A 105,941-nucleotide genomic window follows, 5' to 3' on the forward strand; every position below is an offset into this window, starting at 1 on the left:
CACCTGTGTGAAATAGGGTGGAATGACCTGGCTGGGCAAACATTTGCTATGTGGATTTTATTTAGCTCCTTGGCGTGGTTAATTTCTTAGACTTGTCCAGGCACGGATGCAGGCACTTTGCATTTAATAGGTTGAATGGCAGTGCTTCTTTCAGTGTATCTGGGGAATTGAAAGAAATAACCATAGAGCTCCCAAGCCTTCCCCAGGTCTAGAGAGGACCAGGCACTGCTGTAAGGGGAACTTAATAAAGGCAGGAACTTCCTGCTCTCAGCTGTTTCCTCTGGAAGTATCAGGCTGGAGTTCCTCAGCACTGAGGGGCTGAATCCAATTGATGAGCTCTCCTGGGAACACCTTTGGGAATAACCCTTCCAAGCGGTGAGTCTCTGGGCTAAAGGGGAAGTGCAGGGGGAGAGAGAGACACAGGCAAAGGCAGGAAATCGCTGCCTGGAGGAAAAGGCTGCCAGGCCCAGGGGAGTGTATCTGAACGGTGGCTGGGACCAGAGGGATCCCGCACGGGCAGGGCTGAGCCCAACAGTCGGGAGAGCATTTGCACCGTATTTAATTTTGTGTTCGTGTGAGGAGTGTGTTACAGGGTCTCGCTGGGTGAAACAGCCACTTGCTATTGGTAGAATAGCGGCGCTACAAGCTGCGGTCAGGCTCCGGTCACCCACTGACCCAAAAACCCTCAGTTATTCACCCAGATCTATGCCAGTTTCCCTGGCTGCGTTACGCAGGAGATCAGACTAGGATCTACGAACGTCTGCCAATCTCCCCACGGCCTTGAGCAAACCTCCAGGGAAAATTCTCCAGCAGCTGAATTCAGGGGCCAGTTGTTGCAAAACGACACTCCAGCCCCTCTCTGCTTTCACGCCCTCAGCCAAACTTGCCATGATCTCCCGGCTGGAGCGCGGGGAGGAGCCGAGCAGCCTGATTCTCCAGGACTCCGAGGAAAGGGAGGGCCTGAAAGGTGAGGAATGAGTGACACCACCTCAGAGATGGTCTGGGAGAGCAGGGAAAAGCTGGGATCCCAGCAAAACCACTGGGAGCTCCCCAGTCTGCCTTGTCCTCTGCAGGTGCCCTGGCCTCATGGCAGGCATCACTCCCAGCTCCCACCTGACCCTGGCAGGAGCCCTCACCTCCCCCAGCCTTGGGGGGATTCGCTTCCTGCCCATCAGCTGCATCTCTCTCTCTCGCTCTCCCCCAGAAGGTGCCAGGACAGCGAATGAGAACGAGGAGGAGAATCCCCAGCAGGAAGGGTCTGCGGGAACAGAGCTGCCCAGGACGTCTGCCACACAGCGGGGAGGAGCCAGCGAGAGCCCGGGCGGGGCAGGACCACAGCAGGGAGAGCCCCTGGAGGAGAACGAAGCCGCCCCGGGGGAGAAACCCTACCAGGGCACCCAGTGCCACAAACACTTCAGCCGCAGCTCCAACCTGCTCCGTCACCGGCGCTCCCACACGGGTGAAAAGCTGTTTCGCTGCACCGTGTGTGGGAAGGGCTTTACGCAGCGCAGGGAACCTCACGGAGCACAGCCAGATCCACGCCGGGGAGCACCCCTCCCAGTGCCCCCAGTGCGGGAAGGCCTTTGCCCTGAGCGCCTCCCTGCACCAGCACCGCCGCAGCCACACCAGAGAGCGGCCCTACACGGGCCTAGAGTGGGGGAAGGGCTTTGGGGTGAGCTCTGCGCTCGTGGTTCACCAACGCATCCACACCTGGGAGCGGCTCTACCTGTGTGAGGAGTGCAGACGCGGCTTCTGCCGCAGCTCCAACCTGGTACGGCACCTGCGCACCCACACCGGGGAGCGGCCCCACAGCTGCACCCAGTGCAGCAAGTGCTTTGGGGAGAGCTCTGCCCTGATCCAGCACCGGCACACCCATGCCAGCGAGCGCCCCTACCAGTGCCTTGACTGTGAGCAGGGCTTCAGCCAGGCCTCCCACCAGGCCCAGCACCGGCACACCCACACCGGGGGGTGGCCTTACGCCTGTGCAGATGGCGCTTCAGGGAGAGCTCCAACCTCATCAAGCACCAGCGGGGGCATTCGGGGGAGCGGCCCTACAAGTGCCCCCAGTGCGGGAAAGGGTTCAGCCACCCCTCCAACCTGATCCACCACCAGCGCACCCACGTGGACATCGAGCCCTTCAAATGGCCTAACTGTGGGAAGAGCTTCACCCAGCATGGCTGGGTCCACACCGGCCAGAAGCCCTACCAGTGCCCCCAGTGTGGGAAGGGCTTCAGCCAGAGCTCCCACTACACCTACCACCAGCACAGGACAGCCACACCGTACAGTGGCCCTTCCGCTATGCCAGCTGTGGGAAGGGCTTTAGCTGCAGCTCCAACCTGATCCAGCACCAGGGGATCCACAGTGAGGGGACCCCTGCCAGCCAATGACAGGGCGGGAGAGGGTGTGGGAAGTTAGGGTGGAAATCAGCTCAGAGAGGCCCTGCCACAGACCCACCTCGGGGAGAGGGGCTCCGTCGTGATTCAGCACCAGGGAATCCCCATCCAAGAAAGCCCCTGCCATTGACCCACAGCCTGTGTGGGAAAGAAGCTGGCATGGTAAGTCAGCCTCGGCCGTCAAGTGAGTTCCCAGTGTGCTGCGGTGGCTGTGAAGGCTGGCCAGGATCCTGGGAATGTTGAATAGCTTGGGGCGGCATCCTGGGGAGGGCGTCATTTGGCTCCGGTGGAGCTCCCGCCGGCATGCCTGCGGCAGGTCCACCGGAGCCCGGGACGAGCGGACCTGCCGCAGTCATGCCTGCGGCGGGTCCCGTCTTCCGCGGCTCGGTGGAGCTCCCGCAGGCATGACTGCGGCAGGTCCGCTCGTCCGGGCTCCGGTGGACCTGCCGCAGGCATGCGGCGGAGCTCCACGAGCCAAATGCCGCCCTCCCAGGATGCGGGCCGCGGGAAGAGGGGACCCGCCGCGGGACTGGGGAAGGGCGGCGCAGCGCTCCGCGCTGCTTGGGGCAGCCTACTTTGTAGAGCCGCCCCTGTTGAATAGGAACCAGGAGGTCATCCCCAGAGACTAGATCCAGTTCTGGTGCCCACAGTTCAAACCGGATGGGTCAGACCAATGGTCCATCTAGCCCAGTATCCTGTCTACCAACAGTGGCCAATGCCAGGTGCTTTGGGGAATGAACAGCACAAGCAATCATTGAGTGATTCATCCCCTGTTGTCCACTCCCAGCTTCTGGTGGCACATTGGAGTGGGTTCATAGGCATTGCCAGACTGGCTCAGATCCTAGCACCAGCTAGCGCCATATTCCAACTCTGACAGTGCCCCAGCTGCTGCAGAGAAAGGTGTGAGAACCCTACAGTAGCACATGTGGGGTAATCTGCCCCCCATGTTAGGTCTCAGCCTGGACTGTAACAGCATAATGGCCTGAAGTGCCGGCCACAAGAATGGTTCCGGGTCTGGCAATACCTTCCTTGTAGCGAAAGACGGAAGAAGCTCCATCTCTTTGGTTTCTCCAAGGGAAGGCTCAGAGGTAACTTGATTCGGGTTTACACGCCCCTGCATGGGAAGGAGATTCCTGAGCAGCTGTGTCTGTCATCCACAAAGTCTGAACGAGATGCACAGCTGGGAGCTGCAGCAGACCGGAACGAAGGTGGACAGTTTTGACAGTGTGGGGAAGCAGCCACTGGGGCAGCCTCCCCAAGGGACATGGTGGATTCTCTATCCCTTGGGGTCTTTAGATGGCGACTGGAAGGTCATCCTCGAAGACATGCTGTAGCTCTGCCACGAGCTGTGGGCTTCATGCAGAGATCTCTGGGTGAGTCTCTGGCCTGTGTTATGGAGCTCAAACTAGATGATCCCAACAGTCCCTTCTGGCCTTAAAATCACCTTTAAACTAGAGAGTCTCATGCTTTGTTGCTTCTGCAGGCAGAGCCCGTTGCACAAGCCAGGGGCTCCTTGCATTCCTCTACTTCCCCTACTAGCTCCCGCGGGCCCCCCTCTCATCCCTTTCTGTTTCTGGGATTCCCCTGCCCTGTCCCTGGGGCTCTGAGTGCCCCGAATGCCTCCGTCCCCCATACAGTTATCCCCTGTTCACCTCCCATTGCTGGGGTTCTATCTGCCTCCCCATCCCCATATCAGAGTCCCTCATTTTCCCTCTACCAAGGGTTCTCTCTGCCCCCATTCCCAGGTCTCTGTGCTCCTATTCCCCCTGTACCAGGGTCCCTCATTCTCCCCCTCATGCCAGGGGCTCTGTATGCCCCCTCACTCCCCCCTTTGCCCCTTCCCCCTGTTCTTATTTTCTTTCTGTCTGGGAGCTGAGTCATGCAGGATGTCAACCTTTGAAACTGAGCTGGGGGTGCTGGGACCCAGGAAGGTGTGAACGGCTGTCATCAACCTCTTCTTTGAGCTATGGACAATTACAGAGATGGTGGAAGCTGTAGCTCCACTAACCAGAGACCAAGGGCAGTGCACACCCCCTATTTCCCCATTCTGTGTTTGGGTCTTTTGGCCAGATCCATGGGGTTCTGTCCATTGATGCCTAGAACGTGGCCTGAAATTGCGGAATTGATCGGCCGTGGCACTCAAAAGTGATTGTGTTACAGACCAACAGAGAAATGTCATCGAAGCTGGTGTAGTGATGTGTGTGGAGATGCTTTGGTGGGAGCTTGAATCGTAACAGATGCCAGGAAAACCATATTGAGAGAGACCCTGGCCCTGAATTACATGGGGTGGGGGAGAAGGTTCAGAGCCTACACGTAAAGGGCTATAGAGCCTCCTTGAAATCACTTTACACCAGCTGAGAGGCTGACCGCATTGGGTCTCCTCCAGTTTCTGGGTCAGACCAAAGGTCCATCTAGGCCAGTATCCCGTCTTCCAATGCCAGGTGCCCCAGAGGGAATGAACAGAACAGGAATCAAGTGATCCATCCCCTGTTACCCATTCCCAGCTTCGGGATTTGGAATCCAAATGCTGCGGGCTCTTTGCTCCGCTGGATCTTGCAGCCTCTTGTAATGATGCCTTTGGCCGGGACCTCTGCATGGACTGAACCCAGGAGCTCTGGATCTAAAAGCTCAAGGCACATCTGCCTGAGTGACGGGATCAGAGCCCTCAGCTGAGAGGCTGTAGGAAGCTCATAAACATCCATAAATATTCTAGATGGGGACACGTGAGTCACCCTGTGTGGGTTATTCTTCAGGTTGGGCGCAAGTCCCAAAGGCCGCTAAAAACCAGAGCTCCCTGCGAGGCCAGACCATGGCCTCCTGGCCTCTCCAGCGCCCGGCTCCTTAGTGCTAGGGCAGGAGCCAGTGACATCTGGGGAATGGCCCCTCTGTGCCCAGAGGCTCCCAGAGGCCTGACCATCCCCCCACCCCCAATATCAGTTCGCAGTGTGTACCCAGATCCCACTCCAGCTCCCAGAGCCAGGGCCGGATTTCCAGTTAGGAACAGGAGACACGTGCCTGGGGCGCCGCCAGCATTCTGAGGGCGCCTAAAAGTCAAAGGGGTGGTTAAAGTTTCATATTTTTGTGGGAAACATGAAGGTCAGCTGCAGGCATGGGGGCGGCGGGGGCTGAAGATGCTGTGCCATGGGGCACATAAGGTGTCAATCTGGCCCTGCCTGGAGCCCCCACTACAGGGGCAGGGGTTACCACAGCCCAGGATATGCCAGGGCCTGGCCCGGGGTGCAGGGTTCCCGGGAGGGCGCGAGGTTCCCGCATTGCAAGTGGGGTGCTGGGTATCCCCGATCTGCCTGCGGGGGGGCTCATCCCGGGGGGGTTAGGCACCGGCTCCTTCCCGGGGGTCTGGTGTGTCTGTTCGGGGCGGGGTGGGGGGAGGCCGTGGCTGGGGCAGATCAGCGGCTCTAGGCGGGCAGGGGGGGGGCCAGCTCCGCGGCCTCCCGATGCGGGCGGCCTGGCGAGCTCAGAGTTAAAACCAGCGAGCTCCGAGCCGGAAGGGAGCGGCCGGCGCTGCCCCGGCCCACGTGCGGCGGGAGCGGGGAGAGGCGGCGGGGCCCCGGGGAGACGCAGCCGCAGCCGCAGAGGCAGGAAATCGCTGCCCGGGGGGTGTGGCTCGGAGCCGACCTGGGACCGGAGACCTCCCCCCCCGCGCCCCTCTCTGCAGCCAGCTCCGGGGTCTGTGCAGCTGAGCCCGGCAGGGTCCCTGCTCCAGCCCTGGGTTGTTTCCTGCCCTGCCCTCCGCCTGCACGTTCAACAAACCTCCCGTGCTTAGATCCACGTGCAGCTCCTTCCTGTCCGGACCCCGGACCCATCGCTGCAAGGGCCAGCCCCGTGCCTGGAGATCCCTGATTCCCCTGCAGGGGGCGCGGCCCATCTGCCCCCAGGGGTCTCCCTGCCTCAAAGGGCCCCTAGGAACATCCCCCCGCCCCCCAGGAGAGAGCTGGGCCGGGGTCCAAGCCCCGGCATGTTCTTTGCACCGAGTCCTGGTGGAGATTTCACTGAGCCCCGTCTCACCTGTTTCTTCTCCTGCACAGGATTCCCCATCCTCGACCCAACCACGACCCCCCGGATGGAGCGAGGGGAAGAGCCCAGGGTGCGAGATCTCCAGGGCTCCGAGGGGAGGGAGATCCCGAGAGGTGCTTGCGCAGGTGAGGAATGAGCGACACTGGCATCCAGGGACGAAGGGAAGAGCTGGGATCCCAGCAAAGCCACCAGGAGCCCCCCAATTCTCTCAGCTCATATGACAGCACGTACATGCCTTGCTCAGGTTCAGTGCCCCACTGCGCCAGGTGCTGCACAAACAGAGACCTTGCACCTGACCCGAAGAGCTTTCACTCTTACGAGGCAAAGGGTGCTGGGCGGGAAAGGGATGCAACATACAAGGGTTTGGCTTGACAGAGCTCCGTGGATCTCCAGATCCACAGCTAATGTCAATCAGTGTTGCTCATTGATTCACACCAGCCCCCTTGACTCCCGTGGAGCTATGGGTGATTCGCACCAGCTGCGGATCAAGCCCCATCAACTCCATCGGAGTGATGCCCATTTACACAAGCATGGGATCTAGCTTGATCTGCACCTTAAATACCAGCTGGTACTCACCGCTTCCTTCGTCCTTGGTATAAAAGATTAAATGAGCGTTGCAATGTGAGTTTCAGAGAGATCCTCATTACCCAAGGCTCTGAGTTTTCCCTCCTACCCTTCGTATCACGTACAAATGTAAATAATTCCCTAATCATCTCGTCTCACTCAGTATCATCCCAAGCAGGTCACTCCCAGATCCCACCTGTCCTGCCTAACGCCTGGCAGGAGCCCTCCCTCCCCTCAGCCTTTCTCTGAGGGCTCAGCTGGGCCAATGGAGTGGACACCCCCCCCCCCCTTCAGGGAAGGGTTTGTGGGAATTCGCTTCCTGCCCATCAGGTTTTCTGCTCTGTGACAAACCCTTTTGCCTCCCTTCTCTCGCCAGCACAGGGAACAAGCCCTGGCTGGATTCTCTCTCTCTCTCCCAGTAGGTGCCGGGACAACCAGTGAGAATGGGGAGGAGACTCCCCAGCACGACGGGCCTGCAAAACCAGAGCAACACGGGACGTCCTGGAGCCCCGAGCAGGGAGATGTCGGTGGGGCAGGACGGCAGCAAGGAGAGCTCCCGAGGGAGAGCTCTGCTGAACGGGAAGGAGATCCCTGGCAGCTCCAAGACTCCTCTGGGTGTCAGGAGGAGAGACTGGCCATATGTGGGCAGTGTGGGGAGAGCTTCTCTCAATACAAAGACCTCGCTGAGCACCAGAGATCCCATAGAGGGGAGAGACCCCATCAATGCCCTGACTGCAGGAAGGGTTTCACCTGCAGCTCCCACCTCCTCCAGCACCAGCGCACCCACACTGGCGAGAGACCCTTCCAGTGCCCCGACTGCGGGAAGGGCTTTGGGGTCAGCTCCCACCTCGTTGTCCACCAGCGGGTCCACACAGGGGAGCGCCCCTACAAATGCCCCGACTGCGGGAAGGGCTTCAGCCAGAGCTCCCACCTGGCCAAGCACCAGCGCACCCACACCGGGGAGCGGCCCTACAGGTGTGCGGCCTGTGGGAAGAGCTTTGGGGACAGCTCCTACCTGATCCAGCACCAGCACACCCACACCGAGGAAAGCCCTGGCCTGGCCGGTGGGATGGGTGCGGAGGAGAGGCCTTACCCTTGTCCCCATTGCGGGAAGAGCTTTGGCACCAAGCTGGCCCTGAGCCGGCACCAGAAGGTGCACAGCGAGGAGCGGCCCTATGAGTGCGCCGAGTGCGGGAAGAGCTTCAAGCTAAGCCGGCTGCTTATCCAACACCAGCGGATCCACACCGGGGAGCGGCCCTACCGATGCCCCGACTGCGGGCAGAGCTTCGGCCGCAGCTCCCACCTCCGCTCGCACCAGCACATCCACACCGGCGAGAAACCCCACCCCTGCCCTGACTGCGGGAAGGGCTTCAGCCACGGCTTCCAGCTGGCTCAGCACCGGCGCGTCCACACGGGGGAGCGGCCCTATGGGTGCCCTGACTGCGGGCGCAGCTTCAGCCACCGCTCCACCCTCATCAAGCACCAGCGCACCCACACCGGGGAGCGGCCCTACCACTGTGCCCAGTGTGGCAAGGACTTCAACTGGAGCTCGGCCTTCATCAAGCACCGCCGGACCCACTCGGAGGAGCGGCCCTTCCGCTGCGCGGACTGCGGGAAGGGCTTTCGCGAGAGCTGCACCCTCATCCAGCACCAGAAGATCCACTCGGAAGAGAAACCCTACAAATGCCCCGACTGCTGCAAGAGCTTCAGCCTCAGCTCCTACCTTGCCAGGCACCAGAAAATGCACACGGCCTAGGGACACCAACGGAGGGGCCTGCCCTGCCCGCACAGGGGCATTGTGGGTACCTTTCTGAAGTGGGTGTGCACCCCCTGCTTGCACAGAGATGTCCTCTCGCCTTCCCTCTGGTGACTGGAGCGTGTATCAGAATTTATGTGGAATTTGTGGCCCTGGAGGTTTTTAAGAACAGTTCCAGATCTCGGACAGGTCCCACCTCTCATTGATGGTCTAGGTATATTTGATCCTGCCTCAATGTGGAGGGAGGACTGGAGGACTAGCTGCCTTGGCAGGGGGGATAGCTCAGTGATTTGAGCACTGGCCTGCTAAACCCAGGGTGGTGAGTTCAGTCCTTGAGGGGGCCACTTCGGGAACAGTGGTAAAAATCTGTCTGGGGATTGGTCCTGCTTTGAGCAGGGGGTTGGACTAGGTGATCTCCTCAGGTCCCTTCCAACCTGATAGTTTGTGATTCTGTGACTTCTCAAGGACCCTTCCAGCCCTACATCTCTGTGAGTCTGCTGCTAACCCCTAAACTGATTGAATTTCCCATGGGACAAAAACTTTGAATTTCAGAGATTTTAAAAATTTGATTTTTTTTGTCCTGATTTGTTGAAAGCTCCAATTTTTTCACATAGTATTATTACTGGGCACAATATTTCATTTGATTTATTGTTTTGACTAATTATCTTCTGTGATATGAGACGCAGTGTGGTCTAGGGCAGTGTTTCACCACCAGCGCCTTTTCTTGTGGCCACAGCCTCCTGGGCTGTGATGGGGGCGGAGAGGCGCAAAGCAGTGGCCCCTCTGCCAGGGCCGCCAGCAGTGGTTGGTCCCTGCCCCCCTTGGGAGACACAAAAGCTGGAGGTGCAGGCGGCTGGTGAATTCCCCACATTCCCCAGGGGTGGGGGGTAGGCTTCAGCCATGGGGCTTTGGTCTCCATCCATGCCGTGGCAGGCTCTGATTCAGGCTCTGGCCCCAGGCTCACCATCCCCTACACCATCACCACTCCCCATTATCCCTGGGCCCTGCTGCCTCCCTGCCCCCTCCCCATCCAGGGCTTAATCTGTCCCAGGGCTTGCTGGGGCTGAGTAAGTCTGCTGTGAAAAATATTAACAAACATACAAAGATCACTTTCACAGCAGAAGACTTACCAGCTAACAAGTCTTAGGCAGGGCCGCCCAGAGAATTCCGGGGGCCTGGGGTCTTCGGTGGCGGGGGGCCCTTCCGTTCCGGGACCGCCGCCGAAGTGTTCCAAAGACCCATGGCGGGGGCCCCCCCTGCCGCCGAATTACCGCCGAAGCGGGACCCGCCACCGAAGTGCAGCCCGGTCTTCGGGGCACTTCGGCGGCGGGTCCCGGAACGGAAGGGCCCCCCGCCGCCGAATTACTGCCGAAGACCGAGCTGAACTTTGGCGGCGGGTCCCGCTTCGGCGGTAATTCGGCGGCGTGGGGTCCTTCCGCCCCGGAGCGGAAGGACCCCCCCGCAGGCAAAGACCAGGAGCGAAGAAGCTCCTGCGCCCGGCCCCGCAAGAGTTTTCCGGGCCCCCCGGAGCGAGTGAGGGACCCCGCTCCAGGGGCCCCGAAAAACTCTCGTGGGGGCCCCTGCTGGTCCCGGGGCCTGGGGCAAATTGCCCCTCTTGCCCCCCCCCCCGGGCGGCCCTGGTCTTGGGGGGGGGAAAGTACAACCAAAAAAGCAAAAGAAACAACAAAAAAGAACACGTGAAGCACCTTATTTGTGTTTCTATTCTGTTTATGTCCAGTAAAGAATAGAAACAGCTGTAAATTATTTTCATTACTGAGTCTGAAAAAACCCTACGTGAATCCATTACAAAGTTCCGACTGCCACAGACCCCTCCTAGCTGGAGCTGTGAGTGGGGGGGCCGGGCACAGGGGAGATGCAGAGAGGAGAGTCTCAGGGGAGGGAGAGAAACAGCAGCAGAGACAGGAAATCCCTGCCTGGAGGAAGCAGCTGCAGGGACAAGGGGATGGGAACCTGAACCACAGCTGAGACCAGCTTGATCCCCCAAGCCAGCCCTGGGAGCTGCATGGAGGGAGGCGGGGTCTGTGCAGCTGAGCCCAGAAGGGTTCTCCACCCCACCCCTCCAGCAAGTTTAAGGGCAGCACAGGAGATCCGTGCAGCAGAGTGCCCCGGCCACATTTGGGTGTCATGGGGTGCGTGAACACAATAGGCTGCTGGGAACAGGAGGGGCTGCTCCCTGAGAGGCCAGACAGACGGATGTTCCCAGGTGGGGGCAGCCATCTGTCTCCATAAGGCACCCAGCTCCTCTCTCCACAGCGCTTAGCTGCTAGTTCTCCTGGGCCCAGAGCAGCCTGAGAAGCTCCCAGGCACCTGGCCACACCCCATCTTGATGTGTGTGTGGGGAACCCATGATTCGTCGCATGTCACCCCAGAATTGTCAGATTCCGATGGGCTTTTCACTGTCAGACTTGGTCTTTGCAGGGAGGCTTCTCCCTGTGTGACTTAAATAAACCAGGATTTTTTAAAAAAGGAAACTAGGAAAAACAATTCCATCATGTACGACCCTAAGAATCTTATCACACAGGTGACTGGTGAGGCCTGAGCACCTTTTGTTCTGTGGACCAGCCACTAGAGGGGGATGTGGCAACGCTTTTAGCCCACAAGCCACACAAACAATTGGTCGACAAGCACTGAATGTCGGATCAGCTTCCCTGAGTTCTCTCCCTAGCTCTGGGAGGGATGTGGGGCCTGGTGGGGTGGAGCAGGCTGGGCTGGGAGCCAGGACTCCTGGGTTCTATCTGCAGTGCTGGGAGGGGCGTGGAGTCTAGAGCAGTGGTTACAGATCAGATCATAGGGGAACACCATGTTCTGGCCTGTTCCTTACAAAAGACGGTCCCCGCCAGGGCCTGGGGACGCTGGAGGCTCCCAGGCATTCTGCGGCCCTGCCCCAAGCTATCCATTCCCAGCAGGTGTCCAGACCCCGCTCCCCCCGTGAGGATCTAGTTCCCAGCTGGCTGTGATCGCTGTGGCCCCTGGGGAATGAACACCCCCTCCTGCTTTGCACTCTCCTGGCTCTGGTCCCGGAGCCCCAGTTATAATGGCCTTGGATGCATCAGAGAAAGAGCCATTGGGGGGGGGGGTGCATGGTTCCTTCATTAGGAACATCCCGTGGGGGTGGAATTCCCAGTAGATTTTATAGGGTGCTGCATTAAAGTTCAGCCAGGCCCGTAATGGGTCCCCCAATATCTGCTCCTGCTGTGAGTTCTCTCTGGGACTGTGAGCCTGCAAGGATCCGGTCTCTCCTGCCCCACACAGCCCTAGCCGGGGTGTCTGTGTTCTCCGCCCCAGGGAATCTGCACCAGTCCGCCGAGCTCCCCCCACGCTGGCTCCTCGGGGTCTCAGCTGAACCCCCAAACCAAGACCTGGTGCCAGGGCGGGCTTGGATGGGCACTGGGGCAGCTGAGCAGGGCCACCACCCCGGTGAGACTGGGGGATCGGAAGATGAGGCAAGAGGAGCCAACGGATGGGCATGTGGGTATGCTGGGGATGGGGGGCCAGGGGTCTCCCCGAAGGTGTAGGGAATGGTGCATCCCCCACAGGAGGGATCTATACCCCCTTCTCTCCAGCCCAGCCCCCCCGGGGGACCCTGCATCCCTCCGCCCCGTGCAGAGCCTTTCCCTGCTGCTGGCGCCGCCAGGCCGGGCTGTCCAAAACGGATCTTCCCAGAGCGGAGCCGTCCGCGGGGTTGCAATAGCGCAGGGACCTTCCTGTCCAACCCCCTGCCTGCACCCTGGGCTGGAGACTCCGGCACCACCTGCTGCCCACGGGGCCGGATCCCCCGGCTGCAATGAGACCCCCGCCCCCGGGAACCAACCAATAACCCGCCCCACCCCGTGCGCTGCGGCCGGCGGTGAGTGGGGGCGCACAGGAGGGAGGGAAACTGCAGCCGAAGCAGGAAATCGCTGCCTGGAGGAAGCGGCCGCAGGGCCGGGTGGGCTGAGCCGAAGGGTGGGGGCCGGGAGCGGAGGACCCCACCCCAGACAGCTCTAGGGCAGTCCTGGGGGAGGCGGGTCTGTGCAGCTGAGCCCAGCAGCCCCGCCCAGCAGCGAGCCCCCGGGACACCGCTGGAGGTTGAGGTTTGTACCACTTCCTTGGAGCAAAGTTACTGACCCCAGGCAGAGAAGAGGAGACGTGCGCCGAGATCTGTCCCCCCCCCCTCCACCCCCAGCACTCAGGGGTGCTGGGAGAATTTGTGTGAGAGCCACTGAACCAAACTGTCAACCCCAGATCGGCTAGAAACCACCCCCTAGTCCCAGCACCTCTGCCGCTCTGTGCGCAGCACTGACATGGCACGAAAAGGGTTAACGCGCTGTGTGGTTTCAAGGCCCTTAGGTGATCTTTGCAAGATGAGTTCTACTGCGAAGTGTGACTCATGCCTCAAAACACCTCTTCCCTGCGTCATAGGTCAGAGCAGTAACACGGTAACAGCCCTCGCTGTGCCAGAACTTGGGGTGGGGGGCGGGGGTGTTGGATGAGATTATAAATGTAGATGACAGAGGCACTGGTGTTGATGGAAGATAGACTTCTGGGAGGTATTCACATTGGTACGGCATGACATTTTGAATAAAAACTAGACCAATGTAAAATTAACCTGGCACACATGAGAGGGACCAAAAGCCGGCTAAGCGATGGGTGTGAAAATGTAACTATAAATGGGGAATCATCATCAAGTGGGTGTATTTCTAGCGGGGTTCCACCACAGGGATCATGGCCCCCCACTATGTAACATTTTTATCGATGGCCTGGAAGGAAACATAAAACCGTCACTGATAAAGTTTGCAGACAACACACAAACTGGGAGAAGCGATGGATAACGAGGAGGACAGAGCGAGCTGGATTGTTTGGTAGACTGGGTGGAAGCGAACAATCTGTTTCAATATGGGTGAAAGTAACACTCAACACTTACTGGAGTAGGAGGCGGGGCCTCGGGCGGAAGGAGCGGGGCTGGGGGGTCAGCATCCCCCAGCCAGCCCCTCCACGCTGCCTGGCCCGCGCCGCCTGGGGCAATTTAAATCGCTGGCCCCGGGGCAGCTGCTCGTTTTGCCCTCAAAGCAGGGTCCTTTGCCGCAGCAGCGCTTTAACGTCAGCTGCATACGGGCCGGTATGAGCAGCCACTTTTTACCAATACGCCGGACCTCGGCCCGTACCAGCTTACTTTCACCCCTGGCTAGATGTGAATGTGTAGAAACAATGTAGATGATGCTTATAACTTTACCCTGGGAAGCAATGCCTCTGAAGACCTGGGGGTCATGGCAGATAATCAGCTGACCATGAGCTCCCCATGTGATGCAGTGGCCGAAAGGGTTAAGACATCATTTAGTTGGTGTTGGTCCTGCTTTGAGCAGGGGGTTGGACTAGATGACCTCCTGAGGTCTCTTCCCACCCGAAGCGTCTATGATTCTATGCATAAGCGGATGCATATGCAGCGGTATCGTGAGTAGGAGTAGGGTGGTTACTTCACTTCTATATTTGGCACTGGTGTGACCACTGCCGGAGCACTGTGTGTTCCATTCTTGTGTCCACAATTCAAGAAGGATGTTGATACATTGGCGAGAGGGTTCAGAAAAGAGCCACGAGAATGATTAAAGGATTAAGAAACAGGCTTTATAGTGATAGATTCCAGGAGCTCAGTCTATTTAGTTTAACAAGGAGAAGGTTAAGGGGTGACTTGATTACAATCTTTAAGCACCTGCAGGGGGAACAAATATTTGATAATGGGTTTTTCAGTGAAGTATCCAAATATGTAAGACAATCCCATGACTGCAAGTTGAAGCTAGACAAATTCAGGCTGGAAATAAAATGTCCGTTTTTACAGTGAGGGTAATTAACAACTGGAAGATTTTAGCAGGGGTCGTGGTGGATTCTCCATCCCTGGCAATTTTAAAATCGATGGGATGTTTTTGTGTAAAAGATCCGCTCTAGGAATTATTTTAGGAAAGTTCTTTGGCCTGTGTTAAGCGGGAGTTCACAACAGATGATCCCAACGGCCTCTTTTGGCCTTAGAATCTATGAATTGTGCTGGGTGGTGCACAGATCCTGATTAAGATCTGGGCCCCCATTGTGCACAGACCTAGTCTGAGATCAAGCCCCATTGTCCCAGACACCACACAGACCCCTACCAAGATCAGGGTCCCGCATTGTGGTGGTGGCTGCATAGACCGTGACCGAGATCAGGACCCCCATTCCACTAAGGAGCTGCACAGACACACAGTGAAAGACCGTCCCTGCTCTGAAGAGCTCACAGTCTAAATAGACAAAGGCAGGATTATTATCCCCATTTTATAGATGGGGAAACTGAGGCCCAGAGAGATGCAGTGACTCACCCAGACAGTCTGTAGCAGAGTTCGGAACTGAACCCAGATTTCCTGAGTCACAGCCTAGTGCCTGAGGCTCGAGGCTGGCCATTTAGATGAGCCCGAGGAAGTGTAACAACAAACAGTAAATGCTAGTTAGCCATCAATTTGCAGCTGGTGCCCTGTACTCAAAGCATGCATTACTGACTCCCATCCCTCCTGCCTGACCCCTGACCCCTATCTGAGCCCTCCCCTCCCCCAGTCTTTCTCTGAGGGCTCAGATAGGCCACTGCAGCAAAACCGCCTCCTCCTCTCCCCTCAGGGAAGGGTTTGGTTGGTTTCATTTCCTGCCCATGAGGTTTTCTGCTCAGGGACAAACTCCTTTGCCTCCCCGTCTCTCCCCAGCAGAGGGAAGAAGCCCCAGCGGGATTTTCTCTCTCTCCCAGCAGGAAGGGCCTGCAGGAGCAGAGTCGCAGGGGAGGTCCCAGAGCCTCAAGTGGGGAGATGCTGGCAGGTGACAGGGCAGGATGGCAGCAGGGGGAAGAGAGGACGGGGCAGTGCTGGAAAAGGACTCTGTCTTTGCAGATCCGGGGAGATCAGAGCTTGGATCTGAGTCATATTGTGTGTGGTTCATTCTCTCTCTCCCAGCAAGTGCCGGGACGGGAGTGAAAACGAGGAGGAGCCGGGGCAGTCTCGGGAAGAGGTGTGGCCAGAACCCCACAAATGTCCCTCTTGCCACCCGAGCTGGGGGAGCCACTGACCATCTGCAGCCAGTGCGGGAAGAGCTACAGCCTGAGCACCCAGTTCCTGCGGCACCAGCGGACCCACGTCCGTGAAAAACCCTTCAAGTGCGACGAGTGCGGGAAGAGCTTCGTGGACAGCTCGGCCCTGCTCACGCACCGGCGTGTCCACACCGGGGAGCGGCCCTACCGCTGCGCCGACTGTGGCCGGAGCTTCAGCCGCAGCTCCAACCTGATCCGGCACCAGCGCACCCACCGGGGACTGCGGCCCCACCAGTGCCCCGATTGCGGGAAGAGCTTTGCTGAGGCCGCCTGCTTCCTGCAGCACCGGCACTCCCATGCAGGCGAGCGCCCCTACCTCTGCCCTGACTGCGGGAAGAGCTTCCGCCACCGCTCCGTCCTCCTGGCCCACCGCCGCACCCACCTGGGGGAGCGGCCCTACACCTGCTCTGATTGTGGGAGGAGCTTCCACCAGAGCTCCCAGCTCTCCGCCCACTGCCGGGCTCACCTGGGCGTCAGGCCCTTCCAGTGCCCTGACTGTGGGAAGAGCTTCTTGGACAGTTCCTCTCTGATCATCCACCAGCGCATCCACACCGGAGAGAAACCCTACAGGTGCCCCGAGTGCGGGCGCAGCTTCAGCCGCAGCTCCAACCTCCTCCGGCATCAGCGCCTCCATGCCAAGGAGCAGCCCTTCAAGTGCCCCCAGTGCGGGAGGAGCTTCCGGGATGGCTCAGGTCTGGCTCAGCACGAGGGGTCCCACCTGAAAGCTAAGACGTACCAGTGCACCCAGTGTGGGAAGGGTTTCAGCCAGAGCGCCACCCTCATTAGGCATCAGAGAATTCACACCGGGGAGCGGCCCTACACCTGCTCTGAGTGCGGGAAGAGCTTCAGCCAGAGCTCCACCCTCTTCCGACACCGGAGGATCCACACAGGCGAAAGGCCCTACAAGTGTCCCCAGTGTGGGAAAAGCTTCATCGAGAGCTCGGCCCTGATCCAGCATCAGAGAAGTCACACGTGACAGAGGCTACTAGGGGAGTGCATCCATTGGAAGTCAACCATTGGCCAGTATCAGAGTGGTGCTGGTAGGAGCAGGTGCCTGGAATATCATGGATTAATTGGCGGGAGGAAACATCAACCATTGGCCAATGTCAACGTGGTATTGGCATGACAGCATGGCTGGAACATCGTAGATTAATTGGCTGGAGGAGAGCATCAACTATTGACCAATATCACCATGGTGTTGTTGTGCATTTGTGTCTGGAATATCATAGATTCATCAGATGGATGAGAATGTCAACAACTGGCCAATGTCAACATGGCTTTGGTGTGAGAAGTGTGCCTGAATTATCACAAATTAATCAACGGGAGGAGGTCAACCATTGGCCAATGTCAACATGGTTTTGGTGTGAGAATGTGGCTGGATTATCGTAGATAAATCAACCCGAGGCGAAGATCAACCATTGGCCAATGTCAACGTGGTTTTGATGTGAGAATGTGGCTGGACTATCATAGATAAATTGACTGGAATTTTCAAATGACCCTAATGGTGTGACCAGGTTCGAAATCCCCCCTTGGAAATCCCAACCATAGGTGTGGAAGGCCAGGAAGAACCATTACTATCACCCAGCCTGTCCTTGTGCCTAGCACGATGATATACTGACGTTCAGGAGGTGCGGAGTCTGCTCAGTGGTAATTGTACTTTCCTGTCTCTGTACGAATTGTCTTTTCCAAGGTCTGTTTGACGTGGTATTTAACAAGGTGAAACAGCATTTCCCAAAACAAGACCCCGTCATTTCTGCCGTGTAAATGGACCAAATGTCAGTGTTCAGAGTGACCTGCAGAGGGGGAGGAGGGGAAATTAAGGCAGGGTTTGGGCCCCTTTTCTTTATCTTTTATGAAAAAAGTCTGGCCCTTTTATTTTTAAAAAAATTCTGCTTGGTTTGGGTGTGTCCCACAGTAAAGCCGTGTCTACACACAACATTTGTAGCTCTTTCACTACACCGGTCTAGTCACAGTAGCGTGGGATCAGTTATACTGTTAGGAAGGGAATGTTTTTGTATTATTGCTGTTCATTTCTATTGACCATAGTGCCTAGGAATCCTTGGTGTGGACCAATACCCCGTGGTGTTTGGTGCTGTACAAACACGGAACAAGACGTCAGTCCCTGCCCCAGAAACCGTACAATCTAAGTCCGAAACAAGAGACCACCGATGGATACAGACGGAATGATGGTGGAGTACAAGGAAACAATGGGACAGTACTGGTCAGCGTGACTGACTGTGATCTCAGCACCAGCAGGCTCACCACTGTCAAGTTTTTGGTAGGACTGATGGCATAGGAGGGATTTGAAGGAGGAGGATGTTTAAGGGGGAGCCCCCTCCCCGGCGTGAGGGGTCAGCGGGGAGAAAGCACAAAGGGGCTGGTTGGAAAATGTTAATCCAATCTGGGCTGAATAATGGTCAGTGATGGAGAGTCCACCACGACCCTTGGAGAGTGGTGTTTATGCTTAATTATTATCCTCACAAAACTTTGCTCCTTAGTTCCTGTCTGAATTTGTCTAGCTTCAACCTCCAGCCATTAGATTTTGTTATGCAATGTAACTGTATCAGTAAAAAAAAAAAAAAAATCACACCCTGACCAACAAAGCTCTGCTGGTAAAAGACCTAGGGGAGACAGTAATACTGGTGAAAAAGGCCCGTTGTAGGGTGACCAAATGTCCTGATTTTATAGGGACAGTCCCAATTTTTGGGTCTTTTTCTTATCTAGGCTCCTATTACCCCCCACCCCCATCCCGATTTTTCACACTTGCTGTCCGGTCACCCTGGCCTGCTGTTGGAATAGCTTATTCTGGCCGGGGAACTGATACAATCCAAGCTAAAATAACTCTTTTGGTGGTATAAGCGATGTCTCCACTAGGCGGCTTGCTAATATAACTATCCTGCTATAACAGGGGTTCGCAAACTCTTTTTGCTGGGACGGGGACCCCCTTTGAAAATATTTCCAGCTGTGATGACCTCCCCCAAAAAAGCAGCGCCCCCCCCATACCATGCCATCCTTCCTTCTGCGCTGCTGCTGGCAACAGCGCTGCCTTCAGGCCTGCAGCCACCGCTCTCGCGACCCCCCTACGATAGTCTTGTGGCCCCTTTTTGGGCCAGGAGCCCCCAGTTTGAGAAACTCTGTGCTATAAATTATAAACCCAAAGAAAAGCTCTGGGTAAGCGCGTCTCTCTTACCAACAGAAGTTGGTCCATTCAAAGATATTACAAAACCTCACCCACCTGGTCTCTGATCTCTTGGGACCAGCCCGGCTACCACAACACTGCGTAAGCTACACGGAAAGGTCTTTCTAGTGTAGACGAGACCCAATGCTGTGTGGCTAGACCATGTGGGGAGGGGTTCGGAGTCTACTCCGTCCATGCTCCAGTAGCTCGTGGAGCAGAGATGTATTCTGTTAGATCGGGGTGGCCAACCTGTGGCTCCGGAGCCACATGCGGCTCTTCAGAAGTTAATATGCGGCTCCTTGTATAGGCACCGACTCCGGGTCTGGAGCTACAGTCACCAACTTTCCAATGGGCCGGGGGGAAGCTCACTGCTGAACCCCTGGCTCTGCCACAGGCCCTGCCCCCACTCCACCCCTTCCTGCCCCCTCCCCTGAGCCTGCCGTGCCCTCGCTCCTCCCCCTCTCCGCCCCAGAGTCTCCTGCACGCCACAAAACAGGTGCGAGAATGGAGTGGGAGGAGCTGCTGGTGGGCGGGAGGTGCTGGGAGCAGGGGGGCAGGGAGCTGATGGGGGGCTGCTAATGTATTACTGTGGCTCTTTGACAATGTACATTGGTAAATTCTGGCTCCTTCTCGGGTTCAGGTTGGCCACCCCTGTGTTAGATCAACAAGGCCCAGGGTTCAGTCATTCCATTGGTCATAGGCGTCGACTCCGTGGGTGCTCTGGGGCTGGAGCACCCACAGGGAAAAATTGGTGGGTGCTCTGCACCCACCGGCATCTCCCTGCCCCCTCCCCGCCCCAGCTTACCTCCACCTCCGCTCCGCCTCCTCCCCTCAGCGTGCCACGTGCCCACTTTTCCCCCCTAGCTCCCAGCTCTTGCGCTGCAAAACAGCTGTTTCGCGCTACTGGGAATACGATGCGCTCAGGGAAGAGACGGGGCCGGGGCTGGGATTTGGGGATGGGGTCCAATAGGGGCAGGGAGGGGGTGGAGTTGGGGCGGGGACATTAGGGAAGGGGTTGAAATGGGGGTGGGGAAAGGGTGGAGTCAGGGCGGGGCCAGGGGTGAGGGAGCGCGAGCACCCACCGGCGCCGGGGAAAGTAGAGGCTTATGCCGTTGGCTGTGGCAGTGCAGGTGGGGTAGGGAATTATTCCCTTGGGGTTGGGGAGGGGGTTATTAACCATCTCCCAAGGGAAATCCAGCAGCAGGTGCCGTTAGTGGGGCTGGCCGCACGGTTACAGGCCTGCTCCGGGGAAGTGAGGGGGTTGGGAGATTCATAACTTTAAGTCTACAGTAGATTCCTTGTGAGACGCAGCTGGCGGGAGTGTGTGTGTGGGGGGGGGGCGTTGGGGCTGTTTATAGAGGGATCTCTCGCCTGTGCTGAGATGCAGCAGCTTCTGGAGTGGAGCGTGGGCATGTTTACCAGGAACACTGCACAATGCTTTAGGAGGGAAGTGAAAGAGAATCCTGTAGTCGACGCCACAACTGGAGGGGGAGGTAATGGGGTATAACGGGAAATGAACTGAATTACCCAACTGGGATGCTATTGTTATTGCTGTTTGTATCACAGGAGCAGCCAGGGGCTTTAACTGAGCTCAGACGCCCATTGTGCTGCCCAGACACACAGTGAGACCATCCCTGCCCCCAGGAACGTAAAGGCTCTAGGCAGAGCAAGGAGCATTTTTCAGATGGGGAGACGAAGGCTCAGAGGCTCGGTGACCTGACCAAGGTTCCCCAGGAGCTAATAGCGGAGCCAGGAAATGAACGCAGGTCTCCAGCACAAGGCCCTGGCCCCCTCCTGGTTCTGCCAGCAGGCTGTGGGGTCACTCACGCCCCGATGCTGGGGGGGGAGGTCTGGGCTCAGTTTCTTCCATTCAGCCCATCACAGTGGGATCTCTTGGCATCAACAGGCACAACCCCTACTCCCAAAGCCAGGGCACCCCAGTACCACAGTTTACACGTAGGCCCCCCTTTTCCAGTCGGGGTCCCCTGACACGACACCCCCCACCCCCACCCCGAACCTGCTGCTCGGAGGACACCTGACCCAAACAAGGCAGGATTTTCTGACCCTCCCCCACCAGATGTTTCGAATTTTGTAACGGGAAAGGAGCCCGATGAGCGGAAGGAAATGCTGTCGCTCGGCAGATGCTTCTGTGCTCCTCTCCCCCTCCCCCGCAGGCCCGCTGCTGACCCCGCCCCCGTGGGAAAAGCGGGTGATAGAAATCTGCATAATCATTTCCCCAGAACTCTGTTTCCAGCACCTCGAGCTGGCTGCTCCCCCCTCCGCCTCCGCCCGGTTGCTGTCTCCACGACGGGCTAGTGAGCCCGCCCGGCCGGATTTCTCCCTTTGCCATCATGCCCCGCGCCATCTAACACCCCAGATCCCCAGGCATCCATCACGCGCCAGATCCCGACATGGCCAGGACCCTATGTGCCTTCCCTCTGCTGCTGCTGCTGCTGCTCGGGCCGCCTCTCCAAGGTGGGTTGAATTGAGGGAGCAGGTTTGCTCAATCTGAGCCCCATTCTGGGTGCATGTGGAAGGCCCAGGGGTTGGAGGGTGCAAAGCACCTGGTGGGGCAGCGGATTGACGGGGGAGGCAGCCGGGCTGAGAGGTTGGTTTGGCACCAGCCCCAGGGGATGGCGTAGGTTTGGTGAAGACGGTGATGGGGATGGGAAGAACCAACCCTGGGCACCGCCGTTGGTTTGTGGGTTCCTCTCACTCCAGCAGCTGGCCTCGGGAGGCGGGTGGGCGGCCGCACTGATTGGAAAGGAAGGGGGTGACGAGAGAGAAGCAGACCCATTAGAAATGTCCTGGCTGCCGGGTAGCATCTGGTGTGTCTATAAAGGGAGGGCTGTGTGGTTGATGCCAAGATCCAGTTGTTAGATACGCCCTAGGCTGGACTCCCTTGGTCGTGAGAGTCGCCCCAGGCTGGGTGCCTTTGGCCATGGGCGATGTCCCGAGCCAGATGCCCTCAGTTGTCAGTGTCACCCCAGAGCAGAGGCCTTCTGTCCTTAGCGATGCCCCTGTGAGCGACTCAGAGTACAATCCAGACTAATGAGTAGCTGAGTCACCCCTGCCCTGTAATCTAATCTAGGGTGCCCGTTACACTGCTTTCCTGCTGTAGCCTCTAGCCTGGACACGCTCACAAACCGCCTCCTCGCGCATGCAAATCACTCCCAGCTAGGTCTGTGTTTGCTGCAGCCAGCCAGCCACTCCCTGGCTTTTACCAGCCTTGGTTATACTGCAGGGTGATCCCAATTCACTCCCAATCTCAGATTTCCTCTCAGAAATCTATGTCCTGTACTGCCCAGCCCTCTCCTGAACAATACACGTTTATATTAAGTCTGTCATTCTCTGAATAGAAATAATACGCACACATCTTGTTACCTCAAATGGAGTTTCCCTGACACTTCAGTTTAAATACACTGGATTGGATAAAGCAATAAAACAAGTTTATTAACTACCAAGAGAGAGATTTTAAGTGAGTACAAGTAATGAGTAGGGCCCTACCAAATTCATGGCCCATTTTGGTCAATTTCACGGTCATAGGATTGAAAAAATCATAAATTTAATTATTTCAGATATTTAACTCTGAAATGTCACAGTGTTGTAATTGTAGGAGTCCCGACCCAAAAAGGAATTGTGTGTGCGCGCGTGTGTGTGTGTGTCGTGGTGGGGGGGGGTCTCACGAGGTTATTCCAAGGGGGGTGACTCTATTGCTACCCTTACTTCTGCGCTGCTGCTGGCGGCGGCGCTGCCTTCAGAGCTGGATGTCTGGAGAGCAGCAGCTGCTGGCCGGGAGCCCAGCTCTGAAGGCAGAGCTGTCGCCAGCAGCAGCACAGAAGTAAGGATGGCAGGTTGCCACCTTACTTCTGCGCTGCTGCTGCCTGCAGAGCTGGGCCCTCGATCTGGGCCACCCCTACTTCTGCGGTGCTGCTGGCGGGGCGCCGCCTTCAGCGCTAGGTGGCCGAACAACAGCCACCGCTCTTTGGCTGCCCAGCTCTGAAGGCAGCAGCACAGAAGTACCCTCCCAAAAATAACCTTGTGACCCCCCCTGCACTGCCCTTTTCAGGCAAAAATGAAGGGGGGTAGTTAAACAGAAAGGAAAAGGTACAGTGACTAGAGCAAAATCCCTGCAAGCTCCATGGACCTTCAAAGACACCATACTAGAGGCCCAACTTAAATGTATACCCCAAATTAAAAAACACAATAAAATAACTAAAAAAGAGCCGCCGTGGCTTAACAACCATGTAAAAGAAGCGGTGAGAGATAAAAAGGCATCTTTTAAAAAGTGGACATCAAATCCTAGTGAGGTGAATAGAAAGGAGCATAAACACTGCCAAATTAAGTGTAAAAATGTAATAAAAGCCAAAGAGGAGTTTGAAGAACGGCTAGCCAAAAACTCCAAAGGTAATAACAAAATGTTTTTTAAGTACATCAGAAGCAGGAAGCCTGCTAAACAACCAGTGGGGCCCCTTGATGATCGAGATACAAAAGGAGCGCTTAAAGATGATAATGTCATTGTGGGGAAACTAAATGAATTCTTTGCTTCAGTCTTCATTGCTGAGGATGTTAGGGAGATTCCCAAACCTGAGCCGTCCTCCATAGGTGACAAATCTGAGGAATTGTCACAGATTGAAGTGTGATTAGAGGAGATTTTGGATTTAATTGATAAACTTAACAGTAACAAGTCACCAGGGCCAGATGGCATTCACCCAAGAGCTCTGAAAGTACTCCAGTGTGAAATTGCGGAACTATTAACTAGGGTTTGTAACCTGTCCTTTAAATCAGGTTCTGTACCCAATGACTGGAAGATAGCTAATGTAACACCAATATTTAAAAAGGGCTCTAGAGGTGATCCTGGCAACTACAGACCAGTAAGTCTAACGTCAGTACCGGGCAAATCAGTTGAAGCAACGGTAAAGAATAAAATTGTCAGACATATAGAAGAACATAAATTGTTGGGCAAAAGTCAACATGGTTTCTGTAAAGGGAAATCGTGTCTTACTAATCTATTAGAGTTCTTTGAAGGGGTCAACAAACATGTGGACAAGGGGGATCCAGTGGACATAGTGTACTTAGATTTCCAGAAAGCCTTTGACAAGGTCCCTCACCAAAGGCTCTTATGTAAATTAAGTTGTCATGGGATAAGAGGGAAGATCCTTTCATGGGTTGAGAACTGGTTAAAAGACAGGGAACAAAGGAATAAATGGTAAATTCTCAGAATGGAGAGGGGTAACTAGTGGTGTTCCCCAAGGGTCAGTCTTAGGACCAATCCTATTCAACTTCTTCATAAATGATCTGGAAAAAGGGGTAAACAGTGAGGTGGCAAAGTTTGCAGATGATACTAAACTGCTCAAGATAGTTAAGACCAAAGCAGACTGAAGAATTTAAAAAAGATCTCCCAAAACTAAGTGATTAGGCAACCAAATGGCAAATGAAATTTTAAGTGGATAAATGTAAAGTAATGCACATTGGAAAAAATAACCCCAACTATACATACAATATGATGGGGGCTAATTTAGCTACAACGAGTCAGGAAAAAGATCTTGGAGTCATCGTGGATAGTTCTCTGAAGACGTCCACGCAGTGTGCAGCAGCAGTCAAAAAAGCAAACAGGATGTTAGGAATCATTAAAAAGGGGATAGAGAATAAGACGGAGAATATATTATTGCCCTTCTATAAATCCATGGTACGCCCACATCTCGAATACTGCGTACAGATGTGGTCTCCTCATCTCAAAAAAGATATACTGGCACTAGAGAAGGTTCAGAGCAGGGCAACTAAAATGATTAGGGGTTTGGAACGGGTCCCATATGAGGAGAGATTAAGGCGGCTAGGACTTTTCAGCTTGGAAAAGAGGAGACTAAGGGGGATATGATAGAGGTCTATAAAATCATGAGTGGTGTGGAGAAAGTGAATGAGGAAAAGTTATTTACTTGTACCCATAATATAAGAACTAGGGGCCACCAAATGAAATTAATGGGCAACAAGACAAATAAAAGGAAGTTCTTCTTCACACAGCGCACAGTCAACTTGTGGAACTCCTTGCCTGAGGAGGTTGTGAAGGCTGGGACTATAACAGGGATTAAAAGAGAACTAGATAATTTCATAGAGGTTAAGTCCATTCATGGCTATTAGCCAGGATGGGTAAGGAATGGTGTCCCTAGCCTCTGTTTGTGAGAGGGTGGAGATGGATGGCAGGAGAGAGATCACTTGATCATTGCCTGTTAGGTTCACTCCCTCTGGGGCACCTGGCATTGGCCACTGTCATCAGACAGGATACTGGGCTGGATGGACCTTTAGTCTGACCCAGTATGGCCGTTCTTATGTTCTTATGTAGGACCCCCAATTTGAGAAATGCTTGTCTGCCCCATGAAATCTGTGTAGTACAGGGTAAAAGCACACACACACACACACACACACACACAGATTTCATGGTGAGAGATCAGATTTCACAGTCTGTGAAATCTCATAGCTAGTAATGAGGCATAAACATCAGAAATGGTTACAAGAAACAAAGCTTGAATGCAACTGGTGCCTAACTTAACACACTGTTAAATTCAAAGCAGAGTTTTCTCATCACATACTCTCAGCAGTCTTGCTGACCAAACTTCTTAGGTCAGGACCCCATCTCCAGTTCGATGGCCTTGTGGTGCAGTGAATCAATGGATGTAGAGAGTGTCAGTGTCAGTCTCCCACTTGGAAAATGTGTGTGTGTGTGTGTGAGAGAGAGAGAGAGAGAGAGAGTGTCTGTAGGGAAGGATGCTCCCTGCTGCTTTTCCTCACCCGTTGGAGCTTCTTTTCATAGAATCATAGAATATCAGGACTGGAAGGGACCTCAGGAGGTCATCTAGTCCAACCCCCTGCTCAAAGCAGGACCAATTCCCAACTAAATCATCCCAGCCAGGGCTTTGTCAAGACAGGCCTTAAAAACTTCTAAGGATGGAGATTCCACCACCTTCCTAGGTAATCCATTCCAGTGCTTCACCACCCTCCTAGTGAAATAGTGTTTCCTAATATCCAACCTAAACCTCCCCCAGTGCAACTTGAGACTATTAGTCTTTTTTCTATCATCTGGCACCACTGAGAACAGTCTAGACCCATCCTCTTTGGAACCCCCCTTCAGGTAGTTGAAATGGGGGAAGACCACATTTTACAGTCCGGGACACATTTTTCATAGCTGTGAATTTGGTAGGGCCCTAGTAATGAAGCATAAACATCAGAAATGGTTACAAGAAACAAAGTTCAAATTCCCCCTCATTCTTCTCTTCTGCAGACTAAACAATCCCAGTTCCCCCAGCCTCTCCTCATAAGTCTTGTGCTCCAGCCCCCTCATCATTTTTGTTGCCCTCCGCTGGACTCTCTCCAATTTTTCCACATCCTTCTTGTAGTCTGGGGCCCAAAACTGGATGCAATACTCCAGATGAGGCCTCACCAGTGCTGAATAGAGGGGAATGATCACGTCCCTCCATCTGCTGGAAATGCTTCTACTTATACAGCCCAAAATGCCGTTAGCCTTCTTGGCAACAAGGGCACACTGCTGACTCATATCCAGCTTCTCGGCCACTGTAACCCCTAGGTCTTTTTCTGCAGAACTGCTGCCCAGCCATTCGGTCCCTAGTCTGTAGCAGTGCATGGGATTCTGCTGTCCTAAGTGCAGGACTTTGCACTTGTCCTTGTTGAACCTCATCAGATTTCTTTTGTCCCAATCCTGTAATTTGTCTAGGTCCGTCTGTATCCTATCCCTACCCTTCAGGGGTACCTTCCTGCTTGATGTCTCTGAGGTTTGTTTCCCTTCCTGCTTGATGTCTCTGTTTACTGCATAAATGCAAATTAAGCCGAGCACTCTTTCCTTTGTCTGAGACAGGCCTGTTTGCCACCTCCCTTTGCAATACGTGTTAAGAACGCCATACAGTGGAATCTTATACCTTCACTTATAATTTTGCCACACTCATTTTATCAGCACAACGCCCAGCAAATTATGAGATTTCAAATGATACCGCACAATGCATACGTTGCACAAAGCTTATTATAATAGAGGGTGGGCATAAGGGTACGTTCTGTCCCAGCCCCCAGCCGGAAGCCTTCAGTCATCAGCGTTGCTCCAAACTGGATGCCCTTGGTCAGTAGAGATACGCCGGCCTGGACACCCTCGATTGTTACAGACACCCTGGGCTGGGTGCCCTTGGTCATTAGTGACAGCCTAGGCCAGACGCCCTTGTTAATTTCAGCCATCCTGGGCTGGATGCCCTCAATCATTAGTGATGCCCCAGGCTGGACACCTGCAACTTTGTCATTTTACCCAATCCGTTATTCCCTAAACACTGGCCAACTTTTCCATCCTTTTTAGTGTGTGTTTGGGGCAGTGGGCTCCCCTCCTGCCAGCAAAACCTCCAATCTAGCCACTGTGGCTGCTCAGAGGGGAAACTGCTGCACCTGGGGACTGCTCAGATCGCAGGCTGGGTTTTCTCTCAGGCCCCTGAGTGTGTGCGGCTCCCTCTAGGCAGCGGGGGCCCAGCCCTGAGCAGCCTGTGAACCCCAGGGATCACGGGGCACAAGGGCAAATCTTCCCACACCCCGAATCTACCCTGGGGAGCCAGCAGGTTAAGCTGATGAATGGACTCCTCTTCCGAAAGGTCCAGCCCCCATCTAGCTCGCCTGCCTGCCGCAGTCCCCACTGGCGTCCCTGCTGCACGGCGTCCGCCCCCAATCCTGCTCCCACGAGTGCCCCCACCAGTGCTCCCTCCCCATTGCGGGAACCCCTCCCCCACTGCCACCCCGACTAACACCCCTAATCTGTGATCCCTCCCCATTGTGTGAATCCCTCCCCCACCACCCCGACAAGCACCCCTAATCTGTGCTCCCTCCCCAGTGCGGGAACCCCTCCCCCCCGGCACCCCAACAGGCACCCCGAATCTGTGATCCCTCCCCACCACCCCAACTAGCACCCCTAATCTGTGATCCCTCCCCATTGCAGGAACCCCTCCCCACCACCCCAACTAGCACCCCTAATCTGTGATCCCTCCCCATTGCAGGAACCCCTCCCCACCACCCGACAAGCACCCCGAATCTGTGATCCCTCCCCATTGTGTGAATCCCGCCCCTGCCACCCTGACAAGCACCCCGCATCTGTGATCCCTCCCCCTTGCAGAACCCCTGCCCCCTGACTAGCACCCCCAATCTGTGATCCCTCCCCATTGCGGGGACTCCCCCTCTAAGGGCACATCTTCACTGGCAACTTTAAAGTGCTGTCGCAGCCCCGATGCTTCAGCAGCACTTTAACGTGCCTTGTGTCATCGCGGCCGAGCACTGGGAGCAAGATCTCGCAGTGCTCTAAAAAACCCACCTCCGCGAGGGGCGTAGTTCCTGTCTACACTGGCGCTTTTCAGTGCTGAAATGTGCAGCGCTCGGGGGGTGTTTTTTCACACACACCCCCTGAACGAGAAAGTTGCAGTGCCATAAAGTGCCAGTGGAGACAAGCCCTGCAACTCTTACCTCTCCAGCCTTCAGGATACCTGGGTTCTTTGTGCCCTTGGGCCGACAGCTGTGCAGTGTTGTCAATTCACAATATTTGGCGTTTCACATAAAACCCCAGCTGCCGGAGACATGCTTAGATGCGAATCGCCCAGTCGTATTTTCAAACACAGTGCGCCTCTCCGGCCCTTGTCTGGGGGAGAGACACGAGCAACAGGAACTCTTGCCGGCTTGGAAATCAAATAAGGAAAACCACAAATTTATCATTGTAAAAAAAACCAACAACAAAAAACCCCACCCAAGATATTTGAAGCCAATCTTATGATTTCAGGGGACTTGGTGTATGATTTTTTGAGTGCTTGGGAATGGCAATGCGGCGGCAGGGCCCTAGAGGTTAAAATGAAAAAAAAAACACCTCAGCTCTCTGTCAGATTGTACTCAGATAATTAAAAACTGTTATTTCCTTGTGGCCTGTGGTTTGGAGTGTGTGAAGAAAGCGCACAAGCAGAACCTCTGCTTTCTCCACACTGACTTCCTGTAGCAGCACTGGGGCAAACAGGGTGGGAGGGGTTGGAGCCAGGGGGGCTGGGAGCCAGGACTCCTGGTTCTGTCCCCAGCTCTGGAAGAGGAGTGGGGGCTAGTGGGTCGTAGCCCAGGGGGCTGGGAGTCGGGATGCCTGAGTTCTAGCCCTGTTTTATCTCCCATTGGCCCTGCAATGGAATGAAAATGCCTTTCACGGCCTGCAAGGCCATATCTCTCCGTGCAGCAGCGCAGTTGTACCGATGCACTGGTGAAGATGCTCCATCCCAGTGGCTCTACAGCCTTTCCAGGCGCCTGGACCCCTCTCAGGAGTCGGGTTTATCTTGCATACCCCAAGTTTCACCTCCGCCTAAAAACGACTGGCTTGCAAAACCGGCCATAAACGTACCCAAGTGTCGTAGCCACACTAGTAGTGAACAACGGCTGCCTTGCTCATTTTGGCCATATAATTATAAAATAAAGCCACTGGTGTATAAATTTTGCCCTTCCATTTCAGGGTATAGAGAAGCCATTGTCTGTGTGACGTTTTAGTTTGTACCGACTTCGCTAGTGTTTTTTATGTAGCCTCTTGTAAAACCAGGCAAAGCTCCAGATGAGGTGCTGTACCCCCTGGAAGACCTCTGCGTACCCTCAGGGGTATGCGTACCCCTGGTTGAGCACCACTGTCCCGTTGTCATTAAAAGCCCACCTCTGCAAGCGGCAGACTCACACCCCGGAGTGACATAAGTTATGCCAACTGAGGCCGTGGTGTAGACAGCGCTTCCACCATAGACTAACCTGTTGCTTGTTTCTTACGCCAGCTTTTGACAAAGCAGGGCCTCTTCCTCTTTCAGTTCTTAGCACCTGCAGCTAGGAACCCAGCTGGGGCCGGGGGCAGGCGGTTAACGCAGAGGAGAGCACTTAGAAATGCGAGGGAGCGTAGGGGGCTTAGAAAGACGCATTATAGTGGGGCGGTGGGACCACTGGAGCTAAGGCTCAGAGAGCCCGCAGCTTGACAGCTGATTTCTCTAAATGCTCTAAAATCCCCAGACCGGCTGGATTTGGCTTGAAAACTGCTCAGCCCCGAGGGCTGCGGGGTAGGGATAATGGTCTAGGGGTGTGTGTGGGTGAGGGGGGGCGGTTCTAATGTTTTGGGGGCTCGAACGCTCCCCGGACTGAGTGCACCTGGAGCCGTGATCTCTGCCAGCATGCTGGGTAAAAGGTGGCTCTTTAATCCCTTGAGATCGTCAGTACAAGGCACTTGCTGTCTTGTGGCTTTTGAAGCTCTTTGAAGCTCAGGGGTTGGGAGTTGGAGGCTCTTTGTACACTACAGCGTGTGTCAGTGCAGCGTACGTCACTGCGGGGGCCGGAGCAGCGAAGCAGACGGGAGAGCTCGTTCCCATCAGTTTAGAGCAGCGAGATTAGAGAGATTACAGCGGTGGAGCTGCGCCGCTATGAGCGCTCTGGGGTAACCGTAGCCTGAGTCAGGCCTGGGGGAGCAGTCTGAGGACCACACGGTGTGTGCACTAGCTGTTCTCAGTCTGCGGGGTGGGGGCGCCTACTGGAAGTTTGGCTTGTTTAAGAGCTGGTATTTCAAAGTCCACACGCAGATTGATATTTTATTCCAGTAAATTTACTGACAACCACCTTCATGAGCTCAGGGTTAAGGTGGCCCCGGGCTGTCTCATGCCCTTCCAGAATGCTGAGTTCAGCAAAGCACAACCTCCAAAAACCAGGAAATACAGAGTTAATACATAACCTTAACTCTGCCCTCTTTGAGTCATACCCCAACATCATGGGCGGTGGGTAACATAGGCATGGGAAGGCTGTGCTTCCCCAAACAGCCTGGCATGACCCCGCCCACGCTCCTTCCCCAGGCTCCCTCCTGCCTGCTTCAGTTCCCTTCCCACCAGCGCTCTTCTGAGGACGAGAGGCTGGGGCAGGCAGGCTGGGGCTGGTGCACAGAAGGCCCAGGGCTGGGGGAGCTCCGGGGTTGGAGCTGGGGGGTGCTCCGGCCGCACCACCCACCCACCCAGTGCTGTGGCTGAGGGAACTCTGGCCGTGCCGCCCACCTGGCACGGGGGGCGTGTTGGGGGGACAGCGGCTGTGGGGTGTGTGTGCTCCTGGCTCGGGGGGAGGGGAGAAGGATGAGAGGGGCGGGGCCACAGGCAGAGGGGGAGGGGATGGGGGCTAGCCTCCCCCAATGGTGCATTCACCCATCACCCATGCCCAACATGCTCATAACACACACGCTGACCAGGAGCTCCCTACACCTGCCCTACGCTCACTTAGCCTGGTCCACAGAAAGAAACGCCCCCCGCCCCTCCCCCATCTGCTAGATTTTGCAACCCCTTTAGCCCCCCTGTCACCTTCATGCGCATGGTGCTGTCCGGCACTCTGCTTTCACTTAGCCTCCGTTAAACCCACAGAGCCCGCTCACCTCCCACCTCGCTGCTGACAAGCCCCAGGGCAAGGAGACCCCTGTGCCCTGCTACTGACACAGCCTACACCCCGCAGGGCTGAAACGGCTGGATCTCCCAAGACACACGTACACGGGGTCAGGGAGAGGGGCTCACAATTCCTCCCCTCCCCATCACCCAGATCAGCTTATACCATCACAGCTCTGCCAAGCTGCTCCAGCTAATCCCTCCATCATTCAGCAGAGCTACTCCTAGTACAGGGAATGCAGCTGCAGTGTCTGCAGATCATAGAATCATAGACTGCAGCATATTCTCCTCTGCCAATGGGACTCGTCTTGGTGACTTTACTGAGTGAGAGGCCTGTCTCTTGGAAAGTCATCGGGAGGTTTGGGAGATGCTATCCGCTCTCTCACCTGAGAGCAGCTCATGTTTCGTTGGCTAGCAGCATGGGGGCAAGGTGAGCCTAACACTGGGTCTGGTACTTCAAAGTTAACGTGTGCTCTTGTTTTGACATAACTTCGTCTTATCTCATTGCACTGATGAGCAGTGTATATAGAATAAGGTCAGGAATATTTTGTTTTGTCTCTAGAGCTTTCTGTAAAGCATGCAGGTATCTGAGAGGACTTAGAATCACAGAATCATACAATATCAGGGTTGGAAGGGACCTCAGGAGGTATCTAGTCCAACCCCCTGCTCAAAGCAGGACCAATCCCCAACTAAATAATTCCCAGTGGCTCTTGCTAGCCCTGGGGGGGCTCAAGGGGGTTCCAAAGAGGGCGGAGCTAGACTGTTTTCAGTGGTACCAGATGACAGAACAAGGAGCAATGGTCTCAAGTTGCAGTGGGGGAAGTTTAGATTGGATATTAGGAAACACTATTTCACTAGGAGGATGGTGAAGCACTGGAATGGGTTATCTAGGGAGGTGGTAGAATCTCCTTCCTTAGAGGTTTTTAAGGCCTGGCTTGACAAAGCCCTGGCTGGGATGATTTAGTTGGTGTTGGTCCTGCTTTGAGCAGGGGGTTGGACTAGATACCTCCTGAGGTCCCTTCCAACCCTGATATGCTCTGATTCTATGATTTGCCTTCACTTTGTATTTCCTGGTTTGCAGAGGTTAAAGTTTTGCTGAACGTGACGTTCTGGGAGGCCATGAGAGAGCCTCCGGCGACCTTCCCTCTGTGTTTATGAAGTTTTTTGAACAGAAAAAAGCATTATAAATAGGATCTGGTGGTCATTTAGGCAGTTGTAACACTACTGTGGTTAATGAATGTAATGACACCACCTAGCTCACACATGGTGCTTTAGCTCTGTCTTTTGCAAAGTGCTTAGGAAAGAGGGTAAATATCTTTAGCCCCATATTAGAAGAGGGGAAATTGCGGGACAAAGAGGTGAAGTGACCTGGTCAAGGTCACTCAGCAGCCAAGGCAGGACTGGGCCCCATGACGCCTGAGGCCCCGGGTCTCACTGCACAGCCGCACGGTGGCTATGTGATTCCCATCCCTATGGTTTGTTGTGGGGGCAGTACCGGGTTTACAATGGCACCGGGATGCCGGGCCCACACTCAGAAGGGGCCCTGGCACCCAGACTGTGGCTCCGCCCCCACCCCACTCCAACCATGCTGTGCCCCAAGGCCCCGCCCACAGCCTGCCTCTTCCCCCTGAAGCCCTGGCCATCCCTCGCTCCTCTCCACCCCCTCCCCCAGGCCTCGGGGGCGCCGTGTGGGCAAGAGGCCAAGCTGGAGACAGGGTCTTGGGGGGAGAGGCTGAGTGGGGGCAGGGCCTCAGGGTGGGGCATGGGCGGAGCAGGGGGCAGGGCCATCGTCTCATAAAAGATGAATCTGGCCCTGTGTGGCGCGCTGGGGTTAATGGTCCTACTTTGAAATGTTTGCCCTGCGTAGTTGCTAATGGGGCGGGTGAGAGAAGCCTCAGACATGGGCCATGTCCCAAACATTGGATGAAATTAGTCATCAGCGAAGGAACAGAAATGGACGCTGCGTAGAGTCAAGCGTGAGGGTTTATGACACACAGAGCTGGGGGAGTGTTACTTTGCTTATTAGGCTCAGACACTGCTGAATCATTGATTCTATAGGGTGCTTGTGGGCGGAGGGAATCATAGAATATCAGGGTTGGGAGGGACCTCAGGAGGTGTCTAGTCCAACCCCAATCCCCAGGCAGATTTTTGCCCCAGCTTGTCCCCTCAAGGATTAAGTTTATAACCCTGGCTTTAGCAGGCCAATGCCCAAACCACTGAGCTCTCCCTCCCCCTGAAGGAGCAGGCGCTTAGGGAAGTGACGGGGTGGGAAGTTCCGAGCCCCTGGATAGGTTTTAGCAGCAAGACACGGGTAGCACAATAAGCCAATAGTCTAATTACATAATGGCTCCGCCCATGGTTCAGGTTAACATGCAACATATTGCTAATACGCAGGTGTTTTTCCTTAAACTGATTTTATTAAGAGGTGTAAGTTGAATCCTGATTTGGGGTTCATAGGAATGTGGTAGCTCTTCCAGTTGGCCAACAGGTACATTCCTGGAGGTTAAAGCAAAAGTACATGGTAACAGAAATTGTTTACCATTGTGGTTTTAAAAACTAGCGTTGGCATCTATGAAGTAGAATAGATCTGTGACGGGGGAGGATGTCATATCTCATACTGACATGTTGGACCTCTTTCTAAACTCTAGGTGGGTATTTGCTATCTCCTTCTGGCACTGGGGCGTGGACACCGAGGCCCCTCTCAATTTTTTGTGTGTCTGTAACTTCTGATAAGGGCACCAATTACTGCTCCCCATTTGCTGACTTTGCTTTTCTAGTAACAAAGCAAGGTTGTCTCATGTTCATGAAGTGGGTGCATAGCTCAGTGGTTTGAGTATTAGCCTGCTAAGCCTAGTATTGTGAGTTCAATCCTTGAGGGGGCCGTTTAGGGATCTGGGCAAAAATCTGTCTGGGGACTGCTCTTCCTTTGAGTAGGGCGCTGGACTAGATGGTTTCCAGAGATCCCTTCTAACCCTGATATTCTAACATTATCCAGGTTTCAGAGTAGCAGCCATGTTAGTCTGTAGCCACAAAAAGAACAGGTGTACTTCTAGCACCTCAGTTCAGTTTTGTTAGTCTCTCAGGTGCCACAAGTACTCCTGTTCTTTTTATGATTATGGAGGCAGTGTAGCCACGCCCCCAGCAGCGTGGTCCTGGTGCAGGGTCCCCATAGGCCTGTTCTCAGCTGCCCCCCAGAGGCTGGTTCATGTGGGAGCATCAGGGGCTCAGACTTCCAGGGAAGAGCAGAGCTTCTCCAGATAGCAGCTCACAGGGGGGCAGGGCAGAGAAAGCGCCTCAGACCCCCTAGAATGGCTCAGACACCCCCAGACCCCAGAACACAAACAGGAGGGGAGACTATGGGGCAGGCGCCCCCTCCCCTAATCCCTCCACTCACTTTGCCACCCAGCCCGATGTCACTTCTCCAGTCCTCACCCCCTTCCCCGATCTCTTGTGGTCCCCTTCCCATAATCCCCCCACTCCTCGCCACAGCCCCTCCTCCCCATGCCTTTCCCCCTCTTTCCCCCTCCCGTCCCAGCAAACATTCACATATTTCATCTTTTAAAAAAAAAATTGTTTGAGCCCCTGCTGAACTCAAGAGTGCCCGTCCCCCAACTAACAACAGCCCATGGACAGGGGCCACACGCCCGCAGTTCATCTTCTTGCCAAGGGTCGGGTGTGACTCAATAGGGCCGGGGGCACAGGGCAGGAGATCAATGACCTCAGCAGATCCCTCAGGGGCCAATCAGGGTCTGGGACTAATTTCTCTCCGACAAGCCTCTTCACAAGTCTGTTGAATCTGATTGGTTCACAGCTGTTAGGCACACACCCATCTAAAGAGCCAAACTCTGTTTCAGATTCCATTTGGATTCCCCGTAGGGGCAGAGGATGTCATGCAGTAGTAGGGTGACCAGACAGTAAATGTGAAAAATCAGGACAGGGGGTGGGGGGTAATAGGTGTCCCTATAAGAAAAAGACCCTAAAATCGGGACTGTCCCTATAAAAATCGGGACATCTGGTCACCCTATGTAGTAGTTGGGTTAAATGTCAAGCGATTAAGACCATCTGAGGCACAATCAGGCACATGGTCTGATCCCCAGGTCTGTGCAAAAAACATCGGCAGAATCTTTCAACCGTAAGGAATGCTGGGTTTGGGGGCGGGCGGCACCTCAGAAACTTCTTGCTCAAATGACTCCAGATTTGGATCACTAACTCTACCCAGCACGCCCATGAGCCGCACCAGATTTCAAAGCAGTACAAATAAGCATATGGATTTTAGAGCAGTGGTTCCCAACAAGGGGTACACAGAGGCCTTCTGGGGGTACATCAACTCATCTGGATATTTGCCTAGTTTGATAACAGGCTACAGAAAAAGCTCTAGCGAAGTCAGTACAAACTGAAATTTCATACAGGCAACGACCTGTTTATATTGCTCTGTGCGCTATACACTGAAAAGTAAGTACAATATTTATATCCCAATTGATTTATTTCATAATTACATGGTAAAAATAAGAAAGGCAGCAATTGGTCAGCACTAGTGTGGCTGGGACACTTTTGTGTTTTTATGTGTGGTTGTGTAAGCCAGTCGTTTTGAAGTGAGGTGTAAGTTGCGGGTACGCAAGACAAATCCGACTGCTGAGAGGGGTCCAGTCGTCGTCTGGGAAGGTTTTAGAGCACTGAGAAACGTCAGCCTTCAGAAAGGAGTTCTCAACCTTAGCTCCGTCGGAGCTGCCTCAGCGTTAGCCCCATGTGCTCCTGCTGCTGGTTCCTCGTCCATTTTCTGAGCAATCAAACAAAGCAAATGGCTGGGACTCTCATCGCGGGCGGGCTGGGAAGGGGGCTGACATCAGGGATCAACCCGCAGCAGACAGCCCAGTTCTCAGAACTGCTGTGAAGTCCACATGACCAACGCACTGCCAGGCTACTGCCCTTGCTCAGCCCGGTCACTTTGAACACAGAATGACATTCAGCGTCCTGCAGCAACGGAGCCAGTCTGCACCCCTGTAGTTCCAGGGGAAAGGAGATCTGCCAGAAATGTCAAATCTAGAGACATGGCCCCACGGGGAAAGGGCTCGAGTTGGTAACCAAGCAGCTGTGTTGTGGTCCCTGATATCCACGCCCTATCAACAACTTCCTCAAAAAAAAAGGGAAATTCCTGCTCAAATATTTTGTTAAGGCAGAGCTCTGGTTGCCCTCGTGCCCTTCCCAGAAGTGGAGAGCAGCTAAATGTAACCCTCTGCACATGGGACACACAGCGGTAAGGGACGTGCCACCCCCTGGAATGCCACCTTAACTCTGCCCCCATGGAGCGATGCCCCAACCTGCCCCTGGCAGACATGGTGCCGCTCTCCTCCCAGCTGGGACGGAGCACTGTGGGCCACGGTCAGGGCAGGCTTAGTGAACAGAAGCTGGCTATGCCCGACCACTTCACCTGCTCTGTGCCCGCCAGATGCTGCAACCTCTGGAGCTCCCCTTCACTGCCCCCTGCCTTGCAGTGCATGGGCACGTATCTTCTCGTCCCCACAGCAAGAAGAGGCAACTGCGTTCCCCTCCCTTCACAAACCACATAGCTCAACCCAGGAACAAGGGGTCCCTGATCACCCTGGGGACAGCTGCCCCTCTCCTGCTATCACGGGGCAGCCTACCAGCCTAGCCAGTCCAGCTGGCCCTAGCACAGAGCCGGTACAGACAATGGCATGTTCCCAGACTCATTCCTTGCAAGCAGCCCCAGTAGCCTGATGGCTAAGGCAGTTGCTTCCTAAGCCAGAGATTGAGGGTTCAAGTCCCAGCTGTGGTGAAAAACTACCCTGACTGGGCCCTGCTCATAGGGATGTGACATGGCACCTTTTTCCCTCTAGGGTGCGCCAGCTCTGATCCAGCCCCAGGCTGGATTGTGGGAACAGGGAAAGGGACCCTCTAAGGGGTGCCAGGTCCAAGGTGGGGGGATGGGCTGATTCAGGGCAGACACCTCTTCAGTGGTTCCCTGGGTGAGGTGAGTTTGCTGGGTCTCAGCACAAATTTCCTGTCCTGCAAGTGTCACTTACTAGTCCCCCTTGCTCGCTGAGGGGCTGGACCAGAGCCTGACCTCCCATCACCCGCTGGGGTGGGGGCTGCCTATGTGGGGAGCTCTCCCTGGACCCCTGAGCAAGCTGGGAGCTCTCCTGTCAGCCAGTCACACGCTGACTGCAGCATGATGCAAGCAGGGTGGAGAGGTGTTAAACGACACTGGGGGGACCAGGCGGGGAGTGGGGCTGGCCTCAGCCCACAATCACTAACCACACGGCACTGCTGACATAACCAGGGCAGGGTTCCCATGCAGGAGAGCGGGTGCGCGTGCGAAAGGCAGCGCGAAAGGATACGGCAGCAGGCCAGGGTTCTTGGCAGCCAGGCGTCGCCTTTACGGAGGAGGAAGGAGTTGTTGGGGTCCAAGGGCAGGGTTAGGGTGAGGGGGTTGACTAGCGACATCCCCCCTCTGGATGGGGAGGTGGCTGCGCAGGAGGATGCTCTCGCGCCTGCGGTGAAAGCTGCTCTGACCCGGTTTCCTTCACTATCCCACGCCCCTGTAGGGCCAGCCCCCGCCCTGGGGTACAACATTGATACTGTCCACCGGGAGGTGCTAGCCCCCGAGGCGAGTAGGACTTTCGGGTACCAGGTGCTGCAGTTCAAAAATGCAAGGTAAGAGACCCACCCCCGTCCCCACCGGTGTCCAGCAAAGAGAGGAGTGGGGTCTAATGGATTAGAGGGGGCTGGGCATCAGGACTCCTGGGTTCTATCCCCAGCTCTGGGAGATGGGGTAGTGGGGCCGGCCAGGGAGTTAAACTCCAGGGTTTTGTGCTGGGGCGAGGAGGGAGGAGTGGGATCTAGTGGGTTAGAGCAGATGAGGCTGGTTGTCAGGACTCCTGGGTTCTGTTTTCTCAGCTCCAGGAGGCCAGTGGGGTTTAGTTTACGACGGAGGAGGCACCGTGCTGTAACAAGGCCGCAGACTGAGGTGCATTTCAGTGTCACGGATTGCCAGGCCCCTGCCCGCTCGTTCCCGGTGGCGGGATGCCCCCAGCCTGTGTATGGTCCCCACTGAGTCATGCACAAACCACGATGCTGACTCCCTCTTCCGCTTTCACTACCCAAGAGCATGCGGCATCCGCCAGGGCTAACTGGGAAGTGAGAGCATGTCAGGGGGCCACAGCTGGAAGCACTGGGGGAGTGACCCAGTGAAGGACTAACTGGAACACAGAAATCAGGAAGGAGGTGGGAGTCTCATCACATGTTAGAGCAGGGAGGGGGCTGGGAATCAGGACGCCTGGGTTCTAGCTCCACCCCGTGTGGGGTCCCTGGCAAGTGGGTATTTCCAGTGATGAGCTGCCAAAATCGTAACAACCGGTTCCCTATAAAAAGTTCTGATTTAAGGGGGGGAGGGGCCGGGGGAGAGAGCCTCGTGGGGCCGGGGGCCCCTGCAGGGCCTGGGTCAATTGCCCCACTTGCCCCCTCCCCTCCCCTCTGGCCAGCCCTGGAGCTTGCAGCAGCCCCCCCCCACACACACACACCTTGCTGGGCCATTCAAAAAGTGGCAGCAGGACGACTCCAGAGCTCAGCTGAGCTTCCCAGCTGGTGCCGGCGGCTGGCCACGCTGCAGCTGGGGGAAGCGGGGGAAGGGCCGGGGGAGCCTCAACCTCCCCAGCTGGGAATCCTGGGAGCAACAGGATGATCCGGCACGCGGACCGGAGTTCTTTGCCCACCCCCTGGCCCTTTAACAACCGGTTCTCCACGGAGGTCTAATTTTAGCAACCGGTTCTTGAGAAGCTGTGGGCACCTGCTCCAGCTCACCACTGGGTATTTCCCATCCCCGGCGTCTGATCTGCCTTGTTTTACAGTATCATCGTGGGAGCACCAGGTGACCAGAACTCCACCGGGCAGTTGTACCAATGTGCTGTGAAGAATGGCTCCTGCCAGGCCATCCCATTGCCGGGTGGGTTTTGGGGGAAATTGGGGTGGCAGGGGACACGGGGCTCCGGACAGGGCGAAGCACTGACCCCATTTCCCTCTCCTTGCAGCGAGTGCTCAAAAGGCGCATCTCGGCATGTCCCTGGCGAGCAGTGACGCAGACGCCCAGATGATTGTGAGTGTGCGGGGGGCATTGGCTGTGGGACAGGTCCTGATGGGACGTCTCCAGCTCTGCTGGGGATGCTCCTGCTTCAGGTGGGGACAGGCTAGATGGGGCGTCTCCCTCTCTGTCATCCCCTCTTGGAGTCTCCTGTTGGGCTCATACCTGGAGACCCAGGCCCCGTGCCCATCTCCCCTCCCTGTTGGGTTTGTCTCAGCCATAGACATGCTGATTTCCAGCCCGATGTGCTCCCCTCCTCCCATTCCATACACGGCTGGTAACTGCCCTGCTCGGTGCTCCCCATAGGCCTGCGGCTCTGGGCTGAGCCGAACGTGTGATGCGAACCAGTACCTGAGTGGGGTCTGCTACCTCTTCAAGGGACGCCTGGAGCAGCCCAAGGAGATGACGCCAGGATTTGAAGGTAAGGACCTGACAAACTCAAAGCACTGAGACCCCATTGCCTTCCCACAGAGCCCCACTCTAACCCACCAGACCCCACTCCTCTCCGAGAGCTGGGGATAGAACCCAGGAGTCCTGGCTCTCGCCCCCCACTCCACGCTCCAACCCTCTCTGGTGGTTCCCCACAGACTGCCTGAAGGGGAACGTGGATCTGGTGTTTCTCTTCGATGGATCACGCAGCATGAATGCTGAACAGTTCAACGCCATCAAGGAATTCATGATTGACGTGATGAAGAAGCTGGGAAACTCCACGATACGTGTATGTGAGAGATTCCTGCCCCGCCTGGTGCTAGGGGGCAGGGGCGGCTCTAGGAATCTGGCCGCCCCAAGCAGGGCGGCACGCCGCAGGGGGCGCGCTGCCGGTCCCGCGGCTCCGGGGGACCTCTTGCAGACGTGCCAGCGGAGGGTGCGCTGGGAGGGCGGCAGGCGGCTCCGGCGGACCTTTCGCAGTCATGCCTGTGGGAGGTCCACCGAAGCCGCCTGCCACTCTGCCGGCACAATGCTGCCCCAAGCGCGCGCTTGGCGCGCTGGGGTCTGGAGCCGGCCCTGCTAGGGGGCGCTGCCCTACAAACACCGACCGGGCCCCATCTCTCAGCTTGGCACTAGGGGGCGCTGTGTAGCAGGGGCTCCTGGTCGTGCCCCATCTCCCAGCTTGGCACTAGGGGGCGCTGTGTTGCGGGGGGTCCTGGCCATGCCCCATGTCTCAGCCTGGCTCTAAGGAGCGCTGTGGAGCAGGGGGCCCAGCCCTGCCCTGTCTACCGGCGTGGCGCTGGGAGGGAGGCAGGGGTGCTGTTCTGACAGCCCCTCTTCCCCGCCAGTTTGCCGCAGTGCAGTTTTCCTTCGACGTGAAGCTAGAATTTGACTTTAACGATTACGAACGAAACCGAAATCCCCAGGAACTCCTGAAGAATGTGACGCACATGTACAGCCTGACAAACACCTTCAAAGCCATCAACTATGTTGCGTGAGTAACCAGGGACGGGAGGGAGAGATGGATCTGTGATAACCAGCCCCGCACACCCCACCCCAGAGGTGGCTGCATCTCAGTGCTGGGGGAGGGATCCTGTCAAAGCAGCTCCTGTGCCCAGTTCTGGAAGTGGCTACTTCTGAGCTCATCCGCACCATTTCCCTGTGTCCTGCAGAAACAAGGTTTTCACCCCAGAGCATGGCGCCCGGGAAGATGTGGGGCAAGTGATGATCATTATCACGGACGGAGACCCCAGTGACACTGGGGATGTGAACGCTGCCAGAGAGAAGAACATTGTTCGCTACATCATTGGGGTAAGGAACCCAGGAGTCCTGGCTCCCAGCCCCCCACTGCTCTAACTCATTAGACCCCACTCCCCTCCCAGAGCTGAGGAGAGAACCCAGGTGTCCTGGCCCATTGGGACTGACGTGGGCTCCAACGTTCTCTCTTGCTCTCTCCAGATTGGCAATAACTTTAACTCGAACCAGACCTTCTTGACACAGTTCGCCTCAGAGCCCACAAGCCAATTTGTCAAGGTGCTGGACAGCTTCGAAAAGCTCAAAGGCCTCTTCAGTGAGCTGCAGGCCAAGATCTACGCCATCGAAGGTACCGGCACCCCCTGGAGTGTGGCCTGGATTGTGGAGGACACAGCTTGGCAGCATCCCCTGGTGCATGCACTGGACAGGCACAGCCCCTAGCACCCCCTGGGGAATGCACTGGACATGCACACACACACACACACACACACACACACACACACACACACACACACACTCCCACACCCCCTGGTGCATGCACTGGACACACACACACACACACACACACACACCCTGGTGCAGGCACTGGACATGCACACACACACACACACACCCTGGTGCATGCACACACACACACCCTAGTGCATGCACTGGACATGCACACACACACAGACACACACACAGACACACACTCCCACACCCCCTGGTGCATGCACTGGACACACACACACACACACACACACACACACACACACCCTGGTGCATACACACACACCCTGGTGAATGCACTGGACATGCACCCCCCACACACACACACACCCTGGGGCATGCACTGGACATACGCAGTTCTCAGCACCCTCTGATGGCTGCACTAGATGCACACAGCCCCCCAGCACCTCCTGGTGGATGTACTGGATCTGGACAGCAGCCCAGAGCACACACTGAACACAACTCAGCAATTCCTCTATGGAAGAAAAGCTGAGGCACATAATCAGAACCCAGGAGTCCTGAATCCCCCCACCCCGCTACTTCTCGAACACACTAGACACCCCCCCCCATTCCCTTCCCAGAGCCCAGGATAGGACCCAGGAGTCCAGACTCCCCCACCACACACACACACACACACACACACTCTAACCAGCCACTCTGTCAGCTGTCACCGAGCTGCAGCTGCCTCTGGGGTGAGGTGTGGGGACTCTTCATTCAGGGGTCACTGCTCTCAGCTCCCACCCCTGTTCCTTGCAGGTACCAGCAGCCGCAGCTCCTTCCACCTGGAGCTCTCATCCAGCGGATTCAGTGTGGACCTGTCCAAAGTGAGCCCCAAGGAGGGGGCCAGGGGTGGGGGAGGGGTCTGAGCTATTGAGATTCAGGAGGCTGAGAGATGGGCCAGGGCTGTGGGGGTTCAGAGGTGGGGGGTGGCTTTTGGGAGCTTGGGGAGGGGCCTGGGCTGTAGGAGTTCAGGAATGAGCTGGGGCTATGGGGATTTGGGAGGGTCGGGAGGCTGGGCCATGGGGGGTTCAGAGGGGTCATGGATGGGATAGACTAATAGGGGTTCAGGAGGGGAGGGACTTGGACTATGGAGGGGGGCTGGGCTATGAGAGTTCGGGGGGGTCAGGGAGAGACCCAGGCATGGGAGTTGAGGGGCTCCCCATCCCCTCTGCCCTCCCCTTTGCCCCATGGTGTGTCTCTCTCTCCCCCTGCAGGAACGGGTGGTGCTGGGGGCTGTGGGGGCTGATGATTGGGCAGGGGGCCTGATTGAGCTGCGGGGCAACCAGGCACTGGAGACCTTCATCGGGAGCCCCTCAGCCAGTGAGCAGATAAAGGACGCCTACCTGGGTATGTTACCCCAGCCCCTAAAGCCTCCCAGCCTGCCCCAGCATCCCCCATCCGTGGGATGGGGCACCGGGGCCATTTCTGCAAGGATCCTTCACCTGGCACTGAAATGCGGCTGCCTCTGGGGTGGGGCACGGGGGCCATTTATACAGGGATCCCTCATCCGGGTCTCACAGAGGGGAATCCCCACCCTGGGTTGTGCGGACAGCTCTGGGGTGAGGGCCTCTGCAGCTGTGTGGTTCTCCAGCTACTGAAGCTTTGGCGGGCTGATCGGGGCACCCTGCCACCTCGCGCCACCTCCAGGGGCAGGACTAGAGAGGCCTGCCCAGCCCCCGCTCATCCTGAGCCGGTTCCTGTCCCCAGGCTACGCGGTGAAGTCCATGCAGCACCAGAACAGAACGCTCTACGCCGCCGGAGCCCCCCGCTATCAGCACGTGGGGATGGTCATCGTGTTTGAGATAGACCCCGGCAGCTCCAACTGGACAGATACTCAGCACCTCATGGGCAAGCAAGTGAGAACAGGACTGTCGTGCTGCAGGGGGTGGGTGGGGGGCTCAGCAGGGGGCGGGGAGGAGGCTCAGCAGGGGGCTCTGTGCTGCAGGGAATGGGCGGGGGCTCAGCAGGGGGCGCTGTGCTGCAGGGAGCGGGCAGGAGGCGCTGTGCTGCAGGGAGCGGGTGGGGGGCTCAGCAGGGGGCGCTGGGCTGCAGGGAGCGGGCAGGAGGCGCTGTGCTGCAGGGAGCGGGTGGGGGCTCAGCAGGGGCGCTGGGCTGCAGGGAATGGGCGGGGGCTCAGCAGGGGGCGCTGTGCTGCAGGGAGCGGGCAGGAGGCACTGTGCTGCAGGGAGCGGGTGGGGGCTCAGCAGGGGCGCTGGGCTGCAGGGAGCGGGTGGGGGGCTCAGTAGGGATTGGGGAGGGGCTAAGGAGGGGGCGCTGTGCTGCAGGGAGCGGGCAGGAGGCTCAGCAGGGGGCGCTGGGCTGCATGGAGCAGGCAGGGGACTCAGCAGGGGGCGCTGTGCTGCAGGGGGGGCTCAGCAGGGGGCGCTGGGCTGCAGGGGGGGCTCAGCAGGGGGCGCTGGGCTGCAGGGAGCGGGCGGGGGGCTCGGCGGGGGGCGCTGGGCTGCAGGGAGCAGGTGGGAGCTCAGCAGGGGGCGCTGTGCTGCTGAGTGCAGTGCGAGGCTCACTAGGGGGCGCTGTGGTTGCTCCCTACCTCTCTGACCCCCCCCCCCTTTGGTTTGCAGATTGGCTCCTATTTCGGGTCAGTTCTGTGCTCAGTGGACGTGGACGGGGATGGGGACACGGACGTGCTCCTAGTGGGGGCCCCCCTATACTATCAGGAGAGGAGTGGGGGCAGGGTCCATATCTATCGCTGGGACCAGGTGAGTCGGGGGCATAGACAGTGCTGTGGGGGCCCTGGGCTAGGAGCACGGAGGATGGGGGGGGTCTCCCCAGCAGGGGGGGGAGGTCTCCCTAGGGGGGTCCCAGGGCCGTGCTGGGGCTCCTGCAGGGGACACTGACTCTGTATCTAACCTTTCCGTGCTCACTCCCCAGGCCGGACTCACCAGCGCCGCGGAGCTCCAGGGAGCCCCAGGGAACCCGCTGGGCCGCTTCGGCGCAGCCATCACGGCACTGGCTGACTTGAACGGGGACGGCTGGGCTGATGTCGCCGTGGGGGCACCGCTGGAGAGCGAGGAGCGCGGCGCTGTCTATATATACAACGGCCACCAGAGGGAGCTCAACACACACTACAGCCAGGTCAGGAGAGGCAATGGGGGGCGCTGTGCCCCATGGCCCAGCCTGGTACCAGGGGTCGCTGTGCCACAGGGGGTCGCTGGCCATGTCCTGTCTCCCACCATGGCACTACGGGGCGCTATGTCATGGGGGTCCCAGCCATATCCCGTCTACCGGCCTGGCGGTAGGAGGTGCTGTGCTGTGGGGGTTCCCAGCCGTGCCACGTCTTCCGGTCGGAAGTTACGGGGCGCTGTGCCATGGGGGGAGGGTCCCAGCCATGTCCAGTATCCCAGCCTGGCACTAGGGGGCGCTGTGACATGGGGGGAGGGTCCCAGTCACGTCCCGTCTCCCAGCCTGGCACTAGGGGGCGCTGTGCCATGGGGGGAGGGTCCCAGCCATGTCCCGTCTCCCAGCCTGGCACTAGGGGGCGCTGTGCCATGGGGGAGGTCCCAGTCATGTCCCGTCTCCCAGCCTGGCACTAGGGGGCGCTGTGCCATGGGGGAGGTCCCAGTCATGTCCCATCTCCCAGCCTGGCACTAGGGGGTGCTGTGCCATGGGGGAGGTCCCAGTCATGTCCCGTCTCCCAGCCTGGCACTAGGGGGCGCTGTGCCATGGGGAGTCCGGGCCATGTACCATCTCCTGGCATTACAGGGGCTCTGTGCTGCAGGAATCCAGCATTCACATTCTCACACTGTCGTGATTTTCCCCCGCTCCGTGTTCCACAGAGAATTGAGGGCGCAACTGGTGTGAAATACTTTGGCCAATCTATTCATGGACAGATCGACCTCAGTGGGGACGGGCTACCAGACCTCAGCGTTGGGGCTCTAGGAAAAGTGATCATGCTGAGGTGAAGCTGTTTACCGGACTCCTGGGTTCTCTTCCTAGAGAGTGGGACATGGGCCTTTCCCTTCTAGGGGCTGCGGGGTCCGTCTCGCCTGAGGGCAGGGGGATTGGCTGGATCAGGGGGTGGGGAATGGGCCCCCAGACCTTTCTCCTCTAGGGGGTGCTGGTTGACACTGTCCGTTGTTTCCCCAGCTCCCGGCCCATCCTGACGGTGGTCCCCAAGATGTCGTTCTTGCCAGAGGAAATCCCGGTAAAGCAGGTGGAGTGTTCAGGGAGTGTTTCCTCCCGGCAGGGTGTTCAGAGTAACCTCACCGTCTGCTTCAGCGTCAGCCGCGCCACCACGCGCTACCAAGGTCAGAGACGGGCCGAACCGCCTCCTCGAACCCGTTAGGTCCCACTCCCTGTCCCAGAGCGGGAGCTGGAGCCCAGGAGTCCTGGCTCCCAGCTCTTCCTCACTCGCCCGTGCTCCAATCTTTATGCATTTCCCCCCTTCTGTCCCGCCAGAGCCTCTCTCTGCCAACCTCACCTACTGGCTGGAGATTGACGCCAATCGCATGAGGAGCCGAGGGGTGTTCGGGAACGGGCAGAGGAACATGTCTGGGACCATGGAGATCTCGGAGGGGGAGCCCTGCATAGCAGAGATGATCCAGATATCAGTAAGGTCCCACTCCATGGCCCGGGAACTGGCTAATCCATTGGACTAATAGCGCAGCTGCCTTGGGAGCAGGTCACGGTGGCTGTTTATACAAGGGAGTCCTTGCCCAGTGCCGCAATGTGACCACCTCTGGGGTGGGGTGCAGGGACTGGTTATACAGGGATCCCTTGCCCGGCGCTGAGCTGCAGCAGCCTCTGGGGTGGAGCGTTTACACAGAGCTCGCTCTCCCTTCAGAACTGCATTGAGGATTTCGTCACTGCAATCAAGGTCTCGCTGCGCTTTGCCCTCCAAGAGGACGATGGCCCCAGCAGGACCCCGCGTCTGGTGCTGAACCCCTTGTACAACGCGTCAGTGACAGAGGTGAGGGGAGCCCAGACTGGCATCGCTCGGCTCTGTGGGGCTGGCCGGGCTCTGGGGCTGATCTGGGAGGAAGCCAGCCCAGGCCAGCTGATCTGGTGTTAACTTTCGGGCTCTGGTCTCTGTTGCAGATCCCCTTTGAGAAGAACTGTGGGGAGGATGGGGTGTGCAACGCCGACCTGCAAGTCCGCTTCCACCAGAATACGTAAGGCGGGGGGCACCGTGCTGCGGGGAGCGGGCAGGGGGGCTCGGCGGGGGGCACCGTGCTGCCGGAGGGCGCTGTGCTGCGGGGAGCGGGCAGGGGGCTCGGCAGGGTGCACGCTCCCCCTGCAGTCACTGATGACCCCAATGCCCCAGTATCAGAGCTTTTCCCTAATACTTCCCCCATCACCCCCTGGCTCTGTTAACCCTTTAATCACCGTGGAGGGACTGAGAGCTGCCCTCAGTTGTGCTCCCACCGACTACGTCCTCCTCCTCCTCCCCAGCTGTCCACACCCACCCCAGCGTCTCCTCTCCCACTGCCACCTGCCCTGCTCCCCTCTCGTCCTGCTCACGGATTTGGGGAAGGGGCGGCAAATCCAGTCATGGGATGGGGGGAGGGGGGTCTGCTCCCATGTACCACCCATTGCCCGGACACCTGGGTCCTTTGCAATCCCCTTCCCCTCACATTATTTGGTGCCTAGTGCGGGGAGTTGCTGCTAACTGGGTCTCTCACCCTCCGCCTTCTTCCCGTAGGTCGCAGCAGCTGTTGGTGTTGCCCTCCACCAGGCTGGAGGTGGTGCTGGAGCTCACCAATCGCGGGGAAGATGCTTACCACACAGCTGTCCACCTGCCCCAACTGCCAGGCCTGTCCTTCCGCAAGGCCTCGGTGCTGGAGGTAGGGGGGGGCTCAGGCTCTCGGCAGACTCAGGCAGACACTGCTGCGTTGGTGACACTTGGAACAGCTTTAATCTGGCCCAATCTCCGGGAGGCCTGGTTGCCTCATGGGGAAGGGGAACAGGACTCGGGGCCGTTCCCCGCTAAGGGGCACCTCGCTGATGGGGCCCCAAGACGGGGCAGCTGGCTCAAGCGGGCTGGGAATGGGCCCTGGTGCCTTTCACATCTAGGGATACCGGCTCCAACCCGGCCCCAGGGTGTTCAGGGACTGGCTGTCTCAGGGGGTCTTGTTTGCTGACTGGTCTCGCAAGCACCGCTGGGCAGGATTGGGGTCCTTCCCCCCCTTACTTCTCATTGGTGTTTCCCCCCGACAGTCCAGCGTCCAGGCCAGGGTGAGCTGCAACGGCCTGGAGACTCCAGACACTAACTCCAGGAACCTGTCCTGTAACGTCAGCCACCCGATCTACTGGGGGAACAGCCGGGTGAGTCAGTGCCGCCCCCACCCATGGCCCATAAGGGTGCTAGGGAGCGCTCTGCTGCAGGGAGCGGGGGGCACTCAGCACGGGGCGCTGGGCTGCAGGGAGCGGAGGGGTGCTCAGCAGGGGGCGCTCTGCTGCAGGGAGCGGGGGGCGCTCAGCACGGGGCGCTGGGCTGCAGGGAGCGGGGTGGGGCTCAGCAGGGGGCGCTGTGCTGCAGGGAGCGGGGGTGGGGCTCAGCAGGGGGTGCTGTGCTGCAGGGAGCGGGGTGGGGCTCAGCAGGGGTGCTGTGCTGCAGGGAGTGGGGTGGGGCTCAGCAGGGGTGCTGTGCTGCAGGGAGGCAGGGGCTCAGCAGGGGCGCTGTGCTGCAGGGAGTGGGGAAGGGCGGGGCTCAGCAGGGGCGCTGCGCTGCGCGAGCGGGCGAAGGGGCGGGGTCAGTGGGGCGCTGGGCTGCGAGCGGGGAAGGCGGGGTCAGCGGGGCGCTGGGCTGCGCAGCGGGAAGGGGCGGGGTCAGTGGGCGCTGCGGCAGCGGGGAAGGGGCGGTGGTCAGTGGGGTGCTGCGGCGAGCGGGGAAGGGGCGGGGTCAGTGGGCGCTGCGAGAGCGGGGAAGGGCGGGGTCAGCAGGGGCGCTGGGCTGCGGCGGGGAAGGGGCGGGGTCAGTGGGGCGCTGCGGAGCGGGGAAGGCGGGAGTCAGCAGGGGCGCTGTGCTACAGGGAGCTGGCGGGGCTCAGCAGGGGCGCTGCGCTGCGCGAGGAAGGCGGTGGTCAGCAGGGGCGCTGTGCTGCAGGGAGCGGGGGAAGGGGCGGTGGTCAGTGGGGGGTGCTGCGGCGAGCGGGGAAAGGGACGGTGGTCAGCAGGGGCGCTGGGCTGCGGGAGCGGGGAAGGGGCGGGGTCAGCGGGGCGCTGGGCTGCAGGGAGCGGGGAAGGGGCGGGGTCAGCGGGGCGCTGGGCTGCAGGGAGCTGGCGGGGGGGTCAGCGGGGGGCGCTGGGCTGCAGGGAGCTGGCGGGGGGGCTCAGCAGGGGGCGCTGGGCTGCGGCGAGCGGTGGTCCCCCGGCAGGAGCGGGGGAAGGGGGCGCTCTCCCCTGGCAGTCAGTGCTGACTCTATTCTCATGCCCTGGGCAGGTTCTGATCCAGCTGCTGTTTGAGATTCTCATCAACAGTTCCTGGGGGGACTATCTGGACCTGGACGTCATGGCCAGCAGGTGGGAGCGGAGCTCTGGACTAGCCTCTTAATAACGGGGACCGAGCTGCCTCTGGGGCCATCCCTGTGGATCTTGGCTTCATGGGCCACAGCGTCTCCCCCCTCCCCCACCAGCTGCACAAACGACAGCCTCCCTTGCTTGGACACTGAGAGGTTGGGGGGGGGGGCACGTCCTGTGCGTTGTTCCTCAGCTGTACCGCCCGAAGCAAGCTGGGCTGTGTCCTTGCACCCTACTCCAGAGGCAGCTGCAGCTCAGCGCTGAGCGAGGGATCCCTGTATAAACAGCCCCCACGCCTCACCCCAGAGGCGGCCGCCGCTCAGCGCCGGGCGAGGGATCCCTGTATAACCAGCCCCCACGCCTCACCCCAGAGGCGGCCGCCGCTCAGCGCCGAGCGAGGGATCCCTGTATAAACAGCCCCCACGCCTCACCCCAGAGGCGGCCGCAGCTCAGCGCCGAGTGAGGGATCCCTGTATAACCAGCCCCCACGCCTCACCCCAGAGGCGGCCGCAGCTCGGCACAGGGCGAGGGATCCCTGTATAAACAGCCCCCACGCCTCACCCCAGAGGCGGCCGCAGCTCGGCGCCGAGCAAGGGCTGGAACCTGTAAAGCCCTTTGGGATGTCTGTGGTTTAAGGTGCTATAAATATCCGTGCCTGCCAGGAGGATGTAGCCGGCATATGGGGCAGGGAGCCCAGCTCTCATTCGGGACTGGGGGTGGCTGTAACGTGTTTCCGTCTTGTCCATCTGTCTCTCCCTCCCAGTGACAATGACATGAAGGGGACCCTTGCGGATAACCAAGCGTCTCATAGGATCCCAGTCCTATACCCCATAAACATCATCACCAAGGGGTAAGGCGCCATCCCCCACTCCCCTCCCAGAGCTGGGGCTTGAACCCAGGCGTCCTGGATCCTCCTGCCTTAAGCTCCCTCTCTGCGCCCCTGACCTGTGGGTCGGTGCCAGCCCCACCCTCTCTGCTCACCAATGTCCCTCCCCCTCACAGAGCGGAAGGGTCCACCCAGTACGTCAGCTTCAGCTCCCCGAACCCAGAGATCAAGACCGTGAAGCACGTGTACCAGGTGAGGGGCTGGGCGTGGCTGGGCAAGGTGTGGGGGGAGGGGTGCCATGCTGGCCAGGGGGAAAGGCCAGGATCTGACAGGGGGCGTCCTCCCTTCCAGCCCCGTGCCACTGCCCCCAGGTTGCCCCAGCCCTCTCTCCACAGCTCCCTTCCCCTCCTCCTGCATTGCCCGCCTCCCATGTCCCACGCCCGCGTTACCGCCCCCGACGCCAGACTTGACTCCCCCACCCTCCGCAATGCCCCACGTCCCCTGCGGCCCAGGTCATGGCCCAGCCATAAGGGGCTGGTCCGCACCCTCGGCCCCATTGCTCTCGGCGCCTCTCTTTGGCAGGTGGAGAACCTGCTGCCAGGGCGTTTCCAACAGCCAGAGGTGACGGCATTTGTGATGGTGCCGCAGGAGTTCCCGGCCGGGCTAGCCTGGGAGCGGCAGGAAGTGACGACGACGGTGAGTAGAGTGTGCGGGAGCGGAGAGCAGGCACAGGGGACGTCGCACAGCACCCCAGTGCCAGCGCGGGAGGTGGGACACAGACGGAGGCCCCCCCAGCACAGCACCCCAGTGCCAGCGCGGGAGGTGGGACACAGCCAGGGCCCCCCACAGCACCCCAGTGCCAGGGTGGGAGGTGGGACACAGGTGGGGGCCCCCCACAGCACCCCAGTGCCAGGGTAGGAGACGGGCCATGGCCGGGACCCCTCACAGCACAGCACCCCTAGTGCCCTGTAGCACTGGGCTAGGATACAGGACACAGGCAGGGTCTGACAATCAGCTGTTCCACAAGCTCCCAGTCACATGTGGTGGAATCGCCTGGGTTTCCCTTGCTCCCCCAGGACCCCAAGGTGACCTGCCATCCTGTTGCCATGGACGGGAAAACAAAAGAGGCAGACGCCATCAGCGGCCTCTCCCACACTCTCAAGGTAGGTGTCTCCATCCTGAGCGACGTGTAAGACACGTCTCAGCCCAAAGCCCTTTACAGGGATCCCTCGCCCGGTGCGGAGATGCAGCCACCTCTGGGGCAGGGCATGGGGGGCTGTTTATACAGAGCTCCCTCGCCTGACGCTGAGCTGCAGCCCCTCTGGGGCAGGGCGCGGTGCAGCATGCAGAATGTAATGTGGCCAGGACACCAAGGTTCACAGCCCCACCCCTGGGGAAAAGTGTCAGGGAATCTTTCATGCCCAGGATCTCACACTAGTGCTGAGGTTGAAAGACCTTCAGACAGCACCACACTGGGGTCAGCTCTGATTGTGAGGGGGCAGCACCCTCTACTGAGCCCCCCACCCCGTTCCCTGCAGCACAGCGCCCCCTAGCGCCATGCTGGGGCATCGGGGCCAGCGCTGGCTGAAAGGGGCGAATGCCTCCTGCTGACCCTCCAACCCGCTTCTTGGGTTTTCATGCTGTCGCCCATCCCAGCAGTAACCCAGCCTGCTCTACGTTGTGTGTGAAACCGGCCCGGGTCCCTGCCTGCCAGGCCCATTGGAGTCAACAGCCCCGTCCCTCTCCCTGAGCCAGGTCCCCACCCCTCACTGACCTCTGGGGTCCCTTTGTGCCCCTGTTCCCACGCGTCGGCTCTCCGGAGAACCCCCCTCCCCACCTTGTGCTGGTGTGTTTCTTCCTAGCACTGCGCACCCGGACGCCAGCAAACCTACAAGTGCAACCTGGGCCGGATAGACGCCCCCTCCACCATCACCATCATCGGGGAGTTGTCGGTTACCAGCAAAATTGAGGTCAGGGTTCTGTGCGAAGAGACACGGCCTTTCTCCTCTAGGGGGCGCCATCACTGAGCCAGCCCCAGGTTGGCTCACGGGGACAGAGAATGGGTCATGGGGCCTTTCTCCTCTCGGGGGCGCCAGGTCTGCTCCAGTCCCAGGTGGGGAGACTGGCTGGTTCGGGGACGGGGGAGGGAATCCAAGGCCCTACCCAAACCCCTCAGCACAGAGACTGAGCCCCTCACCCTGGCCTAAGGTCTCTGCTGGGCCCCCCTGGGTAAGGGGGCTGGGAGCTGCTGTAGAGATTGAACCCACAGCTTCTTGATCTGACAGGTCAACCCTCCTCTCGCCCTGTCCGTAGTGTGGCCCCTGGCCGGGGGGACTGAGCACTCCCCAGGGTTAGCGTCAGGGTGAAGTGTGATGGCTCCGTGCCCCCCAGAGGTGCCGAGGCAAGCAGAGAGCGCCAGCAAGGCTGCCCTATGGAGGCGGGATCGACCCATCTCATGCTCCGCCCTCCCATGTGCCACCTCATTCCCCCCCCAGTGAGTTAATGGGTGGGGGGCCAGCGTGTCTGAGGCCTTGTGTCCTGCTCTCCCTCCAGACCTCCTCCCGGTCCCGGTTCTGCACTGCCCTGTGGTTCACCTTCAACACCAGCAAATACGTCAGCCAGTACACGGACGAATTCACGCAATCCCAGGTAAGGATCTTGGCCGTGAACCCCCCCACTCCCCGCCCCCATTCCTCCCTGCAAGCAGCTGGGACTTCTCTGCCCGGCTCCCCACCCCCTGTGTCTGGGATTCAGTGCCCAAACCGTCCTGTTGGGCTCGGCTCCTGCCCGAGGGCCGCTCAGCCCACATGCTGGGTCCTCTCTCCCCAGAGGCACTCAGGAGTCAGCCGAGCCCATTTCAGAGCACAGGGGCCTGCAGCAATGAGTCAGCACAACCCCCTTAACCCTTTCCCTGCCTGGGGAGGAAGCAGACTGAGGCAAACTCAGGCAGCCCCCTTACAGCCCCGTTATGCCCTGTGTCTGCCCCTGCAGGTCACCACGGAGGTGGAGCTGGTGCACGTGATGAATTACCTCCCCGTATACGTAGGCAGCACGGTAGGGGGGCTGATTGTACTGATCCTGATCAGCGTCCTCCTGTACAAGGTGAGATGGGCAGGGCCTGGCTGGGCAATGGGTCCCGGGGTCACTCTGAAGTGGTGCGTTGCAGCCAGCCGGGCGCTGACTTTCCCTGCCAATAGAATCGCTTCATCTTTCGCCAGCGACCTTCGCCCATGGGATCCCAGAGCCCCATGCAGACATTGGAGGGACCGCGCCCCCCCCCCCACTTAACGCTCATCCTGAGATGCCTCCACCTCTGCGGTGGGGACAACTCTCTCCAACAGCGAAGGGGAGGAATTGAATCCCGTGTCCACTTGAAACCACAGTGGGGGCCTGGCTGTCACAGAGAGGAGAGACTGGGACATGGAGCCTTTCCCCGCTCTGGGGCACTGGCTCCGATCTGACCCCAGGGCGCGGGAGATGGCTGGCTCGGGGGGCAGAGAATGGGGCACAGGGCCTTTCCCCTCTAGCTCCAATTCGACCCCAACGTGGGTCAGAGAGAGTTTCTCTAGTCCCCGTGTCAATCAGTGGTGGTTTTTCCTTTTCCCGGCAGTGTGGTTTCTTCAAGCGTAATTACAAGGACATGATGGACCATGAGCCAGCGGCTGGGAACGGGGAGGCACCTGCAGAGGCCAGCAAGGAGGAAAAGGCAGATGAAGACTGCAAGGAGGCACTCACCACAGATGCCCAGTGAATGACCAGACCCTCCCTCCCCTCGGACCATGGATCCGAGACCACCTTCTCTTCCCTCCATCCCCACCTGCCCCTAGGACTGCCTCGTGCTCAGCCGGGGCCCTGCACTCACCAGCGCCCCCCAGTGGCCCAAAGGAGGATTGCAGCAGCTGTGCTTTTGCAGACTCATGTCTATCTCTGTCCTCGTGGCGGGGTGGCTCCATCCTGCTCCTGGTGGAACGGGTGCCCCCAGGACCTGAGTCCACCTCGCCGGCAGCCACAGCACAGAGACTGCGGGCTGGGCGGGCCATGGATACCAAGCTCCACTCTCTCCCTGGCTAAGGCCAGGCACGGGGGTGGCGTGTGTTGGGGAGTTCCCCCTTTGCTCAGGGAAAGACATCATTTCTCCAGGCCTCCCGGCCAGTGCCTCTCCTCAGCAGCCACCCCATCCACGATGAGGGGACAACAATCCCCGTGAGATGTGAACAGCATCTGCAGTCAGGCGACCAGCGCGTCCCTGGATTAGTGCCACGCTCACCGAGGGCCTGGGATGGTGCTGCTGGGGAGCCAGACGGGGCATGTAATAAAGCATTTGTGGAGCCAGATCAACTTCAACAGGTGACTGAGGAAATGGCTTGAATAGTGACTGTTTACTATTCAGCTAGGCCCAGCCCCTACACTAGTGAACTCTCCGTTCCCGGAGCGGACTAGAATGTTCATCTATTTGTCTCTCGCAATCCTACTCGCGCCCCTATTGACGTATCTGTGTTCTGTGAGTGTGCTACACCCTACGCTGATGCTGCCGTCGCGCCGTGGAATTCCGCTTTCCCTGTTATTTGCTTGAGGTGGCTCTTGCTCTCACAGACGCCAGGGCCTGTGAGTGGAGAGCTGATTTCCCCTCTGTATTCGGCACAGGAGCGACCACAGCTGGAATCCTGTGCTCACAGTGCCAGAAGGATGCTGAGAAATTGGAGAGGGTTCAAAGAAGAACCACGAGAATGAATAAAGGATTAGAAACCTGCCTTCTAGTGAGAGACTCCAGGAGCTCAGTCTATTTAGCTTAACAAAGAGAGGGTTAAGGGGGGGACTTGATTACAGTCTATAAGTGGGAAACAAATGTTTGTTAGTGGGCTCTTCAATCCAGCAGAAGAAGGTACAAGAAGTTCCAAAGGCTGGAAGTTGAAGCTAGACCAATTCAGACTGGAAATACGGGGTCAGTTTTTAATAGGGAGAGTAATTAACCATTGGACCAGTCAAGGGCTGTGATGGATTCTCTACCCTGCCAACTTTTAAACCAAGATTGGATTAAAAAAAATCTGCTCTAGTTTGACCAGGAATTATTTCGAGGAAAATCTCTGACCTTTTTTCCCCCCTGTGATTTCAGATGATCACAATGGTCCCTTTTGGCCTTGGAATCTATGACTCCATCTTGCAGTGGCAGGGAGAGGATCAAGAATTTCCTGATACAGGGAAGGAAAGCTGAGCTTCCTTTTGTAGAAGTAGCAAAGAATCCTGTGGCACCTTATAGACTAACAGACGTTTTGCAGCATGAGCTTTCGTGGGTGAATACCCACTTCGTCGGATGCAAGCACTTCCGAAGAAGTGGGTATTCACCCACGAAAGCTCATGCTGCAAAACGTCTGTTAGTCTATAAGGTGCCACAGGATTCTTTGCTACTTCTACAGAACCAGACTAACACGGCTACCCCTCTGATACTTCCTTTTGTAATGGACACAGTCCTGCGGGTGAACAGAGCCCCAGCACAGTGAGGGAACCAAATGATTCCCCTGCCAGATAGCTCCAGCATCAGGGAGGTGAGGACTAGAATCACAAAGAGGATTTAGTAGAATCCACAGCCCTGAGCTGGGGAGAAATAGGCACCTAAAAAAAGGTTCTCCGAAGCCAACAAGCTGAGCAGGAGCCACCTAAGTTAGCCAGCAAGAAATGGTGAGGGGCCAGATGCACAAAAGTACTTAGGTGCCGAACTCCAATGGACCTGAAACTTAGGTGCCAGGCTGATGGGCCAGAGGTAGGCATCTCCCTCCGCTTGGGATTCTCAGCTGTGAACCCTCTCCTGGAGTTAGGTGCCTCAGCCAGGTGAGCCTTGTCTCATGAAAACCCAAAGAGAACCATCACCCCATGATAGCCACCAGCCCAGCACTCACCTGGGATGTTGGAGTCCCCTGTTCAAGCCCCTGCTCCCATAACTATTTAAACCAAGATGAAAAGCTTCAGCAGGAGGGATTCCCGCACTAGAATACCCTATAATCCAACAACTAGGGGACTCCCCTGGGAAGATGTGGATTATGGTCATTGCAGCAGATCGGGGAGAGTGGGGATTCAAACCTAGGTCTCCTACATCCCACGGGAGTGCTCTAACCAGTGGGCTGCTAACGAGCAATCATTCCTAAACTGTTCCTCCCAGGTGTCCTTTGTGCAGGCTAGGTGTGCTTTGAGCATCCAAAGCCCTACATCTCTTTGTAAATCCACCTCCAGAGGACCCCAACTTTGTGGAATTTCATGGGAGCAGGGCCCTTGCTTTGACACCCAGGCAACAACTGCTCTGTCCTCTGGCAGGGTTGAACCCATCTCTGGTGCCTGAGCGAAAGGACCTCAATACCCAGTCCAGACACTAGAGGGAAGTAAAGAGCCATTTTGGGGTCACGTGGGTTTCTCTCTCAGGCACACACTAAATTCCCATTGTGCTGGGGCTGATCTTTAACCCACATGGGTAAACCCCAGAAAGGGGCAGTTCACCAATTTCCAAGTGAGGCAAATCCCTTGGCTACAAACTCCATGGAAACCCCCAGGCCAGGCTGTTTCTTTGACACATCCGGGGCTGTTATAACTAGGGGCCTACCAAATTCACAGTCCATTTTTGTACATTTCACGGTCACAGCATTTTAAAAAGCTTGTAATGTCCCGGTTTCAGATATTTAAATCATAAATTTCACGGTGTTGTAACAAAACATGAATGCGCATTTAAAGACAGCAAGCTATAAACGTGCAAAGCCCTTAAGACTCAACGTTTCTCAAACTGGGGGTCCCAGTCCAAAAGGGAGTCGCAAGGCTATTGTGGGAGGTCATGGTATTCCCACCCTTACTTCTGCGCTGCCTTCAGAGCTGGGTGGCCGGAGAGCAGCAGCTGCTGGCCGGGTGCCCAGCTCTGAAGGCAGCGCTGCCACCAGCAGCAGCACAGAAGGGTGGCAATACTGTGACCCCTCCACAATAGCCTTAAACCCTCCTTTTGGGTAGGGAACCCCAGTTTGAGAAACAGTGTACTTCTGAATATTGTTACCCTATAATATAGGATACTTTTATAGTATAGGGTAAAAGTTCACATAAGACCAGATTTCGTGGGGGAGCCCAGATTTCACCATCCGTGACACGTTTTTCATGGCCATGAATTTAGGTAGGGCCCTAGCCCCAGCAATGGGGATTCCAGGGCCAGAGCTGGGTGAATGCAGAGTGTTGGGATTGGGGAGGTGGGAAGGGGGCCCCCCACGGGGTGACACTGATCACCTAGGCAGGAACTAGAGAGTTATACAAATTACTAGGAAATTAGGAGAAAGAGTCTGGAAAGTGCATTGGATACAAAAAGCCTTCACGGCCGGTCTCTTGAAATGCTGCAATAGGGCTAATAAAATACCAGTGATTACAATGCTTTCCACTCACTTAGTTAGTGTTCTCAAAGGCACCTGCAAACAGCCATCACATAAGCTCTCCAACCCGCCCCATTAGTTTAGACCTACAGACCCAAGAGGGGTTTCCCTTCACATCACCAAAATGCAGCCATCTCTGGGGTAGTATTTTGCAAAAAACAATAACAGAAAACAGCAATGGTTTGGGACAGGAAGTGGAGAATCTCATATGTCACTGAAACTGCAGGGGGGTTAGGGAAGGCTGATGTCCTGACACTGGGAATTCAGGATCTCAGTTTGATGTCTCACCTGAAAAACAGCAGCTCCATGTCTCCTGGCAGGACTCTGAGGTCAGCACTGACTGGAGGAGGAAACATCCCCCACGGAGCCCCTGCAGTGCTCCCTGCAGCACAGCACCCCAGCACAGCACTGGGGACAGCTCGGATGACATGGGGAGGGCACCCCCTACTCAAGCCAGGGGTCCAAGAGGCTGGGCTATTTCAGCCGTGAAGCCAGACGTCAGACAGGTTGGGGGTATCGGCAGCAGGACTTGAACATAAGACCTCTGGATCTTAAGGCACAAGACCCCACTCTCTGAGCTCAATGCCTCAGCTCCACCAGTCTAAATTAGCAGTTACCACCCAAGAAAGAGATCTTGGAATCATTGTGGATAGTTCTCTGAAAACATCCACTCAGTGTGTAGCTGCAGTCAGAAAAGTGAACAGAATAATTAAGAAAGGGATAGATAACAGGACAGAAAATATCATGTTGCCTCTATATAAATCCATGGTGCGCCCACATCTTGAATACTGTGTGCAGATGTGGTCGCCCCATCTCAAAAAAGATGTATTGGAATTGGAAAAGGTTCAGAAAAGGGCAACAAACATTATTAGGGGTATGGAACGGCTGCCATATGAGGAGAGATTGATAAGACTGGGACTTTTCAGCTTGAAAAAGAGACGGTTAAGGGGAGATATGATTGAGGTCTATAAAATCATGACTGGCGTAGAGAAAGTAGATAAGGAAGTGTTGTTTACTACTTCTCATAACACAAGAACTAGGAGTCACCAAATGAAATTAATAGGCAGCAGGTTTAAAACCAACAAAAGGAACTATTTCTTCACATAACACACGGCCAATCTGTGGAACTCCTTGCCAGAGGACGTTGTGAAGGCCAAGACCCTAATAGGGTTCAAAAAAGAACTAGATAAATTCATGGTCCATCAGTGGCTATTAGCCAGGATGGGCCGGGATGGTGTCCCTAGCCTGTTTGCCAGAAGCTGGGAATGAGCAACAGGGGATGGATCACTTGATGGTTACCTGTTCTGTTCATTCGCTCCCGGGCACCTGGCATTGGCCACTGTCAGTAGACAGGATACTGGGCTAGATGGACCTTTGGTCTGACCCAATATGGCCATTCTTATGTTCCCCCCAGACACATTTCGCCCTTCCCATCCCCCCAGACATGTACTGCCCTTCCTGTTTCCCCCAGACACGTATGGGCCTTCCTGTCCCCTGGCACCCATTCCCCCCAGACATGTACTCCCCTCCCCTTCCACCCTGGAGCTTGAACCAAGCAGCCTCGAGCCGTCACAGTGATCCTCCTACTACCAATCCCCTCAGCGTCCACTGCAGCTTCCACTTTTCCCTTCATTGCCCGGCCAGGCACATATTCCCTTCCCGGTGCCCTGGTCCCAATCACCCCAGCCCGGCGCTCTCCTTGCTTCCTGCCTCATCACCCTCCTCCTCCTCCTCCTCCCCCTGGCTCTGTCCGAGCTGGGCCGCACCCCAGTCCCCCAGCGGGATCGCTCCGGTCAGCTCCTGGCCCAGGTGAGTTCTCTGGTGCTGGGCCATGGCCGCCTTCTGCCCGAAGCCCTTCCCGCAGTGGCTGCAGTGGTAGGGCCGCTCCCCGGTGTGGGTGCTCTGGTGCTGGAGCAGGGCAGAGCTGCGGCTGAAGGCCTTGCCGCAGTCAGCGCAGGCGTAGGGCTTGAGGCCGGTGTGGGTGCGCCGGTGGATGTTGTAGGTGGAGGAGACGCTGAAGCTCTTGCCGCACTGGGGGCAGCGGTAGGGCCGCTCGCCGGTGTGGGTGCGCCGGTGCTGCAGCAGCGCCGAGCTGACGCCGAAGGCCTTGCCGCAGTCGCCGCAGACGTAGGGGCGCTCGCCCCGGTGGGTGCGCTGGTGCTGCAGCAGGTTGGAGCTCTGGTTGAAGCCCTTGCCGCACTGGGGGCAGCGGTAGGGGCGCTCGCCCATGTGGGTGCGCTGGTGCCGGATGAGGTGGGAGCTCTCCACAAAGCGCTTGCCGCACTCGGCGCAGCCGTAGGGCTTCTCGCCGGTGTGGGTGCGCCGGTGCCGCAGCAGGTCGGCGCTGAGCCGGAAGGCCTTGCCGCAGTCCGGGCAGCCGAAGGGGCGCTCGCCGGTGTGGAAGCGCTGGTGCTGGGTCACCTTGGAGCTCTGGGCGAAACGCTTGCCGCACTGCGGGCAGGGGAAGGGCTTTTCCCCCGTGTGCACCCGCCGGTGCTGCGCCAGGTCCGAGCTGTGCCCGAAGCTGCGCCCGCACTCTCCGCAGGTGTAGGGGCGCTCGCCGGTGTGCGTGCGCTGGTGGATGATGAGGTTGGAGCTCTGCGAGAAGGCCTTGCCGCACTCGGTGCACTTGTAGGGGCGCTCGCCGGTGTGGGAGCGCCGGTGCTGGGCCAGGTGCGAGTCCTGCCGGTAGCTCTTGCCGCACTCGGGGCAGGTGTAGGGCTTTTCCCCCGTGTGCGTGCGGCGGTGGCGGGCCAGGTGCGAGCTGTTCCCGAAGCTCTTCCCGCAGTCAGGGCAGATGGTGGATTTCTGCCCCTTGAGGGGTTTGGGAAGCAGCTCGGGGTCCTCTGCCCCTTCGGGTGTCTCCCCCGTGGGGTCTCCCTGCTGCTGTCCCACCCAACCGGTGTCGCCCCACGCAGGGCTCTGGGACCTCCCGCGAGACTCCGTTCCCACAGGCCCTTCCTGCTGGGGATTCTCCTCCTCTGTCCCGGCACCTGCTGGAAGAGAGAGTCAGTCCAGACAGGGCTGTGCCGGGGATGGCAAAGGGCTTTGCTACCAAGAAATCAACATTTGTACCAATCTCAGCCCCCCAGACCCTGCTCTGGCCTGCCCAGTGCTGCAGCAGCTCTCATCAAGAGATGGGACAGACCAGGGCCCCCTCGTGCCAGGCGCTGCACAGACCCTGACTGAGATCTGGGGGCCCCCATTACACTGGGCAGACCCCAGCTAAATCAGGGCCCCCTCGTGCAGGGTACTGCACCCCCCCCACCGAGAAACAGTCCCTGGCCTCACAGTCTAAGGAGGACAGGGAGGCCCAGGGGGGAAGCGGCTCCCCAAGGCCCTGCAGCAGAGGCCAGAGGCGGAGCTGGGGAATAGAACCCAGGAGTCCTGGCGCCCAGCCCAGCTGCGGAGAGCAGCAGCGATCGCTCCCCTGCGGCCTCTTCCAAGGATCCCGGGTCTGCATCAAGCTGGAAAACCCCCTGAGCCCCCCCCGGCTCGGACACCAGTGGAAAAGCCCGGGCGGGCAGCAGGACGCCCAGCTCGGGGGGCGGGTGTAACGCAGCCTCTGGCCTCCCCCTTTCCCCCCGGAGCCGCTGGTTCCTCACCCGTGCGGGCGCCACCGGGGAGCTCCGTTCCCTGGAGATCCGGGCCCCGCGGCTCTGCCCCCGGCTCCATGCGGGTGGGGGGAACAGCTGCTGTTTCCTACACACAAAGCTGGGGGGGGTTAATCCCCAGACCCGCCCCCCGCCCCTGCTGCCCCGGAGCTGGCTGGGGGGGGGTCTCTCTAGCCCCCCATTTGGCTCCGATCCCGGCCCCCCTCCCGGCCCTGCGGCCGCTTCCTCCGGGCAGCGATCTCCGGCCTCCGCGGCTGCTTCTCTCCCTGCCCCGGGCCGCCCCCGGGTGCCGGGCGCGCTGGCTCCGCGCTCGGCCCCCGCCGCCGCTTTCCGAGGCGGCAGCTGGGAACAGGAAGGTCCCTGCGTTATCCAGACCCCTTCGCCGCACTTCCGAGGCCTGGCGAGGAGCCGGTGGCCTTAGGAGGAGGGGGAGAGATTTTCCCAGGGAAGAGGGGGGGAGGGCGAGGGCTCACCCTGGGGTGGAGGTGGGGGATGATCATGGGGGCCCTGTCCCGGGAGGCAGGTGAACCCCAACACTGCAGAGATCCCAGGCCAAGAGCCTCCTGGATTTCTTCAACGTCTGCCAGAGCAGAGCCTTTTATACGCCTTGCAAACCCTCCATAGGCACTGGCTGAACCAGCACTGAGATGCAGCCACCTCTGGGGTGGAGGCTGGGTATACAGGGATCCCTCACCGGGTGCTGAAATGCAGTGGCCTCTGGGGTGGGGGCTGGGTATACAGGGATCCCTCACCGGGTGCTGACGGTGGCCTCTGGGGTGAGCTGCAGAGGCTGTTTACCCAGCAATTCCTTTGCAGCAGCCAGCTCTGGGGTGGAGCACGGCTCTTCTCAGCCCCCCCCCCCCTGCTTGGTTCCAAAGGGTGTAAACTCTGAGGCTGGGTCCATGTTCTGCACACAACTAATGTCCCTTTAGTATCAGTTTAGCAAAGCTGGCTGGGTTTATTGTCTGGGACGGGGGTGGCCAATCTGTGGCTCCGGAGCCACATGCGGCTCTTCAGAAGTTAATATGCAGCTCCTGGTACAGGCACTGACTCCGGGGCTGGAGTAGGGTGACCAGACAGCAAGTGTAAAAAAATGGGATGGGGGTAATAGGAGCCTATATAAGAAAAAGACCCAAAAATCAGAACTGTCCCTATAAAATCAGGACATCTGGTCACCCTAGGCTGGAGCTACAGGCGCTGACTTTCCAATGTGCCGGGGGTGGGGGGGTGCTCACTGCTCAACCCCTGGCCCTGCCACAGGCCCTGCCCCCTCCCGAGCCTGCTGTGCCCTCACTCCTCCTCCTCCCCCCTGGAGCTCCTGCACGCCACAAATTCAGGAGGTGCCAGGACGGAGGGGGAGGCGCCAATTAGCTGGGCTGCCAGTGGGCGGGAGGTGCTGGGAGCTCATGGGGGGCTGCTGATGTATTACTGTGGCTCACTGGCAATGTACATAGGTAAATTCTGGCTCCTTCTCAGGCTCAGGTTGGCCACCCCTGGCCTGGGAGATTCCTGCATACGCAACTCTGCCATTCATCTGTTGTGAGACCTTGGGCAAATCATTCCTCCCTTTGTGGGCGTTTCCCTCCCGCCCTTTGTCTATCTTACGTTAATGTCTTTAGGGCCTCGATTATCCCTTATTCTGTGTGTGCGCCGCACCTGGCACAATGGAACCTTGATCTCACGGGAGGCCTCTAGGCACTACTGGTAAGATTAACTATAAGAAGAGTAATTAGTCTTCCCGCTAGTCTCCCAATCTTGAAACGAAGCATTTTCCAAATGAAAAAACAAACACATTTTATTTCTTGGGTGACTTTGCAAACAACAGACACAACCGGCCTCTCGTCCAAAGTCATTATGGCAGAGCATAGGGCCATTTGCATCCCTGATTGGAGTCTCCGAAGATACTAACGCCATTGGCCATTCAGATGTCTTGCTGATCTCGTGGATCTGCGGTGGGGCTAGGAGGGGAAAGGATACAGCTCCCCGATCACACAAGGAGACAGAGAATCATGAGCAAAACAGAGTTCAACAGCTGCTCTCAGACAGGGCCAGGCCTGCATCACAGGGGGGAGGGTGTGTTACTTACAGGCCTGTTCCAACACCTATTGGAATTAGTGGAAAGGTTCTCACTGGCCCAGATCCCCAGCTGGTGTAAATGGGCTGTAGCTCTACTGGAATCAACAGGGCAATGCCAGTTGACACCAGCTCACTGATTGTGATGGGAATTGGAGCAGGCCCTGAATCTCAGAAATCAACCAACAGGCTTGAGTCTCTTTGGAGTCTGCACTTGGAAGCTAAGCGCTACACTGGGCCTTTCTTACCCGAGCATTCAGCTTTTATTGTAGCCCGTGTGATTACAATACAGAACCTGCCTCTCATGCCCCTGAGCCTAAATCACAGTTTCAAAAGTGGATGAGGCACTTAGGAGCCTTTCAATGAGACGTAGGTGCCTAATTCGCTTTTGAAACGGGACGTAAGACGTCTACACTACGGCGTCTTGGCCAGTATAGCTATACCAGCAGCTCCCCCTAGTGGAAAAACAGTGTAAGCGGGTGGATGGTGTAGCTATTCTTCTGACCGAACATGCCAACAGAAACCCTCTTCTAGCAGTATAGTTGTGTCTACACCAGGGGTTCTGCTGGCACAACCATGTCAGGTGAGCCATACACAGATTTTTTCACACTCCCAGATGGCACAGCTAGACCAACAAAACTTTGTAGTGTACACCAGGCCATAGGCTCCTAAGTCACTTAGCTGCTTTTAAAAATGTTACGCTTAGTCTCTGTCATAAAATGGAAGTAACAGTCCTCACTTTCCCTGTCTTGTCTATTTAGGCTGTGAGCTCTTTGGGGCAGGGACCGACTTATCACGCGTTCGTGCAGTGCACATTGAGGACACTGGATTTCAGTCAGGGTATGTGCAGGGCCTGGTACAAAGGAGGCCTCCATCTCGGAAAGGGTCTGTGCAGCACCTGGGAACCCTAATCTGAGTCAGGCTCTGTGCAATGCATGTTTCAATGGGGACTCTGATCTCAGCTGGGGCGTCCAGGTGCTACTGTAATAATACAGTGTCTTTAACATGAGTCATGCCTAATGTATAGGACCCTACCAAATTCACAGTCCCTTTCAGTCAATTTTATGGACATAGTATCAGAGGGGTAGCCGTGTTAGTCTGGTTCTGTAGAAGCAGCAGAGAATCCTATAGCACCTTATAGACTAAACAGACGTTTTGCAGCATGAGCTTTCGTGGGTGAAGTTGCATCCGAAGAAGTGGGTATTCACCCACGAAAGCTCATGCTGCAAAACGTCTGTTAGTCTATAAGGTGCCACAGGATTCTTTGCTGCTTTTATGGACATAGGATTTTAAACTTAATACATTTCACGCTTTCAGATATTTACATCTGAAATTTCATGGTATTGTAACTTTGGGGGGTCCCAACCCAAAAGAGGCATTTATAGGGTCTCTCTCTCTCTCTCTCCTATGTGGGTTTTCTGGTGCTGAATCAGGGTTGAGCTGCGGCTGAAGCTCTTCCCGCACTGGGGGCAACATAGAGCCTCTCCGACATGTGGATCCTCAAGTGTTTCATGAGGTCCGAGTTCTGGTTGAAGCCTTTCCTGCAGTCAGGGCATTTGTAGGGCTGCTCCCCAGTGTGGATGCACTGGCGCCGGATCAGGTTGGAGCTCTGTCTGAAGCTCTGTCCACACTCGGAGCAGAAGTAGGATCTGTAACCCAGATGGGTCTTCTGGTGGGTGAGCAGGTTGGAGCTCTCACCGAAGTGCTTCCTGCACTGGGGACACTTGTAGGGCCTCTGTCCTGTGTGGATCTTTTGGTGTCTCAGAGTCGAGTTCTGGCTGAGCCTTTTCCCGCACTGGGAGCGGCAATGGGGTTTGACCCTTGTGTGGGTCCTCTGGTGGCTGATCAGCTTGGAGTTCCAGCAGAATCTTTTCCTACACTCCTTGCACCTGTAGGGCCGCTCACCTGTGTGGACCTGCTGATGGCTGAGCAGGTGCAAGCTCTTCCCACACAGGTGGCAGCTGTACTGCCATGAGTTTGGAGCTGTGGCTGAAGCTCCTTCCACACACGCCACCCTGGTAGGGTCTCTCTCCTGTGTGGAGCACGAGGTGGAGAATCAGTGTCAAGCTCTGGCTGTAGCTCTTCCTGCACAGGTTGCATCTGTAGGGTTGCTCACCTGTGTGGAGCCTCTGGTGGGTGACGAGAGACGAGCTCTGGATGAAGTCCCACCCACAGTCGGGGCATTTGCAGGGGTGTTCCCAGCGTGGGTGCGCTGGTGTTGGATGAGGTGGGAGGTCTGGCTGAAGCCCCTTCCGCCATCAAGGCATTGATGGGGTTTCTCTTCCGGGTGGATCCTCCGGTGTCAGATAAGAGACGAGCTCATGCTGGAGCCCATTCCACAATCGGGACATGTGTGGGGTTTCTCTCCTGCTTCAGGGCTCTGTGGCCAAGTACATCTTCACAGCCACCTTCACAGGTAGAAGTCAGTGTCTTCCCTACAATGCCACTAGTGCCCTTTCTTCTCCCAGGTCTGCTCCATCCAGCAGGACAGACACCCCTTAACTCCCCGAGTCCTGATTTCCTGCCATTCAAGGGGTTGACGGCTTCCATTTCCCCCACCCCCACCACCAGAGACTTTTCCTATGGGAATCTCCCTAGAGCAGGGAAGAAATCTGTTCTTCCATTAGAACCAGTCTGCTCAGTAAATCCACCCACAGTGACCTCATCTCAGCTGTTTTCTTTATCTGAAATTAGTGGTTTCTTTGGAAAACCCTTAGGGTGCAAGGGGTTGAGGTGGAGCAGGAGATATGGGAGCACCAGCAGATTCCCCTGAAGAACACCACCCTGTCTTTCTCTGATCAGGCTAGGGCTCACCGTCCATTGCGGAGGTGAAGACCAGATGGGAGCTGCTGGATTGACCTTGATGGGCCATGTCCTTGTGTGGATGAAGGACCTACATCTCAGGGGTGGCCAGCAGCAGATGCAACATGTGTGTCCAGGAATGGGCTAAATAACCTACACTGATAGGTAAATAAAATCATGGCCACATGTAGACATCACAGGAATTGGTGGGGATTGAACCAGGGTCCTTCAGCACAAGCCCCTCTCACTCACTGTCAACAAATTCAGCTCCGCCCACTAGACCAGGGAGTTAGGGTGCAGAAGGGAGCTCAGGATTGGGGCAGGAGGTTGGGGTGTGGAGCGCTTACCTGGGGAAGTTCCCATTTGGTGCAAGGGGTGCAGGTGGGAATGTGGCAGAAGTGGTGCAGGAGCTCCCATTTGGTGCTCAGGGTGGGGATGTCGGGGGTGCAGGAGTCAGGGAGGGCAGGGGACTGGAGGTGTGAGAGGTGGGTGTAAGAGGTGAGGCCAGCTAACAATAATTTACAAAAGGGGGAGAGGGATAGAAGAGGGAAATAAATCTGCAGGGGAGAGTGAGGCAATTTATACAGATCCGGATTGGGGAAGGGCGTGTTTCAGTGAGAAAGAAGGATTCAGCAAATCGCTGTGCAGAGAACTGCAATTCCCTGTTCGTGTCTCACAGGGTAACTGTTAAGCAAAAGCAACCAGTATAGACTGTCTATATCAGACAGACGCTCACTATCATAAGATTCAGTCCCAGTCCAAGGGAAATATAAATTATGCATCAAGTAAATGTTTCACCTCCATAGCTCTTCCTAGCAGATGGGGGTGTTGGTTTCATTGTGGATCTGGGTAATCACATACCACTGGCACTGGTAATTCCAGGTGCAGTTTTATAGACCCCGACTTCTTATATACTCGGTGGAGGAAGCAGAAATCTTCAAGGAAAAAGCAGCCTCAAAAATTGTTTCCAGTAAAACAGACCAAGCAAAGATCATCTTCCTTCTCTCTTAAATACAGACATTGGGGGTGGAGCAGAATAAGGACCAGTCTATGCCCTGAAGTGTAAAAGAAAGGATCGGTCTCCAGGTGCTGACCAGAAGAGAGTCCCTCGCAGAGAATCCATAAATTTCTTAGCTTCTGTTGCTGTGCCAAAACCGCGGCATTATCCTTCAGTCTCAATCTGAAACGTGGCCGGAAATGAAATGTAGCGTGGCATCGGCCTTGTATGTTCATTTCCATGGCCGTATGGAACTGTCTGGCGCCACATTTTAAAAACTTCATCGTTAAAAAATGAGGAAATGTTGTGGCCTCACATCTGCTGGGGGCTTCGGGGCTAAGAAACGGTGCTCCCTCTCAATTTCAAAATCAGTTCCCGAAGGGAGTTTTAAAAAATTCAGGGTCAGCCTTATTTAGGAATTCAATAGACTTACTTTTCTCAAAGCCCTCCAGAAAGGCAACCAAAATTATATCTTGTTCTGCCCTCCTGATAGTCCACTCTCTCCTGTAGGGCTCTAATTCTCTGCAGCTGCTGATTTGAGGAGGCGTTACTGGCTGTTACAGAGTCCTCCAGTGTAGACACATGGGCCTCAACTTGCCCTGCTCTCCTTCGTAGGCTTGTTTGAGGAGCTGCAGTGGTCTTTTTCACATCAGCAATAACTCTCTGAAGAACAATGTCAGCAGATAATTCTTCCGAGATCTACTGAAGCCACCTGCAAGGTTTGTTCGGGATTCTATCTGGAGCTTCTTCCTACATCTCCATATGACATGAGCTCTCCGATAGCGTTTGCTTTTTGCAGGCCTGCTTCGTTACTGGAGAAGAGGAGAGGTCCAAACTCTTATCCAGGGATCCCTTAGCAGATGGTGCATTGATATAAATCTAAATTAACTACATTCGTAGTAGGATTGCTGTTATTTTGAACAGATTCTGCGGGGTATAGCGAGGCGCAAGGAGCTTGGAATTCAGGCCGCCTACCTCCCCTGTTGGCTCCCCCTGGAATCCTGTTGTTGTTATTAACCATATATTTTACGAAAGTGAGTTTATTTTTAGCCAATAGTGCTACTAGCCAGCGAGGGTACGTCTACTCTACACTGCGAGGGGCAGCCAGCAGCAGCAAGTCTCAGAGTTTGGGTCAACAGACTTGACCTTGAATTACTGTGCTAAAAAGAGCTGTGTAGACATTGCAGCTCAGGTTGGGACCCTAGGTTGATTAGCCAGGTCTCACAGCTACTTTTAGCACCATAGCGTGAGCTCCGCAAGCCCAAGTGCGTCCACCCGGGCGCTGAGACTCACTGAGCCCAAGCTCCAGCCCGCGCTGAAACATCTCACGGCTATTGTTAACGCTTAGAGCGAGCCCAAGTCCGCCGACCTGGGCTCTGAGACTTACTGCTCCTTGCTGTGTAGACAGACCCAAAGTGGCATGGTTGGCTGCTGTGGGGGTGGAGCGTGACTGACTTAAATCTGCTCAGCTGTCACCTTTAATCTTCCCTCATTAAGGGTGCCTGCATGGGGAATTTTACAGGCCATACACAACTGTAATTATACATCTCTCACTCCCCAGGTGGACGCACAACATTTCAGAACAAAAGTGTCCCCATAGGAAGTTGTACCAGTATAACCATAGCGGCATAATTATACTGGCAGAACTCCTCATATAGACAAGCTCTAAAAGACACACACACACTCCACTCCTCCAACATCCCAGGTTTTAAATGACCCATATCTCCATTACCAGGCGCTCTTGGCTCCTGCCACTGTGCCCTTATGATCAGTCCTCCACAAAATTCAACTCCATTAATTTGAAATTCCCACTAATCCCCCCCGCCCCCGACCCCTGCCAAAGGATCTGTTCCTACCTTCACCAGCTCCTTTCCCCTCCTGAATCTTGTATCTGCCATCATAAATAAGCCAATACTTCCCACCCATCCTTCTCATCTTCTACTTAAGTGTCCCTCTCCAAGCAAAGAAAGTACCACCCCACTGTTTTATATCACACGTGGCGTCCCTGTTGCACTGCTAGAGCTAATGTAATCTGAAGTTACACTTGCTGTATTGGTTTCTTTTTCACATGGAGGTTTACCAAGGGTATAACAAGCTTTTGTGTTTGATTGATGCTTTCCTCACATTCAGTACATTTGTGAGGTCTCTCTCCTTGGTGCGCTGACTGTTGCTGGGTAGGGGTGAACTTCTGATAGAAGCTTTTCCCACATTCAGTGCATTTGTGAGGTCGCGCTTCATGATGCATTAACTGATGCTGGGAAAGGGAGAACTTCTGACGAAAGCTTTTCTCACAGTGAGGACATTTATAGGGCCGCTCCCCAGTATGGGTCCTCAGGTGCTTAGTCAGAGTTGATTTCTGCCTGAAGCCTTGCCCGCATTCAGTGCATTTATGAGGTTTTTCCCCCGTGTGGGTTCTACGGTGACTGGAAAAGTCCCCTTTCAGCCTGAAGCTTTTGTCACAGTCAGGACACTGATAGGGTTTCTCTCCTGTGTGGATTCTCTTATGCAGAACAAGGTACGAGCTCTCTCTGAAGCTTCTCCCACAGTCAGCGCAGCTATAGGGTTTCTCCTCTTTGTGCGTCCGTAGGTGTTTACTGAGTGTTGACTTCCGTCCAAAGCTACTCCCACAGTCAGCACACACATAAGGTTTCTCTCCCGTGTGGCTTTTTTGATGCCTTCGGAGGTGAGAGTTCTGGCGGTAGCTTTTCCCACACTCAGCACAGCTGTAACGTTTCTCATGCGGGTGGGTTTTCTGATGCAGGTCAAGGGCTGAGCTGCTGCTAAAGTCTCTCTTACTTTTACTCTGTGTGTTCAGTTGTGCTCCCACCTTGGTTCCCTGGTAGGCGATGGTGCGGTTCAATTTCTTAGAACTTCCTTCGCATACAGCAGATTCACAGTCTTTTCCCACTGCCGGGTAAGCTCGCCGCTGTCCTCTCCTTCCCCGACTCTTACCAGCATCTGCCCGTTCACATCTCTGAGATGCCTCCTGAGGCTCTGCTCCCACTGGCTTTTTCTGCTGGGGATGCTCATCCTTGTTCTCTCTCACAATCCCACTGTTAAACCCTCTATGCATCTCTTCCTTGTGGATTCTCTGATGCTCAATAAGTCTCTTTCTCAGGATAAATTGCTGGCCGCACACTGGACACTTATGGGGTCTCTCCGACTTGTGGACTGAGTAACGATGAAGAACGAGGCTTGTCTTGTGTCTGAAGCTTTTCCTGCATTCATTACATTTATAGGGTCTCTCCCCTGTGTGACTTCTCAGATGTCTCTGAAGGCACTGTTGTTGAGAAAAGCTTTGGCCACATTCATTACACTTGTAAGCACCCTTTCCTGCACAAGTTTGCTGACAATGCTTAACGAGGAGCGAGCATTTACTGAAACTTTCCCCAGGTTCAGCACCTGTGTTTGGGCTCTCCCCTGTGCAGGCTGTCTGGTGGGTGCTGGTCTCTTTGGATTTCTCTAAACTTCTTTTGCTATGAGGGGATTTACTCCTGCCTGGAGGGTCTTCCCAGAGCCTCTCTGTCCTGCCCTGACACTCACTGGCATCTCCCCACTCAGGGCAACAGTGTCTCCTGGAGAACATCCTTTGTGGTTCTGCTCCTGTAGATACTTTCTGAACTGTTCCCTCCTTCACACTCACCGTCCCAGCACCTGGTGGGAGAAAGAGAGAATCCAGGTTTGATTCATTGCCTGATTGGGTGCAGAGGGGGCAGCAAAGGGATTTGTCTCTGATCAGAAAACCTGATGGACAGGAAGCAAATTTCCCCAATATTCCCCTAGAGGGGTGAGGAGGGGCCAGTTCTGACTCAAAGTCCCATCTGAACCTTAAGAAAAAGGCTGGGGGAGGAAAAGGCTTCAGGGTCAGGCAGGACAAGTGGGTGCCAGGAGTGACTCCTGCCCTGAGGATAGGACACAATAGAGAGTGAGATGACATAAGACACAACAGGAGCAGCCCTTAGTGGGTTTGCTGATATCCCAGCTTTTCCCTCAGGCCCAGATGGTTTCCTGACTGGTGTCCCTCATTCCTCACCTGTGCTAGTGCCTCTTGCATTCTCCCTTTCCTCAGAGCGCTGGAGATCTGGGAACCACGGCTCTTCCCCTCGCTCCATCTGGGACAGCGCATCTGGTTTAGCGATCGGAAATCCTGCTCATTGGAAAGAGGTACATGCATCACAACGGGTCAAGTATTTCTCCATCACTTAACTACAAAGAGCAGCAAAGAAAATCTTGGAATGAAGGGGAAAGACACAATCCATATAGGCTTCAGTATCCCCTTCTGGCAAGCAGATTGTCTGGTGGGAAATGGGCTGTGTTCTTTATAGGAGATTTAGGCCATGTCTACACTATGGGGACTATAGCAACTGCTCACCCAATGAGATGAGAGTCTCGTAAGTCTCCTGCATGACATCTCTGTAGAGCTCCTTCTGCTTTTCATCCAAAAGAGCCCATTCATCTTCAGAGAAGGACACGGCCACCTCCTCAAACGTCACTGGCATCTGAAATGACATGGGTCCCCCACTCAGCACCTGCCTGCTCTGGCCACAATCTCACCACTCAGACACAAGCTGAGCAGCAAAGGGCAAAGCCATCACTGTCAATGCAGCATTATGGGGGGGAGGAACCCCCTTTCCTAACCTCCTCCACACAGCAAGAGATGCCAGACTCAGCCTGCCCACAGATATCCCCATCCCTCCAGAACTCAGCCCCAACGCAGGCCACTGAAGCAAGCACCGTTTCACAACTCACCATAAAGCCAAACCTATAGAGCGAGGCCACTATATCCTGGTCTCCTTCATTCTCCTTATCATAAGGAACAAACAAATAAGGCGCAGGAAGATCTAAAGAATGATAAAGATACCGTTAGAGGGACCCACACAGACACATACGCTCCTGGACCTCACCCAGCCTCCGCATGCCAATAGACAGCCAAATGCAGTTCCAATGATTTCATACAGGCTGCCTTAGGGACTCCCCTCCCTGCTGTACTATCCATGCTCCCCAACACCACATGCATCTCCACACACAACTTATTACCTAGTTGCCGTGAATACTGCAGCTTCTCTCTAAGGTCACAGCTCAGTTGTGGTCCTGGGTGGTGGAACCTCTGAGACCTTGAGCTGGATGGGGGCTCCATCCTCTCAGAAATCCCTTCTCTTCCGATCACACAAACTGAGACCTGGGAAACATATAAGTTGTTAGCTCTGTGTGAGGGACAAAGGTAGCATCTGAGGGGCAGTGACAAGTGGCTCTCAGATTCTCTACTAAACAGAGTTATTGAAAGCCGATGAGCCCAAATCCCCATGTCTGGAGCCGGCTGCCTGTCACTGCAGGGTTGAAGTTCGAGCCCCACCACCCCTAGGAATGTGGGGAACTCACACCAGCTGCCTGCTCCTCTGGCATTTCTGGCTCCAGAAGGGGGCAGGATCCAACCCCTGGGGAGGCTTGGGGTGGAGTCACTGCTTCACCTCCCCCCCTCAACCCAATCACTGCCCAGAAGACTGTCGTCCCAAGAAAAGATCCTGGTGGCCCCATCTGAGAAACACTCATGTGGCTAGGGTCATTTGAGGAGCTGGGGCAGCCATGCTGGCAGAAAACCTCCTTCTGTTGGCGTACGCAGTGTCTCCAACTCACAGGCTCTGGTGGCAAAGCTACACTGGCCAATGCTCGGTGGTGGAGACAATCGCCGTGTTTCAGTTATCAGGGCAGTTGTCCTATTTCCCTGGTCAGCAGCAGAAATAAAAATTAATGGTGTGAGGTTAATGTTCCTTATGGCCTAAATGGATCGACTTCTTCCTTCCTTTTCTCATGTTATTGCTGGATATTGTTATACGGGCTTTTTAAAAAAGCGTAACTTCAGTTTAGGAGACCTGAATCTGAGCTTTTCATTTCTCATGCTGTGATGGTTTTAGTTTATAACGATTGCACTGAACATCAGACATTGCACCTGTCATACTATTTGGGTTGGGGGTGAGATTTCTTACCAATATAGTGATCTCATTGTTGTGGAAATTCCTGTCTGTTCCAGCTGAGGAATAAGGAGAGATGGACACAGCTAGACAAGCAAGGAGCCCTGGGAGGGGCGATTCGTTTATTTCAACTGCAGTTGGGTTCCTGCTTACAAGTCAGCAAGAACAAGGAAAAAACTTACTCCAAAGTGCAGTTGACTATAATAATCTATCGCTCTATGATTGGCCAAAATTTGCTATCGTTACCAGAAATCGTTAGCAAGCTATATCCATCTCCCCCCCCCCAATCCCTCATTGTTCACTTACTTGCCCCGTTGTGTTATTTTGCAAACCAAGCAGTTAGTTAGCTATAGGGTGCAGGGACGGGAAGTTCCATTGTCTGTGGGTTTGGAGTTTGGCTACATTTCCTCTCGAAGGAACTTCCTGAGTTAAAACTATCCATAGCTGACACTGCATGTTCCCCTTCTTCTTTCTCCTATGTACAGGAGACAAACTTGCCCCCCTGTTATAGCAGCTAAGTAGAATAATCTATTTCCTCATCATAGGGATACAGTAATCCTATACAAGCACCTTTGTAACAAAATAATTATATCCACATGTGGGGCTGGCGGGGGAGGGGGGGGGGCGGCGCTGTTCGCTTTAAATACACCGGTATTGTTAAAGCAGGACACCTCGTGTGTGCGCACTGGGCCTTTGGAAATGACCAAGGCTATTTTAAAAGTCTTGTTTCTCCGGGCAGTTGCTGGCTGGGCTGCAGGGGCCGCTGCTGGGCTCTGGCTGCACAGAGCTCCCCTCTTTGCACCCCAGAAACCGGCTGGGTGGGGAGCACCCTGGAAGGCTCAGCCAGACACACACAGACCCAACCTCCCTCCCCGGGAGCTCGCTGGGCTGGGCGAACCCCCCCACCCCACACCCACCGGGCTCTGATCTCTGGTCGCGGGCACCACTCGATCCGCTGCCGGGGCAGGTTCCCTCCCCCCCGCTCCGCCCCCGGCCCGGACTCACCGCCCCGCCGGGGCCGGACGCGATCTCCGGGGCTCGTCCCAGCACCGGCCCGGGAGTCCCGCCTGCAACCAGACCCGGCCCGGGCGCCGGGAGTTTCCCAACGAGCCGCTGAGCGCAGGAAGTTCCGCCCCTATTAACTTCCTCCCTCCAGCCCCAGGCACCGGCACCGGCACCGGGGGAGGGGGGGGATTGGGGGCGGGGCTTATTCAGGGGCCGCAGGTTTGTATCATTGTCGGAACGGGTCCAAGTCCCGCCCCCACCGCCCCGCACATTGGTGCATAGAACAAAATGACTGGGGAGGGGCTAAGGGGTTTGCGGTGGGGGAGGGGCTGGGGGAGGGGGTCAGGGTGTGGGGGGTGCGAGGGCTCTGGATGGGGCTGAGGAATTTGGGGTGTGGGAGGGGCTGGGGCAGAGGGTTGGGGCGTGGGGGGAAGAGGGCTGGGGATTAGGGGTGTGGGAGGGGCTCAGGGCTAAGGCAGAGGATAGGGGTGAGGGCTGCAGGGTGGGGCTGGGGATGAGGGGTTCTGGGTGCAAGAGGGGAGCTCAGGGCTGGGGCAGAGGGTTGGGGTGGGGAGTGAAGGCTCTGGGGTGGGGATGAGGAGTTTGGGGCGCATGCAGGCTGCCCTGGAGCCGGGGCCAGAGAGGAGGACTCCAAAGTCCCCCCATCCCTCTCCCCCCAAAGCAGCAAGCTCCAGGGGAGGACCCCCATCAGCACACTCACCTGGCATTGTTGCTGCACATGCTCCTAGGGGCTGGGCCCCTCTCTGGTCCAGGAAGCCCCCTCCCCTGGGGTGGGTGCCGGGGTGGCTGCCATCACATGTGCGCCTCCTCCCTCCACAGGCGGCAGCTGTGCCGCTGCCTCGTCCTGCCGCCGGTGCCACTCCCTTTTGTAGCCGGCAAGGGAGCAGAGCAGGGCACAGGCAGGGACGCTCCAGGGGAGGCGCACAGGGGCGGCAGAGGGTGCTGGGGGAAGAGACTCAACCCCAAACATTGGTGGAGCTGGGCCTCCAGGCCCTGAATTTGCTGGAGCACAGGCACCACGGGCCGATATAACTCGTCGCTCATGGGTTTATTTGACCACCTCTATGGTGGTTTCTTCTCATTCACCAGACATACTGTAATCGGTCAGCCAGAGAAATCACAGGATTTATTAGTGTTAGCCAAATGGGCTCGTTCCCCCTGGAGCCTTCCCAATTACCCCAAGGAGGCACGGAGAGACAGGAGGACGTTTACCAGATTCTTTATTCAATCAGCTGAGCGGGTGTCCTTCTCGGCTCGTGCCAGAGAAGGAGCACACTATACAAGCACAAGGCATGTCCTTTTATACCCATGGACAAACAACTTAGCGTGTCGAATTCTGCTAACCTATGCATTGTTTAAATTTGTTTCTGGTAGCAATTAGGAAGCATCTGTTCCCCCCCCCTCACATTCCTTTCCCATGGTCGTGGCACATCTGTTTAACTCATCCCCCTTTCCATGTATATATCATATATATATCCTGTGTTCGTGTAACTTTAGGCATGGGTAGCAACTAGAAAAACAAGCGGGGAGAATGACAAATGCATGAGCACATATTTGACCTAAGCATATATCTGGCCTTCTTGTCTAACAACTCCCCCCTAAAAAGCAATTTGAGAGCCTTATGGCCCCCAATCTTCAGCCTTTACTGGCTGATACATAGCCATCATTTGTTGATGTATCACTCGGTTTGCCATTCGTCGGACCAAGGTAACTACACAGGGAGCGAAGCAAGCTAGGGTTAATAGGGTTGTAATAAAGAGTACAAAGAGAAGAAAACCTTCTCGGAGCCATCCTAGTTGCGGCAACCAGGACGTGAACCAATCCGTATTCTACCCACCCCAGGTTTGGACCGGGACATGGGCTAACTTCCTCAATTCCTTTGTTATCTGTTTTACTGCTTTTCCATTATCATCTATTTGTAAACAGCAATTAGACTCGTTTAATTTTGCACAGATTCCCCCTTCCTCTGCCAACAAGTAATCAAGAACTAGATGGTGCTGATAAATCACATTTCTCATCTGAGTGGACTGATCGGCTAAAAGATCAAGAGCCGCAGCCGTCTGATTAGTTATTATTTCCAAGATGGCTTGCAGCCTGATTATCCGATTTAAGTTGTAAATGGGCTCCTTTGCCCCTGAAATCCACTCATTTGGATTCCATGTAGCTGGTCCATAATGTTTTATAATTCTCTCAGGGGGCCATTCTTGAGCTCCCCACGTTTGGGAGCTTCCAGCGGTCAATGAGGAATCCACAGACCGCCTCTCCCTAATCAGATCCTCATATACCTTAATTCCCAATTTGCCTCCCTGCACCTGGGGTAGTAGAAAGAACAAGGGCCTAATGTATCCGATGTAGCATATTCCTGACCAATTTGGAGGCAATCTCCGGTACGCGTATTGTCCACATATCCAATAGTGGCCTTTTAGGGCCCATTTTCCCTTTGCAAAGGGACCCTCCCAGGTCTCGGGGTAGTCTTCGGGGCCCGGCTCTTCATAATATAAAGAGTTACCCATTTCTAGGGGACCCCCCAGTACGATAGACGTACCGTCGGGATTACAATATTCACATTTCCACGCCCCAGCCCCTTCCCTCCAAGCACAATTACAACCGAATTTAGGGCTATTTGGTTGTAGACCAGAAATGGTTAAAATGGGTTACCTGAGTTCCATTAGAGTGTTGCCATGCCCACTGATACCAGCGTACCACATGGTCCTTACTGGTGGTATTATCGCGCTGGCAACTTAAAAAGAGGGCGTCAAAGAACCCATCCAGTCCTACGGCCTTACAACCCTCGCCAGTATGCTGTTGGTAGGAACATCTTACCCAGCTATGATTAGTGAGTTGTACGTGGGTGTGGTTCCATCGCCCTTGATATTTAGAACAGTCATACGTATGGCAACTAGGGTGATCGTAGCAGTCATATCCTAGAGATAGGGTCCAGTCACATCGGCTTTCTCCCACATACACTCCCTCCTGTCGAGTCCGATTGAGACAAAGGATCCCTACTCCAGAAGAATAGAGGCGCCAAGGAGCGCTATCCTCAGTCCAACTTCCCGTTCCATCATGGACTATACTTAAATTACTAATCCACCATTTAGCTTGTACTGGCTGGGCTACCCAAGGCCACTCATTCCAATCCCCTGGACCTCCACAAACCCAGCAGCTGCTAAGATTGAAGGAATTAGCTATTGTTTCCCCTAGTTGTACAAACCTATTTTCCCAACCAGAGTAGCAGTGTGAATACATGAGCAATAGTATCAGTAATAAATTCATTATCGTCTTTTCTTAAACAGTCCTTTCAGTCCGTCAAGTCCTTGATATTCCCAGACGGTGTCTTCGCCCGTGCCACCCCGGGTCTCCGGAGCCGGGGCGGACAGAGGGCTGGTGTCCTCTTCTGTTGAGTCGGTTTCCAGGTTCGGGTTCAGGAACCGCTTAACCCATGTGTGGTGTGTCCATTTGTCGCTCCCGAGAATTTTAACTGCGGCCTGGCTGATGAGCGAAACAGTGTGTGGACCGTCCCACCTCGGCGTAAGGGGGTCGCGCTTCCACTTTTTGATAAGGACCCGGTCACCGATCCGGAACGCATGCACGGGCTGGTCCAAGGGAAGAGCCTGGAAAGGCGCCGCGTATCGATGCAGCTGTAACAAAACAGATTGCAACCCGGAAACCTGTTTCCATAGTAAGTCATTTCCCACTTCCCAGGTTACGTCCTCCCGGAATCCTGGGATAAGTATTCTTATACTCTCTGCGGCCTCCAGGGTGTATGTAGTCTCCACTGTATGCCGAGGGCCTGGGATACCTGCTGGACCACTTGTGAGACTTATCCCGGAATCCTGGGATAAGTATTCAGGGAGGAAACCCAAAGACCAGCTCAAAGGGTGAAAGTTTAAGACCCTTCCGCGGGGCCCTTCGAATGCGGGTGAGGGGCAAAGCATCGAGCCACTTTAAGTTAGACTCTATGCATATTTTAGTAAGAGTATCTTTGAGAGTTCTATTCATCCTTTCTACTTGACCCGAGCTCTGCGGCCTCCAGGGTGTATGTAGTCTCCACTGTATGCCGAGGGCCTGGGATACCTGCTGGACCACTTGTGAGACAAAGTGGCTTCTCCTATCAGACTCAATTACCTCGGGGAGATGGAAACGAGGAAGTATCTCCTGTAACAGGGCTTTGGTGACAGCTCGGGCCTGACAATGCCGGCTGGGGTAACATTCCACCCACCCGGTAAGTTGATCGACAAAAACAAGCAGGTATTTATAGCCCCTGCAAGGGGGCATCTCAGCGAAATCAACTTGCCACCTTTGAAAAGGGAACATAGCCCATGGCCGACCTCCCATCGGGGCAGGAGGGCCACATCCCTTCTGGTTTGTTTGTTGACAGATGGCACAGTTATTAACAATTCTTTGGGCTTCCATGTGCATACCCAGTCCTTTAAGGGATCTGGCGGCCAAATCAACCATTGCCCCAGACCCTAGATGTCCCTCTCTATGCAAGAGCCGGAAGATTTCCTGGAGTACTGGCCTGGGGACAAAAACCTCTCCCCCAGGCAGTCTCCACCATCCAGAGGAAACCTGCCGGCCTCCCGCAGCCTGGGCTTGACCCATCTCCTCGGCTGTGTATTGGGGAGGAGGGGTTTTAGTCTCAGTGTCTTGAACCATGAGAAGCCATAAGGCCCCGTCTCAGGCGGCCTCCTTCGCGGCCTGATCAGCCAGCTGATTATACCTCCGCTGTTCGGCCTCGGGGGCTTTCCCATGGGCACGCACATGTATCACGGCAACCCGGAGAGGGAGCATTAGGGCCTCGAGCAACATTTTAATGAGGCTCCCATGTGCAATCTTTTGACCTGAGGCCGTAATGAATCCTCTTTCTCTCCACAGGGTCCCATGTGCATGCACCACCATGTAGGCATACTGACTGTCAGTATATAAGTTAAGGGTCTTCCCGGCTCCCAAGCGGAGAGCCTCAATGAGAGCCACTAGCTCCGCTGCCTGAGCAGATAAATTAGGGCTGAGTTTAAACTTGTGTATCCCTTTATCCTTAATTACCACCGCTGCTCCAGTAAATCGCTTGCCATTTATCACATAACTAGACCCGTCAACATATCCCTCAACATCGGGGTTGGGCCAGGGCAGGTCTGAAAGACCAGATCGGGGTTTGGTCTCTTGTTGCAAGACCTCAATACAGTCATGGGTCGGGCCGGCCTCAGAAGAGACCTGGGGATCGGGCAGTAGGGTGGCCGGGTTAAGGGAACTAACTGTCTTAAAGGTCAGATTGGGGGCCAACAGGAGCCCCACTTCGTATCTAGTATGTCGACTGGGGTTTAGATGCTTTTCCCCAGCACCAGTTCCCAGTATCTGAGGCACCCCGTGGGGGACCACAACTTCAGTATCTCCACCCAGGGTTAACTTTTCGGCTTCCTGAACGAGGAGGGCGGTCGCTGCTACGGCCCGTAAACAGGCAGGCCATCCCTTGGCGACGGGGTCCAAGACTTTTGAATAGTATCCAATGGGTCGCCAGGTTGGTCCTGACCTCTGGCACAGGACTCCAGCTGCCACCCCTCCCCTCTCATGAACGTATAGGGTGAATGGCTTCTGGGAATCTGGGAGGGCCAGAGCGGGAGGCTGAACCAAGGCTTCCTTAAGCTCTCGAAATGCTTTTTCCATTTCCTTGGTCCATACCCAGTGAAGCAAACCTTCCTTAGTCAGGGACTCATATAATGGTCTGGCTTTTCCCCCATAGTCAGGGATCCAAAGCCGACAAAAGCCAGTCAGTCCCAGAAATGCCCTTAATTCTCGGGGATTCTGGGGCTGAGGGCTATCAAGTATAACCTGGATCCATTCTTTACCCAAACTACGACTCCCTTGGCAGAGGTGATACCCAAGGAAGGTGACCTGCTGCTTAACTAATTGAGCTTTCTCCTTTGAAACTTTATATCCTTGTTCCCCAAGGTAATTAAGGAGCTCTATAGTGTGCTCCTTGCAGGCTGCCCCTGTTTCAGTACTTAAGAGCAGATCATCACAATACTGGACTATGTTACATGCAGGGTGGTTAGCTAGGAATGGGGCCAGGTCCCTTTTTAGCTGGCTGCCAAAAATCTCAGGCGCACAGGTAAGCCCCTGTGGGACAACGGTCCAGAGATATTGGGCCTTGTAGTGGGTGCCCGGATCCTCCCATTCAAAGGCAAACAACTTTTGAGATTCGAAATCAAGGGGAATGGAAAAGAAGGCGTCTTTTAAATCTATGACCGAGAACCAGCTGTGGTTTTTAGGTACTTGGCCTAAAATCGTATGGGGATTCGGGACGACTGGGTAGGGGGCTTCTATTAACTTGTTAATCTGTCTCAGGTCCTGGACCAATCGATACTGTCCATTAGGCTTAGGCACTCCCATTATCGGAGCATTGTATGGGGATGTGCCTTCCCTTAGCCACCCGCATTGCAGAAATTTTTGAATCAGAGGCTTCAACCCGATCCGAGTGGTTAACTTAAGGGGGTATTGTCGAATTCGGGCCGGGTTGCTTCCCTCCTTAAGGGAGACATGCACTGGTGCAGCATTTTTAGCTCGGGCAGTTCCTCCCCCCTCCGCCCAAACCTCAAGGCTAACCCCCGGCAGCTGGCTCTCGCCACTCCTGACATTCCGAGGAGTGATTTCTAGCACTTATGAGAGCCATCTGTTAGTTAGAGGTTTGTTGTTTCGGAAGTCTAACCTCCATGGTCCCGTTCCCGAACGAGATCTCCGCCTGTAATTTAGTGAGGATATCTCGTCCGAGCAGGGCGATGGGGCAGGAGGGGCTGCAAACAAACTGATGAGAGATCTATTGATCCCCGACCCTTACTAGCAAAGGGAGAGTTTTCTCTAAGGTCGTAGTTTGCCCCTCAATTCCCTGGACTATGGCATGTCCCCGGGCTCTACCCGGGGAGCCTTATTAAGGGGGAGCAAGCTAAGGGTGGCCTCAGTATCAATTAGGGCTTCAATTGGGCGGCCCTCCACTTTAATTTTCACCGTGGGATCCAGGCTGGCAGCCTGTGCCGCCAGGAGGGGCCGCTGGGTCCCCCGGCCTCCCTATGGGGAAAATTCCTCCCTCGGGGGTCCCGTGCCACTGTAGAACACGGGAGGGGGCAAGATTTTATTCTTGCATTCCCTTCCTTTGGCCTGTCGCCGGGGGCACTCATTCTTCCAGTGCCCTTCTTCCTTACAGATGGCGCACTGATTCCTACCTAGACGGGACCCTTTTCCCTTCCCCTGTGGTCCCAGTCGCCCCTTAGCCTTCCCTCCTTTTTCCTCGGTTTCCCCCCTTAGGGCCATCGCCAGAACGCGGGCTCCTTTCTTTCGTTCCTCATCATCCCTGCGATCATAAACCCTCATGGCAATTTCCAAAAGCTCCTCTATATTCTTGCCTGATGCCCCTTCCAACTTTTGCAACTTTTTCCTGATGTCCTCATAGGATTGTCCAATGAAGAGGGGAATCAATACCCGCTTTCCATTGGCATCCTCTGGATCGAGGTCTGTGTACCTCTTACAGGTGTTACACAGGCGCTCATAAAAGGCAGCTGGATTTTCACTCTTTTCTTGTCTAACATTATACAATTTGGCCCAGTTTGGGGTTTTTCTAATACAGCGCTTCATCCCCTCCACTATGGCTGCGGCGTATTCGCGATGCTTCCCTCGATCCCCCTCATCTTCATGCTTCCAATTGGGCCTAGTTTCAGGGAGCCGTTCGGCTATTTCAGCCGTGCTCTTTTGTCTGTCTTTAAGCCCCTCGCGGGCCTTTGAGAGGACCAAACGCCTTTCCTCGGCAGTGAGCAGGGTATTTAGAGCGACTCTCATATCGCCCCAGGTAGGATTATGGGCCGAGATCAAGGTTTCAAATACTGCCGTTAGAGGGGCGGGATCTTCCGAGAACGGGGGATTCTGGTGTTTCCAATTATATAAATCACTGGTGGTAAAGGGGACATAAAGCATGGTGAGGTGACCTTCTGAGGTTATAGTCTCCCTTAAGGGCATTGTGTATACTGGGTTGCCCTCACCCTCGCCTGAGGGACTTTTAAAAAGTTTAAATTCTGTGTTCCCAGGGTTATAGTTAGTTGTCAAGCTCCATATCTCCTGGGCTGTCCTGGGGCCGGTCTTACTCCTATATTGGTACCTAGTGCGGCTGGCCACGGGGGAGTTCTTAGGGGCCGGGGGGGGGGCACCTGATCAGAGGAGCCTGGGATGCTTGGCTCCTCCCCTGATCTTATGGCTGGGGCATTGTCCTCGGGGGGGGGGGGGGGCGGTCAATTGAGGCTGCCAGAACCGGGAGGCCAGGATACAAAGGGGGAGGGGGCATGGGATCAGGGGCAGAAGGAATTACAACTGGCGGGCAAGATTTCTTAACAGGGGGACCGGGCTTTCTAACAGGGGCACGGGCCATTAGAGTTTTAATAGTCTGTGTTTTACATTTTTGCAACCATGGGGGAGGATTGGCCACGAGGTCCTGCCAAATATCTATATAGGGATATTGGTCCCAATTGCCATTCCGAATCACACTACTATGTACAGCTCGTACGATTTCTGGTTTGTGTGTTCCCCCCTCGGGCCATTCCACCCCGAGTGTTGCCCATTCAAGAGTACAGAACTTTATAAGATTGTCCTTACATAATCCAATTCCATAATCAGCCTGGTGTCTAAACGCTTTCCAATTATTCAACATACACCCAAAGGGTGTCCCAGGAAAGGTGCTTTGAGAGGACCCTATTATATTTTGACCTGATCTATTGAGGAGAGGGAAAGAAGAGGAGGAGTATCATTCATTCAGGTTTCCACTGGGTCACGAGGTTCGGCTGACCCCCCTTGCGATCAAGATTTTCTGGTCATCGGGTTTCCCCTCGCAGAAGTCTTGGGGCAGCTAGAATCAGCTTAAGTCCCAGACCTGGTCAGCGGCATTCACTCCTTTCATACACAGGTTCCCTAACTGTCTGCTCGAACGATTATAACTTCGGTCTCCAATAAAACATTAATAGAAAGAACAAGAATACTGTCGTCAAAAACAGGATCAATCCCTGGGGTTGTTCCAAGTCCCAGTAATTGTCCAGAACAGCCCACGAGCTGGTGGAGTTAGTCATTGGCAAGTAATTATTTAACAAGGAACATTACACATTTGATATAACAACGAAGCAGAGGGGAGTCCAACTGCCGGACATCTGTTTAACTCATTCCCCTTTCTATGTATATATCATATATATCCTGTGTCCGTGTAACTTTAGACGTGGGTAGCAACTAGAAAAACAAGCAGGGAGAATGACAAATGCATGAGCACATATTTGACCTAAGCATATATCTGGCCTTTTTGTCTAACAGGGGCGAGGGCTCTGGCTGGGGCTGAGGGGTTTGGGAGGGGCTGGGGTAGGGAGTTAGGTTGTGGGGGGGCTGAGGGGTTTGGGGTGGGGGCGGGCCTCTGGGCGGGGGGCCGGGGGGGGGGGGGCGCGGGCTCGGGGGGGGGCTCAGGGATGTGGGGTGTGGGAGGGGTTCAGGGCTAAGGCAGAGGATTGGGGTGCAGGGGTGAGGGCTGCAGGGTGGGGCTGGGGATGAGGGGTTCTGGGTGCAGGAAGGGAGCTCAGGGCTGGGGCAGAGGGTTGGGGTGGGGGGGTGAAGGCTCTGGGGTGAGGATGAGGGATTTGGGGTGTGGGAGGGGCTGGGGTAGGGGGGGTGGGGGGAAGAGGGCTGGGGATTTGGGGTGTGGGAGGGGCTCAGGGCTAAGGCAGAGGATTGGGGTGCAGGGGTGAGGGCTGCAGGGTGGGGCTGGGGATGAGGGGTTCTGGGTGGAGGAAGGGAACTCAGGGCTGGGGCAGAGGGTTGGGGTGAGGGCTCTGGGGTGGGGATGAGGATGAGGAGTTTGGGGCGCATGCAGGCTGCCCTGGAGCCGGGGCCAGAGAGGAGGACTCCAAAGTCCCCCCAGCCCTCTCCCCGCAAAGCAGCAAGCTCCGGGGGAGGACCCCCATCAGCACACTCACCTGGCATTGTTGCTGCACATGCTCCTAGGGGCTGGGCCCCTCTCTGGTCCAGGAAGCCCCCTCCCCTGGGGTGGGTGCCGGGGTGGCTGCCATCACATGTGCGTCTCCTCCCTCCACAGGCGGCAGCTGTGCCGCTGCCTCGTCCTGCCGCCGGTGCCACTCCCTTTTGTAGCCGGCAAGGGAGCAGAGCGGCAGGGCAGCCGCCCGCTGCCCGGGGCACAGGCAGGGACGCTCCAGGGGAGGCGCACAGGGGCGGCAGAGGGTGCTGGGGGAAGAGACTCAACCCCAAACATTGGTGGAGCTGGGCCTCCAGGCCCTGAATTTGCTGGAGCACAGGCACCACGGGCCCATGTAACTCGCCGCTCATGGGTTTATTTGACCACCTCTGTGGTGGTTTCTTCTCATTCACCAGACATACTGTAATCGGTCAGCCAGAGAAATCACAGGATTTATTAGGAACTAACAGCTCCAGTGCACACAGGCAGGACAGGTTTCCTCTGACCTCGAACTAAGGTGACCGCTCGCATGTTCTGGAGGACGAGGGTTGCCCCCTGTCTTGGTTTGACCTGGGCCGTCCGTTTTCTGGCTTCTGTGTCCAGGTGCTGTTTGGGGTGCCAGGTGCCAGCTTTTTGACTGGAAAGTCTGGTCAAAATGGGGATGTGGCAGCGTCTGCTCAGTACAAAGTCCGATGACCCCGGGGCGGGGTCAAGTGCCGGGTCATTAACCCCTGCCAGCCCGGGTCAGCTCCTACCTGCAGGCAGGCTCCTTGGCAGGCTGCAGCAGCTGCCATCCCAGCCCCAGAGCAGAGGGAGCCCAGCTGGGGGCAGGGGAGGGGAGGTGGAGACAATTCAGCAAGCGGGGGGGGGGGGGGAAGATACAATAGCATTCAACATCCCTGTGGTGGGAAAAACATCTCAACTACCCAACACTGTGGCCTTTAATTTCAAAAGGGGGAACTATACAAAAATGAGGGGGTTAGTTAGGCAAAAGTTAAAAGGTACAGTGACTAAAGTGAAATCCCTGCAAGTTGCATGGGCCCTTTTTAAAGACACCATAATAGAGGCCCAACTTCAATGTATACCCCAAATTAAGAAAAACAGTAAAAGAACTAAAAAAGAGCCACCGTGGTTTACCAACCATGTAAAAGAAGCAGTGAGAGATAAAAAGACTTCCTTTAAAAAGTGGAAGTCAAATCCTAGTGAGGCAAATAGAAAGGAGCACAAACACTGCCAACTTAAGTGCAAGAGTGTAATAAGAAAAGCCAAAGAGGAGTTTGAAGAACGGCTAGCCAAAAACTCCAAAGGTAAAAACAAAATGTTTTTTTAAGTACATCAGAAGCAGGAAGCCTGCTAAACAACCAGTGGGGCCCCTTGATGATGAAAATACAAAAGGAGCGCTTAAAGATGATAAAGTCATTGCGGAGAAACTAAATGGATTCTTTGCTTCAGTCTTCATGGCTGAGGATGTTAGGGAGATTCCCAAACCTGAGCTGGCTTTTGTAGGTGACAAATCTGAGGAACTGTCACAGATTGAAGTGTCACTAGAGGAGGTTTTGGAATTAATTGATAAACTCAACATTAACAAGTCACCGGGACCAGATGGCATTCACCCAAGAGTTCTGAAAGAACTCAAATGTGAAGTTGCGGAACTATTAACTAAGGTTTGTAACCTGTCCTTTAAATCGGCTTCGGTACCCAATGACTGGAAGTTAGCTAATGTAACGCCAATATTTAAAAAGGGCTCTAGGGGTGATCCCGTCAATTACAGACCGGTAAGTCTAACGTCGGTACCGGGCAAATTAGTTGAAACAATAGTAAAGAATAAAATTGTCAGACACATAGAAAAACATAAACTCTTGAGCAATAGTCAACATGGTTTCTGTAAAGGGAAATCGTGTCTTACTAATCTATTAGAGTTCTTGAAGGGTCAACAAACATGTGGACAAGGGGGATCCGGTGGACATAGTGTACTTAGATTTCCAGAAAGCCTTTAACAAGGTCCCTCACCAAAGGCTCTTACATAAATTAAGCTGTCATGGGATAAAAGGAAAGGTCCTTTCATGGATTGAGAACTGGTTAAAGGACAGGGAACAAAGGGTAGGAATTAATGGTAAATTCTCAGAATGGAGAGGGGTAACTAGTGGTGTTCCCCAAGGGTCAGTCCTAGGATCAATCCTATTCAATTTATTCATAAATGATCTGGAGAAAGGGGTAAACAGTGAGGTGGCAAAGTTTGCAGATGATACTAAACTACTCAAGATAGTTAAGACCAAAGCAGATTGTGAAGAACTTCAAAAAGATCTCACAAAATTAAGTGATTGGGCAACAAAATGGCAAATGAAATTTAATGTGGATAAATGTAAAGTAATGCACATTGGAAAAAATAACCCCAACTATACATACAACATGATGGGGGCTAATTTAGCTACAACGAGTCAGGAAAAAGATCTTGGAGTTATCGTGGATAGTTCTCTGAAGATGTCCAGGCAGTGTGCAGAGGCGGTCAAAAAAGCAAACAGGATGTTAGGAATCATTAAAAAGGGGATAGAGAATAAGACTGAGAATATATTATTGCCCTTATATAAATCCATGGTACGCCCACATCTCGAATACTGTGTACAGATGTGGTCTCCTCACCTCAAAAAAGATATTCTAGCACTAGAAAAGGTTCAGAAAAGAGCAACTAAAATGATATGGGGTTTAGAGAGGGTCCCATATGAGGAAAGATTAAAGAGGCTAGGACTCTTCAGTTTGGAAAAGAGAAGACTAAGGGGGGACATGATAGAGGTATATAAAATCATGAGTGATGTTGAGAAAGTGGATAAGGAAAAGTTATTTACTTATTCCCATAATACAAGAACTTGAAATTAATAGGCAGCAGGTTTAAAACAAATAAAAGGAAGTTCTTCTTCACGCAGCGCACAGTCAACTTGTGGAACTCCTTACCTGAGGAGGTTGTGAAGGCTAGGACTATAACAATGTTTAAAAGGGGACTGGATAAATTCATGGTGGCTAAGTCCATAAATGGCTATTAGCCAGGATGGGTAAGAATGGTGTCCCTAGCCTCTGTTCGTCAGAGGATGGAGATGGATGGCAGGAGAGAGATCACTTAATCATTGCCTGTTAGGTTCACTCCCTCAGGGGCACCTGGCATTGGCCACTGTCGGTAGACAGATACTGGGCTAGATGGACCTTTGGTCTGACCCGGTACGGCCTTTCTTATGTTCTTATGTTAAGAGGAGCAACAGGGGTGGGGCCTTGGGGGGAAGAGGCAGACAAGGGAGCAGGGCCTGAGTGAAGAGGGAGAGAAGAGGGGGAGCCTGGTGGAAGAGGCAGGGCTTAGGGGGAAGAGGAGGAGAAGGGCTGGGGCTTTGGGGGAAGAGGCAGGGCAGGGGACGGGATTCAGGGGTCCAGTTAGCAGCAATTAGAAAGGCAGCACCCTACAGAAAACACTCTGATACTTCCAGAAACATGAGTGTGAGATCCTGCCACGTGGGGGACATGGTCTTTAAGAGCATGCACACCCTGCCCCTGCTGGTGTGACCTCATATCATGGTGAGTTCAAAGTCACGCTGTTGGTGTCCCTAGGCCTAAGTGAACCAAAGTTGTGACTCTAGGCCTGAGTGAACCAGAGGTCTTCCATGCTGTGAATTTTAACCAGCCTAAAATGCTAATAAACAGCAAGCAAAATGTGTCACTGTCAGCTTTCTTAGCTTGCAGCTGCAGTACAGCTCAAAACAGCAAAAAGCGGCAGTAAGACGGGGGAGAAGGGGGAGGGAAGTCTGCATGCGGCTGTGCTGTGAAGGCCATAGATAAACATGCGAATGAGAACAGTTCTAACAAGCTACAATATCGTGTTTAGTGTAACTGTTGCAAGGGGGAGGGAGAAAGGGGGAAAAACAAGGCGGGTATAAATGCTGGGACCCCGCCTGCGTGCGGGTGTGCAGGATTTGAGGTGGCTATTTCTCCCTTGCACCTTATTTGGGCTCAAATAAACTTGGGTTGCTTCTCCACCCTGGTGTGTTAATTAGTGCGACGCACACCGGGCAACGAACCCCACTGTTGCCCCCCCTCGGGCCCTTTGGGCCGGCAACAACGCCGCATGGGGGACACTATTTCTAAGAATGCCCTGTCCCCACTGATGTGACATACGTGCAAGGTCACACTACATGAAGGGTGCCATTTTTAAGAGTCGGGGGGGCAGAACGTTGTCCCCCATCCAATACCAGACAAAACCATGTCTGGTTTTGTCCCAGTAGTGAAAAGAGGACAATGTCTCAAAAAGAGGGCCGTCTGGTTTGATACGGAACAAGTGGCCTCCTCACTCATAACCCTGCCTTTCCCAACCAGGACAACACACACTATGAAAACAAGACAACTTGACACTAAGATAAAGATGCACCAGCTGTTGGTGGAGGTGCTATCTACACTGATCATTACAACATTCCCCACTTCCGTTTAATAAGAGTTTGAAAACAGCAACCAAACAGCATCCAACGATGTGGGTGTTCACCCACGAAAGCTCATGCTCCAATAAGTCTGTTAGTCTATAAGGTGCCACAGGACTCTCTGCTGCTTTAGCAATCAAACTATTACTACTGAAACTTCTAGGAATCCAGGTAGTCTGCTGTCCACATGGGTTTCTGGGTTGGTCTTCCCTCTGAAGCCCTGTATTTAGTCGTGGACGCATCAATTTTAGTTTTGTTTTAACAACAGTGGTAGGGGCTTGGCATGTATGGCATTCACTTTGTATTTCCTGGTTTTCAGAGTTTTAGGTTTAGCCACTTTTCAGTCTGGAAGAGCATGAGGCACCACTGAGCAACCCCAACTCGGCATGAATTAATGATTTTAGGAGGCATTTAAATAAGGGACAGACACCACAAGTCTCTGCTTAGTGCCCCAGTTCCAGGAATCATGTGATTACAGCAGCATCTCAGCTTTCATTAAAAGAAAACTTTTATCTGTTATTTTCACAGATGCCAAAGACTGTGCTCATTCACCTAAAAAGGAGAGAAATTCCTGGTCTCCATAGGACACTCCTCAAATGAGACAAGGTCCTTGCCCTCAAAGAGGTTACAGTCTACATATTGGATTTGCAGTGCAGAGCTGGGAGATATCGTGTGTAGGAAGCTAGAAACCCAGAGGAAATTACTGTGTCTTGAGGCGAGTGCATGGTTTCCCTATCTAGCCATTTTATTCCGTCTTGCAATATTTGGTGCTTTTCTTAAAGCCTTGCTCATGGAGTCAGGTGATCATGTGAGAATCTCTACTTTAATTTTTTAAAAAGTGTTTACTAACCTTCTGTAAAGGTTGTTCTTTGAAATGTGTTGCACACGTCCATTCCTTCTAGGTGTGTGTGCACCCCAAGCACAGTTGCTGATTTTTTTTCCCCCCTCGGTACCTGTCACTCAGGCACCCAGCCATCCCCTTGCCCCCTCTAGTCCTTCTTTCCAGAAAACTACAGTGTAGAGGGCAGGAGGGTGGATCACGGAATAAGCATGTGCAACACACCTTGAAGAACAAGTGTTACCAATGGATCTATCCTGCAGGACCTAGGTGCCTGAGGGCTGGGTTCCTCCAGCCCCAGAATCAGATGCACACACACACATTAACAGAGCGTATCTGAGTGGACCAGGTCACTCAGCACTCCCAAGCATACCCCGCAGCAGGCTGGGTCGAGCAGCACTTCCAAGCTGCCACCCTCATATGCCACGAGCACCGCACCGGAATAGAGCGCGCCTGAGCAGGCAGGGTCAAGCAGCACTTCCAAGTTGCCGCACGTCCCTATCCCCACTTTCCCGTTACAGTTGTTCTGCTAGTAACCCGCTTGATGAGCAAACCCCACAGGATTTTTGGGTGCTGCAGGGATCTTTAGCTTAGGTAAGAGGATCATTGCTGCAGAGCGAATAGGGAAGCCAAAAACAGGAGAGAGGGAGGGAAACAACCAGCTTAACCATAAAAGTTATTTATTGCCAGGTAATAGTCATACAAGGAGAACTAAACAAACAATAAGGCCAAATACAAGCATTGTGATTATATATATATATATATATATATATATATATAGTGTGTGTGATTCATATACCATGTAATATGTTTAGGTCATTGAGGCCTAGTATGAATGATGTGTGGTTGACATGAATATATGCGTTGCAAGTTGGCAACCAAAGCAAGAGCTGAAGGTCAAGGACTATTAGAACTATTTGTGCAAAAACAATCTTATGTTCTGAGAAAAATACAGAAAATCATCAGAAAAGGAAACACCACCAGTGTCACAACAGGCCCCAGCCCAACCAAAGAAATTCACAAACTCACTGTTTCATATTAGGCGCACCCACCTTCACTGGAGCATTTGTGTTTAATTAATAGCACACAGAGTTAATAGTGTCAGGTAGTGCTACTTTTGTTAAATCCGTCTATTGAGAAATGAAGAGAGAGGCATCTCTTCATTGATCTGTAGTCACTTCCCCTTCATGCCTCACACTTCTGGGACACTGTTCTCCATCCTTACGAAATCCAGTCACTATGAGGCCCCATTCCCATTACAGCTAGAAATGTGATCGTGGAAGTGGTTTGAGGTGGTTGCTGGTTAAGTTTGTCATCAGTTAATGAGATCTCAGATACCTCGGCTCAATCACTTTATTGATTACCAATAAAACAGCATAATACAGAAAGGTCAGATGTTACCAATGTAGAGAACAGTCTTCCAGTGACTGTAGTTTACATATTTCTTGTGTTGATAATCAACCAATAACTAATAAATGAATAGCTACTAATGGATAGGAATTTTAATTGTGATTATACGTTTAATGAATAGCCTTCTCTTAAATTTAGATTTGGTTAATAAATTCATTCAAAGCAAACTTGTTAAACAGTCAAGACAGCACATACAGAGAGGCATACAATTACCCACACCTGTGGAAGGCCTTCTCTGTAGCTGCAGACAGTCTGGATCCTGTCTGCCAATGGTCTTACTTTCTTATGATTTCTTGTGGTAGTTACACTCTGGTAACTCTTCTTAGTTCAACATTCCAGCCCTTATCAATTTCCTCCTTTTGATGTATACTTCTCCATATCTTAGGCCTTGTCTACACTTAGGTCGACTTACCCCCATAATTACAACTCTGGTACCATAGCTGGAGTCGACATAGCTTAGGTCGACTTACTGCAGTGTCTACCCTGCACTGCATCGACGGGAGATGCTCTCCCATCAACGTATCTTACACTTCTCATTCCAGTGGAGTACCAGAATTGATGGGACAGCGATCTGTGGTCGATTTAGTGGGTCTAGCGGAGACCCACTAAAATCGATGCCCAGTGCATCGACTGCAGCAGCATTGATCCCCGGTAAGTGTATACATGCCCTTAGACTTTTACCATAAGTTCCCTTTTCCTTGTAATTTTCCAACTGTTTCAAAACCTACTGGTTATTCATTGTTTATGGCCTTCTTTGGCCATTTTTATGCATTACATATCTTGTGAATATGTTGCACTTAGTACAGTGCAAATATATATTGTATAACATAAAATGGGTTTGTTTAGTTTGGAAAAGAGACGACAGAGGGGACAGGATAGCAGTTTTCAGGTATCTAAAAGGGTGTCATAAGGAGGAGGGAGAAAACTTCTTCATCTTAGCCTCTAAGGATAGAACAAGAAGCAATGGGCTAAACTGCAGCAAGGGAGGTTTAGGTTTGACATTGGGAAAAAGTTCCTAACTTTCAGGGTGGTTAAACACTGGAATAAATTGCCTAGGGAGGTTGTAGAGTCTCCATCTCTGGAGATGACGTTTATCTAACTTACTCTTAACTATCAGGGATGGTCTAGACGGTATTTGGTCCTGCCATGAGGGCAGAGGACTGGACTCAATGACCTCTTGAGGTCCCTTCCAGTCCTAGTGTCTATGAATTTATAAAATATGTCATAGGTTACTGCATTGTAAAATTCCATTCCTTGCTAGATACTTTGCAATTAAGAAAAAGCTGTCATGGGAATCTTGCCTCCAGGCAAGCCGTAAAATCTTTCCTGACCCATCTTTAAGTGTCAACACCTGTGTCTGTTCCAATTTGCTTATCCCGACACACATACCCCAGTTGTTTACAACCTAGTTACTTCCTTGTTCTGTTAGTACCACTCCATATCCCTTACTCAGCAAAACATCTAAGACTTGCAAATAATGGCAAAATCATCTGCAAACAGATCAGTCTCAGTACCTCTCCATTCCTTATTTCACCAGCAAGCACAGCAATCGGTCACACATATCCTTTACAGGCTTTGCAGCTATGCAAAATGTTAGGGGACTTTGGCTCATAAGCCTTAGTGTGATTTATTAGGTTAACTGACTGTAAGTTAATTGGGGCATTTTCTGTTTTCCACTTCATACCCTGCACTCTGCCCAACTGTGTTTTTTTAGGAGTAAATTGGGAAACGTTTTGCATAGCTATTCCATAGAGGAGTGCAGGGATCCAGTTCACTGTGAATCAGTGACCTGTTCTCTTCATTATTTACCACGCCCCCGGATTAGAGTGTCATCTGCAGACTTTATCAGTGATCATTTTATGTTTATTTCCAGGTCCTTGATAAAAACGTTACATAGCAGAGGATCAAGAACCAATCTCTGCAGGACCACACTAGAAACACACCTGCTCAATGAGGATTCCCTGTTTAGTTACATATTGAGACATCTCAGTTCGCCAGGTTTTAATCCATTTGTAGAGTGCCATGTTAAAATACCCGTGTCTTCACAATCTGTGGAGGATGCCATTTTGTGCCAGTCAGGATGTCATATTCAGGGCTCACACGGGAATGCAATCTATGCATTGCATCCATAGATGGCATGCCACTGATCAACTCCAAAGTACAACTCTACTGCCTTGAAATTCCCACTAACCATCCCCAAAACCCATTGAAAGACCAGTTCCTCATCAGCTTTCCTTTTTCAAGTGCAGTTTTGCCAAGTGTTGAACAAGGTATGATTTTTGATTGAAGCCTTTCCCACATTCCGTACACATGTGAGGCCGCACTTCCTGGTGCGTTAACTGATGCTGGGAAAGGGAGAACTTCTGACGAAAGCTTTTCTCACAGTGAGGACATTTATAGGGCCGCTCCCCAGTATGGGTCCTCAGGTGCTTAGTCAGAGTTGATTTCCGCCCGAAGCCTTGCCCGCATTCAGTGCATTTATGAGGTTTTTCCCCCGTGTGGGTTTTACAGTGAGTGGAAAGGTCCCCTTTCCGTCTGAAGCTTTTGTCACAGTCAGGACACTGATAGGGTTTCTCTTCTGTGTGGATTCTCTTATGCAGAACAAGGTACGAGCTCTCTCTGAAGCTTCTCCCACAGTCAGCGCAGCTATAGGGTTTCTCCTCTTTGTGCGTCCGTAGGTGTTTACTGAGTGTCGACTTCCGTCCAAAGCTATTCCCACAGTCAGCACACACATAAGGTTTCTCTCCCGTGTGGCTTTTTTGATGCCTTCGGAGGTGTTGGTTCTGGCGGTAGCTTTTCCCACACTCGGCACAGCTGTAACGTTTCTCATGCGGGTGGGTTTTCTGATGCAGGTGAAGGGCTGAGCTGCTGCTAAATCTTCTCTTACTCTTACTTTGTGTGTTCACTTGTGCTCCCACCTTGGTTCCCTGGTAGGCGATGGTGCGGTTCAATTTCTTAGAACTTCCTTCGCCTACAGCAGATTCACAGTCTTTTCCCACTGCTGGGAAAGCTCGCAGCTGTCCTCTCCTTCCCCGACTCTTACCAGCATCTGCCCGTTCACATCTCTGAGATGCCTCATGAGGCTCCGCTCCCACTGGCTTTTTCTGCTGGGGATGCTCATCCTTGTTCTCACTCACAATCCCACTGTTAAACCCTCTATGCATCTCTTGGTTGTGGATTCTCTGATGCTCAATAAGTCTCTTTCTCAGGATAAATTGCTGGCCGCACACTGGACACTTATGGGGTCTCTCCGACTTGTGGACTGTGTAACGATGAAGAACGAGGGTTGTCTTGTATCTGAAGCTTTTCCTGCATTCATTACATTTATAGGGTCTCTCCCCTGTGTGACTTCTCAGATGTCTCTGAAGGCACTGTTGTTGAGAAAAGCTTTGGCCACATTCATTACACTTGTAGGCACCCTTTCCTGCACAAGCTTGCTGACAATGCTTAACGAGGAGCGAGCATTTATTGAAACTTTCCCCAGGTTCAGCACCTGTGTTTGGGCTCTCCCCTGTGCAGGCTGTCTGGTGGGTGCTGGTCTCTTTGGATTTCTCTAAACTTCTTTTGCTATGAGGGGATTTACTCCTGCCTGGAGGGTCTTCCCAGAGCCTCTCTGTCCTGCTCTGACACTCACTGGCATCTCCCCACTCAGGGCAACAGTGTCTCCCGGAGAACATCCTTTGTGGTTCTGCTCCTGTAGATACTTTCTGGGCTGTTCCCTCCTTCTCACTCACTGTCCCAGCACCTGCTGGGAGAAAGAGAGAATCCAGGTGTGATTCATTGCCTGTGCTGGGTGCAGAGGGGGCAGCAAAGGGATTTGTGTCTGATCAGAAAACCTGATGGATAGGAAGCAAATTTCCCCAATATTCTCCTAGAGGATCGAGGAGGGGCCAGTTCTGACTCAAAGTCCCATCTGAACCTTAAGAAAAAGGCTGGGGGAGGAAAAGGCTTCAGGGTCAGGCAGGACAAGTGGGTGCCAGGAGTGACTCCTGCCCTGGGGATAGGACACAATAGAGAGTGAGATGAGATAAGACAGAATAGGAGCAGCCCTTAGTGGGTTTGCTGATATCCCAGCTTTTCCCTCAGGCCCAGATGGTTTCTCAGTTGGTGTCTCTCATTCCTCACCAGTGCTAGTGCCTCCTGCATTCTCCCTTTCCTCAGCGTGCTGGAGATCTGGGAACCACGGCTCTTCCCCTCGCTCCATCTGGGACAGTGCATCTGGTTTAGCGATCGGAAATCCTGCTCATTGGAAAGAGGTACATGCATCACAATGGGTCAAATATTTCTCGATCACTTAACTACAAAGAGCAGCAAAGAAAATCTTGGAATGAAGGGGAAAGACACAATCCATATAGGCTTCAGTATCCTCTTTTGGCAAGCAGATTGTCCAGTGGGAAATGGGCTGTGTTCTTTATAGGAGATTTAGGCCATGTCTACACTATGGGGACTAGAGCAACTGCTCACCCAATGAGATGAAAGTCTCGTAAATCTCCTGCATGACATCGCTGTAGAGTTCCTTCTGCTTTTCATCCAAAAGAGCCCATTCATCTTCAGAGAAGGACACGGCCACCTCCTCAAATGTCACTGGCATCTGAAATGACATGGGTCCCCCACTCAGCACCTGCCTGCTCTGGCCACAATCTCACCACTCAGACACAAGCTGAGCGGCAAAGGGCAAAGCCATCACTGTCAATGCACCATTGGGGCGGGGGGGGAAAGGAACCCCCTTTCCCACTATCCCAACCTCCTCCACACAGCAAGAGATGCCAGACTCAGCCTGCCCACAAGTCTCCCCATCCCTCCAGAACTCAGCTCCAACGCAGGCCACTGAAACAAGCACCGTTTCACAACTCACCATAAAGCCAAACCTACAGAGCGAGGCCACTATATCCTGGTCTCCTTCATTCTCCTTATCATAAGGAACAAACAAATAAGGTGCAGGAAGATCTAAAGAATGATAAAGATACCGTTAGAGAGACCCACACAGACACATACGCTCCTGGACCTCACCCAGCCTCCGCATGCCAATAGACAGCCAAATGCTGTTCCAATGGTTTCATACAGGCTGCCTTGGGGACTCCCCTCCCTGCTGTACTATCCATGCTCCTCAGCACCACATGCATCTCCACACACAACTTATTACCTAGTTGCCGTGGATACTGCTGCATCTCTCTGAAGTCACAGCTTAGTTCTGGTCCTGGGTGGTGGAACCTCTGAGACCTTGAGCTGGACGGGGGCTCCATCCTCTCAGAAATCCCTTCTCTTCCGATCACACAAACTGAGACCTGGGAAACGTATACGTTGTTAGCTGTGTGTGAGGGACAAAGGTAGCATCTGAGGGGCAGTGACAAGTGGCTCTCAGATTCTCTACTAAACAGAGTTATTGAAAGCCAATGGGCCTGCCACACACACGAAAGGGGCTGTGTCCCCCCACATTTCCATCTTCCAGTAGGGGCATTTCACCAATATCAGTTGGGTTCAGCCCATTGATGACTAGAAGAGATCCCTCAATTTTGTATTTCTTCTTGTAGCCTTCTGCCCAGAAAAAAAACTTTCTTCTTAGTGAGCCCTTTCTGCGCTCAGGTGATGTTACCTCAATTCTGCCCTTTATTTGACTGGTCATGGCACGTAGGAATATCAGCTCACAATTGCACTCCTGCAGGTAGTTGGCTCTTTTTATGCTTTTTAATGAACATTATTATTTATTTGTGTTACCTTAGAGCTCAGGACCTTTAATCATGGGGCAAGACCCCATTGTATCAGGCACTGAAAAAGGACAGAAAAAAAGGACAGTCTTTACCCCAAAGAGTTTCCCTTGTAACATAATCCTTCTACATTGCAGGAGCATCACTCAAAGAGACAAGGTCAGCTCCCAGACAGCTGCACAGACAAGGTCAGCTCCCAGACAGCTGCACTCTGCAGCACGGTAAGGGGAGGAGGTGACCAGCTCTCTGTGGAGAAAGAAGTAGTTCGGGACTATTTAGAAAAGCTGGACGAGCACAAATCCATGGGTGCTAAAGGAGTTGGCCGATGAGATTGCGGAGCCATTGGCCATTATCTTTGAAAAACCATGGCAATCGGGGGAGGTCCCGGATGACTGGAAAAAAGCTAATGTAGTGCCCATCTTTAAAAAAGGGATGAAGGAAGATCCAGGGAACTACAGGCCAGTCAGTCTCACCTCAGTCCCTGGAAAAATCATGGAGCAGGTCCTCAAGGAATCAATTTTGAACCACTTAAAGGAGGGGAAAGTGACCAGGAACAGTCAGCATGGATTCACCAAGGGCAAGTCATGCCTGACTAACCTAATTGCCTTCTATGATGAGATAACCGGCTCTGTGGATGAGGGGAAAGCAGTGGATGTGCTATTTCTAGACTTTAGCAAAGCTTTTGATACAGTCTCCCACAGTATTCTTGCCAGCAAGTTAAAGAAGTACGGGCTGGATGAATGGACGGCAAGGTGGATAGAAAACTGGCTAGATGGTCGGGCTCAACGGGTAGTGATAAATGGTTCCATGTCTAGTTGGCAGCCGGTATCAAGTGGAGTGCCCCAAGGGTCGGTGCTGGGGCCGGTTTTGTTCAATATCTTCATTAACGATCTGGAGGATGGTGTGGACTGCACCCTTAGCAAGTTTGCAGATGACACTAAACTGGGAGGAGTGGTTGATACGCTGGAGGGTAGGGATAGGATACAGAGGGACCTAGACAAATGAGAGGATTGGGCCAAAAGAAATATGAGGTTCAACAAGGACAAGTGCAGAGTCCTGCACTTGGGACGGCAGAATCCCATGCACTGCTACAGACTAGGGACCGAATGGCTGGGCAGCAGTTCTGCGGAAAAGGACCTAGGGGTTACGGTGGACGAAAAGCTGAATATGAGTCAGCAGTGTGCCCTTGTTGCCAAGAAGGCTAATGGCATTTTGAGTTGTATAAGTAGGGGCATTTCCAGCAGATCGAGGGATGTGATCATTCCCCTCTACTCAGCACTGGTGAGGCCTCATTTGGAGTACTGTGTCCAGTTTTGGGCCCCACACTACAAGAAGGATGTGGACAAATTGGAGAGAGTCCAGCAGAGGGCAACAAAAATGATTAGGGGACTGGAGCACATGACTTATGAGGAGAGGCTGAGGGAACTGGGATTGTTTAGCCCGCAGAAGAGAAGAATGAGGGGGGATTTGATAGCTGTTTTCAACTACCTGAAAGGGGGTTCCAAAGAGGACGGATCTAGACTGTTCTCAGTGGTAGCAGATGACAGAACAAGGAGTAATGGTCTCAAGTTGCAGAGGCGGAGGTTTAGGTTGGACATTAGGAAAAACTTTTTCACTAGTAGGGTGGTGAAGAACTGGAATGCGTTACCTAGGGAGGTGGTGGAATCTCCTTCCTTAGGAGTCTTTAAGGTCAGGCTTGACAAAGCCCTGGATGGGATGATTTAGTTGGGGTTGGTCCTGCTTTGAGCAGGGGGTTGGACTAGATACCTCCTGAGGTGCCTTCCAACCCTGAGATTCTATGAAAGGGGTATCTAATTTTCTCATGAGTATGAATTCACAGAATTTTATTTAATGGCAACCTTTTTGTTTGAACTTGTACCAGATCCAGATTTAACTGTTCCTATTTCAAGACCCTTAAGGAATTTGAAATGTAAAGTATTACATCAGGCTCTCTTTTCAACTATATTCTTTATTCCATATTCCTTTAGCTGTAGAGAGTATTCAAGACGGGGGAGGAGGAGACCCTGACAACCCGTCTTTTTGATGTTCTTATGGAGGGTAACAACATTCCTTTTTGGGGGGGACAAGAGAAGACGTTAGTTGAAATGGGCTGAAATGTTGCTTCTGTTGTTCAAGTCTGATCTCGTTTCTGTGAAGACAAATCAAGACAAATGCGCAGAAACAGGGAGAGGAAAGAACAGCAAAGATAGAAAATGCAGTTCTGTCTCGCATGCTGACTCCCAACCCCACTGTTGTGGAAACGGGGTCCGGGGGGGCGGGGAGGGGAAGGGTCCTTGGTTGTATTGTAAGGTTTGCAAATTCCTCATCCCAAAATTGGGATTTTCAAATCTTATCTGATTAGATGCTACAAGAGTCATACTTGTAAGTTCTTATCTTTATTAGCATTGGAAAGGTTCAACTCATTGGATTCGTACCTATAACAAACTTAAAAGTGATGTTGGTCTTTGTCTTCAAATTTTTAGAAACAGACTAGCTCGTCACATTTTTTGCTTGAAGTCTAGATTGGGCAAAAATCGAAAATCTCTCCCCATCCCCCTACTCCTCTTGCCTTTTTAAAGCTACACATTTACATAAACAGTGAAAATGTCATGCACAGGTGGTTTAACTTGCTGACTAGCAGAAATTTTAGCCATGTTGCGATGTCATTTCTATATATTCTCAGTTTACTTGATGTGTGTGAGAAGACATGGTTATTTACAGCTGGGAGAGCTAACAATTCTTTAAGATAATCTCTCTCAGTGGATCCATTTTACCCCACTATCATTCTTCCCTGTTGATTCCCCAACAGGAAATATCTGCTCTAACAATTATCCCTTGCTGGCAGCCACTCTGACAATTTATCCTAAAACACTTAGCTAACTTTAGGAAAAACAAATAATTATGCACATAAACATGTCCAAATCATTGTCATTTATTTATGTTTTTTCTTTTTAAATTTGCAAACTCAATAATAAAAATATTGTTCAGTTGTCGCTATCCTTTACTGGACCTAAACAGAATAGAAACAAAACAAAGGTGCTTGGCATGTTCTTCTTGTCTTTTGTTGTTGTTTTTCGCTTTTTTAGTGGTCTGTTTTTAAGACTTGCTAGCTAGTAAGCCTGCTCCTGTGAAAAGTGATATTTGTAGGTTTGTTAATATCACTTTTCACAGCAGCGGACTTGCTAGATAACTGGGAGGCAGTGAAAAGTGCTATTAACAAACAAACATTTCACTTTTCAAAGCAGATTTACTCAGTCAGCCCCAGCAAGCTGTGAGACAAATTAAGACCTGGATGGGGAGGTGGGTAGGGAGGTGGGGGAAGCCAGGGAGGATGGGTAGCGGGTGAGGGGCCAGGGGAAGCAGCAGGGACCAGTGACAATGGGTGGGATTGAACCCGGTGCCAAAAGCCCTGTGGCTGGGGACCGAAGCCTGTGGCCAAGCAGCTAGGGACCGGGGCCGGAGGATGCAGCATGGTCCAGGGGGGATGAGCGCAGGGCCAGAGCCCAAAGCCCCATGGCTGGTTGCTGAGGTCCCACAGCCAGAGGATGGAGCTCACTGCCGTGCAGCCAGAGCCTGGGGATGGAGGAGGCAGTGGGGGACGGGGTGATGAGCATGGGGATGGAGCCCAAAGTCCCATGGCTAGATCCCAAGGCCCCACAGCCGGAGCCCAGGGGACCCAGCCTGCTGCTGCATGGCCAGAGGCCAGAGCTGGAGGACACAGCGAGAATCGTGGGCATGAGCCTGGGCCCCGAGCCCAAAACCCCACAGCCAAAGCTTGGAGCTCCGCGCCCAGAGCCTGAGGCCGGCACCCAGGAACAGAGCCTGCTACCAAGCAGGCAGAAACCAGGGATGGAAGAGGCGGCAGGGGGCCAGGGGCAACAGGCAGGGGGAGGGGGTGATCTCAGGGCTGGTACTGGCTGCTGCGTGGCTGGGGGCAGATCCTGAAGCCCCAGAGCCCGGGGGATGGAGCCCCTGCCATGTGACCCAAGCCCACGGCCAGAGGAGACAGTGGGGACCAGGGACGATGGGGGGAGCGGTGAGCCCAGGACCAGTTGAGGGAACCTGCCACCATGCGGCTGGAGCGCAAATCCCCATGTCTGGAGCCGGCTGCCTGTCACTGCAGGGTTGAAGTTCGAGCCCCACCACCCTTAGGAATGTGGGGAACTCACACCAGCTGCCTGCTCCTCTGGCATTTCTGGCTCCAGAAGGGGGCTGGGTCCAACCCCGGGGGGGGGGCTTGGGGTGGAGTCACTGCTTCACCTCCCCCCCTCAACCCAATCACTGCCCAGAAGGCTGTCGTCCCAAGAAAAGATCCTGGTGGCCCCATCTGAGAAACACTGGTGTGGCCTGGGTCATTTGAGGAGCTGGGGCAGCCATGCTGGCAGAAAACCTCCTTCTGTTGGCGTACACAGTGTCTCCACTCACAGGCTCTGGTGGCAAAGCTACACTGGCCAATGCTCGGTGGTGGAGACAATCGCCGTGTTTCAGTTATCAGGGCAGTTGCCCTATTTCCCTGGTCAGCAGCAGAAATAAAAATTAATGGTGTGAGGTTAATGTTCCTTATGGCCTAAATGGATCAACTTCTTCCTTCCTTTTCTCATGTTATTGCTGGATATTGTTATACGGGCTTTTTAAAAAAGCGTAACTTCAGTTTAGGAGACCTGAATCTGAGCTTTTCATTTCTCATGCTGTGATGGTTTTAGTTTATAGCGATTGCACTGAACATCAGACATTGCACCTGTCATACTATTTGGGTTGGGGGTGAGATTTCTTACCAATATAGTGATCTCACTGTTGTGGAAATTCCTGTCCGTTCCAGCTGAGGAATAAGGAGAGACTGACACAGCTAATCAAGCAAGGAGCCCCGGGAGGGGCGATCCATTTATTTCAACTGCAGTTGGGTTCCTGCTTACAAGTCAGCAAGAACAAGGAAAAAAAACTTACTCCCAAGTGCAGTTGACTATGATAATCTATCGCTCTATGATTGGCCAAAATTTGCTATCGTTACCAGAAATGGTTAGCAAGCTATATCCATCTCCCCCCCGACAATCCCTCATTGTTCACTTACTTGCCCCGTTGTGTTATTTTGCAAACCAAGCAGTTAGTTAGCTATAGGATGCAGGCACAGAAAGTTCCATTGTCTGTGGGTTTGGAGTTTGGTTACATTTCCTCTCCAAGGAACTCCTTGAGTTAAAACTATCCATAGCTGACGCTGCATTTTCCCCTTCTTCTTTCTCCTATGTACAGGAGACAAACTTGCCCCCCCTGTTATAGCAGCTAAGTAGAATAAACTATTTCCTCATCATAGGGATACAGTGATACCAGGATGGAGAGGCCGTATATCAGTGCAGCTTATTCCCTTTCCTATACAAGCACCTTTGTAACAAAATAATTATATCCACATGCGGGGCTGGCGGGGGGGGGGGGGGCGCTGTACGCTTTAAATACACCGGTATTGTTAAAGCAGGACACCTTGTGTGTGCGCACTGGGCCTTTGGAAATGACCAAGGCTATTTTAAAAGTCTTGTTTCTCCGGGCAGTTGCTGGCTGGGCTGCAGGGGCCGCTCCTGGGCTCTGGCTGCACAGAGCTCCCCTCTTTGCACCCCAGAAACCGGCTGGGTGGGGAGCACCCTGGAAGGCTCAGCCGGACACACAGACCCAACCTCCCGCCCCGGGAGCTCGCTGACCTGGGCAACCCCCCCCTCGCCCGCCCGCCCACCGGGCTCGGGCTCTGATCTCTGGCCGCGGACACCACTCGATCCGCTGCCGCTGCAGGGGCAGGTTCCCTCCCCCCGGCCCGGACTCACCGCCCCGCCGGGGCCGGACGCGACCTCCGGGGCTTGTCCCAGCACCGGCCCGGGAATCCCGCCCGCAGCCAGACCCGGGCGCCGGGAGTTTCCCAACGAGCCGCCGAGCGCAGGAAGTTCCGCCCCTATTAACTCCCCCGCCCCCGGCACCAGGCCCAGGCCCAGGCCCAGGCACCGGGGGGGGGGATTGGGGGCGGGGCTTATTCAGGGGCCGCAGGTTTGTATCATTGTCGGAACGGGTACAAGTCCCACCCCGCACATTGGTGCATAGAACAAAATGATTGGGGAGGGGCTGAGGGGTTTGCCCTGGGGGAGGGATTTGGGGGGGGCGAGGGCTCTGGCTGGGGCTGAGGGGTTTGGGAGGGGCTGGGGTAGGGAGTTAGGTTGTGGGGGGGCTGAGGGGTTTGGGGTGTGGGAGGGGCAGGGGGTCAGGGGGTGAGGGCTCTGGAGCAGGGCTGAGGGGTTTGGGGTGTGGGGGCTCTGACTGAGGGATTTGGGATGTGGGAGGGGCTCAGGGCTAAGGCAGAGGATTGGGGTGCAGGGGTGAGGGCTGCAGGGTGGGGCTGGGGATGAGGGGTTCTGGGTGGAGGAAGGGAGCTCAGGGCTGGGGCAGAGGGTTGGGGTGAGGGCTCTAGGGTGGGGATGAGGATGAGGAGTTTGGGGTGCAGGCAGGCTGCCCTGGAGCTGGGGCCAGAGAGGAGGACTCCAAAGTCCCCCCAGCCCTCTCCCCACAAAGCAGCAAGCTCCGGGGGAGGACCCCCAGCAGCACACTCACCTGGCATTGTTGCTGCACATGCTCCTAGGGGCTGGGCCCCTCTCTGGTCCAGGAAGCCCCCTCCCCTGGGGTGGGTCCCGGGGTGGCTGCCATCACATGTGCGCCTCCTCCCTCCACAGGCGGCAGCTGTGCCGCTGCCTCGTCCTGCCGCCGGTGCCACTCCCTTTTGTAGCCGGCAAGGGAGCAGAGCGGCAGGGCAGCTGCCCGCTGCCCAGGGCACAGGCAGGGATGCTCCAGGGGAGGCGCACAGGGGTGGCAGATGGGGCTGGGGGAAGAGACTCAACCCCAAACATTGGTGGAGCTGGGCCTCCAGGCCCTGAATTTGTTGGAGCACAGGCACCACGGGCCCATATAACTCGTCGCTCATGGGTTTATTTGACCACCTCTATGGTGGTTTCTTCTCATTCACCAGACATACTGTAATCGGTCAGCCAGAGAAATCACAGGATTTATTAGGAACTAACAGCTCCAGTGCACACAGGCAGGACAGGTTTCCTCTGACCTCGAACTAAGGTGACCGCTCGCATGTTCCGGAGGACGAGGGTTGCCCCCTGTCTTGGTTTGACCTGGGCCGTCCGTTTTCTGGCTTCTGTGTCCAGGTGCTGTTTGGGGTGCCAGGCGCCAGCTTTTTGACTGGAAAGTCTGGTCAAAATGGGGATGTGGCAGCGTCTAGTCAGTACAAAGTCCGATGACCCCGAGGTGGGGTCAAGTGCCGGGTCATTAACCCTTGTCAGCCTGGGTCAGCTCCTACCTGCAGGCAGGCTCCTTGGCAGGCTGCAGCAGCTGCCATCCCAGCCCCAGAGCAGAGGGAGCCCAGCTGGGGGTGGGGGAGGGGAGGTGGAGACAATTCAGCAAGCGGAGGGGGGGGAAGAGGAGCAACAGGGGTGGGGCCTTGGGGGGAAGAGGCAGACAAGGGAGCAGGGCCTGAGTGAAGAGAGAGAGAAGTGGCACCTGGTGGAAGAGGCAGGGCTTTGGGGCAGAGAAGGGCTGGGGCTTTGGGGGAAGAGGCAGGGCAGGGGACAGGATTCAGGGGTCCAGTTAGCAGCAATTAGAAAGGCGGCACCCTACAGCAAACACTCTGATACTTCCAGAAACATGAGTGTGAGATCCTGCCACGTGGGGGACATGGTCTTTAAGAGCATGCGCACCCTGCCCCCGCTGGTGTGACCTCAGATTCATGGTGAGTGCAAAGTCACACTGTTGGTGTCCCTAGGCCTAAGCGAACCAAAGTTGTGACTCTAGGCCTGAGTGAACCAGAGTTCTTCCATGCTGTGAACTTTAACCAGCCTAAAATGCTAATAAACAGCAAGCAAAATGTGTCACTGTCAGCTTTCTTAGCTTGCAGCTGCAGTACAGCTCAAAACAGCAAAAAGCGGCAGTAAGACGGGGGAGAAGGGGGAGGGAAGTCTGCATGCGGCTGTGCTGTGAAGGCCATAGATAAACATGCGAATGAGAACAGTTCTAACAAGCTACAATATCGTGTTTAGTGTAACTGTTGCAAGGGGGAGGGAGAAAGGGGGAAAAACAAGGGGGGTATAAATGCTGGGACCCCGCCTGCGTGCGGGTGTGCAGGATTTGAGGTGGCTATTTCTCCCTTGCACCTTATTTGGGCTCAAATAAACTTGGGTTGCTTCTCTACCCTGGTGTGTTAATTAGTGCGACGCACACCGGGCAACGAACCCCACTGTTGCCCCCCCTCGGGCCCTTTGGGCCGGCAACAACGCCAGGTCACACTACATGAAGGGTGCCATTTTTAAGAGTCGGGGGGGGCAGAACGTTGACCCCCATCCAATACCAGACAAAACCATGTCTGGTTTTGTCCCAGTAGTGAAAAGAGGACAAATGTCTCAAAAAGAGGACCGTCCGGTTTGATACGGAACAAGTGGCCTCCTCACTCATAACCCTGCCTTTCCCAACCAGGACAACACACACTATGAAAACAAGACAACTTAACACTAAGGGCAGGTCTAAACTAAGAGCGGGGGTCGAACTAGGGTACGCACGTTCAGCTATGTGAATAGCGTAGCTGAATTCGAAGTACCCTAGTTCGAACTACTCACCCGTCCAGACGCCGCGGAATCGAAGTCCGCGGCTCCAAGGTCGACTCCGCCACCGCCTTTTGCAGTGGTGGAGTACCGAAGTCGACCCCGGCGCTTCCGGAGTTCAAACTATCGCGTCCAGATTAGATGCGATAGTTCGAACTCCGAGAAGTCGAACTCACCGCGTCGACCCGGCTGGTAAGTGTAGACTAGCCCTAAGATAAAGATGCACCAGCTGTTGGTGGAGGTGCTATCTACACTGATCATTACAACATTCCCCACTTCTGTTTAATAAGAGTTTGAAAACAGCAACCAAACAACATCCAACGATGTGGGTGTTCACCCACGAAAGCTCATACTCCAATATGTCTGTTAGTCTATAAGGTGCCACAGGACTCTCTGCTGCTTTAGCAATCAAACTATTACTGCTGAAACTTCTAGGAATCCAGGTAATCTGCTGTCCACATGGGTTTCTGGGTTGGTCTTCCCTCTGAAGCCCTGTATTTAGTCATGGGCGCATCAATTTTAGTTTTGTTTTAACAACAGTGGTAGGGGCTTGGCATGTATGGCATTCACTTTGTATTTCCTGGTTTTCAGAGTTTTAGGTTTAGCCACTTTTCAGTCTGGAAGAGCATGAGACACCACTGAGCAACCCCAACTCGGCATGAATTAATGATTTTAGGAGGCATTTAAATAAGGGACAGACACCACAAGTCTCTGCTTAGTGCCCCAGTTCCAGGAATCATGTGATTACAGCAGCATCTCAGCTTTCATTAAAAGAAAACTTTTATCTGTTATTGTCACAGATGCCAAAGACTGTGCTCATTCACCTAAAAAGGAGAGAAATTCCTGGTCTCCATAGGACACTCCTCAAATAAGGAGACAAGGTCCTTGCCCTCAAAGAGGTTACAGTCTACATATTGGATTTGCAGTGCAGAGCTGGGAGATATCGTGTGTAGGAAGCTAGAAACCCTGAGGAAGTTACTGTGTCTTGAGGTGAGTGCATGGTTTCCCTATCTAGCCATTTTATC

At 54.6% G+C, this 105,941-nt stretch overlaps 6 protein-coding genes across 14 annotated transcripts; 3 read left to right on the top strand and 3 right to left on the bottom strand.

The window, feature by feature from the left end:
* Positions 1-280: 280 nt before the first annotated feature.
* On the top strand, positions 281-2,627 carry LOC120404067 (zinc finger protein OZF-like). The gene is made up of 3 exons (XM_039536075.1): positions 281-375; positions 1,205-1,972; positions 2,005-2,627. The coding sequence occupies exons 2-3, from the start codon at positions 1,223-1,225 to the stop codon at positions 2,338-2,340; spliced, it is 1,086 nt and encodes a 361-aa protein (XP_039392009.1). The 5' UTR covers positions 281-375; positions 1,205-1,222; the 3' UTR covers positions 2,341-2,627.
* A 339-nt stretch (positions 2,628-2,966) lies between these two features.
* Positions 2,967-19,082, top strand: LOC120404068 (zinc finger protein 271-like). The gene is made up of 5 exons (XM_039536076.1): positions 2,967-3,766; positions 6,440-6,553; positions 7,412-8,742; positions 15,729-17,488; positions 17,888-19,082. Exons 1-4 carry the CDS (start codon positions 3,658-3,660, stop codon positions 16,815-16,817), a joined length of 2,643 nt encoding a protein of 880 aa, XP_039392010.1. The 5' UTR covers positions 2,967-3,657; the 3' UTR covers positions 16,818-17,488; positions 17,888-19,082.
* A 2,180-nt stretch (positions 19,083-21,262) lies between these two features.
* On the top strand, positions 21,263-54,781 carry LOC120403129 (integrin alpha-L-like). Its single transcript, XM_039533892.1, has 30 exons — positions 21,263-21,494; positions 38,023-38,131; positions 39,325-39,419; positions 39,505-39,569; positions 39,861-39,975; positions 40,142-40,272; positions 40,832-40,977; positions 41,156-41,294; positions 41,442-41,586; positions 42,483-42,550; positions 42,941-43,073; positions 43,434-43,582; positions 44,309-44,446; positions 44,619-44,822; positions 45,524-45,645; positions 45,834-45,994; positions 46,146-46,297; positions 46,531-46,656; positions 46,785-46,858; positions 47,389-47,530; positions 47,904-48,011; positions 49,129-49,208; positions 49,969-50,055; positions 50,208-50,283; positions 50,614-50,727; positions 51,108-51,194; positions 51,894-52,001; positions 52,585-52,680; positions 53,023-53,133; positions 53,642-54,781. Exons 1-30 carry the CDS (start codon positions 21,431-21,433, stop codon positions 53,780-53,782), a joined length of 3,486 nt encoding a protein of 1,161 aa, XP_039389826.1. The 5' UTR covers positions 21,263-21,430; the 3' UTR covers positions 53,783-54,781.
* Positions 54,782-58,766: 3,985 nt separating this feature from the next.
* Positions 58,767-61,376, bottom strand: LOC120403168 (zinc finger protein 629-like). The gene is made up of 2 exons (XM_039533990.1): positions 61,028-61,376; positions 58,767-60,418 (listed from the first exon to the last, which is right to left on the bottom strand). Exons 1-2 carry the CDS (start codon positions 61,095-61,097, stop codon positions 59,100-59,102), a joined length of 1,389 nt encoding a protein of 462 aa, XP_039389924.1. The 5' UTR covers positions 61,098-61,376; the 3' UTR covers positions 58,767-59,099.
* A 4,868-nt stretch (positions 61,377-66,244) lies between these two features.
* Positions 66,245-74,002, bottom strand: LOC120403145 (zinc finger protein 436-like). Of its 9 annotated transcripts, none has more exons than XM_039533927.1 (8): positions 73,883-74,002; positions 72,893-72,936; positions 72,543-72,630; positions 71,946-72,087; positions 71,658-71,749; positions 71,281-71,407; positions 70,942-71,055; positions 66,245-70,565 (listed from the first exon to the last, which is right to left on the bottom strand). In XM_039533927.1, the coding sequence occupies exons 4-8, from the start codon at positions 72,043-72,045 to the stop codon at positions 68,947-68,949; spliced, it is 2,052 nt and encodes a 683-aa protein (XP_039389861.1). In that variant the 5' UTR covers positions 72,046-72,087; positions 72,543-72,630; positions 72,893-72,936; positions 73,883-74,002; the 3' UTR covers positions 66,245-68,946. The 9 variants fall into 9 exon arrangements, with proteins under 9 accessions (XP_039389861.1, XP_039389858.1, XP_039389859.1 ...); XM_039533924.1 differs by having other exon boundaries at positions 72,893-73,022; positions 73,883-73,995; XM_039533925.1 differs by lacking the exon at positions 72,543-72,630 and having other exon boundaries at positions 73,883-73,996.
* An 18,169-nt stretch (positions 74,003-92,171) lies between these two features.
* Positions 92,172-101,976, bottom strand: LOC120403147 (zinc finger protein 250-like). Its single transcript, XM_039533934.1, has 8 exons — positions 101,358-101,976; positions 101,065-101,194; positions 100,459-100,802; positions 95,728-95,869; positions 95,440-95,531; positions 95,049-95,175; positions 94,710-94,823; positions 92,172-94,332 (listed from the first exon to the last, which is right to left on the bottom strand). The coding sequence occupies exons 3-8, from the start codon at positions 100,480-100,482 to the stop codon at positions 92,810-92,812; spliced, it is 2,022 nt and encodes a 673-aa protein (XP_039389868.1). The 5' UTR covers positions 100,483-100,802; positions 101,065-101,194; positions 101,358-101,976; the 3' UTR covers positions 92,172-92,809.
* Positions 101,977-105,941: the final 3,965 nt, after the last annotated feature.

The sequence above is a fragment of the Mauremys reevesii genome, linkage group 4, assembly GCF_016161935.1.
Source record: "Mauremys reevesii isolate NIE-2019 linkage group 4, ASM1616193v1, whole genome shotgun sequence".
NCBI classification, from domain to species: domain Eukaryota; kingdom Metazoa; phylum Chordata; order Testudines; family Geoemydidae; genus Mauremys; species Mauremys reevesii.

Coding starts and splice junctions, on each gene's coding strand:
- LOC120404067 (XM_039536075.1), top strand. CDS start 1,223: ATGAGAACGAGGAGGAGAATCCCCAGCAGGAAGGGTCTGCGGGAACAG. Junction 1,973..2,004: donor ACACCCACACCGGGGGGTGG/CCTTACGCCTGT, acceptor CGCTTCAGGGAG/AGCTCCAACCTCATCAAGCA.
- LOC120404068 (XM_039536076.1), top strand. CDS start 3,658: ATGGTGGATTCTCTATCCCTTGGGGTCTTTAGATGGCGACTGGAAGGT. Junction 3,767..6,439: donor CTTCATGCAGAGATCTCTGG/GTGAGTCTCTGG, acceptor TCTCCTGCACAG/GATTCCCCATCCTCGACCCA. Junction 6,554..7,411: donor CCCGAGAGGTGCTTGCGCAG/GTGAGGAATGAG, acceptor TCTCTCTCCCAG/TAGGTGCCGGGACAACCAGT.
- LOC120403129 (XM_039533892.1), top strand. CDS start 21,431: ATGGCCAGGACCCTATGTGCCTTCCCTCTGCTGCTGCTGCTGCTGCTC. Junction 39,570..39,860: donor ACGCAGACGCCCAGATGATT/GTGAGTGTGCGG, acceptor TGCTCCCCATAG/GCCTGCGGCTCTGGGCTGAG. Junction 40,273..40,831: donor TGGGAAACTCCACGATACGT/GTATGTGAGAGA, acceptor CTTCCCCGCCAG/TTTGCCGCAGTGCAGTTTTC.
- LOC120403168 (XM_039533990.1), bottom strand. CDS start 61,097: ATGGAGCCGGGGGCAGAGCCGCGGGGCCCGGATCTCCAGGGAACGGAG. Junction 60,419..61,027: donor CCCCGGTGGCGCCCGCACGG/GTGAGGAACCAG, acceptor TCTCTCTTCCAG/CAGGTGCCGGGACAGAGGAG.
- LOC120403145 (XM_039533919.1), bottom strand. CDS start 72,458: ATGAGTGTTTCTCAGATGGGGCCACCAGGATCTTTTCTTGGGACGACA. Junction 72,088..72,287: donor CAGAGGAGCAGGCAGCTGGT/GTGAGTTCCCCA, acceptor TATGTTTCCCAG/GTCTCAGTTTGTGTGATCGG. Junction 71,408..71,657: donor TCTATAGGTTTGGCTTTATG/GTGAGTTGTGAA, acceptor ATGTCATTTCAG/ATGCCAGTGACGTTTGAGGA.
- LOC120403147 (XM_039533934.1), bottom strand. CDS start 100,482: ATGCCAGAGGAGCAGGCAGCTGGT. Junction 95,870..100,458: donor CAGAGGAGCAGGCAGCTGGT/GTGAGTTCCCCA, acceptor TACGTTTCCCAG/GTCTCAGTTTGTGTGATCGG. Junction 95,532..95,727: donor GCAGTATCCACGGCAACTAG/GTAATAAGTTGT, acceptor ATCATTCTTTAG/ATCTTCCTGCACCTTATTTG.